We start from the raw sequence: 144,179 nt of genomic DNA, 5'->3' as shown, positions 1-144,179 counted from the left end.
CATACATCATTAGTATAAGTGAATATAAGAAAGTTTGTAATTTAGATTTTATTAAAGAAATATGTTTCTTCCTCTACTTATGAATTACGTCTACTTACCACTTCTTCCTTAACTCATTACTCTTTTAGAAATACAGCTAGAGTCAAATTTGTTCTTAACAAGAAGGACCGCCAGTTTATTTAGGGATCAGATTACAGTTGCCTATTAAAGTCTATAAGGAGAAGAGGAAGTTGAGTATGGTGGAGTAAAGTGTGAGAAAGAAACAGAAAAACAGTCCTGTTTTCTGACAAGTTTTTTCCTCACTTCAGTACTGGATGCACAGTTACAGTGCTCAATACTGCTGCATAGCATAATCTATGCTGCTGTTACTTTTGCGTAAGGGCTACATAGATACATGAGAATACAAATCCATCTCCTGCTTGTAATAGACATAGCAGTCACTCATCACCCACTAGCTTAGAAACCTCTGACTTTTAGGGGCTGCAGAGTGATAAATTCGGGATTCACCTCATATGCTGATTAGAAATACTGATAATCCTCATGTACATACACGTGACACCTTATTCTGAATTGTCCCTTTAAATGACAGGCATTCTTTAAGCTTGCATTGGATTATTCAGTTGACTGTTATCACTCATGACTTATCTCATCATCTGAAAATAAAGCTTTAGGCAGGATTCACTCACATTTTAACACTTTTTCTGTAGCTCACAGCATTTCTTTCAATCACAGCACTGCAGCCAGATGTTACTTTACAGGTGTTATTTTTATGTCTACGTGAACAAGGTAGGCTTTTTGGCATTCTTACTGCATTTTTGGACCAATGGCATTGTTTTCAAAACACACCACGATTTGAGTGTTACATTTTTTTGTCACAGTTTCCAGTAGACTGTTTACAGTCCAAAAATGGCAGTAAAAAGGCATTTACAAATTTGTGCCATGCACCAACGAAAATGTGTTGAAAAATCCAGCTGTTTAAAGGCTTAATAAGGTAAGCAATCTAAGCCAATAAAAAATGTGTGTGAAGGGGGCCTTGAATATTTTACTATATACACTGTACAAAAAAATCTAGCTGGAATCCATTAATAGGACTGATCTTGCTTAATTGCCATGACACTTAATACTTCAACTTGAGTCATTTTGAGATTTCTCTGTAAGATTCTGTACAAATTTGACAGTAAAATAAATTGTTTCCAGCTCCATTGGATGCTATATATACAAAGGTGTTCACATAAAGCAATACTCTTAGAAGAATATATACAATCATAGAATCATAGAATCATAGAATCGTCGAGTTGGAAGGGACCTCCTGGGCCATCTGGTCCAACCCCCTGCTCAAAGCAGGATTCGCTAAATCATCCCAGTCAGATGTCTGTCCAGCCTCTGTTTGAAGACTTCCATTGAAGGAGAACTCACCACTTCTCGTGGCAGCCTGTTCCACTCATTGATCACTCTAACTGTCAAAAAGTTTTTTCTAATATCTAATCTGTGTCTCTTCCCATTCAGTTTCATCCCATTGCTTCTAGTCTTTCCTTGTGCAAATGAGAATAAAGTTGATCCTTCTACAATGTGACAGCCCTTTAGATATTTGTAGACAGCTATTAAGTCTCCTCTCAGTCTTCTCTTTTGCAAACTAAACATTCCCAAATCCTGCAACCTTTCCTCATAAGACAGGGTTTGCAGACCGGTCACCATTCTGGTCGCTCTTTTCTGAACTTGCTCCAGTTTGTTGATGTCTTTTTTAAAATGTGGTGCCCAAAACTGGACACAATATTCCAAACAAACCTGTAGAGCAGCACAAAGAGGTTGAATGTACCATCTGTCAATTTCTATGACACCTGCACATCCCCATCTTTTGTTCACTGCTATCTATCCAAATAGCAGTCCCTTGCTTAGTTGTACGCCAAAGCAGAAAGAAATTACCATTGTGTCATGGGTTGTCCTGAAATGACACCTAATAATGAAGTTATTTCACTATAACATCTTATTTCCTGTTATAACCATTAGTTGAAATAACAATGTTTTTTTTATTTCAAAGTCATCCAAAATGAGTGTTTTAATTTTTGTTTTTCAGGAAATATAAGGCTTTTCATTGGTAGCTCAATTTAACAAATATATTTTCATAAGATTTAACTACGGAAAGGCAGTCTAAATAGGAAATACAGTTTCCTATGATTGTTCCTCTATTGGCAGTTTTCCTCACAGTTTGAAAAGGCAAGATCTCTTGGGTACAGTACTAATAAGAATGCAGTGTGTCTTCCAAGGACTGACACATGAGGGCCGATTCAGGAAGTCTCACGATTCCCACGCCGCACTATACCAGTCTTGCTGGAGTACAGGGCACCAAATTCTTTCAGAGGCACAAGCCACATAATGAATTTGCTGCATCTCCTTTGCAGTGTATATCCCAATGTAGGTAGGGTGGGCCGGACTGGGGGTGGTCCCCTGCTCACCGCGAACAGACGATAAAGACACGAGACGGAGGCAGATTTTAGGTACAACAGGTCCGAGTTTATTGCCTGTCTCCCTGACAACCTCAGCAATCCACCGCAGCACTTTCACAGCTCTCCGTATTCAGGCCCAGGTACCTGCACTTCTCTTCAGTCGTAGTGACGTTTCTTTATGGCTCAACTACTGGGGCTGTCCTAGGCCTTTCCACCACCAGCACTTCACCGGTCAAAGGTCGTCGTCAATTTGGTACCCCCGGGGCCTCATCTGTTCTGTACTGCGGTTCTTCGTGTTGGGGCCACCCCCCTGACTTCCCTTCTCCTCAGTCCCCTTAGTTAAACTCTACACACAGCACACACTTCGTCACAGACTCCTCTCCTCTTGAGTTCCTCCCGGGACTGGAACTTTCAGGAACCCTCCTGTCCTACTTATAACTTTCCCGGTTCCCTATAACTCCGCCCCCCATTACCAACGGTTTCTCTAGCCATAAGCTGCTGTCAAGTCTTGAACTCACACTGTCCCCTGCCATCTTGTGGTCAACCCAAGATACTGCACTCAATCTTCACTTTTCCCAGCTGTTTCCCTAGTGTAATTACAAACATACACCTACAGTGCACAAACCATCCTTTCTTCTTGCTGACAAGTCCGTCCGTCAGGTCACCTTCCCCACACTCTCCCTTCCTTTGTCTATTTTCGTCCTCGACAATCGTATTCCCTACCTTCGTCGTTCTGAAGCTTTCCTACTGTCTGTTGTCGGACCGGTTGTTGGGCCAAACCCGCCATACGCGGGGGCCGAACCAAACCGGGAGCACCATGCTCCGAGCAGCCTACTGCTACCTGCCGGCACGCATGCCACATGACAACTTCTTTCCAGTTGGGCTAGGTGCACCAGGATTTATCTACGGTGTGTACCTCCCTCTACTCTCCCCTTCTGTCACCCTCAACTGTCCGGAAAGCCATGACCGAGGCCTTACACCTACCAGGTCATTGTCAGCGCCCGCCTATTCTCCTGGGGTGTCTGTGGTGTCAGGGACCTGGCTTGGGACCACTGTCTGATTCCATATCTTCCGTTTCTTTATCCTTCACTTTAAAACAAGTCATGGTAGGCGTCTCGGTCACATAGACCCTCTGTCACACAGACTCCCATACCCGGGACCTGTTGCATATTTCTTATGCATATTATACATTAAACCAACTTCCTAATAGAATAAGTAACCCCTTTTTTTTCCTTTCCTTTTACTTTTTCTTTAAACCAACATAAAAAAAGAAAACAGGCATACTCCCCCTTGTTTTGACATAAGTACTTCCCCGTATGCGTCCCCGCTGTGTCAGGAGAAAACATCTTTCAACACAAAAAAAAAATTCTCTTAACATGGACGTAGAACTCTCCTGTGAACTGCACAACGGTGCATCGAATTCCCTGTAGTCCGGGCCATCTCCTGGCGGCCGGTGTTTCGCCAACTCAGCAAGGGACAACACAGCAGTGAAGTCCCGGGATTTTTGAGGTGTCTCTGGGAGTCCTTTTACGGGGGCACGTAGTCTTCAGGACAAGCGATCACTGCAATGGCGTAGTAGCCTCGGCGGCAGTACTCCTTGTAATAAGAGACCCAGTCTCCTTCCTGTAGAGCCTGGCCGTGATGGATGGAAGCCACATTCAGATACTCCTTTTGACCAGTGGCGAGGTCCCATATGAACCCATAACCTTTCTCCCTGTTCGTGTGCACCAGCCGCCCGATGGAACGTGGAACCACCATGCCAGCCTCCCCTTTCTCATGAAGCAGCCCCCATATCTCCCGCTCTCTGGCCTTCTTTTTCTCGACGACCTCCGCAACCCAAGCGGAGGGTCCGGTGTAGGCCGCAGAGTCCGGTGGGCGGGCCGCGGTCGGGCCGCTCCCAGCAGGCTCTCCCGTCGCTCCTTCCCCAGCCGTTGGTTTTCACCCCACCACCCAGCAGGGCCAGCCTCCAAGCCCAACAGTTCCGCGGGGAGGCTCCTTGGGCAAGTCTCCCGACGAGTCTCCATTTCCTGGCGCCACCGCCATTCCAGGCGTCCAATACCATGACAGCTGCAACGTCTCATTCCGTCCGGTGTCCAGTAGCTGAATGGCGCCAAACAGCCGCAGCAGGTCTCTCCACCTGGGCCACTCCTGTTCTTGGGTGGGGCGGTGGTCGGCTTCTCCACCCATCTTCCAGGGTCCAACATGAGGGGGCAGTTTCCTTCAATTGAACACCGCTCCCCCCAGGGGCGGGTTTGATGTAGCCCCGGATCATCCAGTTCAATTGTAAATGCCTGCTTCTCTTTCTTTTGACGCCAAATCGCCACAGCCATTTTTCCAGTTCTTATACTGCTCCGGTTCCTCTGGTGATAGAAACCAAGTCCCAAAATTTGCAATCCACACGTAAGGCAGCTCAAGTCTTTTTGTCTTCCTCTGTCGCAGGCTTGCCACTGAAGTTGAAGTATTGGTGGCGGCTATCCTGCCGACTACGTCAAATGTAGGTAGGGTGGGCCGGACTGGGGGGTGGTCCCCTGCTCTCTGTGAACAGACGATAAAGACACAAGACGGAGGCAGATTTTAGATACAACAGGTCCGAGTTTATTGGCTGTCTCCCTGACAACCTCAGCAATCCACCGCAGCACTTCCACAGCTCTCTGTTTTCAGGCCCGGGTACCTGCACTTCTCTTCAGTCGTAGTGACGTTTCTTTACGGCTCAACTACTGGGGCTGCCCTAGGCCTTTCCAGCACCAGCAATTCACCAGTCAAAGGTCGTCGTCAATTTGGTACCCCCGGGGCCTCGTCTGTTCTGTTCTGCGGTTCTTCGTGTCGGGGCCACCCCCCTGACTTCCCTTCTCCTCAGTCCCCTTAGTTAAGCTCTCCACACAGCACACACTTCGTCACAGACTTCTCTCCTCTTGAGCTCCTCCCGGGACTGGAACTTTCGTGAACCCTCCTGTCCTATTTATAACTTTCCCGGTTCCCTATAACTCCGCCCCCCATGACCAACGGTTTCTCTAGCCATAAGCTGCTGTCAAGTCCTGAACTCACACTCTCCCCTGCCATCTTGTGGTCAACCCAATATACTGCACTCAATCTTCACTTTTCCCAGCTGTTTGCCTAGTGTAATTACAAATATACACCTACAGTGCACAAACCATCCTTTCTTCTTGCTGACAAGTTCGTCCGTCAGGTCAATTTCCACACACCTACGTGCCACAACAAAAATGCTACTCCAGGAAAAGACTGGAGTAGCATTTCTGGCATACAAAACACGAGCATGTTTGGATAATTTAAGAAGTGGACGTGGACACACACCTGTACCAGCCCAGCTGCCCAGCTGCTGTTTTGGTAGAGCTGATTCAAGCTTGAAATGAAAACGCCAAAAGTCGAAAAAAAAATTGTCCAACTCCCCATTGCACAAACATTTTATGACTTTTCAAAGCTTTTACACCAGTTTTCTAGCCTAAAAGCATTGATGAACGTGCTCCATAGTGTCAACTGAGCCCGAGTTCAGACATCTATACGACACGGTCCATGTATTCAAGGACTGGGCGTGGGCCTCCTAATCTGAACGTGACAGTCACATATATTCCTATGAGGCTGTCAAGTTTTAGTCAGAAGACCCTTGGCCTGTCCATACACCATGGTCCATACATAGACCGTGTTACATTGATACCTGAATTCGGTCTAAGGGCCAATTATTAGTAGAGAATATTCCTTAGAATACTCATTTCCAATAACAGCCCATGTAAGCAGGCTGAGCGAGAATCGGCCAGTAAAACAGGCTGCCAATCATCCGATGTATGAGCAAAATGCTAGAAAATTGGGTGAAAGTAACTTTACGTTTGCAAATACGAAACCATAAGAGGGCACCACCTATGTAAAAGGGATCACCTTAGGCATACCGATATAAGCAAAATACTACATATGAAAAGAAGAAAGCCACACAAAAAAGGTTCACCTTACAATAATAGATATTTATTAGTTAAAACCACAATGTAATAAAAACAATTAAAAGCATAAAAAGGCAAAGAAGAAAGTATCCTCGTACCAGCCTCAGGAGAAATTGCACAACAAATTTTTTTAGTCCATTTTCTGCCGGTATTTTTGTGAAAGTGAAAAATTTGGTTGTAAAAACTTTTGTGCGAAAAATATTTTTTTTTATTTTCGCAGATCAATGTTGTAAAATTCTGTGAAGCACCTGGGTGTCCAAGCTGCTCACAACACCTCTAGATAAATTGTTTGGAGCGTCTAATTTAAAAATGGGGTCACTTTTGCTGGGGTTCCACTATTTATGCGTACTCAGGATAAATTGCACAACAAATTTTGGGTTCCATTTTCTCCTGTTACCCTTGTGAAAATAAAAAAAATGTGGCTCAAATAACATTTTATGAGAAATAATGTATTTTTTTATTTTCACAGCTCAACGTTGTGAACTTCTGCAAAGCATCTGAGGGTTCACGGTGCTCAATTACCATTTATATACATTCTTTGAGGAGTCTGGTTTCCAAAATGGGGTCACTTGTTGTGGGTTTGCACTCTTTAGGCACACCAGGGGCTCTCCAATCTGAACATGGCGTCCACTAATAATTTCAGCAAATTTTGTGTTCAAAAAGTCAAATAGCACTCCATCCTTTCTGAGCCCTGACATGCGTGCAGACAGTAGTTTTCCCCCACATATGGGTATCGTCGTACTCAGGAGAAATTGCACAACAAATTGAGTGGTGAAATTTCTCCTGTTAAGCTTGTGAAAATAAGAAAAATTGGAACTAAAATAACATTCTTGTGGGAAAAATGTGATTTTTTTATTTTCACAGCTCATAGTTATAAATATCTGTAAAGCACCTGGGGGTTCAAGGTGCTCACCCCATATCTAAATATATTTCTTGAGAGGTTTAGTTTCCAAAGTGTGACTACTTGTGGGGGGTCCACTGTTTCGGCACATCAAGGGCTTTCCAAACCTATATGGTGTCTGCTAATGATTCCAGACAATTTTTCGTTCAAAAAGTCAAATGCTGCTCCTCCCTTCTGAGCCCTGCCGTGCGCCAAAACAATATTAATAATTTTTCAGAATACTCAGGAGAAATTACACAACAATTTTTGGGATTCATTTTTTCCTGTTACCCTCCTGAAAATAAAAAAAAATGGGACTAGAAGTAAATTTTTTTTGCCTTCACAATGTTATAAATTTCTGTGAAACACCTGGAGGTTCAAGGTGCTCACCACACACCTAGATAAGTTCCTTGAGGGGTCTAGTTTCCAAAATGGGATCACTTGTGTGGGGTTTCCACTGGTTAGGCACATCAGAGGCTCTCCAAACGCAACATGGCGTCCACTCATGATTTCAGTCAATTTTCCGTTCAAGAAGTCAGACAGGGCTTTTTCTCTTCTGAGCCCTATCATGCGCCCAAACAGTACTTTTCCACCACAAATGGACATATGGGGAATCGGCATGCTCAGGAAAAATTGCACAACAAATATTATGGTCTATATTCTCCTGTAACCCTTGTGAAAATAAAGAAATTTGGGTCTAAAATGAAATTTTGTGAAAAAATTCAAAATGTTCATTTTTTCTTCCACATTGCAAAAATCCCTGTGAAACACCTAAAGGGTTAATAAACTTTTTGAATGTGATTTTGAGTACTTTAAGGGGTGCAGTTTTTAGAATGATGTCAATTTTGGGTATTTTCTGTTTTATAGACACTTTCACGACTCTGATGTTGCGTGTCCCGGGACCAGGGGCTCCGGTTGTGAATTCTCTCTCTGGCTTCACTTTGGTGATTACTGAAGGTAGTTGAGCTGGTCAGATTGACAGAGGGGTTGCGAGTTCTCTTTCTGGGCTCCCTCTGGTGGTTACTGGAGGTAGTGGAGCTGATCTGATTAACAGCGGCTTGCCACCTGATAATGAGGAAGACGATTGGAGCTCAGGGGTTTCTGAATGGGATTTAAGACAGCTGACTCCCTCTATCCCTGCTGGTGATTTTCTTCCTGTGCCTTCTGAGGTCTGTTAAATATTAATAATCCGTTAATTTCTTATAAGACCCAGTTCTGTAGAATGCTTTAGCTTACATGACATAGGCTATTTTTAAGCTTGGCTCATGGTAGAAAGACAGCTCCATATATGTAGAGACCACGTGCTTTAGGAGACGTATATAATTCATGGCTAACTGTAGAGGTCGCTCCTCTTCTTCCCTCACCATCATGAGAGACAGACGCAAGATGACATGACATAACAGCTGGTATATTACTTGACGGCGATGTGAGAAGCCGAACTGAGACACAGCAGCCATTTGCTATTCAGGATCTTGGAGAGAAGAAGAATACATGTTGCTTTTGCCATGTGGGATCTCAGAGCATGATCTAATGGACAATTTCTCTTTCACCTATTTTTATTCACCTGTTTTTCTGTAATAACCTTTCTTTGATGGAAGAAACCAAATAAACCACTATATTTTTATCTGGTAACTAGTCCTGAGTATTTTACAGGATATGCATTATTTTACATTGGAGAGCCAGCCAGATCTGAATTTTTGTACTTTTTTGCGGATTTCCCTCAACTTGCACACACGGGGGATTGGACTTTGCTAACGTCAAATCATATGTGCAAGTTATCGGGAATTCCACTACTTACAAGAATCACATAGAACCTAGAAGTAAGAAGTACCAGATAGATTGAGAAGTACTACAAGTGCCAAAAGTACCAGACCTAAGCCAGACGTGTGAAGACAGGAACCCAGCGTTGTCCATCAAAGGAGCTGAGACATTTCAAGGTAAGATAAAATGGATGTCATTAATTGTCTTGCTAAGCAGAGTAAATTGAAATTTAAGTCTGTAGACAATTCTAATTCAGAAGTTTTATGGTTAAGTTTATATGCCGAGTGTGAACTCGAGAATCAGAGGTTAGATTCTAAGTTTTTCAATAGAGAAAGAGAGAGATTAAAAAATATTCTACAGATGGTAGATATATTTCATAGATCTGTGTCAGAGAAATCCAAAAATGATTGTTGTGATGTTCTCGAGATTGGCTGTAAAGTTAGGGAGATTGACTGTAATCAAGTGTCTGTAGCAGCCATTGAAGGTGACCTTGCAGACGTGGAACAAGATGGAGAAGTAGGAGGAGACTTCAGAACTGACGTAGAGGATGTACAAAGGAAAGACGTACCACTAAAAATAGAAGACTCACAGGCCCAAATCCGAAGTAGCGTGAGGAAGGATTTGATAAAGATATGCCAAATAATTCCTGCTTATGACAACAAAATAGATGTTTGTAGGAACTCTGAGATCTTTGAAAGTTGTTCTGATAACTTTGATTTATCTAACGAGGAGAAGAATCAGTTGTTCAAAATGTGGATCCCTGTAAATTTTGCTAGGAGATTGTCTTTAAAGTTATCTGGTGAAACACATGAGAATTTAACTGATAAAGACAGATTAAAAATTCTCATTTTTTGTTCATCAAATGAAAATCATCCAGATATTGATATTCTTCAAAAATTAAGGATTGGTCGGAAGGAATGTATTTTTACGTTCATGTCCATATATGAACGTTTGTACAAAATGCTGAGTGAGAATGTCAAAACACCGTCCCTCATAAGGAGTTTTGTAAGCAAATTTTGGTTTCTAAATCCTGCATCTCGTGTTATTGCGTCACAAAAAGATTCTTTGTTTGAATGTGCGCAATCCCTTGATTTTGCCAGAAAACACGAGAATCGTGAGAGGAAAGTAAATTGTGCTAATTTTGTAAAGACAGGCAGAGTAAAATCTTATCAGAAGCCGGTATTAGCAAAACCTTCTAAAATGAGTTTTCCCCAAAATCAAATCTACGAAGAAAGAAAAAGAAAATCACATGTTTGTTATAAACCATATGGAATGATGCAAAAGAACACCGAAAAGACACAAATTGAATTAAGAAAAATGATGAGTTCTGATTTTCTTTCTGTAACAAAGATGGCCGAATTTAACAGACAGAAACAGGTGGTGAGTGACTTCATGGCCTGTAAACTGAATACTCTGCTCCAAGAATCTATCAGCTTTAAAATGGCAAGAACCTTTCAGGATATTTTTTGCAGAGAAATAAGTATGGGTGTAGGAATTGGCTAGGAAAAAAGTAATATATATTGTGTAACAGTGTTATACAATTAGTGAGTTATAGAGTATAATCCTGTAGTTTTATGGTTTGTGGATATATACATAGTCATACAGTATATATATAGAGTGTTTGTAGAAGTAGAAATAGTAGAACTGTATTTTTTAATGAAAATTAAAATCTACATCAGTAATAATATTTAGAATATGAATATGATATTAACCTTATTTTTTTATGTTTCCTTAGAATTTTCATTTCAAAGCAGGACTTAATCGAGAAAAATTCTCTTCCAAGGATTTATGCCTTTATTTACACAGGAAGTTGCAATATTGCATGATTTTATATATCTAACCCTTAAAAGGAAATAACTAATTGCTTTTTAAAATGTTCTGGGTGTGTGCTTTACTGCATGGTTTGAATGACAACCACAGCAGGGGAATTTGAACCTTGTTCTAATAATACAAGTATACCAGTATGCTATGTCCCTGTTCCTTAGGAAAAGAATTTTAAAGGGGGTCTCAACTTTTGCAAAGCAATGGAATTTTTTTTCCAGGCCTAAATGTCAAGTATAGCTATACATATACATATATTTATGTCATGTGTATTTGGGGAATATTCAAAGAAATATTAAGAGACTAAATTGAAATAGTTTACAATGCATTGATAATTAGGATAATTTGGGTTAAAATACGTGTATTCATCACACTTTCATATGTGAGGTATTTGGTTTAAACTTAATATGTGACACAGTCTGAGTGACAGTGACTGAGTGTATGAGCAGCTGCTGAGCGAGTAATGTGATATGTTTGTGAGACCTCAGGATTCTATAAGAGAGAAAAAAAAAAAAAACCCCAAAAGCTTTTATCTTTAGGAGGAAATATGCAGATCAGTTAAATTATTAGAATATTAGGATATATAATGAAATATTATCTATACAACATATATTTCTGTATTTCTATAGTAATTATTTCTTGATTTAGTTAATTGTGGATAAGTGCAATCGCACAACAAAATAGAAAATAGTTTAGGAAGAAAATCTATTCTTTCCTTATCAGCTTTAGCTCTTTTAAACAGGCACCAGCACAGAGCCTGGTATTCACCAGCTGCATCTGGGAATAGTGGACCTTCCTTCTCTGTCCTAGTGTGTTAATCTTAAACTACATTTAAATTAATTTTTCCAAAGGATAATTTTATGATATTCAAATTAATTTTGATGGTTACACATCTTCAGACAAATAATGGTATAAGCAAGTATAAATTCACATAATTTATACATTAATTATTTTTAATTTTGGTTTTGATAAATGAATTATTTCATGAAACAATATTTTTTGGTATTAAGGGGGAAATATGTTTTTTATCCTGACTACATAATCACATTTGATTAATACCTCTTCTTCACACATTTTAATAGGAAAAAATATTAATAAGGTACAATGGTATAAGTATTGGGTATAATAACAAGTATTATAAAGAGTCATTTCTTTACACTAAGAGGAATTACATGCAAAGTTGCATAATTTGAATATTTTGGTAACACAAGTTTATGACAATTATGAAATAATCCAGATCATGGAAATATTAAGGGTATATGTTACTGAAGACATAACTACTCTGCATCAACATAAAGGCCTTATTCTTATTCTTATTTTTCATTCTTATTTTTCATTATTTTTAATTCTTTCACCAATATTTAGTAAAGTAATATCTGCTGAGAATATTGCTTCATTAAATATAGCAATTATATGGTTCTATTACTAAGGAAAATGTTTCACTTCTGAGTTATATGCAACAATTCTTTTATTCATTCATTCGCTCACTCATATATTCTTATTTTGGTTCATGGCTTTACATTCCTACATATTATTAGTATAATGAATATATTCCTTATTAATAAAGATGATAACACTGGTTACATAAAACACAGTGACACCTATGGGTTGAAAAAGGTAATTACACCTATGACATAAAAAAATGTTCTATCACATAAAAAAAAAATGGATAATAATGTATTATCATTTATTATTGGTTTATTATTTCAAATATTGAAATCCATATACAGTACAAATTCTGATAATAATTATATGGATATTACTGATTGCTATGGTACGCTGTGATATTATGGGATAGGGAAATTACCAGATTTGGTATAGAATAGGGAATGAAGACTTCAAGCAAGATACTGAAATTATGTTAATAAAGACTTTTCACATTTCTAAACTTCATTGATTTTTATCAGTTGCAAGAAGAAGAATGCCGCGATCCAGAAATCCCAGAAGGTAACAAAGCTATGATTACTGAGTAATAGACTGTGTTAATTACAAATGCAGTATCCACCACTGACAGTCACAAGTGCAGTATCCACCACTGACAGTCACAAGTGCAGTATCCACCACCGACAGTCACAATTAAAGTGTCTAACCTGACAACCAGAGGACGATGATCCTATGATGCTGAGATGAACGGTGTTATCACGTTCTTATCAAGTTCCAGAGGTTTTCAATCACCTGAAAAGCTTCGATGAAAGCTGGTGAACAATGAAGGTAATTATCAGGAAGCTACAACTCTGACATATGTCCTGTGCATTAGGACAAGGACTGGTTATGGTGCTATGTTTAGCAAGGAAGAGTCATTTTAACCCTTGCTTTGCTGACCAAAGACGTCACACCTGTTCAAAGACCAGTACCGATGGAGGATTCCAGAATATCCAAGGCGAGCCAATGTAAGCCCAGGTTTTTAAAGATGACACTGCACAGATATTAAAGCTGCATTTCATCTATAGACTTTGTTTCTTATCAACATTTGAATTTATGGACTTTGATTTGATACACCACACAATTCCTACAACATCTATATGCTATAAGAAAACTGTATTTTTAAAAGAACCAAGAAGAAGACAGAAGACATCAAAATGAAGACCAGATGACATCAGATGATGATGACTGGACCTGAGATGCTTCAATTTAGACTTAGGGAAGTATAATTATACATATTTTATATGAATATTGTTCACGGCTTACCATAACATGAATTCACATCAATTATGTCATTGAGTACTTATAACGGTAATCTGATATTATTATTATTATTATTATTATTATTATTATTATTATTAATATTAAATTATTTTGTCAAAGAAGAAGAAAAGAAGAAAAAAGATCGTTATATTTGAGGGTTCCAATTAATGTCTGTCTCCCTCAAAAGGGGGAATTGTTAAATATTAATAATCCGTTAATTTCTTATAAGACCCAGTTCTGTAGAATGCTTTAGCTTACATGACATAGGCTATTTTTAAGCTTGGCTCATGGTAGAAAGACAGCTCCATATATGTAGAGACCACGTGCTTTAGGAGACGTATATAATTCATGGCTAACTGTAGAGGTCGCTCCTCTTCTTCCCTCACCATCATGAGAGACAGACGCAAGATGACATGACATAACAGCTGGTATATTACTTGACGGCGATGTGAGAAGCCGAACTGAGACACAGCAGCCATTTGCTATTCAGGATCTCGGAGAGAAGAAGAATACATGTTGCTTTTGCCATGTGGGATCTCAGAGCATGATCTAATGGACAATTTCTCTTTCACCTATTTTTATTCACCTGTTTTTCTGTAATAACCTTTCTTTGATGGAAGAAACCAAATAAACCACTATATTTTTATCTGGTAACTAGTCCTGAGTATTTTACAGGATATGCATTATTTTACAAGGTCTGATGTCTCCTGCTCTTTCCCTGCATGGTTCAGCTAAGTGGTTCATTTGTTATTCTGTTTGCATTTGATCTGGTTTTGTCTATCTCAGCTTTGTGCGGGTCAGCCAGCTCCGGCTGGGGCTGTGCTGAATCACCGCCCATATGTTACTGCTTGTGCCAGTTTGTTTTGTCCCCTGTTATATTGGTCTCTTTTTACTTTGCTTTCAGAATATACCAGAGTGCTGATATAGTGGGGGCGAAGTCGTGCGACTTCAGTGTTTTTTGTGCATCAGACGTGTTGGACTTTTTGCAGGTTTTTTTGCGTGATTGCAGACAGTGTCTTTCCTTTCCTGTCCCGCCTAGTCAGTGTGGGTCCAATCATTTGCTCAGTCTATTTTTCTGCCTGTGTTTGTGTTTTCATCTTGTCTCACCGACAATATATGTTTGGGGGCTATCTATTCCTTTGGGGTCTGCTCGGGGCAGTTTAGATTTCCCCTTACTTGCTTTAGGCTTAGTTAGCTCTCCGGCTGTGCCGAGGCAACTAGGATCATCGTAGGTACGCTCCACGGCTACTGCTAGTTGTGTGGACAGGATCAGGGGTCTGCAATCCACTTAGTTTCCAACCTCTCTGGTTTTCTGTTGCTTAGCCTGGGCCTGCTATCCTCCTCGGTGACCCATTCATAACAGGCTCCTTCCCTGTCCCTAGCGCTAAGGAAGCCCTAGCTCGATTCCCCAGATTACTTCTGATGGTGAAAATGCCGGGGTCACATACCTTGCCTTAGCTCCTGAATCCGCCTTTAGTCTGTACCCTTCCTCCACCCAGGGAAGGGAGGAGTAGTAGTGTACATTTATACACAAACCAGACTAACAAGGTAATTCAAACAGGGATCAAGAAAAATACCAATCATACAAATTATAACGATAATGTAAAATATCATGTATGACTTTTCCAGAACATTCCAGAATCTTCCATTCTCTACACTTTCTAGAAGGATCCCTAGCTGCCCACATTGCAGCTTTGTATTCTCCCCCCTGCCTGCAGCTGCATTCACAGCTTTTAACACTACACTAGCTCCTTCCTCCCCCCTCCCTTCCCAAAGGAATATTAATTAGCCAAGAAGGTTCTTTGTCTAAGAGAACATGTGCTTCTCATATTTATATATTGGAGATAGTAAAATGAGCATACCTCAGACCCCGTCCGTGACAGAAATATGAAACTGACATATCTGGGATGTGCGACAACTAAGCTTCATGGCACAGGTTTTTCACGGTTCCAGCACCAACAGAACCAGAGAAATGGATTTCTCCTGAACCATGTGAAATAACTAGTTCAAATTTGGTTTTGAATGATCGCCAGCGACAAGCTGGAAAAGATAATACTATGGGCGTTTCTATATGAGGTACCCACTGCGAGATATGGCTATTATAAATTTCAGAACCAGATCTGTAACTTGGAGCTAGGGGGAGGACTGTCACAAACCAGCCCCTTTGGTGATGTCACCATCCCAAAGTTATAAGGCATTGTCCCCTAACCACCCATTCATTCTAGCCTGGGATGCCATGCCAATAAGATCTCAAATGCATGGTGACGTCTGGCTCCTCCTCGTCCCCTGCATGGTTCTGCCTGAAATGATCTAAGCAATATGTAAGTGTATTTCTGTTTTAATCCTTTATTTTATTTGTAGTTGCATTGTACATACTGTTTTTTATCTCATATTGTAAAACCTTTTTATCTTCTGTAAACACTGCCCATCTTTTGGGAATAAACTATAAAATTTATTAGGTCTGTCTCCTTGATCTGTGACAAATTCACGTGCCTATAAGCTAATTACGCTACTGATTTGGGTTGGCTTCGAACCCCTCTATTAATTTTAAATATTGATAAGAGAAATCGTAAGCTGGTGGCAGCGAAGTGTGCTCTGGGCAGGAGGGCCAGCTGGCAGTGACAGAACAGGTTTTATAAGCTGATTTGTCTGGCTGCGGCCATGACTAGTTATAATTGGCCTCCCCGTTACTCGACTATCCCCTCTCCAGTCCATACTTAATGCAGCAGCCAGGGTCATCTATCTGGCTAATCAGTACTCGGACGCGTCTGCTCTTCGCCAGTCCTTACATTGGCTGCCCATTCATTATAGGATCCAATTCAAAGTACTTGTTCTCACCCACAAAGCTCTCCACAGTGCAGCACCCCCCTACATCTCCTCCCTCATTTCTGTCTATCGGCCTAACCGCTGCGCTCAGCAAACGACTTTCAACTAACCTGTGCACTAATCCATACCTCCCACTTCCGACTCCAAGACTTCTCCCATGCTGTGCCAATCCTCTGGAATGCTCTACCCCAAGAAATTAAGACTATCCACAATTTGCATAGTTTTAGGCGCTCCCTCAAAACACATTTGTTCAGAGCGGCCAATCATGTTTACTAACCAACATCATTCTATGTGTAAGTGTGCTTGAGTAGCCCATTCACTATCTCCATCCATCCCTCACTCCCTCAAGATGGCTGGACCATCATTGTAAATACATCACTGTAAATACACACCTGTACTTTGTATCTCCCCCACCTCATTGTAGATTGTAAGCTCTCACAAGCAGGGTCGTCTTATTTTGCTTTAATTATTGTATTGTTAACGTTGTTACTTATGACTTGTATTTTGAAACTGTTAAACTGTAAAGCGCTGCGGAATATGTTGGCGCTATATAAATAAAGATTATTATTATTATTATTATAATTCCATCACTGCAGTGGCCTAATAGTCAGTGCACAAAAAGTAGCCTGTTCAGCAACTAATTATCCTAAGTGTAGTTCCCTGACTGACCTTAGGGTAAGGGGGATGCCGGAGAGCTGCGAGTTCCATGGCGAAACTGAAAAGTGGGATATACATAAATCCCGGCAGCTTGTAACCTATTGTGGCAGCGGTGGGATAACAAAATAAGCCCCCCCTGCAGTAAATTGTTAGGGAAAGACTAGCTTGCTGTTTTTATCACATGGTGCCAGCGGTGGGATAACTAAGATAAGCCCCCCTGTGCCTGTGATAGCCGTGTGGTGTGCCAACAAAGGTCACACCCCTGATCGTGACATATTGGTGGCAGAGCGGTGGGATCATAGAGCATTAGTGATCTGGTTTGAGTAATCATTCCTCCCACTAAAGACTTGCACGGTTCTTCCGAGGACCCCGCAGCAAAAGTTTTGGAGACCGAAACTCAGTCTTTATTAGTCATGAGACAATTGTGTGTACTTGTGATTACCCTCTCCCTTCTCTTTGTTTTTCTATCCTATCTTTTATTTGGCAACCATGGTTGCGATGGGAGAAGAGTGGTATAAGCAGCAGACACTCTTGTTGCCCTCTGTGGGTGGAGGCAGATTGCCACCGTGGGCCAACAGAAAGGCCAACTGGTCGCGGCTCTGGTGCAACTGGAAAACACCCAGAGCCCAGCGAGCGAAGAAGCCGGCCCCAGCGACAACAATGCCACAGCAAAGGCTCCACCCCTGAATGCTGACCCCACTTGCACCCAGAGCAGATTGGACTCCTACCTGCAGGCGACCTTGGAAGAACTCCCCACCACAGATACAGACAGACATCTGCAGCTGATCCAGCAAGCTCAAAAGAGAAAAAAAATCCCCAAAAAAGGCTAAATACTTTACATAAAAGCTCATCCATAAGAGTACAGCAAAAATCCAAAAAGAAAAAATAGGACCAAAGAGCAATAAATAAAATACGTAAGTTTTATTGTTTACAAAAATTGAATAGAAAATAATATATGATATATAACAATATGAAAAAGGGAATCAGCAACACCTAGATGCCACATTCAGACTGGGTCTGGTATATAAAAGGCAAGTTAGTTGGTATAATCCATATATAACATATACCCAAAAAATACATAAGAATACATAGCGAAGGGCATGCCCCCCGAAGAAGCAAAGAAGCGAAACGTGCGTTGGGGTCCTCCTGTCCACATTTCAGCAAGGTTGGTCTTTGGCACTATATGCATTCATTATTTTACTTACCTCCATATACCTTCTCTATGTATTCTTATGGCCAGTATTACTGAACGCTGTTTTCGCTGTCAGGGTATATTCTCTCTTATGCACTATTATTTGTAGGTCCATATTTTGGACCACCTATATTGCACTATTGCACTTTATATTCACTAATTGAGAGATATTTGCTTATTCAACTACTCATAAATGTCTTATCTGGTAGCTATTGTTTATTTATATCTCCACACTTGCTGTTCTCTTATGGCCAATTGTATATATTTTTGGGTATATGTTATATATGGATTTTACCAACTAACTTGCCTTTTATATACCAGACCCAGTCTGAATGTGGCATCTAGGTGTCGCTGATTCCCTTTTTCATATTATTCTATATCATATATTATTTTCTATTCAATTTTTGTAAACAATAAAATTTACGCATTTTATTTATTGCTCTTTGGTCCTGTTTTTTCTTTTTGGATTTAAGCTCAGGAGAGAGCTGAACGGGAGGCCCAAGCTCGCAGAGCCCACGAACTGGAGATGGCCTGGCTAGGGGCAGTACCTTCCACAGCACGGAGCAGTGGGCCCAGCAGCGCCCCGAGTCCTAAACCTCGACCAGAGCATTTTCCCATGATGGAAAAGGACAGGGACTTGGACACGTTTCTGCAGGCCTTTGAGAAAGCCTGCAGACAGTACCAGCTGCCTATGGAACAATGGGCCAGGTACTGGACCCCAGGGCTAAAAGTCAAAGCTCTGGAGGTGTTTGTTTCTCTCCCGCCAGAACAAGATAACAACTATGACGCCATCAAGCAGGCCCTGATCGCCAAATACCGGCTGACCCCTGAGGTGTACCGCAAGAAGTTCCGGAACCTCCAACGTGGCCCACATGACAGTTATAGCGATGTGGTGGAAGGACTCAGGACCCACTTTGACCAGTGGATCCACGGACTGTCAGTGGACAAGTTTTTATTTCCAACATTGGGAACATTGCACACTGTTTTCTAATTCAAAACATGAAGAGAAATGTATTGAATGTTTAACTACTTTACAGAAAATAAACGTTGGACTGTTCTGAAATATAGCAGTGACAGCATTTATCTTTACAAACTCACAATATGTACTTTTTTTTGAGGATTTTGCATTCCTATGAGTCACTAACCTAATATTTAATTGTATACCCACAATTTTTTAGACCTTCTTCACATCTGTTAAACAGGGTCAACCAACTTCTTTCTCCTGTCACCTGTTATTTCGAATCCCACAATCCACTGCGCCGCATCGGAAGTACGCCAATCGCCATATTGGAATACCCAAGTGATGGGTGTTCCAAAATGGCACCCGCTGGTGGTACCAGGCACTTCCACAGAACCACCAGTGGGACACCGTCGGGACACCCACACCGGACCCCCGCCGTCGGACCCACCGCCAGGACCCGCCGCCGGACCCGCCGCCAGGACCCGCCGTCGGACCCCCTCTATGACCTACCTGACTACATGCGCTGGATCCCGCTACTGCCTGCCCACCCACCTCCGTGCAGTCACAGCCGGCAGGAAAGACCGCGGCTTGCGGTCTGTGCTGGAGATCTCCAGCATAGGCCACAAACCACCATCTTTCCTGCCGGCTGTGACTGCACAGAGGTGCGTGGGCAGGCAGCGGCGGAACACACACTCCGCACACACACTGCGGATTTGGGAATGTTTAGTTTGCAAAAGAGAAGACTGAGAGGAGACTTAATTGCTGTCTACAAATATCTAAAGGGCTGTCACATTGTAGAAGGATCAACTTTATTCTCATTTGCACAAGGAAAGACTAGAAGCAATGGGATGAAACTGAATGGGAGGAGACACAGATTAGATATTAGAAAAAACTTTTTGACAGTTAGAGTGATCAATGAGTGGAACAGGCTGCCACGAGAAGTGGTGAGTTCTGCTTCAATGGAAGTCTTCAAACAGAGGCTGGACAGACATCTGACTGGGATGATTTAGCGAATCCTGCTTTGAGCAGGGGGTTGGACCAGATGGCCCAGGAGGTCCCTTCCAACTCTACGATTCTATGATTCTATGATTCTATGATTCTATGCCCTCCCGATGCGATAGCATCGGGGGCTCGGGCCCACTTCTAGTAATTCTTAAGTGCTCTGTAAAAAAAAGGATGAGTTACAAACTGATGACTGATTCTCAGTTAACTCAGCAGACAGCAATAGACAGTACAACCCACAGGTAGCAGAAAGCAAATTGTGCAAAATTTTTAAGAAATCTATTTGCAATCATTATTTTAGCGTCAACATGTGCATTTAAGTGAAAATAATAGTGCTAAAAGGTGGACAGCACCTTTAAAGGGGACCTTTCACCAAATTTTTCATGTCGAACAGAAAAACGATGCAGTAGTGGCAGCAGAGTGGAATAAAACATTTGTGGGGGGTTTTCCTTGCTTTGTTTTTTACTTTGCCTCTCCGATGAGGACTAAATCATAGAAATCGTAGAGTTGGAAGGGACCTCCTGGGCCATCTGGTCCAACCCCCTGCTCAAAGCAGGATTCGCTAAATCATCCCAGACAGATATCTGTCCAGCCTCTGTTTGAAGACTTCTATTGAAGGAGAACTCACCACCTCTCGTGGCAGCCTGTTCCACTCATTGATCACTCTAACTGTCAAAAAGTTTTTTCTAATAACCCATCACTTGGGTATTCCAATATGGAGATTTTAGTAATCAAAGTAATTGACTTCTAATTAATTAATTTTCAATAAGTCCAAGTGGGTGCTATCAGAGTGTTTTCACTGGAGAAATTTAATTTTTCCTTCTGCAAAACATTGCCCAATCATAATCAGACAGCAATAAGCGAACATGCCCCATAATAGTTGAGAGCAGGTTTCGAGGTGTGCGATACATATGTCAGACAGCCCTGATCTCCTGGTCTAACCTCATGCATGATTAGAAAGTATTGAGAGTAGAGCATGGTTGACATAATTTCCAAACTTGTGCTCCTCTGCATTGAGATCAGAGCAGGCTGCCATTAAATCTCACACAGGAGAAATCCAGAACAGGCAGACTCTTCCTATGTGATATATAATGACACACAAACTGATCTTACTGCAGAAAGAGTACAAGTTGCCCTGGGCATAGCAGACATAAATGTGATTACTGACACCCATTTTGAGCTCTCAGCTTTGGACAGTTAGTGTGAGGTGTGTGGCAGTACAATAGAGGTGAGTGTTATGAGAGGAGGAGTACTGATATAAGTTCTATAATATATAGATTATTCAATGCAATACATGTCCTGTGGGTGGCCTCTATGTTGGAGAAACAGGACAGAGACTGAGAGCAAGGATGAGGTCTCATCGTCATACAATTACAGACAAAAAAAACATTTACCTGTGGCTAAACATTTCTGTGATCCAGGACACAACATAGACAATATGAATGTTGTCATTTTAAAAAGCAATTTTAAATCACAGAAGCATCAAACGGTGTGGGAACACAAATTCAGTACAATCTTTGACTCTACTCACACAGGACTCAATTTGTCAGAAGGTTTTATGGTCCATTACCATATATGAGCTATTTCCTCCAAATAGCCCTTTGATCTCACAGAACTTTCACACCACTATTGTAATCTTACCTAATTAAGGACTCTCTCTTCTAGCTCAGTATTTGTTTATTGAAATGTCCATGTATCACACCAGCATGTGCTTTAAACTGTACATAAATAAGGTTTCTTCAAATATTTTGTCATATCAGCCTGATGAAGAGACGTTAGTTGTCTCGAAAACTTGCTTTGTAACATCATTTAATATTATTTGTTAGCCATTAAAAGGTGTCACACCCACAAGCTTCCTATTTTGTTTCTCTCACTGAGAGCACTTTATATATTTTATTATGTTCTATAATGTAACACTACTAAACTCAGCTGTGTTGCCCCTCCCCACACACTGACTGCTGAGATCTTATTTGAAAGGTATTAGTCATCTGTGCTCTACTCCCTGCACTTTCTAATCATGCAGGAGGTTAAACCAGGAGATCAGGGTTGTCTATAGTACACATCTCACTCTCTGAGAAACCTGCTCTGCTTGCTGCCTGCTTTTGGTTTGGCGAAGTCATACAGAGGGAATAAGTACAAGACCTTAGTGAAAGCTATCTGATAACACCCACTTGAACATATGAAAAATTAACTCATTAGCAGCAAAATACTTTCATTGCTAATGCCTCTGCAGCAGACAGGCAAAATTAAATATAAATATATATATATATATATATATATATATATATATATATATATATATATATATATTCATCTCATCTCTGCAGCCACTATTACTTTGTGTGGCCAGTTCAAAATGAAAAATTTGGTGATAGATCCTTTTTTAAATAATTTCACAGCATGCTCTCATTAATGTCAAACTAGGCTCCACGGCCATCTTAGGAAATAAAAAGTAGATTGATGGTGACATTCTCATTTTCATCAAATACTTGTCATCCATAATTATAATATTCTGTAGTCTCAGTCGAGGAAGAACAGACTTGAGGTGCATTTAAACGAGCAGAAAATTGATGACCGAGCTGTTGCAAGAATGGTCATTCACGACTATTGGGCCCTGTAAACATGTCACCAATCACCTGATGAACAAAACAGTCGCCATTTGATTGGATCATTTATGCTGGCGGTAGAATCATCATTATTAGCAGCATATTACCCTGTAATAGTACATTTAGATGGACTAATTTTGGCTTGTTAATGATCTCTGACTGACTATTTTCAAGTCAAACTGTTTTTTTAACTGGGCTACCCACATTGTCTGATGGCGAACAGGGATTTTGTCTCTATACACCATCTTGGCATCGCCAGCACATCTCCGGTTTCCTTGCAACAATGTCCTACTGAAAATGTTGAGTTTTATGCCGGAAAGAAGCATTCTGCTCATTCATTATGTAATCACCGACATGTTTACACACTGATAAGCAGCAGTGATCGATCTTACGATCGCACGTCTTCAAATTGTCAGCTTAGCTATATATTACTATTATTTATACATCACCATTGACTTCATGGTGCTGTACATGAGAAGGGATCACATACAAAATGCAGATATCGCTTACAGTAAGCAAACTGACAATGGTAGACCAATACAGAGGGAAGAGGACCCTGCCCTTGCGGGCCTACATTCTACCTTAAACAAGCCACTAACGTGGTGTATTGGGACAGAGCAATCATATTAACAAATATTCTGTTCCCATAAGTAATTTATCAACTATGTAAACAGCCCAGTAGATAATTCCCGGACACCTTGTACATAGTCAATCACTGCAAGATAATAAGACCGAAATTGGCATAAATGGCCCATTACCTTAGAATTCGATTTAAACTACCAGTAGGAAAATGGAGAAAATTCATCCACCTACAACAGGTTAGACCTGCCAAACAAGCTTCCTACCTGCTCACAGGTTAGACCCGTTGCACCCACTTTGCGTACAGATAGAGAAATATGAAGTGCCACATTTACAACATTTGGCATTGATATGCCATTTCAACACAGCTTCACTGAAGTACAAATGGCACTGTTGATACAGGACTCTTTTGAGGTCCCATCCTGCCTTTTTTTTCACATGGTAACATTTCCTCATGATGCTTTGCCTGGAGGTGGACCAGGCTTCCTTCACCATGAAAATGAAGTAACACAATTTGCACAACTGTGCATGGTAAACTCGTGCAGTGCATCTAAACACACTTTCTTCTCTTGAAATCCCCAGGATATATTACAAAATCTCCTTGATCTCATGTCCTTAATAGGCTTAAGTGGCTCACCACCAGCTGAGCTCAGGGTCACACTCAGGGCAGTCTAGTTTAGGAAGGCTGTCAGTAGACCACCTGACCCTAGTCACAGATGGCCTTTCCCAAAAAAAAAATTTAAAAAAAGGTCCTGGACTGCAAATATGTAAGTGCAAAACCAATCATTTCACAGCACATTTCCATCAGTTATCACTTTTATAAACAGCCATGTGCATACTGCAGGCTTTCTGAGTCTAACTAAACAATTCAGTCACTTGAGTTACACAATATTTAGCCAAGCAGAAAGGATAATTGCTTTAGATATGAACTGAGACCATAAAAGTATACTACGTAATTTGTATAAAACCCAAATTAAAATATACCGTATCCATTATCATGCAAGCAAACGCCAGTGTTTAGTGCAGCGGTAAACAATGACTAAACGTCAATAAAGCCGCATGAATGAATTAAACTTTAATGCTTTTTCCCATTAATTGTTACAATGCTTTGCATTTACCCATCCAAAAAAAATGGAAGTATGGGTCAATTTTATCGCAAGCTTTTAGAATACGTTCCCTGTGGACTTTAGTGCGAGCTTTGAGAATATTACACAATTGTGTAACTTACAATAATGGTTCCTCTGTTAATAAGCAGACACTTTGTAAACTGAATCTGTGTTTAGTGATGTGTCTCGGAGAGAGAGAGCTTCATGGGATTAGGTATTATATGAGATATTTAATGATGTTCGATGCGACAGGCGCTATAGTGGCATGGCAAGACAGAGGTTTTCTGTGTTTTTATCCTCTTAATATATTGAAGTCATCATATTATATAGCACTGTGTATATACAATTGCTCATTTTGCCTTTTTACCCAGCTAATTCTTCTCTTTTCCATTAGGTCTATGACTTTTCGTGACTAAATACACACTAAATGAATCCACCTGAGCTCTATATAGAAATAGGAAGTCTCTTTTCTCTGCACGAGTCATCAGTAGAACTACAATCCTACTTTCTAAATAGAGCTTAGAAGGATTCAGCTATTCTGTTTTTAATCACTCAATGTCATAGACCTATTGGAAAAGAGAAAAATTAGCTGGGTAGAAAGGCAAGATGAGCAAATGCAAGTACACAGTGCTATGTAATATGATGACTGCAATATATTAAAAGGTTACAAACGTAGATGGGAGTGCTTCTTTAATGTATTATTTGAAATAGAATATTTTGTAAGCAATATTGATTCATTTGGGATAAATACTTTTGGATAAATTGTAGCTGGGTCATGTACTAAAAGTGTTGTTTCTTTCACAGATTCATCATCTTAAGGTACTATCACACTTAGCGATGTACCAGCGATCCCGACCAGCGATATGACGCGGTCAGGATCGCTGGTACATCGTTAAGTGGTCACTAGTGAGCTGCCACACAGGCAGATCTCACCAGCGACATAGCAGAGGACGGGGGTCGCTACTTACCTGTCACACTAGGCAATCCTGACGTCCTCCTGCCCGGCTCCACGCTCGTCGCTCGTCTCTCCACAGGAAGCGCCGCAGGAAGCTGACGACGAGAAACAGTCCTGGACGTTCTCGCGCGATCAGCGATAACCAGCGGGGGAGCGGTTGTAGGTAAGTATCAGACACAGCGATGTCGCTAGCAATATCGCTATAACGTCACAAGTTATAGCGATATCGCTTAGTGTGACAGTACCTTTAGACGTGTATGCTTATACAGATAATGCATTGACAGAGGTTATCCTCATGAAACAAGCACTAGTTAATTTGAAAAAGTTTGTACCTGACTTTGATCCTTTAAATATGGTTCTGCAGTCTCCTGCTTGAATTGAGTGTTGGTTGAAAATGTGCATCACCGCGCTCCACCCGTTGCTTATGGGACCGCCAGAGTTAGCAGAGACCATCTCATGGACAATAAATAGGAGGTGTGCTTTCTCAACCAGCAATCCATTCAGACGGGGTACTGTAGAGCCCTCTTCTTGATCCCGATAGAAGTGAACCCAGTGATCATCAAGTTATTACCTAATCTATGGAAAGGTAATGAAAGGCTATCTAGGTACAAACCTTTCATTTTAAATTCTGATGACACGTAGAACATTTACACAGGCCAATTTCAGGCCAGTAATGAGCACCAATCAACTGTAGACAAACCATTTTGAGCTTCTTTACTGACCTGTTTACACAATCCGATGATGACAGAATGATAGTTAATACAATCGTTATGTCCCCATATAGAGTATACGTTATCAGCAGCACATCTTCAATTTACACGGGGTGATGTGCTTCCAAAAATGATGACTTTACGGTGCCTTGAAAATTCAATTACCTGACGAACAAGCATTTACCGATGATCGGCTCATAAAGAAGGACCTATACTCTCAGATGTCAAGGGTGCACTGGCCATCCTAATATCCCCTACAACACTATGTGCTTAGTTTTACTGTCAATTTGGGCTGACACACTCCCCTTGAATGGCTAGAGAGAAGCAGTATAGGAATCCTCTCTACACAAGGTTAGAAGATAGGTAATGGGGAATTACTCAACAATACACGCACCATGTCCTCCTGAGGCTGAGACAGTGGTGAATTTAGCCAGCACCCACTAGCACCCTATTTTAATATTTGCCATGAGGTCCCTCACTACTGCGTACACCACTAAGATTCCGAGTGTCATATTAGCATGTTATAGCATGTATTACGTATGATCCGCGCTAATACTGGTTTATAGGGAATGTTACTATATATTATTCTGTATATTGTTCCAATTTAGTTAACTAAAGAAGCCACATGGAACAACATGATGTTTTAACTGAACACCAATTATTTTAATTGAGTTTCCAATTGGGCACGGACATCAGCGTACAGTAAACATCTTTGTTTAGAGGTAGCAAAAAATGAAAATGAATGCATCTTTATTGACTCTGCGGTGTTTAATCAGCTGCCAGGCTCACATGAATAATGCAGACCAGTACACCAGTCCGTCAGCCAAGTGACAAACCTATCCCGGCTAACAGGACGCGCAGAATTCTAAGTGATACTTAAATCAAATAGCCTGCTCCGCCGCGCTGAGAGATATCTGCTGTATTAGTCAAGCACTGATGTGACAAGAACTTATAGATGGCTCATAAATAATAGGACAAAGCCTGTTATTATGTTACTGACTTGTCAGGCCAACCTCTCCGTGTATGATGTCCATTGTCTCCTTTAGATGCTTCAAAAATATATTTGTGTTCTTTCTAAATGAGTCTAATGAGATGTAAACCAGTAGTCAGCCACATGACCAATGGCATCTTAAACATCTGCATCTATGCTCGCAGATTATCAGATGAAGTAGAGAGAAGGAAATAATCTATTCGAACAACCAATAAGCTGCAAATCAGACAATCGTGCCCATAAAATGACAGTACAGCCCACTATTACTGTTTAGTGTAGCTCCAGGTACATGGCTGTTAGGATAATTGCAATACTAATAGTGCCCTATAGCAAACACTATACAAATTGTTTGGTTTACAAGACTTTTATTACATAAATTTCATGACAATTTGTTTCAGTCACTTTATCTCAGCTCATTATTCTTCCACTTTCCTTGTGTCACTTAAGGCCCCGTCACACTAAGCGATATCGCTAGCAATATCGCTGTAACATCACTGGTTTTGTGACGCAGCAGCGATATTGCTAGCGATATCGCTATGTCTGATACTTACCTCCGACCGGCTCCCCCGCTGTCCATCGCTGATCGCGCGAGAACGTCCTGGGCCATTTCTCGTCGTCAGCTTCCTGCTGGGCTTCCTGTGGCGCCGACGAGCGACGCGTGGACGTGGGCGGGAGGACGTCAGGATCGCCTCGTCTGACAGGTAAGTAGCAACTCCCGACCGCTGCTATGTCGCTGGTGAGATCTGCCTGTGTGGCAGCTCACTAGCGACCACTTAGCGATGCACCAGCGATCCATAACGTTGTCGGGATTGCTGGTGCATCGCTAAGTGTGACAGTATCTTTACAGTATTTGATGTAGTAGATTTACATGTATAGTAATAATAATTTTATTTCTATAGCGCTACCATACTCCACAGCACCTTATAATTCAAAGATGACACGTACAAACAATATCAGACATCAGAGAAGCACAATTAAACAATAAGAACAAGGGCCCTGCTCACAAGAGCTTACAGTCTGTATCACCTAGGACTGAACCAACATGGAGAATTTAAAGGAACTGGACACAATAATTTCAACAGTGAACCTGCAAAAAAGTGTTGGACTTCCTTGTAGTGGTATCTAAAAGAGCTTTGAAAGGTATGACATCTGTATTGGTGCCGGACCTTCCTGCCTCTGCTTCTGTCGCCAGGCAGTGTTGCACTTTTGTTATGGGAGAAGTGGGGCAACAGTTCTAGTTATATGTCCTATGGTACTTGTAGTTCCATCCAGACTAGAAGAAGATAAGTGGTATGTGGTTTTGGAGGGGCTGCAAGCTATTTAACCTCCTGAAATCCTGCTGAACATTGCCAGTTATAATCTGGCTTGATACATGTAACTTGTGCCTTACTATTCACCCTGTGGACATTCCTGATTTTTGACCTTGATTTTTTTTTTAACTATTCTCGTTCTTTATGATTGTGTCCCTACACCAACCTCTTGGTTCAGACCTGGCTACCCAACTATTCTCTTACCTCTGATTTGTTTCTACAGGAGCTCTTCCGTGAAAACAATCCAGTGGATCCTCTTTAGAGACCCGATCTCTTTACAAGGGTTAAAGGGTGAAGGCCGGTGTTCCTCTGGAATCTGCCAGATGGAGTGGCTCGCACCAAGTCTGTAGGCCTTTTGAGCCTGTGGTCTCCTTCAGATGTAGCAAAAGGAAATCGCTAATAGAAGTTGTCCAAAAAGATGGAGACTGAAATGGTCAGGAAAAGAAGAAGTATAAAGAATAGGTCTACAGATTAAATGAGATGATGCTCCAAGTCAATCCAGTCACTAAAAAGCTTAATCAGGATGCTCAGATATAAGTAAAATCATATGGTGAAGCCCATGATGGCCTAACAATTATTCACCTAAAATGAATGCGATTACTAGCACATATGCCACCGACATGAACCATGTAATAACAATGAAATCCCAAAAGACACCTAGCTAGTTCACTCAGAGCTAGGTGAGACAGTGCCACTTCCTTGTGTGTCTCCCCCTTATCAATAATTCATCTCACATTATCACATAGCCCAGTAACATGTAATGTATGTAAATCAGGGTTGAATCAACCATCAAGAAATTCCTGGACAATGCATAAAAAAATGGTACTTTTTCTTCCCCTGCTCATACAAAAATGTGATTTGTCTGTGAATCTGTACGATCTGGAGAAGTTTTGATGCATAATTTTGACTATAATTTTAGAATTTTTAAATACAGTTCACTGAGTGCAGATAATGTTTTCATATATGGATTTGGGGCTGTTGTCACACATTACTTAAAATTTTGAATTATTTATTATGGTTTTCAAGTTTGTTAGTAAAAAATGTTGGCTGTCCTGGATTTTTTGATAAGCTGCCCAGAAAAGAAAAAAAAAATCAAGTTGGCAACCCTGCTGGCCTCACTCTGGGATTCTGGGAGGCTTCTTATAGCCTCATTGTGGGGCCATCCCCTGTCGCTTATACTCTGATCCTTGGCCGAGTGTGTTTGACCCTGTTGTGCCTGTGACAGTGCTTTGTGCCTGTGCTACGTTTCGTCCATCTGGTTCTGATTTGGCTGTGTCCCTGTTACAAGTTTTGCCTGCCCCTTTTGTACTATGCTGCCCTCTCTGTGTATGATTCCTTGGCTACGTCTTGACTACCCTCTGCCTGCTTCTCTTGTACTGCGCTGCCCTCTCTGTGTATGACCCCTTGGCTACGTCGTGAATGTCCGTTCTGTCTAATCCTTTGGTACTACCATGCTATCTCATGCTTTGACCCCGGCCTGCTCTGGTTTATGTCCCTGTCTATATCCCTTGGTAACTTTGTTGCATAGTTAGCCTTCTAGGAGTTTTCCTTCAGCTCCTAGTTCTCCAGAGCTTAGGCCACTCTCCCAGCAGTCACATGCTTCAGGTCCTGTTTGTCTGAAGCACGCATCTTCACCGCTGCTTCCCTGCTTCACAGGTATCTCTGAGCACAGTTTGTTTTACTCAGGACATGCGCACTGGCTCAGTGAGCAAGTGCAGTGTGGTGTTCCTGACAGTAGTCTAATGAATCCAATGTAATCCACCAATGGATACCTGAAAAACATAAAAAGAAAGAAAATAAATACACTATCCCTCATTCACCAATTTATTTGAAAAAAATTTCCCATGCATGTCTGACATATTCCAGTGTTCCCAGAAACCAACCCCTGCAACTTTGAATAGCAGTAACGGTATTGTTATTCACAGTCGTCGGGTAGTTATATCACCGCTTATCATAATCGCATGCTCGCACTGTGCTCCGTGAGACTCGGCGGTTCTGAACAGTGGTGACGTCAGTATCTATACCGCTCATCAAAGTCGCTGAGTCACGCTGCCATCTGTGAGACCCAGCGAGTCTGATGACTGGTATAGTTAGGCCAGGATCACACATGCAAGAAACTCGGACGAGTCTCGCATGTTAACACCCGGCACTGCTGCCAGCACTCAGATTGGAGCGTGCGGCCGCATAGCAATATAAGCAGCCGCTCGCTCTGCTCCCAAGTGCCGGCGGCAGTGCCGGGTATTAAGAAGCGAGACTTGTCCGAGTTTCTCGCATGTGTGATCCTGGCCTTACTGACATCATCGCTCAGAACTGTCAGGTCTCACAGAGAGCAACAATTCTGATGAGCCGTGACGTTACTACCGGTGACTGTCAATAGCAGTAATATTACCGCTATTCAGAGTCGCCGGGGACAGATTTGGGGAATGCTGGACTATGTCAGACCTGCGTAGGAACATTTTTTTTCTACTGTATGTCTGAATACCTACAATTGCACGTGGAGGCATACAAAGATTGTACTGTGGCATTTCATGCTTCCATAGAGTGGGAGTATTCTTCTCCAAAAGCAATACTCTAAGGGGAGAATATGTTTGACATACAGCAACCAAGAAGAGCATCCCATAGAGAGTCCATGTTCTCCTGTCCGTGGCTTTATCATGTGCTTGAAGCCAAACTCTTAGCAAGTCACTGACAAAAGGTCGCTGACATACATTGCAAAATAGATAGGAGAAAATTAAAATTCTACTGTCTCTTAACATACATTTCCATTTTGGACATTCAATCATTCCTGCTACAAAGGAAATGGAATAACATCTACATTTAACAATTTGATAAATAATAAAAAGTTTAGTTTTTGCATTCAGCAGTTATTATTACAATGACTTGGAAACATAGAAATCTTAATGACAATTGCTCCTTGTAACCTGTCTCTTTAGGTTTGTACCAATTATTGGATGTTTATGTTTAGTCTCTGGGATTTTGACCTCTGCCTGGTGCACAGCGTCAGGTGAGCACGTCCCATTGCGCAGACTTTCTGATAGATTCCCTGTTAATTTATCTGGGAGTTGGGACTGTGGATATTGAAAGATTAACAGGCTGATGAAGGAGCTGCCTTCAGTTTGGTCTTTAATGGTAAGCGGTGATGAAGAACACATGTGCTATTAAATCTCCTGCAAAACCTACTGTTTACCAAGATCTATAGATGTCAATATCTTTCACCAAGTGACTGAGGAAAGGGGGCATATGATCTGGACAGGGTGGGGGGTTACATCCCTCCCCTAATGTAATGTTTCCTACAAAGTGTCTTTTACTGACAGAAATAATTCAATGTCGCCAATCAATCTGCTAAAACAGAGGTGAAGCCAATTCACCAATCTATATGTATGTGATTCTTGTCCTGCAGATGTTTTATCTGTGCATTGGAAGCTCCTCTAGACCTTATTTGCTGATGCTGTACAATCGCATGGATTTTTAATATTTTCATTGTGCAGATTTCCTGCAGATTACAGTATTTCAGCAGTGGAAACATCAATCTCAGACATTGTGGCAAACATATTTTGCCATAATAGATGACTTTACCAATGAAAAGACATAATAATCATATAAAAAATTTAAAAGATTGCATTTTATTCTTACACAACCCGAAATCAAATGATCTGTAGGGGAACCCATCACCAAGTATTTAATTTCCCAGCAGTATCTCCACAATACTATTATATGCTATATGGCTTTCTACATATTTCCCATTTCAGCAGATGGGCAGTTCACTGATGTGATGGTCCTCCAGTAATGCTCTTTGCAGATATTCTCCAATATGTTTCCTAGAGGAGAATCATGAACAGGGACTGCCATCTATCATGAACAGGGACTGCCATCTATCATGAACAGGGACTGCCATCTATCAACAGGTTTATCTAAACCAGACAATCCTTTTATGTTAGGTTATATATTCCTTCAGTCCAATGGCATTCCATCTTAAAAAATTGTGCAAGCATGCTGTTAATAATAATAATAATAATCTTTATTTTTATATAGCGCTAACATATTCCGCAGCGCTTTACAGTTTGCACACATTATCATCACTGTCCCCGATGAGGCTCACAATCTAAATTCCCTATCAGTATGTCTTTAGAGTGTGGGAGGAAACAGGAGCACCCGGAGGAAACCCACGCAAACACGGGGAGAACATACAAACTCCTTGCAGATGTTGTCCTTGGTGGGATTCGAACCCAGGACCCCAGCTAACCACTGAGCCACCGTGCATGTTTTTCCCTAAATTGGGTCTCTTCCTGATAACTGATGCAAATTTGTGTCAGCAGCAGAGTCAATATATGTGGTATGCACAATACAGAAACTGTCACAAGAGGTTACTTAATATTGTGTTTGCACCAAACATTTTGATCAGTTCACAATACGTCCTTGTTGTAAATAAGTGCAGCAAATGTATGAACGTTTACACCATTACACAGCACCATTATACGCCATAATACACCATTTCTTAGCACCTATGCTTTTTTTGGTGTAAAGTATGGTATATTTTTAAATGCATGTCTACGTAAAAGTATTTATACATTGCATGTTCTGGACAGATCATATCTGTGTCTAAAAGGACTCAGAATATAAATACATGTATGTTGCAACATTAAATTGTAATATGTGGAAAAAGTCACTCTGGTGCAATTTGCACAAAATGTATAATTAATGTGCGAGATTTGATAAAGATGGAATGATGTAGGTGAAGTGATTACACACAAAATTTGGCAAAAATTATGTTTTTTTTTATAAATGTGGACTATAGTATGCAATGTGTTTGGTCCCTAAAATTAAAATAGATCTATCTGCAAGAAACTTTCGTCATAGTTTACTCACAAATGTTGCATTATCTAATCACCAAACCATTTTTTTAAAGGCAAGCAATTTTATAGGCTGTAGAAAATAGATATGAATCTCCAATATGAATAGGATTAAATATAAACATAAAAGAGAGTGTGTGTGATATATATATAGATTTTTTTCTACAGTAATCTAATTGTGAACTATAGGATTAATGTAAATTCTGCTTCAGTAGGAAATCTCTCCCCTTCTTGGAGTAAAGTTTCTGAAGTTAGTGGTTGTATATTTTTATGGACTTTCACACAAAGCATGTAGTGAACACAATTGTATATGCTACACACAGTTTTCATAGCATTAGAATAATTCATTTTGAGAATCACAGTAATCTAAATGTCATTATGTACCTACATTACTAATTATTACAAAATGATTACTATACACCCAAACTTCAGATGGAGTGTAGAAGTTGCAGCTCATGAAAGTAGCACTGTACACTGTGTATAATGGAATGATGATTAGCAGGCAGTGGCTAATGAGGACCCAGTGTAATTGCTGCCTGTAGCTGATGGACAGATAAACCATTAGAACTCCCTGTAATGTGATGTGCCCCTGAATTCATTTGTGCCTGAACTTTGTGTGAACCTGAGATTAAACAGGGGTAGCCAACTAAACATTTTGTTGTTAGATTCCTTTTCAACAAGCCTTTTAGACTAAGTAAATATTGATCAGTTTCAATCTGAATACCCCAGAGGAAGACCTTGATGTGTCTGCATTGCTTCAAATGGAAATTTCCAGAGAATCAAATGTAGTACATGGGTTATTTATATTATTAAATAAAAGCAAACATTTATATTTTTAAAGATATATATATGTGTGTATGTGTGTACATAGATATATGTGCATAAATATATATATATGTTTATATTTGATATATATTTTAATATACATACACACATTATATATGATATATTTATATATATATATATATATATGTTTTATAATTTCTGTTGTCTTACAACCTTTAATGAACTCTCCTAAGACGCTCCAATGTACAGAAACATAAAATATAATATAGTTTTAAATCGAAATACATTGGATTATTTTTGCTATCAGTGTATTACTTTTCACTTTTTATTTAGCAATTCTATATCTCTGTAAATAAATACGTGAATAAATGGATTTATTATTTTGGTTCTGCCTTTCTGTTTTTGCAACATTTGATCAAAACAGTTTTGAGGAAACGAATAATAGGAAAACAATCCTGTGCCTGTATCTAAAGACAAAGATGATCGCTATAGTAAATATTATTATAATATACTGAAGATTCATTAATGGCCTTTAAGGTGTTCCCACAATCGTTGATGCTCCATGACAAATGTAAAGAGTCCATTCATTGCGTCCTGAATGTGGATTGCCCCAATCTCTTTAGGAAATCCGTTATGTCAGCCAACGTTCGTCCTTTCTGTGACCTCTCTCTCTGTGATGTGTTGTGTTCTTTCCCATGTTCTTGTTCTGGACTTACAAGGTAAGCCATGCCATCATTACCATGCGCTGAATAGCTCCTCACAGGTTAAGTTATAGCTTCCTTTGAAGTTCTCCTCTAAGCCTCCTGCGCAGCACTAGACTTCCCTCCAGATACCATTTCAGATAGGGGAAGAAGTTTGTTGTTATGGTAATGATATTTAACACATTAAAGTACAGTGAAGAATCAAGACATCTGCCTTTACCTACATCCAAACTGCTAGAAACAAAAGGACCTATGAAGAAGAAACAAGAATCTGCCCTCAGGTTTTCTTTGAAGTCAGCAGCAGCCACTACAAGTTTTGTGACTTTTAAGAATTTTGCTGGATTTTGCAACAACTAACTTTACCATAGTTTCAGTTTCCTACTGAACCTGTCTGGAGTTTTCTTATTACTAAATGCAATGAACTGGTTAAATAGCATTAACTGAAATGACCCTTTAAATGAAGAGGCCATGTGAGAACTTATGTTTATATGGTTGGATGTGAGGAAAGACTGGCTGAAGACAAGCTGTACATTTTTGTCAGTCTTTTCTGTTTACACATGTCAGCATTCAACTCAAGGTGAAAAGTTCACCAGTTCTTGACCCAAGATGTTCCCCCCAAGGTGTCACTCGATGAGAATCTGTACAAATAAAAACTCTGCAACTGTAAGGACTTCTCTGTAGTTTTTTTTTTTTTTAGTTAATGTCTTGCTACAACGATCTGAAGAAGTAGACAAAATGATGTCACTTTAAAGCACTTTATTCGTTTGCAGCACTCCTCCTCCCCCTATATATTACACAGATCTAATGACCATCATGTTCTGTATCGAAATACATTTCATCACAAGTTACAACTGATAAAACTCAGTGTAGATCGGAAGAGACGATCGTTACTCATCGTGCACAGACTCAAACAGGAATCACAGAATATACAGAGTATTTGGCCAAAGACAATATACAGAGATTGAATTAATCCGAGATGAATATTGATTCAGGAACATAAAACATGTACAGGCACGAATCATGGAACCTTGGGGAAGAATCCTGTGAATTGTTTTATTGTGTGCCGTAAATTACATGATAGTCTCCCCCAGATACAACAATAACAAGAAAACAATTATTATGAATTAAAACTGATAAAAAGCCTCTGCAGGAAATATTTACAATCTGACACATAAAGAAGAAAACACATTTAAATTAATAAGTCTTTCCATTGTGTAAACTTTGTTTTTTTTCTATAGTGCATCCCTTTTTTAAGAGGGTTTGGTACCCAGATGGCACCAAGCAGGTAGACAAACATCTCTCCAGTGGATTTAACCAGGGGCTCATACCTGGGATTCTTAGGAGTACATGCCAATACTGGTCAATCATCTTTGGTTCATTGGCGCAAATGCCAAACACTTTGAGAAAACTTTGTGCAAACAGAACATTGATGCCAACTGGCATTTCACATACAAGGAACCAGGCTCCAAGAGTCTTTTTTTTGTAGCAGCTGGGGAGGGGGGGCTTTAGTTGGAGGAATTTAGGTGGTCTGAGGTAGAAGAAGCCGGAGATGGGACACAGGGTGAGGGACTGGATTTATCGGACATCTCTTCTGACTTCTCATCACTTCCTGTGCTGGCTGAAGGGGATATGGGCAGAAGACCCTCTTTTTCTCTCTTCTTCTGTTTCATCCTTCTGTTCTGAAACCAGATCTTCACCTGGGTTTCATTAAGTTGTAAGGCAGCTGCTATCTCCACCCTTCGGGCTCTGGTCAGATACTTGTTGAAATGAAATTCCTTTTCTAATTCTGTCAGCTGTTTAGTGGTGAAGTTGGTTCTGACTGTGTTGGGTTGGCCTGCAAATCCATATTCTCCAGCTTTACCTGCAGTAGACAAGCACAGGTGAATTACAAGCTGGCAGAAGCCAAAGGATCTACCCCCAACACATGGGCTAGATTAATAATCAAGAGTATTATTATTATTATTATTATTATTATTATTAGTGCAGTGCTATCACTACATTACTTCTCCAATGTTAAAGTCCACAGTCTGGACACATATGGCAGTGGTAGCAGTATCTGACAACCCATGTGTGCCCACTGATCCAGCTTACCTGTCTTAGGAGGGTTTCGTTTAACTTTCATCCAGTCAAATGTCTGGGTTGAAGGGGAAGCTTCTGCGTTTGGTGAGCGACAGACTTCCTGGTGGTTGATGTGGAGGCTGCTGACATTATTGCTGTAGCCTGCCATGGCCAGGTTCTGCTGCTCTGGCCCATAGGTATGGTGGATGTAGTGAGCGGACCCTGTGCCCTCCACATAGCTCTGGTGCTGATGGTGCTGGACAGTGGAGGCAATGTTCCCAGTGTACACGGCGCTGGGGAAGCCTGCACTGACATCTGCCTCCTGATTTATGGGGAAGTGGGGATAGCTGCTGCTGAAGTTCTGGAGGCCATATCCTCCAGCGCAGCTGGGGTGTGGGTATGACATGCCCAGGCTGGAGTGGCTCTGGAAGGCTCCAGGTTGATGATGAGGATGATGATGGTGATGAGAACTTATTTGGACCCCCCTTCCGACCATGAAGCGATCATCGTTGTTGCAGGTATTGGCACTGACTGCGCAGGACTGGAAAGTTGTAAGTCCATGGTCCGGGTGGAAGGCTCTGGGCTCTCCGGCTATCAGGCTGGGGTAATCCAGGAAGGAGCTCATTCTGGCATGGTCCATCTATCACTGACTGATGGTGTCTGTCCAGCCCAGGGTGATTGTGCCAACTTTCTCACTTCCTCCATAGAGCCAGCAGCAGAACATGAGCGGAATGTACAGTCAAGTGGCAGCACGTGATCGGCTCAGCCAATGGCAGCGCCGCATCAGAAGGTGTCCCTGCACAGCGGTGACGGCTCGCTCTCGCCCAGGCATTTAAATTGCACGCGCAGATCTAGCACATTGTGCGATGCAGCGGCCACAGCAGCACCCACCCACGGGCCAGATCCACGGCACCCACACATACAGGCTACATCCACCCACACAGGCTAGATCCACGACACCCACACATGTGCCAGATCCACGGCACCCACACACACAGGCTAGATCCACGGCACCCACACACACTGACCAGATCCACGTCCTCAGTACACACACCGGCCAGGAGATCAGCTGTCACAGAGCACATTCTCCGTCAGTGCAGCCACAACATAGCGGCTTCTCAGGTCAGTACTTCATCTTGTCTCATCTCATGTATGTATGACTTGGTCTCTGATGTAGGATCTCCCTATGATGATCGTGGCTGCTGCTCAGCATCAGGAGGTATTCTGTGTGCAGCATTGTGATACATAGTGTGCACTGGGGATGCTCCTCTCTGTGCTCCACGCTGCATTATACACGTACAGGGCATTACACTGCAATGTACATGATGGATCGATGTCTAGAATAAGGTCATGTGTTATGTAATCCAGAAGAGTGTGTTTGTGTGTACACCTACATTATTAGTGTTCTGATACACTGTATTTATGTGTTTGTGCACATATTCTGTATGTAGGTACCTAATATATGTAATTCTATACATTTACTGTATGACTGTGCATATATACTGTGTGTATATCTGTAAGTATATACATATACTGTATGCATGCATATATACTGCATGTGTGTATCTATATATGTCTGGACATATGTGTGTGCATATATACTGTGTGTATTTATATATGTATGTCAGTTCATATGCTGTATGTATGTGCATATATACTGTATGTGCGTATTCTATATATACATCTGTACCTATACTATGTGTGTACACTTATACTGTATGTGTAACTATATATGCAAGTCTGCACATACAGTATATAGTGTGTATGTGTGTGTCTCCCTCTCTATTTTTTTGCTGTATCTTCTAGACTTTGCAGGGTAACTGAATGGCACATGTGTCCACTTTTTCTGCATTTGCCTTGTTTTGCTTTTTTCAGACATCATAGATGTGTGCAGTTCTGACATTATTCTAAAATAAGCAGTGTTATGGGCACTCATATTTTCTTTCTTCCTCCTCTTTTCCTCTTCTGTCTTTCCTTCCTTTCCCCAATCTTCCACTCCCCCTCCCCATACACACACACCTTTGTGCCTGTACAGGGGCTGCAGAACAATAATATATGCAGCTATTGCTCTTGTACTACACCTCAGCCATAAGGGAGTTATACACTTTCCTTATTATTTGCATGACTATAACCATTGATGCACCTGCGGATCCCATCGCAACTAAAGAGCTACCATAATCAGCTCCAATAGTGACAGCTTTATAGGAAAAGTCTGGCCAGACAGTGTGTATAGGACAATAGAATTACCAGCAATGACCACAATTATAGGCACCTGAAAGATAAAGGGTGCTATGTTAGCATCCTGTTATGACCTCTAAACAAAAAATTCAGACTTCAGCCTAACTATACATATTAGGACCCAGCAGTTTTTAGACCATTTTGTCATTGGTTGTTGTGCATACATGAGTTGGCCAAATTATGTGCTAAGCGTCTCATTTTTTCCTAGTATTCAGAAGCAGGATTACTATTCACATTTCATATATTCCATATTGATATACTTTAGGACTACAGAGTGCAACTTTTTTTTGTTTATTGTATATGGAGGTAGCTGCTCCTAGTATGCACCTGTTCACATTAGCTTGGAAGTGCCAGTCAGTCTTTTTGTCCCTGTTATGACCTCTGACATCTCCAGCCTTCACTGGATGGATCACATGTGTACGCTGAGGGTTTCCTTCAGGCTACAGTACATTCATATGTAGGAGATTTGGTCAGTATTATATAGGCTTACTTCAGTTCAAAACATAAGTAAATCTTTTTTTGGTTAAAAATATGGTTTTGTCCATAAAGCACAGGGAGCTGGCATATAGATCATTACCCTGACATGCAATCACTAAGTGTATGTCAATGAGGATCTATTTTTCCATGAGCCCAAAAAAACAGCAAACTGTGCGATTTCACTCACCGCATTTTTTGGGAAAACATCACTGCAGTTCTTGATGGAGTTTTCTGAACTAATGTTAAAAGTGGATCCAGCATGAAGGAGAAGTAGAAATCTTTCTTTTGTATTTCATATTTTCTTGCAAATACCTCTTGTTTTGGCAAAAAAATGCATAAAATAAAGCTGTGTTTTTTAAAAAAAAAAAAATGCTGACCCACATTAACTAATTCTAACCAAAATTTATGGCCCCACACACATTAGATGAATGTCAGTCAACCAACTCATGTGAATGTAGCAATCCCAGCTGTCCCTAGATAGCTTAGATCTCCCCATAGACATTAGGCCGCGTTCACACGCTCAGTATTTGGTCAGTATTTTACATTAGTATTTGTAAGCCAAAACCAGGAGTGGAACAGTCAGAGGAAAAGTACAATAGAAACACCTCACCACTTCTGTATTTATCACCCACTCCTGGTTTTGGCTTACAGATACTGAGGTAAAATACTAACCTAATACTGATCGCGTGAACGTCGCCTTAGACTGAAGAAGTCCATAGCCTCCAATATCTAGTTCAGCCAACAGCCTAGTGTGTACGTTACCGCGACTTCCAAAAAAAAGATGATGTCAGGGATGATACCGTCTCTGCAAGATAAATAGACATGCTGCAGTCTGGAAAGACGTGCCGCATGTGCGTCTCCGCATTGCACACATAGTGGACATGGGATTTCTTGAAATCCCATCCACTGTGCTGTAATATCTGGCCGCTGCGGGTTGGATGCTGCAGATGTACGCAGCGTCAACCCGCAGCGTTTACTGACCGTGGGAACATACCCTTAGGGTATGTTCCCACGATCAGGAATGGCTCAGCATTTGCTCAGGATTTGACGCAGGTGAAACCTGCACCAAATCTGCATCTGAAGTCACTGGCAGGTCACCTGCATTTTTTATGCGTTTTTTACATGTGTTTTTGATGCATTTTATCTGCATGCATTTTTGGTGCACTTTTTAATTGCATGTGGGTTTTTCACTTGAAATAAAGCTAATTGAAAGTTGGCTTCTGGGAAGGAAAAAAAAGTGATTTCCTGTTTGCAGATATATTGGGGTATGTTCCCACAGTCAGTAAACGCTGCGGGTTGAACACTGCGTACATCCGCAATGTCCAACCTTCAGCATCCAGCTGTTACAGCATAGTGGATGACATTTCAAGAAATCCCATGCCCACTATGCATGCACCAATTGGCAGAGACGGACATGCGTCTTTCCAGACCGCAGCATGTCATTTTATGTAGCTCCATAAATTACCCATTCACTATCATTAGATGCGATAAAACCGCATTATCTTCTTATTCACATGTGTTTTAAGTGCGGGAATGCAGCTTACTACACATGTGTACTAATTTACATAATGGTAAATCTTGTGACACAGTCAGAAGTACACGACACAGAAAGTGGAGGAAAGCACAGAGAGAGGTCCCCTACTTTTTAATAAATAAATAATAATTTGAAAAAAATAGTGTAGGGTCCCCCTATATATGTTAACCAGCCTGAGTAAAGCAGACTACTGGGACTGGTATTTCAGGCTGGTAAGGATCCAATATCCATGAACCTTACCAGGCCGCAGCAGTCTGCTTACCTTGGATGGTTAGCAAAAATAGTGGGATCCCCTCCAAAAAAAAAATAGCGTGGGGTCCCCCTATTTTTGTTAACCAGCCAAGGAAAAAGCAGACAGCTGCAGCCTGGTATTCTCAGGCAGGCAAGACCCATGGATTTTGGCCCTCACCAGCCTAAAAATAGCAGCCCGCAGCTGCCCCACAATTGGTGCATCCAAAGTGGTCCATCTCCGCTACATAAATTGACATGCTGCGGTCTGGAAAGACGCGCCGTATGTGCGTCTCCGCAGGAAAGCCGAAGGCGTCTCAGGATGCATAGTGGAGATAAGATTTCATGAAAAACACATCCACTATGCTGTAACATCTGGACACTGCGTCCAACCCGCAGCGTTTACTGACCGTGGGAACATAATACCCTTAGAGCAAGTGCTCCTGTATATGCAAGTTGGGTGAGATTACCGCTATTGAAATGTATGGGATATGAGGATCGGGCATTGGAATTCAATCTCTCAAATCCTTTTTTCCTAGATAAGCCACTGCCAGACAGATATGGCAGCAGCTCTCTCACAGAAGTGGCCAAACAGAGCATTTCTGTGTCTACTCTTATGTTAAAGCCATCACACATACAATAGATGACTATTGGCTAAACAATTCATAGAGAAGTAGGAATGTTCAGCTCCATTGAACCTGGTTAAATTAAAGCTTAAAATATATTGCTTCAAGTTAAAACATGTAATCCGCAAGTTTCCACATGCAAGAGATGTAAATATTGCTTACCCGTTTCAGGCACAACAGGTTGGGATTAAGGGACAGTTGTGCCTGAAATGCTTAATAAATAAATTACAGGTTTTAGTTAAGTTTACACTCCGGCTCCAAATTTTTACCTATTGGCTAAACACTAGGTTGGCCGACAGCTAGCTTCTCCGAGTTCCCCATGCACATAAGACCGATGCTTCCAGACTCACTGGCAAAGGCTTATCTCCTGGAGCACCAAAGGATTGGACATTGTAAATTTAATGTTCCTCAAAACTTTGGAAGTTCTGTTCAGTTTCTGCACAAAAAACTGTGCAAAAGAATTCTATGAGCACATGCCCTTACTGAACACCCTGATACTCCATGTGCGCTCAACGTTTTTTTCAGGTGTGTTGTTTAGAGCGAATCTGCTCCAAAGCCTGCCTAAAGAATGCTCAAAAGAGCGAACATATATTACATTTCTATGTAAAAGCAACTTGTTGTTCATATGTTCAGGCTTTTGAGCATTTTTAAAGACTTCAGGTTTCCATAGATATAAAATGGCTAAAGAAGTGACCTGACCATTTTGCTTTGAAAATTCTTTATGCTTTATAATACACGTCAATATTAAGCCTCAAAACACGCCTCGGTGTCTTTTTGAGCATTTTTGTAAGCGTTTTTCCTTCAAAAACCGCTAGTGGTTCTTTCATTGTTGAACATTAAAAAAAAAAACATCAGCACAAAAGATTCACAACAAACACTGGAAAAACTTTTACAAAAACACCAAAAAGGTCAAAAAGTTCAAAAAAACAATCAGAAAATGATCAAAAACGCTAAGAGGATGCTTCAGGTTTACAAAACACCAGAGAAAAGTAAGAGTTTCATCAGACCACCACTGTAGCCGTGCGCGCTGGGTCATGTACGCTATTCTTTCTGTTTTCTTAGTGATTGATCTAGGCTGCTGTTCACATTAACAGCGGCCCTGCCCTGCCCTAGGCTTTATTTGATTACGCACCTGTATCTGGGCCTGGATCGTCCTTTATCTGTGGTGCTGGTTAGGCAGTGTGGAGGTTGGACCTGAAATGTCTGCATGGACCTGGCTAACCTTTATCTGCGCTTGTCCTCTCTGGTGCCATAGCAGCGATTCTGAAATGCTTGAGGTACAGTGTGCATGTAATGAGGTCTTGCTTTTATATATTTAGGAGGCCGCAATGGCACAGCGAACATAAAAAACGTAGAGTAGGACTCCCCATACGAGACTGCCTTGACGTGGCGGGGTAGCTCAAACAATTGATCAATTTTTTGCTAAATGTCTCATTTTTGAATACAGATAGAAACCAATGTGTGTTTTCACACTTTATGTATTACGTTCTGACCACAAGCAGCGCTGGCTTCTCCCCCTCTTTTTTCTTTTCATCAGAGAAGTATGCTTGCGCAGGAGCACAGTGCCGAGTAGACTGTGTGGATGCATCATCCACATGAAGCAAGCAGGAAGGTGGCGATCGTAAGAAGATGGGAGGCACCGGACCAAGACCAGCGACGCTCATCGAAGTGGACCGCCCCGCAGGTGAGTATAAGAAAAGTTATTTTTCAGTTCTTCCAGGTCAGGTTGGGGACTTATCTGCAGCATTATAGAATGATGTCCTGAAAGGTGGTGGCCATATCTTATATCAGCCAAAACTGCTGACAGGTTCCCAAGTAAAAAAAAATGCTCCTGTGATTTTTGAGTATCAGTTTATTCCTTTTTACAATTCATTTTGCAATTTTAAATAGTCGCCTAATAACATCCTCCCCCCAAGGTAGTGTGAAATCTAAAAAAATAAAATATTGCGTGCCATGAAGAAGCCATTATCATCATGTGAAGCAAAAATAAATGCAAAACTATGAAAATAATTCATTATTGACTTAATTTAAAGAATAATTTAGAGTCACTCCCATTTGCTAAAAATACTAAATTTACATGCAAGAAAGTGAAGGCTATAACTCCGTAAACGAGAGGTGCAGGAACAAAAGAGAATTTGCATCACTTAAAAAAATGACATATTCGTGGAAAGTGACAGGTGCTCTTTAAAGGCTATGTTGGCATTTGCAACCATTTTTTAGTATTGCACTAATGTTTTTAAATTGCTCCCTAAAGGCTTGTTCACATGCTGCATTTCTGCCGCATTTTTTCCCCCATATTTTTTAAAGCTTAAAAATACTGCACTTTAAAGTACCAACAAAGTGAATGCGATTTCTGAAATATCATGCCCATGCTGCTTATTTCTTCTTTGTGTAATTGAATAATCAAAGTATTTTTGCAATATTATTCACACATTCAAATGAATGGGTAAAAAATGCAAAGGAAAAACATATCTAAAATGTATGCAGTCTTGCTGCTAACACTTTGGGTTTAGGTACAAAATAATCTGCAGCAAATACTAAACGTGTGCCGCCTTCCTGTGTGCCATTATATGGGGTTATGTATGTGCACATGTTCTTCTGGATAGGGTTACTCTGAGGCTGAGTGCACACGTACTTTTTGGCCCTGCGGATTTTTCCGCGCAGAATGGAAGAAATCGGCAGGTCAAATGACCTGCATTTTTCCTGCGGATTTCTTCCATTTTTCATGCGGTTTTCTTGCGGTTTTTGTGCGGTTTTCCACTGCGGTTTTCCCCCTGCGGATTTGGTGACAAGGGAGATGGAAAACCGCACAAAAGAAGTATCATGCTGCGGATTTTGTACCGCGGGAAAACTGCGTGGAAAAATCCGCAGCGTCTGCACAGCATTTTTTTTTTTCCATTGATTTTAAGGCTACTGTACATCACAATGCAGATATGCAACGTTTCTGCGCGGTAAAATCCGCTGCGGATCCGCAGCAAATCTGCATCGTGTGCACACAGCCTGAAGGTCCGCATTACTGGGATTGTGTGTAGATGCTAGGTGGTGTTATCCCAAGTAAGCAAGACCCCATTGTGCCATTGCATACATGAACAATATAATAAATAACTAGCTGAAGAGCCCGGCGCTGCCCAGGCATAGTAACTAACTACAGTTAGTTATAACAAATTATAATGATTATATATATATATATAAAGCTGAGTGTAGAGCCCCGCCCACTCCGCATAGCCACATTCACTATAATATCCCACATCATCCCGTCAGAGCCAGTAAAAGTACAGTAGAATAGTGAAATTGCACAGAAACATGGTTCACTAAGATCCCAGGTTTTCTACTGATCAGGATGATATTCTCACTTATCTGCCACCATAAATATCACAGTCATGCTTTTAACCAATGGACAGGCACAAACCTTATACATTAGTACAGTAGAGAAACCTTCACACACATTTCATGCACCGTCAACTTGTAATTTGTCCGGCTGAGTTGCTCATGGATGTACAGCATCTGTATGCAGTATAGTATCATATTTAATGGGTTGTTATGGGAAAAGCATTATGTGTTATATGGGTATATTCAGGTGAATTGTGGGGAAAGTAGCACTTTAAAAAAACTCACAGCATCAGAGCACAGTAACACATCAATAATGCATAAAAGTGTCTGTGAGAAAATATTAAATCCACATGACATTTAATATGTGCACTTTCCTACACTCATGTGTGTCACTTAATGATACCACACGGGAGGGGGGATTCATTTCTGTCATGTATTCACTGCTCCTTTCTGGGGGACAGACGATGGCTGGAGCTTATGTTCCTGGGGATGCTAGATTTCTCCCACCAGGTCAGTGTCTGCTGAGGTGTTGTCAAGTGGGAAAACTAGCGCATAGCAACCAATCACAGATCAGCTACTTTTAACCAGCTCTGGTGAAATGAGAGATGCTTAGTGATTGGTTGCAAGGAAAACTGTTGGTCATAGCAACCAATCACAGCTTAGCTTCTTTTGAACAGCTCTAGTGAAATGAAAGATGCTTCGTGATTGGTTGGTGATACACACACACACATTGATTTTTATATATAGAGATAAAGGACAAGTACAGTTTCCTATCTTTAGAAACTGTAATGTGTCCATGAAAAACATACCACAAATGGGTAGTGAGTGACCCCTTCATGATTCGTTTTTTTTTACTCACCCATTGACTAAAGGCCCCTTTACATTTAGCGATGCACCAGCGATCCCGACCACGATACGACCCGGTCAGGATCGCTGGTGCATCGCTAAATGGTCGCTAGTGAGCTGTCACACAGGCAGATCTCACAGCGATGCAGCAGCAATACAGCGGTCGTTACTTACCTTTCAGACGAGGCGATCCTGACATCCTCCCGTCCGCGTCCACGCGTCACTCGTCGGCACCAGCAGGAAGCGCCCGACGAGAAATTGAGCTGCGCGATCTCGCGTAATCAGCGACAGACAGCAGGGGAGCCGGTCGGAGGTAAGTATCACACATAGCGATATCGCTGCTGCGTCACCAAATCGGTGATCCTTTAGCGATATCGCTATGTGTAAAACCCCCTTTATAATGGGTGAGTCTGATCCTGAATATAGATATCTATAATGCAGGCTGTGATTTGTTTGCATGCAGACAGTCAGTGTGTACATTTGTGTGAAGCGCCACGTCGACTTGCATTGGTCCCTGTGCTCTCCATATGTTAGGAGTTTTGCATACAGACAGCATAAGGACATTTAGTTTTCCAACCTATATGTATAAGCGGAGCTGCTGTGTAAAGATTGGTAGATGATTATGTGGCACCCCTGAGGCTCAGTCGCCACAGAGGTACTGCACCTTCTCCTAAGGTGTGGTGACCCACCATCCAGGTAAGTTGGAGGCTCCTGACCACGCTCCAACACTCGCAACCCACACAATAGAGTATTTCAGCAAAACCACATTGCGGCTCCTTGCTTAGAGAGAAGCAGAGCACCTTTGGTGGTTCCCTGCTTGGAACACTAGACGTGCTGGGAGGTGGGTGGAGTTCAGAATATATATATGAGCGGGATGGTTTAGGATTACAGGTCAGTCTGACAGGAGGTCTGTGAGAGAGGAAGCCACTCAGAGAGGAGTGGGGATCCCTTGAAGAGGGATGGAGGAAGGACTGCTGCAGCTGCCTCAGTGATCTGAGCCAGTTGGCACGGGAAAGGAAAGAAGGAGAAGGACATTGAACTGAAGCCTGAGCTTCCATAGAAGGGAAAAGACAAGTACGGAACGTAGGAGTAAAAAGGAACACAGAGGACGCGGGTTAGAGGAAGAATCCTGCCTAGAAGTTCTAAGCGCAAGGCCGGGGCCCGGTCCCCGAGGTTGTATGGACACTAATGGTTCTGCAGCAGACACCGGTGGAGTAGTGGGCTGTAAATGCACTACTCCCATCTAAGACTTGAGGGCACAACAGCAACACGGATAGAGAGCCGGGACTCAGGAGTAGAGAGTCCCCGAAGCAGGCTACAGCTGTCTGCAGTGCAAGTAGAGTTCTTGGGAACATCTGTCAGGAGGAACTCCAGTGTAACACGGTACTAGGAGATCTTCACACTTAAAGGCGCTATAGAGGAGACGTTCAGGAAAAGGCACATAAGTTGGTGGAGTGTGGAAGGGAGCATTCCATCTTGCCTGGAGGTTGACTGAGTCCCTGACCCGGAGGACACGGCACAGAAGCGGGCACTACGGACTGTGAGTAAAGCTTCGGAACTACATGTCCTGGTGTCCTTCATTCCTTCCTGCGTACGTCCGTCTGGCACTGCTACATCCCCTGCGCCAAACACTACCCCATCTAAGTGTCTCCACATCTACACTGCCCTGGGACAACAGCCCTGCCTGTGGAGGGCTATAACATCATTGCTGCACCACACCATCTGTCCCGGAGGATGGAGGATCTGCATGCAGCGTCGGCTTAACACATCCCTTGCCGAGCACCACAGGTGGCGTCACGAACTATTCTTTTAACTACATTCCACCATTCACATCTTCCTATTACTTGGGCGCCCAGGGCCACGGTCCGGGTCACCGCCGCTGTGACACACCCCACAGCCCAGGGAGGGTGACCCAAATAGAACATTTAAGTGTGTCTATCTTAGTAGACAGGGGTCTTCCATTTCATCCTGATCATTTTGATCTATGATTTGGAATTTGGCTGGCTAATAATGGCTAAGGTTTGGTTTGTGATTATTTTATAGTTTATTAGTTTATAGTTCGTTTCACATATTGTAAAATTGTATAGAAATATTTTTATGGTGCTCAAAATTACACAACAAATTTATCTTTTACAAAAATATATTATATATACAGTATATATAAGGACCTGGTGGCACTTTAAGTTGTTTAATGATTTTCTTTTTTTTCTTACTTTATTTTAGAAATAAGAAATTATTTTTCAATGACATTAGATTTTTTGCCTGTAACTAGGTCATTCATTTGACCCTTGTTGTAGGGTTAGATTCTTGTAGCAGTAGTCATAATCTGGGTGGTGAAGAGCCAGTGAGCACTAAAGCCTTTTTTCCTCCTTCTTGACCATCTGGATTTTTCTACATCCGTCACGGTAATGAAAAGTCGGAGGCAAAATTATGTAAAAACAAGTCCCATAGTTTGATATGGAATCATTCACATTCACTCAGCTCATCAGTTGTTTTGTCAGACCCATCAAACATGGTTTTTTTTTACCTGGATCACCAGCTTTGCAGTAGAGATTGTTTAAAAAGCCTGATGCCATGGTGAGGCCCTAGAACACGGAGCCTGATTGCACAGATGTATGGAAACCTGGCCTTAATATCCATGGCAACTCCAGCAGACACAATGAATCGTAGATGCTATTTATTGGCATCTATTGACCAGACAACATGTTTGTCTCCTGTGTGTTCCTTCCAATCTCCTCTGTCTCTGAGCATAATAGGGAACCTTACATGTAATGCATGTATATTCACTGCCATACTAAAAGAATAAGCCACACTCCGAGCTTATGTCCCAAGGAAACACTGGATCCAGCCACGTTGAGTTTCTTCTTCCAATTGGGTTCCCTGCATAGAGCTGTAAATGTTCTAATATTCAAAACAACACTCCTCAGAGGTCTTTTCTCACAAGCTGCCAGCACGTGACCACTGCACCCAATTACTGGCCTCGGTGGTTATGTGTAGGTAGGGGTGTTCTGATTTTGGTCACAGAGGCCATGACCATGACTGGGCCCATGCAGGTGAGGGGCCCTCCAACACCAGTGCAAACTTGTACTGGGCCTGTGCAGTGCAATAAACGCTGCCGGATCAATTACAGGCCAGCAGCTGACGTCGGCACGCACAACACATGACGGGGGATGCACAGCAGTGACATCATGCTCTCCCTTTGCTTGCACATTGAAGTCAGTTGCTGACTTCAAAGGAAGGTGTGTGGAATCATGATTTTGCTATTCATTAAAGAACAGCAGCAGAATTGTCTATATATACCAGAATGGGGAACAAGCATACCAGAATGTGGGATATATACATATATACAGCAGGATAAGGGACATACAGTTGTGCTCAAAAGTTTACATACCCTGGCAGAATTGTTGCTTTCTTGGTCTTTTTTCAGAGAATATGAATGATAACACCAAAACCTTTTCTCCACTCATGGTTAGTGGTTGGGTGAAGCCATTTATTGTCAAACTACTGTGTTTTCTCTTTATAAAAAATAATGACAACCCAAAACATCCAAATGACCATGAACAAAAATTTACATAATCTAATGATTTTGGCCTGATAACATGCACATAAGTTGGCACAAATGGGTTTGAATGGCTACTAAAGGTAACATCCTCACCTGTGGACCTATGAGAAATGCCAGGAAATTTTTAGGGATGCAAAGAAAAACCTACATATAACATCAGCTGAAATACTGGACTCTAAAAACTAGTGGTGTGGCTGTCTCAAGATGCACAATGAGGAGGCACTTGAAGAAAAATGGGCTCCATGGTTGAGTCACCAGAAAAAAGCCAAATGACCCTGATAAAAAAAGTTCACATACCCCATTTCTTAATACTGTGTATTTCCCCCTATAACATCAATGACAGCTTGAAGTCTTTTGTGGTAGTTGTGGATGAGGTTCTTTATTTTCTCAGCTGGTAAAGCTGCCTACTCTTCTTGGCAAAAAGCCTCCAGTTCCTGTAAATTCCTAGGCTGTCTAGCATGAACTGTGCACTTGAGATCTCCCCAGAATGACTCGATGATATTGAGGTCAGGAGACTGAAATGGCCACTCCAGAACCTTCACTTTGTTCTGCTGTAGCCCATGGGCATACCCAGGATCAAAACTAGGGGGGGCAAGCCATGGTCGGGCGCACAGAAAATGTTAGGCCACATCCGAGCACACCCATTTCACAACTAGTCACACCCATAATCCATGCCCCAACAGCACCCATTTAGCACTGCTGATCACACTGACTGGTACTGAGGGCATAGTGGCTGAAAGTATGGGCACAATGGCTGGTACTGAGGAAAAGAAAGAAAGAAAGAACAGAAAGAGAGAAAAAGGAAACAGAGAGATAGAGAGAGAAAGGAAGAATAGAGAGAAAGAAAGAACAGAGAGCAAAAAAAAAAAGAACAGAGAGAGAAAAAAAAGAAGGAAAGAAAGAACACAGAGAGAAAGAAACAGGGGAAAGAGAGAACAGAGAGAGAAAGAAAGAAGGAAAGAACAGAGAGAGAGAATGAAATTGGGGAAGAGAGAAAAAGAAAGAACAGAGAGAAAGAAAAAACAAAGAGAAGAAAGAACATAGAGAGAGTGAAAGAAAGAGGGGAAAGAAAGAAAGAGGGGAAAGAAAGAAAATAGAGAGAGAAAGATTTTGTTGATTTCGCTTTCTGGCCTCCCTCTGGTTATTACTGAAGGTAGTGGAGCTGGTCAGATCGACAGAGGGGTTGCGAGTTCTCTTTCTGGGCTCCCTCTGATGGTTACTGGAGGTAATGGAGCTGATCTGATTGACAGAGGCTTGCCACCTGATGATGATGATGATGATTGGAGATCTGGGGTTTCAGATTTTCAGATTGGGATTTAAGACAGCCGACTCCCTCTATCCCTGCTGGTGATTTGCTTCCTGTTCCTCCTGAGGTCTGATTTCTTCAGATCTTTCCCTGCATGTTCAGCTAAGTGGTTTATTTGATATTCTGTTTGCATTTGATCTGGTTTTGTCTATCTCTTCTTGGTGCAGGTCAGCCAGCTTCGGCTAGGGCTGTGCTGAATCACCACCCATATGTTACTGCTTGTGCCAGTTTGTTTTATCCCTTATTAGATTGGTCTCTTTTTGCTCTGCTTTCAGAATATACAAGAGTGCTGATAAAGTGGGGGCGAAGTCATGTGACTTCAGTGTTTTTTGCATCAGGCGTATTGGACTTTTTGCAGGGTTTTTTGCGTGATTGCAGACAGTGTCTTTCCTTTCCTGTCTAGTCAATGTGGGCCCCATCATTTGATCATTCTATTTTCCTGCCTGTGTTTTGTGTTTTCATCTTGTCTCACCGACAATATATGTTTGGGGGCTATCTATTCCTTTGGGGTCTGCTCCGGGGCAGTTTAGATTTCCCCTTTCTTGCTTTAGGCTTAGTTAGCTCTTCGGCTGTGCTGAGGCATAGGATAAGGGGTCTGCAATCCGCTTAGGTACCAACCTCTCTGGTTTTCTGTGGCTTAGCCTGGACCTGCTCTCCTCCTCGGTGACCCATTCGTAACAGAAAGAACAGAGAGATAAAGAAAGAGCAGACATAGAAAGAAAGAACAGAGAGAAAGAAAGAGGGGAAAGAAAGAGCAGAGAGAAAGAACAGAGAAAGAAAGAAGAGAGAAAGAAACAGAGAGAGAAAGAAAGATTCTATACAGATACTATAGCAGCCCCACTTCCATTGTAATGCCCACCTGAGCCTCCCGATACAGGACATATCATGATCCGCTTACATGGTTGGCATCTCTGGGTCCAAGGCGATCCCTGTCGGAGGAGGACACAGTGATGGATCTGAAGCATTCCCTGAAGTGCCTCCATGATTCCGTCACAATCTCCTCCCAAAATTACCTCATTTCTCGTCAACTTCCAGCACGTCACTTCCGGTGGAATGTCACATGCTCCTCAGGGCTCTGCCGTGTACTCCCGCATCCACGGGAAAAGTAAGCTCCCGGTTGGGACAGAATCTTAAAATCGGGACTGTCCCACACCATACACCTTGTACACACACGGCTCCGCACACCTCATACACACATGGTTCTGCTTTGTATGCCTCGTACACACACGGCTCCGCTCCATACACCTCACACACACGGCTCCACTCAGTACACACATGGGTCCGCTCTGTAAACGTTGTACAAATGCCGCTCTGCTCCATACACCTCGTTCACACGCAGCCACGCTCCGTACACCTCTTAAACACACTTGGCTCCACTCCGTAAACCTTGTACACATGCGGCTCTGCTCCATACACCTCTTACACACGCGGCTCCGCTCCATACACGCGGCTCTGCTTTGTACTCCTCGTACACACACGGCTCTGCTCCGTACACTTAGTACACACATGGCTCCACTCTGTACACTTCGTACACACACAGGGCTCTTTTTTATACACCCTGTACACATGCGGCTCCACTCCGTACACACACATGGCTCCGTACACTTCGTACACACATGGCTCTGTTCCGTACACGTTGTACACACACGGCTCCACTCTGTACACCTTGTACACACACATCTCCACTTCGTACACATTGTACACACACGGCTCCGCTTCATACACCTTGTACACATACATATCCACTCCGTACACCTTGTACACACACAGCTCTGCTACATTCACACAGTAAACCCCTCCTGACCCCACACATAAACTTCCCCTCATCCAGCAGTGCAGAGTCCTGCATACACCGAGGCCCCTGCTCATGTGACCCCTGACTCCTCCCCTCCTGTGACCTCATCACAGGTCCTGTGCACACAGAAGAGAGCACCCCAGCGACGTCATTGCTGGGATTTATTAGCAGTGAGAGGCTGCGGTGGGTCTCTGGGAGGATGAGGATGGGGTGAATGGGGGGGCGTGGCAGCGGGAAAAGTAAACTCGCTCTCCACTATCGCGGTCAGGTGTTGTTTCATTGTGCGCCCCTTCATCTGGGGGGACAGTTGTCTCATGGTGGGTATGCCCATGCTGTAGCCAATGACAGGTCGACTTCGCCTTGTGTTTTGGATCGTTGCCATGTTGGAATGTTCAAGTACATTCCATGCACAGCTTCCGGGCTGATGATTGCAAATTTGCCTACAGTATTTGCTGAAAACATGCTATATTCATCTTTCCTTCAACTTTGATCACGTTTCCTGTGCCTTTGTAGCTCACACTTCAGGCCGGGGTCACACTGGCGAGGAATACGGGAGAGTGAGAGGCGCTAAAAGCACGCATTAGACACAGACAAATGATTCTCTATGGGGTCACTCGCACCAGGCGTATATTTCTCCTCCGTATCCTACGCTCCGTGCCACTCGCAGCATGCTGCGATTGTCAGCGTACTACGCCCGTAGTACGCCAATGCAAGTCTATGGGTGCGCAAAAAATACGGATTACACACGGACCACACATGTGACTTGTGAGAAATACGCACCCGGTGGCTTTTAGCAAAGCCGGCAATTCAGTGCGCTATACAGTAATCTCACACTGACAGTTTTAATAAAGAAACGAAAGAATAGATATAGACACATAGAATGCATATATATATATATGTATTCTATGTGTCTATATCTATTCTTTGGTTTCTGTTAGAAACCCTGTCATAGGGCTCCATTATATGTCCATTTTGCAAGCCTGCGAGAAAATCTCGCCATACGGATGCCATACGGATTACATACGGATGCTTACATGCGCAAAATACGCGACCACACCTTGATTACGGATGACATACGGAGCACTGTTTAGGGGCCATTCATCCGTATTACGCATGTAAAATACTGACCGTATTTTGCGTCGGTTAGTGTTACCCCGGCCTCACTAATACATCAGTAATCCACCTCTGTGCTTCACAGTAGGAATGGTGTTTCTTTCATTATAGGCCTTGTTGACCTCTCGCCAAATATAACGTTTATAGTTGTGGCCACAAAGTTCAATTTTGGTCTCATCACTCCAAATTACCTTGTTCCAGAAGTTTTGAGGCTTGTCTCTGTGTTATTTTGCGTATTGTAGGTGAGATACTTTGTGGCATTGACACAGTAATGGCTTTCTTCTGGCAACTCAACCATGCAGCCCATTGTTCTTCAAGTGCCTCTCTTCAGTGCCACTGCTATCAACGAGACCAGGTGTAGGATGATGAGAGTAGTACTCTCATCAGCAGATGCCTGTTACCAGCGGTAACCTTTTTGCCGCCGGTCAGAGCTGCTGACTCGCATACTATCATCGGTGTGACAGTGTGGGAACAGCGCTTTGACCGGCAGCAAGGAACTTACTGCTGATCAGAGCCAGTGCTTCCCACACTGTCACACAAATGATAACATTTGAAACCCCAGATGTTCGGGCCTCCCATTCATTTGAATGATGTCTGTGTTTGAGTTTGGGTTACTTTTTTAAATGTTTGTCCGAACCCGGCGGACCCATACATCCACTGGATGACACACATGACCACTGATGCTAGTGCTTTTTTTTTTTTTTTTAGAACATTTGCAATTGATGCATGGTGTTCATGAGGGAGGAAAAAAAAATGTAAAGTCCTTGAAAATTTATTTTACAGGAAATCTTGTTTGATAAAACTTGGAAAATTCGATAGGTGATATGTTTTATATACACACAGCATTTTGTAGAAGTTGTGTAGTATTTGCATTGCCATTTTTAACAAAAAAATATGGTTTTCAGATTTTTAAAATCTACACAAAATTATTAATAAGTCTTCAAACTGTTTTTTTGTTTTGCTTTTTTATTATTATTTATTAATGTCGATATCATTTGTCGATATTATTTTCTTTTTCAAAACATTCTTTTCATTCTCTGTAAGTCTTACCAAATACTGTGAAAAATTGCCTAAAAATGCTATAAAAAATATCTAATGCACATTTAACATTTTTTACAAGCTTTTAAATATGCTGAAAAAAGATGACATGTTAAGTAGGACTAAGGCTGTGTGCCCACGTATGCTTTTTTTCGCGTTTTTGAAGCATTTGTCCCGGTCAAAACGCTTCAAAACGCATACAAGAAGCATCCCATTCATTTTAAATGAAAACGCTTTGCAGTAAAAAACGCAGCATGCTCATTAATTTTGCAGAAAAGTCCACATTTTTAGCTATTTTCTATGAGTCAGAAGACGCGTGGAAAAAACGCATCAAAAACGTGCGTTTTTTTGCGCAAAAAACGTGCGGAAATAAAACGCGTGTTTTCTGGGAAGGAGTCCGGTTTTGAGGCAGAAATTTTCTGCATACGTGGGCACATAGTCTAAAGATGCTTGATTAATAAATGCATTGCTGCCAGGACCAAACATAGATAGAAAAGGGCCCTTGTGCTAAAACAGTGTATGGGCCTTTGTAGTCCAATGGTTTTTCATCATGCACAATTCTGCCTGCTTTTAAGGTAGATGTGGCTTCCTTACCTTTTGAACCCTTGTGCGTCTGCGCAGGTTGAACCAATGATATGTCGACCCCAATTGCATCATCGTTTTCCTTATTCTGCATTTTAGGCCTTATTTAGGTGTTAATTTTACACATATGTGTTTTGTCTGTTTTTTTTTTCAGGGATAAAACATGTATCCTTTATAATCTATTGATTTTTTTTCTCCAAAAAAATATCAAAGAGACAAGTTAATTTTTGATCCAAATCACAGATCAAGTCTATGAGTCTGGGATAGTACACTGATCCTATCAGTGTGCATTCGGTGTGCTGTCCATGATTAACACTGCAATGTGCAATGTGTAGGAGAAGCCTTGTAATATGTTTATATATTTTTCCATACATGAAAATCACTGATGGAACTCTGATAGTGAAAACTGACAACTGACCAAACACTGATGAAAACCGAATGCAAAACGCTGATTGATACCTTATTTGCATACCAGAAAAACCTCAGATATCTAAATGAAGCTTTAGAGTCTCACCGCTGCAGTTTTAAACACAGTTAATAAGCTAAAGAAAAAAAGTTGGTTTAAGATCAAAAATATAAAATCCCCAATTCATTTTCTACAACAGTCTTGATAAACAATGCGCTAGAGTAAGAAACACCAAATTCATTAAGGGGTGAACACTTCTTAATGAATTTGGGGCACCCCTTGGGGACTGGAGAACCTTTCTGCCATCATTTACTTGACTTTTGTGGTGTATATTTTTATGAATTTGCTGGACGTGCTTGACTATGCCCACTCTTTGTGCTGCAAAAGTTCAAAGTTTTGAAAAAAGTTTCTATTCTGAAGGGAATGTAATCATTCCCAATCATGTAAAACACAAACTCTGGCCCGTGGGCCAAATCTGGCCCATGAGCTGATAACATTTGGACCGCCAGGAGGCAGCCCTCCCACCCCGGTCCTGCAGTCTGAAGGAGCTGCGTCAGAGACAAGAAAGTGCCCTGTGCACAGTGAATGTAATGTGATTGCCGCCAGTTCTTCAGACCGCCCACTGCACTGTCCAATCAGAGAAGAGAAGTCCCAGCAGGTGACCAGACAAGAGATGCTTCTGTGGAAGGATAGATAAGACTTTACTTCTGTATGTAGTAAATCCTATGTGACCTCAGCTTGCCTGTGGTAGTAGGAATGGGCGGGAGAATTGTGCTCACTCCTGTGCCATTCAGAAACACAGCAGGTGTTCCTTGCACATACCGCTCTCCTGGGCTGAAGATTACAGAACTGTAGGATTGCTTAAATTTTCATTCCATACCACTTGTCTGTTCCCTTGCTACATTCTTGCGGCTTTTGATGTCAGTCTTGTTGAATTACTAGTGTACATAAGTTTTACTTGTTTTCCTCAAGATCCAAAATTTACCATCTTGAAAGACACCCAGCATCACCCCCGCCTCCCATCTGGCGTCCTCCTCTCTCCCATACACATGTTCTGAAGCAAAGCACACTACAGTAGGAATGGGTTCCTGCATAAAGTGCCTGAATCTAGTGCTCTTGTGGCACCCCAGGAGTCCGGTTGCCACAATGGCATTGCCTCCCTCACAGGGGGTGATGACATGCCTGGAAGCAAAGAGGGTTTCCTTAGCCAGGTAATACCAAGATCCAACACTTTTACTACTCCAGACAAGAAGGGGGAGCTCTAAAACCATGTTTCAGGGGAGTTTTCCTATAAGTTGTCTGTACATGTCCCCACTTAATTGTAAAGTGCTGCGGAATATGTTGGCGCTATATAAATAAAAATTATTATTATTGTTAAGTTCTGGGCTGGAGGTGGAGTTAATTGCAGTCTGTGAGAGTCTGGACAAGGGACAGGAGCTGTGAGGAGCTCATCCCAAGTGCAGAGTGAAGAGAGAGGAAAGTGGAAGTTTAGGAAAGCCTGGGGATTTGAGCTGTGACCAAGCTCACCCCAGGGAAGAGCACTAAACACCGGATGCCGGAGTCCGTAGCTGCACGGGTACAACAGTCCCAGCAGCCAAATCCAGAGGGCAGGAGACTGCAGGCCTCCTGGTCCCATCACACAACTGAAGGCACAGCAGCATATCATAGCCGGAGCCACCACGAAGGAGTGACACCTGTAAAAGGCTCAAGCTGCCTGCCATACAGGCATGGACTAAAGAACAGCAAGGAACAGAGAACTGGGCATAGCTTCAGGCAGCAAGGACCTCCGAGAACAGTGCAGTAAGGAGGCCTCCAACACCATCTGGCTTAGCGGACCCCAAATTGCTTCCAGGCTGCCCGGATCTCCATTACCATCTGTAATCAGTGCCCTGGACTGCACCTCAAACTGTGAGTTAATGTGTGAAGACTGCACCCCGCCTTGTCCTCCTGTTTATTTGCTGCGTCACCTCAGCCCTGCACTATAGCCATCATCACCATCATTTTACACTATTACTGCCCTGGGACAGCTCTACCTGTGAAGAGGTGGCGTCACGAACTATATCTTATAAACTTTATTCCCCTTTTATCATTTTCATTGGATGCCCAGGGTCACGGACCTGGTCACTGCTGCCATGACACATCCCCTTAAGAACCGGCCCAGTACCGAGTATCCCCACGGCCCTGGGGGGCGCTCCACTCTTCCCTGTGAGGTCACTTACCGCTGCAGTAAATAGTCAGTATGGGGTTGTGTACCTAAAGGGTTAATGGCATTTCCCTGGTGTCGTACCTGGGAGGCACCATTTCAGCTACACTGCAGTGCCACAGTCATCTTGAGATTCATTAGAGGAAGTTTCCGTTTTAAAATGACAAGTCTGCACTCACTCCATGTGACTGCAGACTTGTGAATCCTCCCAGCGCACACTGCTGGCTATGAGGATTCTGCGCTGTCAGTGCTGGGAACACTGGTCACGTGACTGCAAGTATGCAATATGCAAAGTCCTGGCCAGAACCTGACTAGACTGTTCCCAGGCTCGTGCAATATACTAACATTGAGCATGCCAAAAGCAGTCAGTCAGGTTCTGGCCAGGACATTGCATATCGCATACTTGCGGTCACATGACCAGTAGTGTTGAGCGATACTTTCCGATATTGAGAAATATTATCAGATCGGATTGGATCGGACCGATACCCATAAAGTAACGGGTATCGCCGATACCGGAAGCCCCATGCAAGTCTATGGGACAGAAATATCGGAATTAAAAAAACCCTTTCTTTACTTGCATATCCAGTTCGGGAGGGGGGAAGTGTGTGGGCGGTGCGTGCGCGGACACTGTGCGTGTCTGTGTGTGCGGGCGGGGTCTGTGCGGGCCTGCCGGGGGTCTGTGCGGGCTGCCGGGGGTCTGTGTGGGCCTGCCGGGGGTTGTGTGTGTGTGTGTGTGTGTGTGTGTGTGTGTGCAGGCATCGTCCTGCTACAATGACAGTGATTGACACATTAGCCAATGATGGGACCGTAGTAGTCCCATCATCCGGCTAATGTGTTGAATGTAAAAAAAAAAAAAAAACATACATGCTACATACATAGTACATATATACTACATTCATACAACATACATACATACTACATACATACTATATATACTACATTCATACAACATACATATATACTACATACATACATACATACATACATACATTCATACAATACATACAGTACATATAGCATAGAGTACATACTCACCATCACTTGTCACTTTGATGGGACTTGCCTGCACACACACGACCCCCGGCAGCCCACACAGACCCCCGGCAGGTCCGCACAGACCGCGCATCATGATGCGCACAGACCGCGCATCATGATGACATCATTTCAGAAGCCAATCACAGCCACAACACTGGCTCATTGCATTATGGGAACTTCCGATTCCGGTATCCGATATTGTAAAAATATCGGTACTCGGTATCGGAATTCCGATACAGTGAATATCGGAATGCTCAACACTAATGATCAGTGTTCCCAGCACTGACAGCGGAGAATCCTCACAGCGCTAAGTGCGTGCACTGGGAGGTTTCACAAGTCTGCAGTCACACAAAATGACTGTAGAATTGTCACTTTAGACCAAGCAACACCTTTAACCCCTTCATAGCATATGACGTACTTGTTAAGGAAAAACATCCTCAATTGTAGACATTGTATTATTAACTATCAAGGTTGGCCCTCTGTGTATTTGAGTTTGATATCCCTGATCTAACACTTCAGTTGTTGCATTGGGCTGGTGCTAGAATCAGATAAAAAAATCCACTAGGTACTGTATATCCAACCAGTACACAAAGTGCACAACTAGTTATCAAAGAATAAACCAACCATCCAGACACAACTGATGCATGGAAACCAAACCTACGGCCCATGCAGACATCATTTATTTCTTCTGCTTTATAAAGCAGATTGATTGTCATCAGTGTTTGCTCAGTGTGCCAGTTTTTACCACCAGTGTTTCATTAGATAACTCTCGTCTGCAAAAAAATAAATACATTTCCAAGCTTTTCCTACCCACTAAACAGTAAAAACTAAAAACAGACAACGTGACTAAAACCCAGATGCCATAGACTTTATAGATAAGCAAATTGATTTGATACAAGAGAATTGATCTGATCAATTTGCAATTTGACTTCTCATGAGTCGCCAAAAATGCCCTCTGCCTTTTAATACTTTGCAGGAGAGTGCCTCAGTCACAAAAGACTCACATGACATCAGACACAACCACACAGGCTTCACAGTAATGTCTTGCAGCTATCACATCTCCTGGTATAGCAAAGCCAATCAGGAAGGACTATCATAGCCAGCAGATAATCCTAGGCATGGAGTGCAGCAGCTATTTGGGGGATTTAAGATATAGTGAGTGTATTTAAAAGCTCACAGTTCAGCAATAAGCATAAAGAATATAAAGTTCTGAAGCACTGGACAAATACAGAAATATGTTGACTGACTGCAGCATTGAAGAAGACAGGTGTAGTAGCCTGAATTTAGTTCAGTAATTCAGTTGATGGGGGAGAGATAGGAGAGGTGCAACCAGCAGTGCCAGATTCAGTGTGATTGATCAATGAAAAGGTATAACTGATATCTGTTCCATTTAAATTACAAGTGCACATTTTTTTCTTCTTAATGCACTAAAATGCAGAAGCAAGACAGTACAATAGTTGTTATAGAAAAAATCAGTGTCAGAAGGTGTGTTAGATTTTCACAAACATCTATATTGAGTTTTTGCATTTGTGTAATCCTTTTTGTGATGGTGGGAATATTTTTTTTTATTTAATGCAAAGGTAAAATCCCCAAAATCTAAATATTTCATTGCTAGGGTGTGTGCACACGTTGCGGATTCTGCTGCGGAATTTTTGGTGTGGATTTCGCAAAATCCGCAGGTCAAAAGACCTGCAGTTTATCTGCGGATTAGCCTGTGGTTTCACACCTGTACAATGGAGCAGGTGTGAAACCGCTGCGGATTCCGCATAAAGAAGTGACATGCTGCGGATTTAAAACCGCAGCAAATCCACTCGGAAAAATCTGCAGCATGTGCACTGTGATTTTCATTTTCCATTGCTTTTAAAGGTACTGTACACCGCAGCATAAACTGCTGCAGAGCCGCAGGGCCAAATCCGGTGCGGATCTGCAGCAGAATCTGCAACGTGTGCACACACCCCTACTGTCTACATCACAAAGTGTATGTGTTGCAAACAACTCTTTTCTTGCACATCTGTTTTATTTGTCTAATTAATTCACCATGAATCAAATTTTTGGTAAGTATTCACTCAACCTAAGCAAAATCAGATTTAGGCTATGTGCCCACATTAGCGTTTTTAAACGCTCAGAAAACCGGACTCCTTCCCGGAAACTGCGAGTTTTATTTCCGCACGTTTTTTGCGTGATTTTTGCAAAAAAAAGGTGCGTTTTTTATGCGTTTTTTTCCACGCGGTTTCTGGGAACATTGGAAATGGCTAAAAGCGCGGAGCAATGTGGAAATTAAAGAGCATGCTGCGTTTTTAGCCGCTAAGCGTTTTCTGAGCGTTTAAAAACGCATGCATTGGCACACAAAGCCAAAAATGCATTAAATTTAATGGGAAGCTTCTTTTAAGCGTTTCTGCAGCGTCTGATCCAGCTCAAATGCTTATAAAAACGCAATGTGGGCACACAGCCTCAAAAAAAAAATTGATCATCTCTAGTAGATTTGCATTGGTGAATTTTATCCTTGACCCCCAGGTCAAAAATATTCATATCTCCGTTGAAAATGACAGACCAATATATATACATTAATGCATAGAGCACTTTTGTCACAAATGTGCAAATGAATGAGACCTAATATTTCCCCTTGTTGCTGAAACCACTTTTGACTTATTCTAAAAAACTGAAAGGACATTTTTTTCTAGTTATGCTGTGTTTGAAACCCAAACTTGCATTTATGGCTATATTTACACACTGTAGTGGGGGTTTTTTGGGGGGTCATTCATTTGTTGAACTTACATTGTTTTAAAAATTCTTTGTTTCCATGGGATGTCCATGGATTTCTACAAAGTTCAATAAGAAGAATGGCAAAACCTATAAAAAAAAAAATCTGGTACAACTTTGTTGCGTACCCTGTTACATACACCTAGAAGGTGCTAATAATATCCACAAATATATATATATATATATATATATATATATATGTATTGGAGCCTCGGTCAGGAATTTTTTTTTAAACACCCAGCCTGAAAACTTGCATTTACATGCACAGCACATGTGGATGCACAGGTTTAATTTCTTTGTTTTGCTTTGCACCCTTGCTTTGGAAGATTACTGTTCCAATCCTCTACATTGTTTTCTTACTCACAGAAAGGCTTATAATTGGAAGTGTTGGCCATGCTGTGTACTGACCACCATTTCCTCACAACAATAGGCCAGCAGCCTGTAGAGGAGGGAGATGTGTGATGTAATAGTAAGGCGTGGATTCCTTGGGCTAGCTGCTCTCCTGCAGCCAGAGCCTTGTGTGTCTTCTGCAGAGCTGTGCCTTTATGCAATGTGCCTATATATATATATATATATATATATATATATATATATATATATATATACACACACGCGTAGAGAACTTGTGTGTAGCTGGGTTTTGTTTAGACATGTATATGCATGCTTTTAATTTTACTTTTCAATTATAAATCTGTCACTTAATTTGTTTGATAACTAGTTATTTTTCAAAACGAACCCATTTATATCAGTTACATGTAATTTCACTGTCTACGGTAAGACCGTGCAAAGTGCTCTAGTGATAAACATATATATTTGTTAAAATTCTGTTTTTTAGAGAAGGTAAAAGTGCAAAAGTCTTACATCTATTACAAGAAAATATCTTTTTTTCAGAACTTCATTTATCTGCTGCATTAATTATTTTTTTCCTCCAATATTATTATTTATTTTATTTTATTACTCCTTCTGAAATAGCTTGCACACCCTAGTGATAGACCAAGCAATGCCTCCTGTAATTTGATATCTCCTGCCTCCCCTGGATATATTGTTTGGACTAAAAGCCTTGATAAGTACTTTAAAAAAAAAAAAAAGTTGAAGCCTGAGAGCCAATAAGTCTCATAGTTCATATTAACTAATAATAGTCTTTTAAAATTCTATCTCATTCACACTTTAAATCTTCAAATTGTTAATATATCATCTTTCCTATTTCGACTAAATACATTTAAAAAAATATATAATAAAAAATAAAGGCATTTTTATGAAGTTTTTTTTTATTTAAATTAACCTCATGGGATATAGTGGTTGCAAAATTTACATTTTCTAAAAGATTTGTGTGTCAAAACTCTTTACAAAAATGTTATTTTCTTTTTAGTCTATAAATTCTTTTTATTAATATAAATTCATTTTAAACATCTTTAAATAAAATATCTGTTAGCACAAGACACCTATAAACTGATCCCCATTAATCATGCTACAGATGAGAATTTAGCCCAGCTACCTAGAGATATATATATATATATATATATATATATATATATATATATATATATATATATATATTGTTTTACCATGCCCAGCGTTTGGTCTCCATTGGAAAAGCGTTGCTGGGTTCTCGTTTGCATAGACGGACACATCTTTTGTCTTTACTGTCAGCCACAAAGCCCTGGAATCTGTGCTGAGAATCCTGCACTTCAATGCGAATTATAATGAATATAGCACATAACTATGAAAGGAATGTCTCTTTTCACAACGATCTATCACAATGGAATTCTTTTGTGCCAAAAAGAAAAATAAAATAAACCAGTATTAAAACAAAAACAATAAATGTATAAAGGTGCAGACTATAAGGTTACTAATAATTAGAAATTAATGCATTCGATGCAACATAGGAACTCCTGGTAGAATAATCAGCATTTGTCCACTAAGTACTGAAAAAAAAAAAGTTGGGGAAAAAAATAAAAAACGGATTCTTATCTAATATTCGCAAAAAATGATTGTGCAAATATCAGCAAAAGAATTAAAAGCGATGGTTGCATTCTAATAGCATGAATCTCCTTATGTAGAGGGGGCGATCTCCCAGACACTAAATAGGACTGGATAGGGCAGGATCATTGCTGCAGCCGCAGCACTAAAACCAAGCTGCTGTTTTAATAGGGCAATAAAAATGAATTATGGTTAAACGCCTTGTAGCTCTGAGCTTCTGGATGGAATCCCCAGTCTGGAGCAATACGTAAGAGGGGTTTTATATTTGTGTGAGCTGCAATTGATCTCCTTGATGACATTCTCATTCATAGAAAGCATTTGATTTATGAGTTTAGGAACAATTGCATCAAGCACATCTAGATATTATTGCATTATCGCTTAGAGCAGCCCTATAACATCACATACAGTTGTGTACACAGATTCAGTATAATACTGTATTTATACTATGAGTGTGCCTATATATATATATATATATATAGTGAGAGAGAGATCATGCAACTCTATGGGGGAGGGGAAATTCGTCTATGCATTCATATACTAACCTGTGAGAGTGCAGATTAATTAGATCCCATCCCTTATATATTGACACTTGTACATTATTTTATTTTCCAGATCTTTTCCGGATCTTCACAGATTGTCAACAAGATTGAACATTTTTTTATTTTATTTTTTTTTTATTTTTTTTCTTGTTATCAGCCAAATGCAAATCATAAAGGTATATATCTACCATTTTTCATTTTCATCTTTGGGTATTATTGTATTTAATGAAAAAAAAAATTAACCGATTTTTTTACAACATCCATATGGAAAAAAAAAAACAAAATGATCTAAGTTTTGCCTTTTTTTAATCAAAAATAAATTCAAACAAAAATATATTTATATATCTCATATATCTCTAATAAATAACTTTTTTTATGTACAAACATTCCTAAGGGATTTTGCGAATTGTTCATTTTGTGTGCTTATTTCTTTGTCTCTGAATTGCCTTCTATGGACATAAAAAAAAAAAATGAAAATCCAGCAACCGTAAGGCTGGTAGAGAGAGAGAGAGAAAAAAAAAAGAAAGAAACCTGTAGGATATAATTATTTATTCTACAAAAAAAGTATTTGTAAGACAAGGATGTAATACAAAAATAAAAAAAAAGTGAGAATATGTTTACATATCATCACTTTCTTCCAGAGGCCTCACTTATTGCTTTCAATGGGTTAACAGAAAAGAAAATGTATGGCAATGAAATACTGAAATGGATGAAAGATGCTAATAATAATAAAATAAAATAGTTTTGTGGGAGTGGGGGGGACAAAAATGAACCATTGTGTGTCTGATGGGCGATTCAGTAGTTGAGATGCTGCAAGTCAATTGTGGTAAATGTGTCTGTGAAAAAATCAAAACTGTCTGCGGAGATATCTACAGGGCTGTCCAAAGATCCTGGTAAACTAGGGGACACTGTGTCTGAGAGCTGGAGGCAGGAGTCTGAGGAGAAGACATTGAAGTCTGATAGGGAAGCCACATCTAGGGCCTCATCGGGACCGTCACTGTGAAGTCCAGCAGCTGCAGAGTCCTGGCCCATGGTTGATAAGCAGTTCTGGATGGGGGGTGACTGGTGCTGCTGGAAATGTCTGAGATTTTTCTCACTGCTGGATAATGGGGAAACTGGAAAACTCTGAGGCTCCCCATTGTGTGCATTCTGAGCTTGCTGCTGCTGGAAAGTGTAGCCATCCCTCTCCAGTAAAGCCCCAGAGACATTGTTGAGAGCCTGCTCAAACAGAGCCTTCTCCTTATCTCCACCATCACCCTTCTCAGAGTCCTCCAAGCTTTTACACTTCCCTTCCCCATTCTGGTTCTCCTTACATTGGGTCTGTCTCTTGTGCTTCATTCTTCGATTCTGGAACCAAACTTTAACTTGCCTCTCGGTTAAATCCAACAAAGCAGCAATCTCTACCCTCCTGGGTCTGCACAGATACTTGTTGAAGTGGAATTCTTTCTCCAGCTCCAGCAATTGTGTGTTGGTGTATGCGGTCCTCAGTCTCCTGGAACCTCCACTGCTATTATCCTGAATTTCAACGATTTCTGCAAAATGCATCAAACACAACTCCAGTCAGTCCTCATGATGAGCAATGCATAAATCACACAGAAGCACAATGATATCTCCAGGCTTTGCAAGAAAATGGCCGACCTGTGTGCAGCAAACTTCATTCCCTCCTTGTTTTATTTTGCAAGCATGATATATATAACTAAACAATAGCTCTTTTACATATATTCCTCTATCATATATTTTTATTTTTGCATTCCATAAATTACCCTAAGTTATGTGGACGTCAACTTTATGGGTTAAAAAGTTATAAAAGACTATGTGTCCAAATAATAAATGCAAAATATACTTATAAACATTACAGTATAAACTTTCAAGGGAGAAATATGGTCTGAACAAATCCAAGTCGAATGAGTCAGAAACTTGCGGTCGTTAAAAAAAAAAGTTCTTAAAAGTTTTGTCAATTATTTGGAGGAAATAAAGTGAAATGAAATCCTCCTAAGAATGGAGACTAATTCTTTGTACTGGTGACCACTGACCTTTGTGGCTGAGGCATGCTGCAGCAGCTGGGGCACTGGCGGCCGGAGGTAGAGGGGGCTTCTTGGATGCCTTCTTCTCCTTCATCCAGGGGTACTCCGGGGGCAGGGATCCGGCGGCTGGCACAGGACTGCTGCCGGTGCTGCTGCCACCATTGGGGCTGTGTTTGGGCCGGCTGTGGCGAGGGTGGCTGCCTGGATTCAGGCTGGGGATGGTCTGTTCGAAAGGAGGAGGAATAAGTGTCGAGTGTGAAAGCGCAGAGCTCTTGATTGATGAACTTTGAAATGTCTCAGCGACAGGGGGAAAGGATGTCAGGCACTCAGCAAGCGACGGCTGACTATTGATAAAGCCAATCTCTCGCTCAAATTCGTAATTCATGGCCCTCTGCTCCTGCGAAAAGTTCGCACAAACCAACGACGGCGAAAAAAAATCATAAAAATCCTGGATGGGTTTTTTTTTTTTCTAATTCACTGATTACAGCCGTATGGGGACTGTGCTACTATTAAACTATTGAATTCATGGAGACAAGGTTGAAATTGGACCGAATTGGTTGTCACATGATTGCTCCTGCCCAATGACAATTTGGGGTTTAATCAAAAGAAGCCACTGTCTGTGTGATTGATCCAAAAAAAAAAAAAGTCAGGAAGGAACGCCTCATTGTATGGCAGCTAGGCTTTTATTTACACATGATCCTCTGCAGCCAGGGGTAGACCCTCTGCCCCATCCTGAAATATATCCTATATGTGATATGTATGGAAGGGCTGCTGCTGCTCCACTCTGCTCTGCAGCACTTTGTCTGCTCTGCACTCACACACTCCACATTGTCTCAGCCTGCCAGGGAGGAGGCTCACTCCACACACATCATTTAGGAACCCAAATCTGACGCCTTAACTCATTAACAAAGTAATCCATTAATCTTCAAAGTTGTGACACCAAAGACCCTCCATCCCTGATACATAAGAACCCACAGCCAGGCACAACTTACATTTGGGGTTGCACTGTACCTATCATATGTTGCATTTCTGTGTATATACTGTATATATATATATATGTGTGTAGTACAGTGCTGTGGTCAACTGTACAGCCTATTGTTTCGGGGTTTTTTTATTTCTTACACATATGGGAAGCATGAGGACAACTCTTGACTGTGTGAACATTTTACAGCTCTGCAAAATGGCTGCACATGACAATAGATTTCCTTTCTCTATTGAGGTTATGTGTGTTTATGAATAGACAGAACAAGGTGAGTGATTTATTTCTACTGCACTAGATTGTGGTAAGGATAACAATAAGTGGAGGCTTGGGGTATACTACTACTGTCCTATTCATCTTATGATACATATATTCAATATAATGTTAAACTTATATTATATTTTACAACATTTTTTTTTTATCTGAGTGTCTATATCTCACTCTCTTTCTCTCTCTCACTCTATATATATATATAAACACATATATATAGGACACATACTTACACACATACATATATAAACATATATATATATGTATATAAATACATACATTATGTTATTATGTGCGTGTGTGTATATATATATATATGCACATAGTTAACTTATGTAAGAAGCAACATCTGTTTACAGCAAATATAATAGATATATATGAATATCTTTGCATACTTACATCCTTATGTTGAAAAAGATCTCCTAATAAACAAGCAATTAATCATTCCTAGCCACGATTTAAAAGAATAGGTGACATCGTTGAGCAAATACATTGAACGTTCAGATTAAAAGTCAATTTTAGATGATTCCTGTAAACACACAATTTGGATATTGTAAATCTCACATAACATGGTATTAAGCCGCAGCTTGCAGGAGGCTTCAGGAACACAAGGCAGTAGTTAGATGGAAGGTTTTTAATTTTCTTGCTTTTATTCCAAACAAAGCTGGAAGGAAGTCTGTGTGTGATCAATCTTTCTTGCCTAATGGTTTGACAGCTTCTGGCCCTAAAGATCACATTTAAAGCTTCTTGTTTCTTCCAAGATCAAATGTTACTGGGAAAGAGGTTTCAGGGAGAAATGCAGCTAAAGAAGAGCTAGTAACTTCTTTTTGCGTGTTTTCTTGGGATACATTCACATAGCAGGTATGACACCTTTCCTTTGTCTTATGTCCAGGGCAGCGTCTCCATATAAAGCTGGAAATGATCTAATTCTCTGGGTGGATGGATGTGTGCAGATGGAATTGAGCTTTGTTAGTGTAATATGTGTGGGTGTGTGGATTCCAAAAATCCAAGCTCCCTTCCCCTACAGCAGGAAACAAAGAATGTTACTGTGTTCACATTATATCATTTCATTGTTAATTATATTATCAAACAAAATTCATCCAGCAAATGTACAAAAGGTGATTTCTATTATATCCATAAAACAGGATCAAGGATAGATTTTTCAGCACTGTTCACTGTGCCTACAACATATGGTAACCAGGAGCAGCATTAAAATAATACATCATGTCCTTCAATCCAGCACCCATGCCCTTGAGGATAATTATGAACACAAATAAGGTCTTATTCTCTTTGTACACTCTTCTAAACCCTTTAGTAAGAAATACTAGGAACGAAAAATATATATTTATGTTTGTTTATGTCTATTTATTTTAATATATATGAATATAGATATATATGCATAGATATATATACACCTATATATATGTGTGTGTGTGTATAAATATATATATATATATATATATATATATATATATATATATTTAGCAGTACTTCAGGGCTTTGACACAGGTAATATGATACAGGACCCGATGCTATGTAGCCTTCCACTTATCCTGATTTATTCCAGAGTATGGCTTTCCCTCTTATTTTTCTTAAAGATTTTTATATATGGATAGTATGAAGGAATTATAGATATCCAAAAAAGCAATATATTGTATCAAACAATGTGTAAATGATGGAGCGTAGAATGTGCTGGGTAGATAGATAATAGATAGATAGACAGATAATAGATAGATAGATAGATAAAGATAGATAGATTATAGATATATATCCCCTCTACATCCTACTGCTTTCAGGGTATTTAGTAGTATGTATGTATATATATATACATATATATATATATACATACATACACACACGTATTTATCAGTATATTATATAATATATTTATGTGAATATTACTCATAGATGTATAAGGTACACAACCACATATACTTCTATACTTTTTTTGTATTATTACTGTTTCTCACCCTTCCTGTGTCTAATGCTCACTCTCATACATGTGCCCACATCCTTTGATTTGTTTGATTTGGTATTCTGCCTTTTGTCTGTATCCCCTCTTATTTTTTTTTTATGTAGCAACAAAGCCACCCACAGAAATGTTCATTACTACGGAAAAGTGTAGGAGTAAAATGTGCATTTTCGTACAATGAGCTCCACTAGAAGAGGCAGAGAGAAGCAATCACTCCGTGTGAACAGATGCTTGAGAGCTGATGCTGCAGATTGGAGCACAACATGGCGTAAGAAGCCCATCAGCACAAAGCTATTACCTACCGGACCTCCATTATCAGCCATCTTATCAATCAACCTCACCGTCTCCCTCTCTCTGGCTCTGCTCTACAAAAGAAGCTGCTGGCTTTCCTTTCCTACATTTATTTCCAGGCTGCTCCACGTAAATGACAATTTAGACCTAATACAGATTGGTAATAATATAAATTGTAAATGTATTGTTTCAAACGTGTATATATATACTGCTTAAAAAAAAATAAAGGGAACACTAAACAATACAATGCATTGTTTAGTGTTCCCTGTATTTTTTGAGCAATATATATATATATATATATATATATATATATATTTATATATACTTTACTGTACTATTAACCCCTTATGTTATATGATGTCATGCATAAACAAATATACAAATGTTGATATTTTGTATCTACCATTTTATTGCATCTTTAAAAAGGAGAATTATTCTTTGTTACCAATGTTCCTTGTGCCATTATCCCATCCAACAAAAGGCCAATGACCAGACATGAATGTATTTACTATGTATCGTTTATAAATATGAGTGATGGTATAAATAAAATGTAAACAGTTCGATATATTTGCTTGCAGAAAATAAAATAAAAATAAATTAACCGGGAATGCTGCCCCAGCATACACACATAATGACTTACAATTGTAATGACCCAGGCTGATCACCCTGTTCAAGCACTTTTTTTTTTTTTTAAAGATATTTGTCTAGCAATTTAAAGGAAGTGCAATAATGATTTAATTCATTTCCCTGTGGGATAAGAAATGTAGGAACAAATTCACATTTAAAGAAGATATTTTCATATAAAATTTGTTCTTATTACCCTGTTTTTGATAAAAGTGTAGAATAACATACAAAGACATCTGCTCCAGATAAGTGTTCATGATAGATTACTGGAACTATACAAATAAAACAAAATCTTCAAATGATATTGCAGAACGAAAAAAAAGAATGTAAAAAATATAAAATAAAGGAATTAATTGAATTGTCAGGTAGATAAAAATAAGAATGTCATCTATCTCCCTAACACATATATTGGTGTCCATTACAAATGGGTCAGCTTAGGTGCTTCCTGAATTCTTCCCTGAGAGCTATGATGAGAAGATAATTCTGTGTATGTAGGGTGAGTGTCACAAGGTCCATGGTGGTGATTACTGTTCATGGGTCCTGGTCCATTGTAGTCCATGCTGGAGGAGGAATGAGTCAGATGAGATAGACCAAACATGGAGGCTCCTGAATTAGTCATGGATTCCACATAATTGCTCCCCACATAGACGGGGCTTCCCTGTACATGAGGATTTCCATAACCTCCACTGCCTTGGAGTGGGTGAGTGTCATAGTCTGGGGTGACAGCAGCAGTTCCTGTGTATCTCTTCTGATGAGGGGGGCAGCTGCTATGATGAGGGCTGGGGTATGGAGCAGGCACACCATAGGAGTTTGGATGGGGTTTATTAAACGCTGGGGGTGACTGAGGTTCATAAGGGACACTGTTTACTAGTGAGTGCATAGAGTTCAGATACCCCCCAACAGCTGGTGGGGGTACAGGGCTCCTGCAGGGTGAGGGGCCACCAGATGACGTCATCATGGATTTCCCTTTCTGATCCTTTTTGTATTTCATTCGTCGATTCTGGAACCAGATCTTTATTTGCCTCTCTGTGAGGTTGAGCAAGTTTGCCATTTCCACCCTTCTAGGCCTACACAGGTATCTGTTAAAATGGAACTCCTTTTCCAGTTCTACCAGCTGGGCGCTTGTGTAAGCCGTGCGGGCCCTTTTGGAAGAAGATTGCCCTGGGGGACTTTTGTCACCAGCACAACTCTCACCTGCAGGGACCATCAAATAAAGCATGAGAACACAAACTTACAACTTGTTCAATGATCACCCACAGAGAAGCCACATAAGGCTACTAGTTATCTAAACTAATAAATCTAAAGTATTATTTTAAGGAAAAAAAATAACTTTACTCTATTTACATCTTAGGTCACAGTCACACGTTCAGTATTTGGTCAGTATTTTACCTCACTATGTGTAAGCCAAAAGGAGTGGAACAATCAGAGGAAAAGTATAATAGAAACACGTCACAACTTCTGTATTTATCACCCACTCCTGGTTTTTGCTTGCAAACACTGATGTAAAAAACTGACCAAATGCTGACCGTGTGAACATTAGGGGAAAAAAATAGCTTAATTCTCAGGGGACATGAGGGCTCCTATCTGGGTTATCACTCAGCTTTCCCAAGTTTCAGAATGGCAAGCTTATCTAAATAGTTATTACTTCTTGGGTAGCAAGACTCAAACCTAGACAGGGATGTCATGCATTTGAAATGGAATATTCCATGGCCAGGCAGCTGTGCCATTCAGAAATCAGGAAAAGTTGGGTGAGAGCTGTAATATCGGTTTAAATAAATCAGCTTGGTTAAACTTTTTTTTATATAATAATGTATAGTAAAATGTATCTAATAAATAATAATAATAAAAATCTTTATTTATATAGTGCCAACATATTCTGCAGCGCTTTACAGTTTAACATCTATAGTTTAATAGCTATAGTTATTACAGTTTAAAAAAGTAGCAAAGTTAAATTATTATTATTATTATTATTATTATACATTTGCTTTATTTTTATTTTTTATATATTATTATTATTTTTAATGATAATTATCATCATAACAAACATTTTTAGATTTTACACTCAAATAATGTATAAGTTTCATACAATGTGTCCATAAAAAAAACTATAGGTAATAGCAATCATAACTGCAAGGATATTTTTGGAGAAGTGCTGCTGCATGAAGCTGACCTCCTTCTTTTGTGTAGCTGCTGTGTGTGAATAAAGATGGCTCCTCTCCATTACCCACTGCTATGTATCAAGGCAACTGGAGGAGCCAGATGGTAATGATAACCGAGCCTGTCTGCCAAGTCACTTCAATGTTATGGTTACAGACATAATATAATGCATTCAAATGCTGTTGTGAAATTTATATACAAAAAAAATAATAATAATCATCCTCTCTGGAACCACCTGCACAAAACGCCAACATTTACTGCATTATCCGGCTTAGCAACTCCACAAAAGAGAGGATGAGGAAGAGCTGCGTCTCTGCAATGCTCTATTAACCCCATAGGCCCCAGACAAGGTAAGAAACAGAAACGTTGGCTTGAGAGCTGCAGGGATTCTAGCTGAAAGGCTACCGCGCATGTGCACACGGAAGTGACCAGGAGCAGTAAAGGAGGAGGGGGTGTAAGGGGCCGGCAGAGAACAGAGGGAGAAACTGGAAAAGGGAGAGGCAGAGGGACACATTGCTGCCTATAGGTACATTCTATATTCTACAGATCTCTAAACTCTACATATTTACTTGTCATATTAACTGAACTGTCAGGAAATCTTCATACAAGACCACTCAATAAATCATAGGATTCCTGCTCTCTATATTAGATTAAATCTAATTATATCCAATAATTGTATCAAACAATTAATTGTCATTAGTACAGCTGCTATATGTCTGACAGCAGATTGTTGTCTTCATCTAAGCTGTGGTCACAGTGCCTGGAAGTTATAAAACTTCATGTTTTTGTTAGGAAGCCATTTACTGTGTAACTGTTATCCTCATTAAACTCTTCATCTATTCACCCACTCTTATCATCTCCACTTTGTGGAACTTTTTTTTTTTCTTCTCATTAGAAATTAGCTAGTAGAAGAGACATTACCCCAAAATCATACATGTATATATTGTGGAAACATATTCATGTGAGGCGAATAATAACACTGCTACATACCATGCCACTATATTATTTCATCTCTTCTACATATTCTACCACTATGAATGTCTATTGTAATATTTGTGTAAAAAAATAAAAAAAAGTTATTGTTTTGTTTATAAGAAATATATCATGTTATTATGTCGTGATAGATACATAGATAATAGATAGGTGATAGATGAGATAAATGGATGATAGGTAGATTAGATAACTGGATAGATAGATAGATAGATAGATAGATAGATAGATAGATAGATAGATAGAGTGATAGATAGATAATATATGATTGATTGATTGATAGATAGATAGATAGATAATAGATAGCTAGATAATATATGATAGATAGATAGATAATATATGATAGAGTGATAGATAATATATGATAGATAGATAGATAGATAGATAAAAAAAATAGAGACTTATCAAAAAAGTGTAAAGCCTTTCTAGTATTGCAGAGGAGCTGACTACTACCCCCAGTAGGCCACACATCCACCATTGGTCCTGCTGTTCCTGCACAGTGCAGACTTCACCGCGTAATGCAGTCTACAAGGATCCAAGGCGGATCTCCGTTAACGCTTTCTGTTCCACACTAGTCCTCCACAGCTTCCATAAAACTTGTGCACCAGGTGTGAGTAAGAGAAAGGTGGTGACATTACCTGAGCTGGAGTTTCCTCCTGCTGCTGCTGCTGTGGTCGCTGCTGCCTTCTGCTTAGTGTTCTGCCGAGACTCCTTCATCCAGGGGAAGATCTGCTTGGCCATGGTGGGAGAGGAGAGGTTGGTGGCCTTGGTGGTGGAGGCTGTGGCTGTGCTGTTGGCATGTTGGTCAGGTGGGGACACAGAGGGTGGTGTAGGCTGCTGCTGCTGATGATCTTGGCTTGATTGACTGTTGATGGCTCTCATACAACTCTCGTTGATGTCATTGGCCTTGTGATGTGGCACTGTGCTGCCAGGTGACTGCAGGGAGCAGGCAGGTCGATGATAGTCACTTTCCAGGGGATATTGCTGCTGACTTGCATTATAAGTGTAACCATTTGCTCCTGGGTAGGGGTATCCACCATAGATCGCAGAGCTGTCGTAGTAGGTCGCTTTTTGCATTTCGTTGTTTCCCAATATTTATTTCACAAACTGACAGGGTCCTGACACCCGTAAAGAATAACATTGGCACCCTGAGTCACGTGGTGCTTTTCCTCCAATGGCCTCTGTGGTCAGACCTGTGGTGGAGAAGAAGCAAGTTACAGTCAGGAGATGGGAGAGATCCATCTTACTTACAATAGCTAAGTGACATGAAAGCCAGCAAGGAAAAAGTGCTCAGCAATATTGAGAAGTGTGTATTAAGATGATAGGGCTGCTCACTAACGTCCAACTAATTCACACTCAGCCAGAAATTACACTTCAATGCAGTGTGAATGACTACATCATAGGTCACAGTGTGCACAGCCCTCCCCTGCCCAGCAGAGCAGACCTACACCATTACATATGGAATCCTGCTCACTGCCCTGGACACACATGCAAGGACATATGGAACCCTGCCTGCTTACTGCTGGGAACACAAACACATTGCTGAAGAGCAAAAGAGTATTTGTGGGTGTAAATATCAATCCTAGCTATTAATTTAGATGTATTTTACATGTATTTATATTTTATGCACACAAAGACACCTTTTACTATTAACTCATGTGCTAATATAGGTCTGTATGTGTGTGTATCCAGAAGTGGGCAAATTGATATCGATATACAGAAGATACATAGATAGATGATAGATATAGAAATAGATATAATATTATACATACAATCATACATAGATGATAGAGTAGATAAATATAGATAAGAGATGATAGATAGATGATAGATAGATAATAGATAGACAGATAGATAGATAGATATAGATAAGAGATTAATAGATTATAAATAGATGTGAGATAAACAGATAGATAGATATGAGATAAATAGATAGATAGATAAAAGATAGACAGATATTAGATGATAGATAGATAAATAACAGATAGATAATAGATAGTGATAGATGATAGATAGATAATAGATAGCTAGATAGATATAGAGATAATAGATAGACAGACAGATAGATGATAGCTAGATATAGAGATAATAGATGATAGATAGATAGATAGATAGATAGATAGATAGATAGATAGATGATACATAAATGCTGTTTCCACGTATACATTAATAACACATAAATGTACTGACATTTGTCATTATGATATTTTATAACAATAAATGTTTCGGCACACATCGCCTTTATGATTCACACAGCTCTGGTTTTGATGCCGGCTGACTGCACCCTCACATACCTATGTGCCTCTCACTGTCCCCTTTCAATCTAATATATCTCATGTTGGAAAGATAACCTTAGCTCTAGGGCCGCATTGTAAATCAAAGTTATTGTTCACACAGAGCACAGTATTGACTTAGTAAACACTCGTTTATCACAGAACAGCTTTCGCCTCCTGAGCCCAGGCCTACACAGCAATATTTTACCTGCAGCCGAAGCACTATTAGCACAATTACCTGCACATCATGTGACTTAGGGTAATAATTGGAATCATAGCATTATGGATCGTAGGTATAAATAATGAAATACAAATAATGAATATCCTTTTTGTTCCAGAGAATATTAGAGATATAGAATATTAGATACATAAAGAGGATTAGATATATTTGTGCGCATGTTTTTGTTCAATTGCCACAAAATTCTAGAAGCTAAACGTGATTGTATTGTTGCAGTTCTGGAGAAGGTGCGATACAAGGTCTTCAATTTAAATGATCGATATAATATAACAATTAACTAGAGGTTTCCACAGACACATATTACTATGTATATATATATATATATATATATATATATAATGGGCGACATATTTATGGCCAATGACTAAAATAAGGTGAGAATTTTTAATAAACAAACAACATAAAAAGTCAGTGGCCTTGTAATGTGATTAGTGCTCACATGAAATGTACACAATTCTACCTGTTAAAACATGATGGATCTGAAAAAACACCAGGAACCAGAAAGACCAGCAGCGTTCATCTCCATGACCACGGCATGAACTTTCTGTGCAGCCCCCTAACGATAATAGGTTCTGTCTTTGCAACTGCTCTGTAATTTGATGTATGGGGGTCATTTGGCTAGCGAGAGGGTAGATGATGGAAACACAAGCCATAAAATACTTCTAGGATCCTGTCTATCTTTTGTTAAATCTTCATGTTTACCTATCTCCAAATAACTATTTAAACTGGGCTACAACACAATAGCAATGCATTGAAAATGCCCTAGAAAGCAAACAGCAAGTTATAAAGAAATAGAAAAAAAAAGAAAGCTACATTTCTGAAAGTTCCATTTAATTCACCAATCCGATAGAAAACAAACAAATAAAAAAAATAAACAAAATACAACTATCTATCTATAGAATTAATTAAAAATATATGACATTATATATACTTGCACACATTAGAATATTATTTGTAATGCTATAGAATACATTAACGTCCATAGTGTGTATTGCTAAAAATACAACTGTGGGTAAATATTGTTATAATTCATTATCTTATTAATTTTTTAATCGAAATAGCATATTTTATGTTACCTTAGAGGTTCAATAATTTATTTCTTTGATCAACATTTTTTTATTGGATTGAAATGCCACTTCTGCAGACCTCCAATGCCAATTAAAAAAATGTCATCTTTCAAAACAATAACTATGAACTTAAGAGCTTTGATTAACTCCTAAAATCCATGCATGGAGCTAGAATGTAAACCATATCAGGTCAACAATATATATTAAAACTACTGGGCCGGTGTAATCAAATGTAGAATCACTTTATTAGCACCCTGAAGTGATGCTATGAGGGACTGAAACGTTTCAGTTTAATTAACTGTGAAAACTGTAAAATGAAAATGGTAAAAAAATAAAAATAAAATACTTTGGAAAATGTATTGTGATCAAGCAATGCTGGAGGGTGATCAGTATTAAAGTTCTCTGTGCCACCGCGTGGAGATGAAATATAGAAATGTTTGTAGGATTAATAACAAAAGAAATAAGTTATCTTTAAGATTCAGTGGTCAGATATAGCTAGGAACTATGGAGACGGGGAAAAAAAGAGGCTGTATTAGCAAACTATACGTATCAGTCATTTCTTGAAAGGAAGCTTGAGCTTGTGAACTCTTCTTGAACCGAGATTTAAGACTATGGTCATAAATCACTGGGACATAAACTCCACCATTCACAAGTGATAGAGGATTTCTGGCCGTCTTACCTTGGATTCTGACGACTGATGCAGAACACAACAGACTTGTCCTCCAGTTCGGGCTCCAGAACCAGCAGATCTGGGTCCCCCCACCCTTCTTATGTCCTGGGCATCATGAAGGGGGCAAGGATAGTACCAGCAGCACCTCTCCTGCTCTATCACCTAAAAGCACCAGGATGAGGACAGCCTTCAGGAAACCTCAACGAGAAATGTCTGCCAAAAAAATCTGGACAACCCCTAAGGTTACATATGGGCGACCCCGGTCACCAAGATAAGAGCTATCAACTCACAGGGCTCTCCAAGTGTAGTTCCACAGACACAAAAATGGTATGTTTCTTACTAATATTGCCTGCTGAATGATGCTAGATTCCAGGGAGAATATTCATCTGGGAACAGGGATGTGTGGGGGGAGAAAAAAAAGGAGAAAGACATTTAAAGTCTAGGGAGATGGGGTAGACATGGAAAGAAAAATAAAATAACATGAAAAAATGGAGGGAGGAGTATCCAGGACCCTGTGAAAGGAGGCGGCACTGGGGTTCTGGAAAATTATGCTAATGATGAACACAGCCTCAGTGCAACATGGGATCTATTGCTCTTTCATTAATTCTCTAATTTATCGCACGAATATATCTTTAAAACAAGTTGTGGCCGAGCTACATGGTGAAAATTCAGAGTCCCAAATAAACTGTGGAGCAGAAATCTCACACTGAGCACTGGAATTAACTCTGATGAAATGATGACCTATTTAAAGTGCTACAAAAAAAGATCAAATTCGTCTGAAATCCAGGCCAAAACAGATCCTGTGATATATGAATAAAGATTGGCGAATTTATATGGAATCTATATGGATATATATGTAGAAACATGACCCTTTTCCAGAAATAACCCCCCCCCATAGAAGTCTTATTCTTTTTCAGTAGGGATTAAAGAGCCTTTGGAGTTGCTCTGAAAAAAAAAAATGATTTGGCCAAGACCAGGTGTTAAAAATATAAGATGAATGTTTCAGACTATTGTGACAAAGAATAATACAGAAAAGGCATAGGATAAGGCACAGGCATAAAGGGCTATAAGACCGGGTGGCCTCTTCTGCATACCAATAGTTTTTTTTTGTCATTTATGGGCAGACAAGATTTATTGCACTATGCTCCATGGCTGTAAACGGGGCATTAAAAACTAGAATCACTTGCTCCTCGTGGCATATTGCAATGGCAGCACATGAAAGGAGGCAGCGTAGGAGGAGAAGGGTGGTAGAAAGCCACTGCTAGGCATTTCCATTGAGTCCAGGGCTCGGTGTTGTATCTGATGAAAGCCGTTTTGGTCAATCATTCACCCCACTACTTCTTAAATTGCTGATCTGAGCTCCTTTTTATTTCAGTGCTGCTGGGATAATAACACTTACAAGCCCAAGCTTGGACACTGCACCTTTTTTTTTTTCCTTTCCTAATATCTTCCAGACTGGATCGCACATGAATCAGCTAAATCCTACTTAACCCAAAACATCAGGGCGATAAATAGGAATAGCACCCATGATTGTTATGTGAAAGCTTTAATTCCAGAGCAGGAAGATGCTCCTTATATCAGGTACAGTCCTCTGTGTTGTAAATCACTTCTGCGGTGCTGCTCTATAAAGCGCCGCTTGATTATTGTCTGCGGAGATTGATGGGCTTCGGTTGCATGTATTTATTTAGTGCTTTATATATATCTCCAATTTAGATGAACAGATGCTTGTAAAATGTTATGTGCACAATAAAATCTTACTACCTAGTGCGACTGGCCTCATTGTATACAAGGCGGAAAAAGCTGGCGATCACCATCATAGTGCAGTTAATATTATCTAGGAGGCTAAAAGGCATCGATAAGGGCCAGGGGTTGTATCAAATGCAGGTAATGTCACATAAACTGGAGTTCAACTTGTTCTTTTCAATGCAATATTTTCAGAGAGCAGTATATAAATGCATGTATATAGTAATATAGTATATTTGACAAAATGCAGGGTTTTTTTTTATTTATTATGTAATATATACACGTCTCTCTCTCTCTCACTCATATATATGTAACATAATGAAATGTGGAAAGAAGAGTTTAAAGAAAATATACCATCCATATTCAGTTTACTATTGTATAAATTATTTTCCTTATCGGTCATTAGTAAAATGAAGCTCTATTTGGAAAAGACCACACATAAAAGCAGAATATATATATATATATATATATACATATATATCACAAATATATAACAAGTAATTTTATCCTTCCATTATATATCTATATAACAAATATAAAAGCTTATATTTATGCAATATAATATTATGTGTCATATATTTGTGTAATATAACTATATATATATATATATATATATATATATAATAGAGAGATAAAATGACTTGTTCTATATTTGTGTTGTATATTATACATATTTTTTTCTGTAGGAGCGGCCACCGGCTGTGAGACATAATTGTAAAGCATTTTAGGACGTCATCTTATCAAGCTCTTCTGCCCCAATTCACTAGCAACATAAATCAAATCTCAACACTGTGACCTTTCCTCAAGCGCCACTCATTAGTGCATGTTCTTAATATCCCCACTCTCTATACGTATTTATATGTTGCTTTGTACAAATTGTAACATGCCAATACTCATATCTATAGGATATGAAAAATAAGCACTCCAGTCCCCAGCTGATAATATTAGACGGCCTCTCAGATTAGAGAAGGCATGGTGAAGTATCCAGATAGGTTATCACAATCCAGGGTGCTAGTCGTATAGATTTGAAGTGGCATTATGCAATTTTATAAAGATCTAATTCCAAATTAAGTGACCAATGAAAACCCCGAAAGACAGTCACTTAAGCTCCAACAGTCACAAATAACCCAGGAATAAGCAGGGAATGACAGAAACAGCATCACCCTGATATTTATGATCACAGCTGACAATGTAAGGAGCTTTGCATTTTATTGCATTATTTTTTTTATCTGATGATCATTGACCGCTCAGCTCCCCCAAAGAACAACAGACGTGAATAGAATTAAACAGGAGTAGACAAACCAGCCATCACATAGCAGCATCGTGATCGGTCACATATCTACATACATGAAGAACTAGGATTTTACTAAAGATTTCTGAATATGTGAGGGAAATACACACAACATGGAGATAAATCATCGCTCACTCCCCACTAAAGCCTTGCTACTGACCTTTGCCTTGGTCAACAATAACTCACCCCATTCATGAACAATCAACGGATATACCTTAGCATAAGATCCATCCCTTAAGCCCTATCCGTTTTCCAATGGGGTATCCTTGATGGTGGGATCAGGGCTGATTACAATAAGGAGGACCTCTTGCAGGGGGGTGATAAGCAGAAATACTGGAGTCGCATAATCACAGAAGCCTTGTTGGATCTTGGCTCTTGATGCTACAAAATGGTTTGTAATGCTCACGTGGTTATGCGTCAAATTAAATCCTTTAATTGCAAATAGGGGATGGTGGAGGAACCAGACCTGCTGAATCTAGTATCTCCCAATATCAACTATTACATAAAGCCCAGAAGAAACAGCCTCAAACCATCCAACCTGCCTAAAGTATTCCCAAACTACAGTGAGCAGGTTTCAAAATACCAGATGTTAGCTTGTATACCCAAAAGTTACTACAATAGGTGCTATAAGTAGTCAACTTACACAGAGAATATGCGAAGAGATGGGTCCACAGTAATGGAAGCCTTGTTGACTGATTACCAAGCTCAGCACATATGAGCCATTACAGCCCCATTGAGAAGATCCTGCTATACTCCCACACATGACACATGTCCCACAGTAGAAGCTAAAAGGCCTTTAATTACCTGACAAATGTAATACTGGCCTCTCCTTCAAGAATTTTTTTTGTTCATACTATCATGTATGAGCTTGAATCTAATAGTGAGATGATTCTGAAAAGTCTTGAGTCTTTTGAGACACTTCTGCCCAATGATGGCTTACTATAGCATAGGTGTAGCCACAAAATTGCAGGGTACTCCCTATGGTCAACCTCTGCAAATGACTCTCTTGGTCATTCACTTTGGCTGTCTTCTGAAATATGATAGATAGATAGATAGATAGATAGATAGATAGATAGATAGATAGATAGATAATAGATAGAGAGATAGATAGATACATAATAGATAGATACAGTAGATAGATAGATACATAATAGATAGATAGATAGATACATAATAGATAGATAGATAGATAATGATACATAGATAGATATAGAGATAGTTAGATACATAGATAGATGCATAATAGATAGCTAGATAGAGAGAGCTAGATGGATAGATATATCTGATAGATAGCACACACACACACACACACACACACACACACACACACACACACACACACACTATATCTATGTGTTAGTACTCCTAGAGAATGTCATATTTATAACATGGGAACACTCCAAAATCCACACTGCGCCCATGAGAGCGAATATAACCGATTTTCTGGCTCAGGCGTGTCATTTTGAAACTAGTTAATGAATATCTTGAATAGAATGGGCCAGAGAACAAAAAACGCCTCATGGCAGGAAAGGGGCACAAAATTAATGGATAAATGGTCAGTTGTCGAGAACCTCGGCAGAGACAAAGATCAGTAGCAATCTTTTCCTGGAGCTGATCATGTGAAAATAAGAAAAAAAAAAACTTTTTTAGTATTGGAAGTTACATGAAAGGGGAGATATTTTTTTTCTGTTTGGAGTTGGAGATGGCTTTAGTGTCAGTGAAATACACACCAGCTCACCTCATATATCTAGCTGTCTTCCAGAAATCGAAGATGGAAGCAGGTTTACTGGAATCGGCTGAAGATAAATCAATGTTCCAGGATGGAATCACAGTGGATCATATTCTTTCGGTTTACTTTGGGGAATTTCTGGATTGAGACTTGGCTTCAATGTCCTGCACCAGTTTATAAAGTTGCTTGCAACATTAAAGTCTGAGGGTAGTGTCAATCTATCCATCCATTGTAATGTTCTGGTCGCTGTGTATTTATATAGAGAGGTTGGCACCTTAGCTCCTGCAGAGGGTAATAAAGTCTGCCACCGAAACGATGGATTTAGTAGGATTTATGATATTTTGCTTTACAGGCAGAAGTGCAAATCCGTGCAAGCCTCCTGAGCACGAGGTAGAGCACCCGCACTAACAATGGGGCCTTTCTCTAGAATGGAGAAGGAAGAGGAGACGATTTACAGGCGTGAGAGGGAAGCTGCAGACTTTTATATTATTCTATAGTAGCATTTAAAGGTATAAGTGTGAATATGTGAATCTCTCCAAGCAAATAAGTACATATTGTCATATATGGAAAGAAATATCTATCATCATCATCATCTTTCTCTATGTGGCTAGAAGTTCAAATAACTTGGAAATTGCCATATTTTTTTATTGTAGAAATAAACTTTCTTTGTTCCTTATGGTTGCCATTTGGGTTTATGACCATTGAATACGATAATCCTGTTATAACAATGGCATCATGTATTTACCTGAAATTTATTGATAAAAAAACTATAGTATAATTTTAGCCATATATAAAATATAGCTGTAGATCTACATATGTCATACTATATTATACTGATAAATAAAAGGTTTACTTTACATCCTGATGCGATTCTATCATAAGTTAAAAAGTATATCTCTTCTTTCTAAGTTTCTTTAAATTTACAGCCCATGATTAGTGGGTGTGAACAAAGCAAATCAATAAACATGTCAGCGGGGGCACTTACTGCTTCGTGTATAGGAGATTTTGTTACTGGTTTTAAATATCATTAAGGAAAGAAAACACCACATTTGAATAGTAAAAGTGTAAATGCAAAAAAGTGTTTCTTAAAGCGCAATGACATCATAAAGACTATGATCACTGCATGGAATAGTCAAATGTGCAGTAAATGGCTTTAAGATTTCACTACAGACCTTTGCCCCAAACAAACTAACATCATGCAAATGTAATATCTCCCAGAACAGAGAAAACACATCTGCACTGAGCAGCTTCAGGAAACTTCCTATTTGGATGTCAACTTGAGAATGGCAGATAAATCATCATGCTGAACCCTTTGTCCTGTTGAATTGCTAACACTTCACATGCTCAGTGCTTCCTAAAATATCACAATTTCCATATGTCTGCATGCAAAGATGCTTAATAAAAAAAAGTGAAAATATTTATTTTATATCGATATTACAATGACAAATGCCACTGAGTGTTGTATTTTTTTGTTACAAGCAAAATGTATATGGGGATAATAAAGAATAAACGGTATCATACATAAACTATGGAAGGAAAGAAAGAAAGAAAGAAAGAAAGAAAGAAAGAAAGAAAGAAAGAAAAGGAAAGAAAGAAAGAAAAATATAAGCAACATTTTTCCATGCAGAGATGGATTCAAAGCCTCCAAGGTTATCTCCAAAACCTCTTGCATACAAAAACTGGGGGACAGAGGTCCAAAGTCAGATGATAGAAAAAAAATCAGATTCCAATGGGCTGATTAAAATCAGGGTGTTTTTTTCCTAATCATCTAACTTTGGAGTGATGCCCCATTTTTTGAGGTGTAGATAGATAGATAGATAGAATTGGATATTTAGAACCTGCTTCTAAAACATGTTTTGTTAATATAACTATATATCTTTTTCCAAGAAGAATCAGAGGCGGTATATCAGAGCAAGACAACTAATGGTCCTGGTATGTGACAATATATTCACTTTTCCTCCAGTGTTGCAAACACAAATAATCAGCAATATGCTTTTTGACCAAATAAGTATACTGTATACATGTTTGTACTGAGATGACCTTATCTTAATAGCCTGATTTTTTATCTTTGGAGTGGTTTACTGTGAAAAATGTCTGCTTTCCTCTCCCAGAAATTCTACTTGTAAAAAAAAAAGATCTATGTATCTTCTCTCTCAAAACACACACACACCACACACACTACACACACATATATCACACACACAGCACACACACCGCACACACCACACACACACACCATACACACACATACCACACACACCACACACACACCATACACACACACCACACACACTACACACACATATATCACACACACACCACACACACCACACACACACCCCACACACACACATACCACACACACACCATACACACACCACACACATACCACACACACACACCACACACACACCATACCCACACACCACACACATATATCACACACACACACAGCACACACACCACACACACATGCCACACACACCATACACATACCACACATATCGCACACACACCACACACACACATACCACACACACACCATACACGCACCACACACATACCACACACACCACACACACCATACACACACACACACACTACACACACATATATCACACACACACACCACACACATACCACACACACACACCATACACACACCACACACATACCACACACACACACACCACACACACACACCATACACACACCACACGCATACCACACACATGCCACACACATACCACACACACATGCCACACACACCACAAATACCACACACACACATACCACACACACACCACACACACACCACACACACACCACACATACCACACACATGCCACACACATACTACACAAACACACCACACCCACACCACAAACACACACCGCATACACCACACACACCCATACCACACACTCACCATGCATACACCACACACACAGACACACACCGCACACACAAACACCACACACATACCACACACACACATACCACACATGCTCACATGCTCTAATGATACATACATAGCATCACCCACATACTATCACACACATTAGCACGCACACACACTCTCTAAAGATGCATACATAGAGTAACCCACATACTATCACACACATTTGCACACATTAGCATACACATATTAACATACATTCACACACATACATTAACAAACACTCACATACACTCTCACACACATAGGCGCACACAGACTCACACACACCTGCATGTTTTATAGATAAGTGTATGTATGTTCCTCTTCATCCAGACTATTACATACAACATTGCTGTGGGTGACTTGGCGCAGCATAGGGACATATCAACTGTCTGTAGTGCAAGATTGCACATGGAATGAGTTAATATTGACAGCTCCCAATTAGCTGGAGGTGTGCAGTTATGAAGATTCGAAGCTATAATTGCAACAAAACCCATTTAATTGAAATACCACTTCCATTTTTTCTCCCTATGGCTTTTTTTTCCTATTTTAATGCCTTAATTTAATACATATAACGTTCAGGTCAATGAGACGTGGAGATGGATGGTGTCAGTCGCTGCTCCAGTGCTGGAGTGGAGTGCTTCTACTGTAAAACCCTAATACATAGCACACAGCCTTATGTGACTGTGACCCAAGTTGAGGCGATCTTACAATATTCTATGCTAAACACTGAAAGGGCAGACAGATCAGACACATGAAATAGCAGATTGTTTTTTACACAACTCCAAAAAAGTGGAAAAAAGAGGATATCAGAGTGGATCTCCCTATATAAGAGCAAATGTCTTCTTGCGTCAAGAAAGAACACAAAGCAGCGCTTTCCATTACCACCATGTCCGTCTATGTAGGCCAGAACAGTGCAAAAAAGTGCGCAAAAGTATGATCGGTTCTTTCCATGTCAGGCAAACAGACTGGACACACACGAAGACATCATGGCAAAAAAAAAAAAAAGTTGTACATGAACAAACTTGCATACTCCTATCAGCAAAGCTTTACCAAGTAGGTAGAATATTAAGGAGTCAATGCTGCCCATACAGTCATCACCTTGCACAATCCACTCAAATCCACACCTGAATGCTATAAAATGCACAAACATCGTATCTAGCAATGTGGAATTCAGAAAACACCTACAAAATGAAAGTGTCCTCATACTTACAGAAATGCTATAGTTTCATCTCAGCGAGATACAGTTTGGTGAATCATGCTGGGACCTGTGGTTTCAGAATATATGATAGCCACAGATTGTTTTGTTTGGTTTTTTTCTTCTCTCTATTTGCACCATCCTATCCCAATAACATTTCTTGCAAATTATAAATTAGTGATTGCATAAACCCCTTCCCTGTCCAAGAAATAGACTAAAGATAGCAACTTCCAAACTGTCATCGCATTAACTGTGCATTAGCACCAAAAGATGGGTTCTACTGACAGAATTATGTAGCTTTAAATTAAGATCTAATCTCAACATAAAACAAAGAGCAATGCAAACCTCACCGATGAGCTATCACAGAGTCCATGCTACTACACACCAGCACTGGAGCTCCTTATAGAAGGTGGAAGCAGCCTCAGCTCATTTGAGTATGTATACTTTCCCTTGAAGTTGACTGATTATTTAGCCATTTGAAGCGTTGCTGTTGATTGCTGGGAATATATATCAAATATCCCCAGTATGGAGAATCTACATGTGAGGTGTAATGTGAGAGCAATGGTTCTGAACTGTATGTGTGGGGCGCTTTGCTGGCAATATTTATACACTTGTGTTCAAGTGATCCAGTTATGAAAAGATCTATGTGGATAGGCAGGGCGGGGCAGATTATGATTTGCCTATATGGGTTGCTGCCATGAAATAGGAGAAACTGAAAGAAGGGAATGAGGGCGAAATAGAAAAAGGTTAGAATGACATGAAGACATATTGTGTATTTGGCTGCAACTTATTGAAAATGGGTGGAAAGAAACTATGAGAGGAAAGAGAAAAAGAAGAAGCAGAAAATAACCTGGACCCAAAATTAAAATATAGCTCACATCAGTTATGAGAGAACAAGGGAAGGAGATATTGAGAATAGCGAGGGAGAGGGATTGAGAATAGAACAAAAAAATAAACAATTCAGTTATGGGGTGAAGAAAATAGTGGAAATGGTAAATAGTGGAAGAAGGGAGTTAAATAAGCTAAGATAGAGAAAAATATAGATTAGTATAGACAGATAGACAGATAGATAGATAGATAGATAGATAGATAGATACAGACAGAAAACAGACAGATAGATAGATAGATAGATAGATAGATAGATAGATAGATAGATAGATAGACACAGACAGAAAACAGACAGATAGATAGCTAGATATACAGAATGCCAGATAGATAGATAGACAGACAGACAGACAGACAGACAGATAGATAGATAGATAGATAGATAGATAGACAGACATAGACAGAAAACAGACAGATAGATAGCTAGATATACAGAATGCCAGATAGATAGATAGACAGACAGACAGATAGATAGATAGATAGATAGATAGATAGATAGACAGATAGACAGACAGACAGATAGATAGATAGATAGATAGATAGATAGACACAGACAGAAAACAGACAGATAGCTAGATATACAGAATGCCAGATAGATAGACAGACAGATAGATAGATAGATAAGACAGACAGACAGACAGACAGACAGACAGACAGACAGACAGATAGATAGATAGATAGATAGATAGATAGATAGATAGATAGATAGAATCGCTGGAGTGCTGCCTTCCTTTTCATTTTTTGTCTATGGCAGACTAGATAGGTAGATAGATAGAGATACATAGATAGACAAATGTGAGAGTGAAAAGAGAAAGCCTGTATGATCAAACATGGAGGATAGAATATTAATTAAAGAGAAAGTGGAAATGAGAAATAAAGGATAAGTGGGAGCAGAGACAAAATACAAAGGGAATAAGAGGAAGAATAAAGAAAGAGATGGAGAAAAAGAGGATGATATCGGGTAATGGAGACTGGGTAAATACAATGAAAGATGCACAGGAGTAGAGGGGGGCTGATATATTTTCCTTATGCATTAATTACATTATTTAGTACATGGCAGTACACACACAAATAATATATATAACAACCTCCTGGACAGTTCAGTTGCAGTAGGGAGCCAGGCTCCACATGTTCTGCTGTATCACCCATCTTATGTGTTACCACATTGATAGAATACACAGTAAGCCCGAGCTCCAGTGCGAACCACTCAGCTCAAAAAAGCCAATCAGAATGGCAGAGCATTATACCTCTCCCCTACAGCTATGTGCAGCCCTCGTCTCTGTCTGCTATCCTATTTCTAAACACAATACAAATAAAACATCGTTCATTTAAACTCCAATCTTTTAGAAACCATTTCAAAAGCAAGATGTCAAATCTTAGGAATTCAGATCAATTAGCATCTGGATGCACCAGAGGCAAACCAGTGATCTGTGGAGATAGCCCTATTGCTTCAAGGAACCTATCTGACATACTTCTGGAGGCCAACCCTTGCTTCAAATATTTGATATGAACATTAAACATTACTTTTTTTTTTCTTTTTAAAAGCGCACAATTTGCCAGGTTTACATGAAAAGATGGTTCGTTTTACATGGAACTCTACACTAAAGGTCAAGGGTTTGAGGGTCAGCTTGCATCTTCAAAAAAAAAAAAAAACCTCAATAGACAGAAACCGTGTCCTCTGGATGAACTCTGGTTGCCTTAGCAAAGGGCAGACTATGTGACAGGACAAAGAACAAACAATAAATGGAAGAGTAAAAGAATAGAAGATAAGGAAAAATTATATATATATATATATATATATATATATATATATATATATATAGTACTACAAAAGTGCAAAAGATATATTGCTAAATAAAGCATCCTAATGTATAGGTACCTTGATGTGCTGGAAGTGTCTGCGGATCTACCCGGCCTCAATGCTCATAAGGAATATGTTTGGGTTCATTAAAGGTATATCCAACAGAGGTGGCGTCATTTTCTTTAGAAATGCGTGGCTTCTGTGTTTTTTTTCCAAATGTAATCCTTAGGAAAGTCTGGTAAGGTACAAATAAGCCATTATAAGTTAAATTATATTATATTGTTACATGTGTTATATTAAAAGTAAGAATGGAATGCTACTGCTACTTCCACCACCATCACCACCACTAATAATAATAATATCAGATTTTTAGCAAGCAGAAATATTGAGGGTTCACCATGTGAGTTAATAGAAACTACTTAGGGTACTAGCAATATTATTAGATATTTAATCGCTGCATTCCATAGGGTTCATAAATATTGCAGTGTCAGGCTTCTTTAGACCTTAGTAATTTTTTTTAATGCTGTGCATACATTAAACACACACGTAGAAAATATACATCTATACATACACACATATAGCCCCACACACAAATATAAGTACTAAAACACATTCACAGTCTCCTGCAATACATTTTCACTGGAGATAGAACATTAAACTCTTTACCCCTACATCACCAGCTGGTCACTTTTTGGTTGATGATGGTGTAACTTCTGATACCCCATATGTTCTAGCATGCAGCATTGCTAGGTTCAATACTAAATAGGTTTAGAAACGTCTGTTTTTGAAATCTTTAATGTTGACAGAATATTCTTGGCGTTTAGCACCACAATAATACAGCACAAAGTCCATGACATGTACCACCACTGTATCTACAACGTTTTCTCGCCTTGCAGACCATCAAAGGCCTTCTACAGAAATCCTAACACAGGGAAAGTGTCAAACATACATTGATGTCAAAGGTAGGGAGGGCTAAGCAGGCAGAACAGTTATCTTGTGTCTACAGAAATGCTTTTTCTTTTGCCTATCTAGTATTTACAAAACCAACTCATTTGTTCTCCAAGAAACAATTAAATAAATCATTACAACTGTTTGAGTTTTTTTTTGTTTTCTTAAATACCCACAACTATATGTATATGTGTAATATATCAGTCCATACCTTTATCACATAATATCCCATAAATGCATCTGTGACTTATGTGTCTTGTATACAAAATAGCTTTTCTACCTATGTAGACACTGAACTATATGTAAATATTCATGTACACATATACACCCTTAGTTTTTTTGATACGTATACAATAAAGTACATAAATAGAACAAGAAAAGTATCCATCCATTTCCTTATTTATATGAACAATTGTCCAGGTAGGATCAAGGACTTTGTATCCAACAATATAATTGAAATTGTTTGTTTTTTTTTTCCTTCCATAGTCATTTGGTCCAAGTGATTCCCAGCAATTGGATCAATGCCATTAAAGCCTTATAATAAGGGGGTGGTGGCCCCATCTGTGTGCTGATGGCCCTGTACTTTGGACTGTTGGCTTGGAGCTGATGGGTTGGCAGAGCGCATCTTAGTGTTGGGCAATTTGTGGTCTTTCTTCCACTTCATCCTTCTGTTCTGGAACCAGATCTTGACCTGACGTTCAGAGAGGCATAAAGTATGGGCGATCTCTATCCTCCGGCGTCTGGTGAGGTATCGGTTAAAGTGGAACTCCTTCTCCAGCTCTAATACTTGCTGTCTGGTGTAGGCAGTCCGAGACCTTTTGGGTTCCCCGCCAGTATAATGTGGGTTAACTGAGCATAAAGAAGAGAAAAGCAATGGAACACAATCATTAAATAATGACTTCGCACCATTGTTCATATAAAGGAGGAACAGAAGAACAAATCCCAGGCTGCTGACAATACCCCAAACAATGGAATATATTGGGATGGGGCTTGGGTTAAAGTAGAGCCTTAAAGGCGTATGGCCCAGACATTTATGGCATCAGTCATTACCTCCAATAAATACTCCAGTGGAGCCATGCAGACTACAAAGGATTGTGACCCCCAAGCCTTGGCCAAGAATCCACCCCACTGACCCCCACCACACGTTGCTGGGGTGGTCACTTACTTGTGTTGCAGTGTATTTTCTTCATCCAGGGATAGACCACTGGCTCTTTGCTACCTTTGAGCCCAGCAGCACTCTTCTCAGGATGGATGCTGTCACTGGACCCTCCTATGGGCTCGCAGTGCGGTGCTGCTGGTGGTGGCGGCTGCCTGAGGACGTGGCTCTGCACAAGTTGCTGAGGTTGGCGGTGCCCTTTGCCGGGGATGCCCTCCTGGGTGACCCCAGGCTCCTGGCTGGCTGAGAGGTGGCTGTATCCATAGGAGGCTTCAGCATAGCCGCCCGGACCCTGGTAGAGAGCCTCAGGAGCAGCCTCGTACCCGGGCTCCCTCGGCCGCTCGTAGTATTCTGGAGACTGGTTGTGCAAGTAGTTGCTCTGGGCATATTCTTCGCACGGTGGGAATTTCGGCTCGATGTAGTTGGAGTTTATCAAAAACGAACTCATGGCCATTAATTTGTGCAAGTGCAACAAAAAAATACTAATTTTTCTCGCGTTGTCGTTTTTCTGTTCTGCACAAAACCCTCCTACTCCCTGTCAAGTGTGCAAAGTTACACACCCATGTGACTGGCCGGACCAATCAGGGCTCTGCTCTGCACCCCGGATAAGGAAGCACCAGGATGATAAATGCACTGCAAGTCACCCCTCATAGACTTCACTGCAGCTGGAACATCATCAGCCTAAAAATCCCGGCCACAGATCCAGAGGACAGCACCAGGGATCAATACTAATCACAGTCAGATCACCCCACAGCCTATAGCAGGAGCAAGCAGTGTCCTCCCATTAGTAATGGTCGCCTCTGACTCTGCTGCTGTGTGCGAGTCTGCCCTGGAGGAAGCTGCCCTGTATGTAACCTCTGTATGTAACCACTAATGTCGTGCTATAGTCCAGGCTAGGAGGAGAACACATGCACTAGTGTTAGGATGGGCTGTGGATCAGTCCTAGAAGGGGCTCCTTCTCCTTAATATGTTTGGGTGTCACTTATGATCACTAATATTGATGTCATCTCACTAAAATAATGCACTTAGGTGAGCAATGACTCCACTGCAGAATGGGATTGTCCTGGAGGAAGCTGCAGTACTGGGTATAATCCTAATCCTGGGTATAATCCTAATCCTGGGTATAATCCTAATAATACAAGTAATACAGATATTCTATTATGTTGTGTTAGTCAGATCCTGGGGTCTGTGCTGTAAATCCTAGAACATATAGAGAATTGTGGCACTGCATGGTCTGTAGGATGTGTATAGTTACTAGATCCAGCCATCAACTAATAGATGAATCTCCTCTGTATATGTGCAAGTGATTAACCTGTATCCAGACATCGACAATGTAAAGACATTGCTGTGTAGTTTAGGATGTAGAGATAGATAAAGAAGATCACTATATGGGAGGATAGCTTGTAAATATTCTAATGATATACACTTTGTGTTACTAGTAGATACCAGTTTAGTCACATGCAAATACTGCTTCTTTTTTTTTCCAACTGGCCTTCATGTATTCACACATGACATGTATTGCTGCCGTAAATAACCTGATGTTCAGGGGTAAACTCCCTCTGGCATAGATAACAGCCATGGCAGAGTGTGAGACATTGCAGAACTGTATATACTTCTCTGATAACTCACATGGCGATCAGGAGGCAACAGCTGACTTTACATTTGATCTAAGCATATTGGCTGTGCAAATAATCCTGGTATCAGGTAAAAACAGAACTCTAATGTGCCCTTTTTTCCAGAGACATCCAGTTTGCCTTTTATTTTATTTTATTTTATTTGAAGAAGAGGAATATGAGCCTTCCAGTCCACATGTTGCTAGAGGAGAGAGGGAGAGCTGATAGAAGGCAGTATGCATGGCTGCTCTGTGTGATCACGTTCTGGACATTAGTGCATGCTCTCTCTGGGCATTATAGATAATGAATTATTAATAGGGCTGACAGTATAATCGTATTGTTTATAACAGCTAGAAACAAAAATGAGTGAAATGTAGCTGTGTGGCCACAATTTACAAGTCAGTGCTCTCTGCCCTGCCATAGATCGGTAATAGGAGAAAGAAAAGAAAAAAAAAGAGAGAAAGAAAAAGGGACAGAGAAAGAAAGAAAGAAACTATGTGCTATTGTTATGTTGAAACTATTATCAGAATTGGTTAAATGAATATATATATAAAATATATATAGTGCATAGCTATTATTAGTGCATTAAATAAAAACAGGAGGCATTTACCTTGCTATGTGAAGCATAAAGAGAGCAGATGGCGAACTTTCATTCATTTGCATTCTGTAGAGGGATGGGGAGAGGATTTCTACAAATTGTTCTTTTTCCTGATTCCCTGACCTACACACAGAAAAGAAACATGTATGTGAGATTCAGCTCTGTGAACTAAAAGGGAGGAGATTACAGCGTCAAGTATTAGAAAAAAATAGTGATTGCACATTGGTACTTCCCCGATGATTATCTATCTATCTATCTATCTATCTATCATCTATCTATCTATCTATAGTCCAAAAGAACGAAGGCAGCACTCCAATAGAAAAAATAGGTGTGATTTATTGGCCCATGTGTGATGTTTCGGTCCAAGATGTGGGCCTTTCTCAAGCTCACATCTTGGACCGAAACGTCGCACATGGGCCAATAAATCACACTTATTTTTTTCTATTGGAGTGCTGCATTCGTTCTTTTGGACTATAGCGTGAAGTTTGGTACTATCCCATATCTAGCTATCTATTATATACATTATCTATCTATTTTCTGTCTATTATCTATCTACATAATATCTATCTATCACCTATCTATATCATCTAGGTACGTGTAGTGAAGCTTAGTTTATTGAGTGTAGTAACTGTTTTTAGTGTTACAAATGCTAAGATTTTTTTTGCCAACAGATTTCTAATGAATTATGTCGCACTCAGCTCAGACTGAAAACAGATAGATACAAATATAATTATAATCTAGCTTTTATTGTAATATGGAGTCCACCATACAGATTGTTCACATATAGTTCTGCAACATGTGAAGATTTGCCTGTGAGCGCAATGCCAGATTGTCTCTCTGCCCTGTGAAATCTCCCTGTGGTTGGCACTTACTGGAAGAACAATATAGGCAAATGTGCTTTTAATGTGGGTGCAAAATGCCTGAAAGTGACTATGTAAATTTCAAAAGGCCTGTTTAGTTGTCTTTGAGGTTTTGTTATCATTAAGAATTGAGCCAAGACCACCAGGCGTTATCTCACTAGAAGACATTTAAACATTTTCCTGCAAGATTTATGGCTAACTAAACCCTGCCACAAAGAGGCAAATCAGCTCAAAACAATGTCGGGCTCACATTTGGTAGGAGGTCAAATATTACTGCTCTACATATAGAAATGTAACAGTTAGTAATCTTCGTAAATGGATAATAATCTCCACTATAATAGCAATAATAATTCCATCGGTAAGAATACATACCTTTATCACAAAGCTGCGTTATATGTAGATATTGTTATAAATATAACCCTTATAATAAAAAGAACAGATAGAGACTATTATTTTCACACAGATATAAATATATATTTTAATACAAATACTTATAACGTATGTGTTGTATGTGTGTGTTGTTGTGTGTTATGTGTGTGTTTTGTGTGTGTGTGTTGTTGTGTGTGTTTTGTGTGTGTGTGGTAGTGTGACTTTTTTTTCTATGTTCCTTTTTCTTTTCAGTTTTTGGTTGTGTTTCTTTCGATATAAATTTGTCGTTTTCTTTTACAAGGGACTGGGTGTTGGTTTCAAAGTGACCGAGAAGTGACACTGGGCGCATTTGGTTTGGTATTAATCTTCCCATTGACAGTCTTTGTTAAATAAGGAGCCTTGCAGTTCACCAGGCGACATTTTCATATTTGTTAGACTCGCTGACCTGAGGTTCACCTCGGCCTTGGACTTAGCTTTTCTAAAAGGTCCAGCAAGTGTCTTTTAGACAGCAGGGAGTTTCTAGCAGGTCACTTCTTGTGACAGAAAATTAAGAATAAATTATGGAAAAGTACACATTACAGGGGTTATGAAATGCATCACTCTTGTTGGTCGGGGTTCTGAGGAAGCCTAGTGACCTCACTGGAGGAGGCTGTGGGCAGGGGACACACTATCAGAGCTGCTCAATGTTGGCTTTTCTCTTACAATATTATCTTACTATATAGACTAAACTTGTACTTGTTCTTTATTGCGACTGAAGATTAACAGAAATTAACTATTATATCGAGCAATCATTACCAAAAAGGAAAATCCTGTCCTAATTTACGAAATCTGGAAACATTTTATTCGTGATTAATGATTGGTCAGGAAGTTGGTAACAACCGCACATCAACTGTGCAAAAAGTGCCTGGAAACACACAAAAAAATCTGCCAATACTGCTAACAGGAAAATATCCTTCCCGTCAAATGCATTATAACTTCCTTTAAATACATATATATATTTTCCATTAAATATGAGAGAATTGTTATATCAATTGTAAGAATTTTACTAAACCTCCATGTGTAAATTACAAATGTGTAAAATATTACAATGTGCAATAACAAAATATCTTTAAAAAATTCCAAGTTTATGTTCAAATACTTCTTAATTAAATAAATGTGAAATTATTATTATTAATATGAAGTTATTATTATTATTTAGGAACTGAGATACATATCTACTTATTTGTTTATCTATCTATCCATCCATTTTATATATATATATATATATATATATATATATATATATATATATATATATATATATATATAAAACCTTTCTTAAGCCGATATAGAAATATATAGTCCTGATGTGGACCAAAACGATGCCATTACGGGGCATTAATAATCCACTTTATGTCCAACCTTATTGCATTGAAGTGACGCCTCCATTGTTGCTGTATATATATATATATATATACAGCAAAATAATTGCTGCAGCACTCCAATGCAATAAGGTTGGATATAAATTGGATTTTAATATATGTATTTATATATATAATTTAATCATCAGTTTGTATAGTGTCAGAAATTCAATAAAAATTATGCATAGGATATAATAATATGCTGGCAACATGTATGGAGCCATTTTTCTTGTTTAATGCAGCATATTTTAAAATCGTGTGCTTTATTAATAGAATTATTTTTGTATTTGTAATATTGTTTGATTGTAACTTTCCTTCCTGAAATAAAAACATTGACTATCACAACTTTCTGCTGCGCACTTTTTTTTTGTTCTTCTACCTACTCCATATGGAACAACTTCTTTCAGCCCATAGTGTGGATGGCTTCAGATGAAATCCAGCTCCTACCGTTGAAAGGAATCATTTTTCTATCCTTGCATTGGTAATTAGGGTCATTTAAGCGCTAGGGTTCAACAGGAGTCCAGTCTATGATGCTGGGGGAACGCAAAACCCTCTTTATCTTCTGTGCTGATGGGCAGAATGTCCACTATATAACATTGACATCCAACTTTGTCTGGATAGATGATGACTTGGGGCAGCGCAAAGACTAAACTTTTGACCTCCAACTTTTTGACCTCCTGGTATACTATGCATGCACAGGCTCCTAGGATCACATACAGCACAGCACACACATACATATATATTTAACCACGAATACACACAAACTCGTGCTGCTGTGCTACTAATATAGGGTAATACTTTTATGCTGGTGTGAATATATATACTTAAAGTGTATTAAACATAGCAAAACCATTAAAATGCAATGATAATGGAGCTGCCCATGAAACCTATTATTACAATTCTACAAGAGACTGCTGATCCAACTTGCAAATTAGGGTTTCATTGCTGATTGCTTTATGTTCTCTGAAAGAGTTTCTTATAAGAAAAAAAAAGTAGGAAGGAGAAAGGAAAAAAGCTTTGCCTAGCAGTGTTGTCGGTGAACTTGGTCTGAAGCGAGCTCTGCTGGTGATACTAAGCTTTGCAGATTTATCTTTCTCTGCATTTACTTAACCTGGCAGTGAACTGAGGGAGCTGTGATTTGTTAAGCTCTGACAGTCTTCACCTTAAGCGAGGGCTGCTCCACAGAATTGCAATTGTTTGAACAGCAACGTTGAGTAAATATTATTTTCAAATAAATAAATGATATAAAAAAGGTATATTTGAAAGCAAATAATGCGAATAAAGTAATATAAAATGATAATTATTTAAACCTTTTTATGTTGTATGTAGTCTTGTGTACATGGCAGGTACAATTCTATCACTAATTCAACTGTGCAGCAAAAATATAGAAAAGTCTGATAGATAGATAGATAGATAGATAGATAGATAGATAGATAGATAGATAGATAGACTGAACAATGGTGCTTTCGTATTTCTTTAAATAAAAGGTTTTTTTAACCCATTAAAAATGTTTCAACCCTTATATTTCACATGAACAAACAAATACGAACAATGCACAGATATAAGAGCTTTCTATCAGTTTGACCACCTGTATAAAAAGTATTTATATATTTTTTTTGTAAATTGTATTGTCAAATATTGTGCAGTTTAACCAACTCTACACAAATTATCCATCCTTTAGAAAAAAAAAGTATATGGCAAACTAAACAATAAGTTAATTACTTTATTACTTAACTAATTAAAATAAAAAAAAGAATATTTGGATGTTTCAACGACAATTGTAAAATGAGCTGAACATGAACAGTGGACACCAATATGTACAGTTAGTTAGAAAAGTGTAGTTCATATTTCTTTTTAAAAAATCTCAGCCTTTACAAGATGTATGAGGAACACACACAAATATACACAGACACGCATATACATATACACATACATATATATGCACACACACATACGCACGCTCAAACCTTTTAGCATTTTTGGGGGTTTCTAAATTAGGATCAGCTAGTGAGATGTACAATCAATGTGGATATACTGAATATTTCATACTATTTGCTGAAATAAATAAAGTGGGAAATACAGATGAATACAAGTAATAGAGCATATATAAGTAGGAATGTAGACAGTTATATTAATAAATTATATTTTATACAAAATAGATATATTATAGAGGGAAGGAAGGATGGATGGATGGATTATTAGTTGGATGGATGACTAGATGATACAAGGATAGTTGACTGGAACAGACACTTACAGGATCAATTAAATTGTAGTTAGAAATATGTAAATATTTAATAATTTTAAAAGGCAAGAGAAGAAAGAGAAAGAAAGAATCTAGACAGAAAGGGACAGATACGGACAAAAAAAAAGAGACAAAAGGAAAATACGTATAGATGGGTAAGTAGAAGAGATAGATAGATAGATAGATAGATAGATAGATAGATGATATTTTACACATACATACAAATTATTTTGCTATAGGGCCAGTAAAATATAGCAACAGTTGCTGCAATTTTGTCTTTAGAAATAACAGAGTCCCTTGAGAAGCCCCTGTGTGGCAGTTATATTGGGGTGATATTTTATGCTAATTTGGATGTTAAAGAAATTCAGAAAACAATCACAAAGCAGAAAGGAAACACTGACCAAATGTTCCTAGTGTCAGTGCCATAAAAGTTTATGACTTTGTTTGAACTTTCGCCCAGAGATCACTAACAAAAAAACACCAACTATCAGTTCCTAAATCTGCGGATCTACCAACAACTGAACGGGTTACCTGCAGTTGGAGATGGAGAAGTTTTGGTTCTCACCCAGGACCTCACACACAAAATTATCCCAAACACTTTTCCTTTGTGGATCTGCTAAATAAAGGTAAAGTTTCAGCTCTGAATCTCAAAGTGTAATGTGAAATCCTTTCCCAAATGTCCTCGTGTGCTAATGACAGTGCAGTGTGAAGCCACTATTGACACTAAAAGTGTGTGAAGTAACCACACAGCTGGGGCCTATCCAAAGTCTTCCCCAGAAACATCGCCTGTATCTTCAGGGGGATTTCACTTTCTTTCTGGGCTTCCTTTGATATTGGCCACTTTCACTCATGGACAGATAAGGACTTGGTTGAACTGAATAGTGTTTATTAGAAGGTAAGTACCAGCCTGGTGTGACTGGGGTTCAAAGGAGAATACAGAAGAGGAGACTGGCAGCTCTGGTAATCAGTTCTTGACTTTTTATGCAAACCCAAAATCTATCTAAATACTTAACAGACCTTTACAGAGAATGACTAGTCAGTATAAAATAAACAACTTGAACATTGTTATAGTTAGCTATGATTACACTGTGGAGGTAATATGGCAGGGCATGGATGGAGGAAAGTGTCCAAGTATACCAAAGCACAATGAGAGCTAAACATGCAAATTATTCTAAGTCATGAGTGCAGAAGTTCATATAGAACTCACCTTAAACTGCAAGTGAGTAGATATCATACCAAGGTGAGGAGCTCTGAGCTACAGAGAGCTGCCATGAAAGTGATGCTTGCAGCCTGGGGTGTCCTGCTAGAAGCCAAGTGATGTCCAGCATGAGTGAGATTATATGATATGTGGTATATAATGTTGGACGTCTACTCCCCAAAACCATAAAACTTACTTTAATAGCCCCACGTGACATTTTATAGCCAGTGAGCCTATCTGTCTGTGCTATGGAGGATTTTACGATCTAATTCATAGACAAAACCCTATTCATTTGGCAACCAAATGTCACATAGCCGGAACTGAGGCTTATAAAGTTTACTGTGATATAACTTAGGGAAGGCAAGAATGTAAGCATTTAGCAAAGGGAGCTCTTTCCATTTCCATTACAGGCTGAGAAGAGTTACAGTCAAGCTCAGGTAAGGTAAGTCCAAGCCTGAAAGACCTTGGGGGAACTTATTGGAACCCATCTAGAAACAGACTGCAGACACTATCTTACATAGTCAATGACTGACACTGGTTTCTTTAAGATAACAGTTATTAGAACAAAAAGTAAACAAAATATAAAAGAAGTCTGAAAATTAAAACCCAGCTTAAGTGCACATTTTTTTCATCTATGTGCATTGTACCATTATACTATATAGGTATCATCTCTCTCACAACACTGTTACAATTTTAATTAAATTAATTCATTTTTGTGCATTTGTCATTTTCCACCAGTAACATCACCCATACCACATGTTTTTAATATATATATATGTAAGTAATTAATTAATCAAACAAACCCCAAATAATTATTGGATCACAAAAATCTGTATTTTTAGTAGAAAGTTTATTTTTTTTTCCAGTCATAGTTTTTTCATGAAAAAAATTACAAAAAAAAAATATATATAGCAATTGCTTAAACAGCCAAGCTGGACTATATTATCGTTAACTTTCTGAACAAACACATAATATTACATACACTTTAGCTGCCAGTGCAGCCACTTTACAAGAGGTCGTGCAGAGTCATCATGAGATACAAAAAGGCACAGCTAGGACAGACTGCTGGGGATCACAGTTTGTGTCACTACTCACCACACTAACAACACGAGTCACCTCTACAACATATTATTCACATAGGTAGTATTATCTGGAAATGTAGTATTCAAACATAGTTACACTTCACAAACATTTACAGCTTCGTTTTTTTTTTTTTTGCAAAATTGAATGCAACACAGAACATTAGAAATAAACATTTTGTTGTTTTTTTTTTGTTCTGTTACTTCAAGTAACACTTAGCGTTTTACACAAGTCAAATAAGTTAAAACATTTACAATTGTCAAGACATTGCCATCCAAAACAAAACATATACATAAAGCAGCTGCAGCTATATTCCTCCGGCTGAAGGGGGGTCATCGAGGACTGGATAGTATATGGGGGGGGGGACAAAACAGGTTTCTTCACTGAAGTCACACACAAGAGTCCTAGAAAGTCTATGGTGACAATACTGTAATGCCTGGAAACATCTATGGGCGGAAGGCCCCCCCTGCAGCTGCCATGCTCATACTTTTCAGCTTGTTATCCTTTTTCCATTTCATCCTTCTGTTCTGGAACCAGATTTTAATTTGTCTCTCGGATAGGCACAGAGCGTGGGCGATCTCAATCCTCCTTCGGCGAGTCAGGTATCTGTTAAAATGAAATTCTTTCTCCAGCTCCAGAGTTTGGTAGCGAGTGTAAGCTGTCCTAGCCCTCTTCCCCTCTGGTCCTCCTATATTATCTACAAAAAAAAAAATAGAAAAAAAAAATAAATAAAAATAAAAGAATTAAAAAGGACATCGTGCAATTAGTTCAACAAATATTAAGGCGATCACTCAAGTTTGACACAATTCTGCTCCAATTAAGGATGGGTTTAATTCAATCCGCGAAATTGGTGGCATCTAATTAGAATCGTTGTAAAATATCAAATAATATAATGCCCATTAATAATGCAATAACACACACAGATACTAAACTTGATAGAATGTCTCTAAGTCTGTCCTAAATTATACTGAGCTTAGAAATTAACATGCAGGCGATCTAGGCGACAACTATATATATATATATATATATATATATATATATATGCAGTTAGATGCTTTCTTTACCCTTTAAACATAAAGTATAGGAAGGTTACTATATTATTAAATATGTCTACATCCATGAGCCCCTGAAAGTTGCATTCTGCCTCCCCCCACCACCCACACACACATCCTACAGGTACTGGATGGTGGAAATAGAATAAGGAGAAGACTTATTTACCATGACTTATGTGCAGCTTTCTCATCCAGGGATAGATCTGGGGCTGCACTGATGAAGCAGGGCTCTGGCCGTTCTGGGAACTTGCCTGGTCGCTGCTGGCTGGAGTGTCATCTTCAGCACCAGAGGAAGAAGCCCCCAGCCCTTCTCTGTTGATGCTGCCACTATTGCTGCTGTTGAGGCTGGTGCTGCTGGCATTGGACGTGGTGGTGCTGCTGCTGTTGGAGTTAGTTAGAGAGTTTTTGACTCCTTGGTGACTCTCGCCCACAGGCGGGGTGGGCACAGCAGTGCAGGGCAGAGGGTCAGGTGGACTTGGAGACTGTGCAGACCCTGCAGCTTGGCTATACCTGGGCTCTGCAGAGGAGCTTGGGTTGGACGGGTAATTTCTTGCTCTGTCATTGGCACTATAGTGGCTGGCTGGTGTTCGCCCAACGCTGAGATCCATGCCATTGTAGCCGTATCCGTACCTGCTGGAATGCATGCCTGCTGAATCCCTGTATTGCTCGTTCACCGAGCTGTGATCTCCATAATTATGTAACTGGTAGTCCGGGCCATTTGGATAGCGACCGCAAAATGAGTTTACAAAATAAGAGCTCATTTGTTTTTTGATATGTGTGTGCTTGATTTGTGGCTCTGGGTCGTTTTGTGCGTCTATAGCACCCTTGCACAATTTATGATGAATTATGGAAATGACTGGGACATGTACTTGGTTCCCTCCTACGTAGGCACCCAAATATGGGGTACGACTTGGAATCACGTGCTTTTGTTGTCCAGTCGTAAATCCTGCCTGATGACCTCTAGAGGTAAACTGGTGCATGAGTTGGGGGAGCTGGGAGGATGCTGGAGGGGGCGAGCATCCCTGCGCGCTCCCGCAGCTGGCGGCACACTTTTGGTCAGACTCTAGCGCCACCGTCTGGTCACTTCGCTGTTATTACAAGTCTCTTCACCGAGTGAAAAAAAAAAAGAGGGGACTGCAGGGCCGGGGTCGAATTGAGGTTACATCCCATTACAGAAAAATTATTGCATTCCCCTCACAGCTTCCATTAGTGAATACCAAATGTACCGGCTCAAGCAGCCACAGTTCACAAACAAGCAGATTAATACCGAGAAATTGCTCCATAAATGCTGCTGTTGCTATTTATTCCAAAATAAACTTATTTAATTTTCTATCTTAAATATTTATATATCTATATTACCTATAAGTCTGTAATGGTGGGAAATCTAGAAACAGACTGAAAGGAAATCGGTTGTCTCTCACAGCACTGACCTGATCTTAGCAGATCGTCAATAGTTTAGGGATTTTGTAGTTTATTTTCTATTAGCTAAACTGGCTATAATAATAATAATAATAATAATAATTTTCCATTGGTGTGTTTTTTTCCTCATTAAGGACAGTGTGAAAATGTAAAATAAAATATATAGACAATGAAACATATTTATTTCCTCACTGTAACAATGACATCAGAGTTGAAATTCAATGTAATAATTTAATAAAGAAATGAAATATAATTCTCTAAAGTGAGATTCTTAGATGGCAATAGATTTGGGGGTATTTTCTCTTCTCCAGCCTTTGTGTAGAGATCCCTATGATAAGTAGTAGTCAGAAATCTCAGCCATGCTCTCACTGCATTTCCTTTTTCCAGGACGATCGTTGCCTTGTAATCCCGATTAGCAACAATGAGAGGCTGTAAATATTATTGTTACATGTACAATGCAGCTGACAGTAACATTCTGTCCAGAGGCTGCAGAAAACAGGATGACCTCAGCTTTCCGGATTCTTTTTCTCCTTCTTTGTGCACAATGTTGTGGCAGATATGGCTGCAGACTGCCATCACTGCAGGAGAGGGTCACAAGCTAGTTTTGTGGGTTCATTACATTTCATCCAATGCTGAAATTCACACATGAAGGTTTTGCATATTTATAGACATTTTTCTCATGAAAATTATATTTATGCTTCACTAAAAAAAATGACATGGTCCCGGCTATGTAGTAAAATGGGTGCAGCAGATCAGATGGGCGCTGACAATAGTATGGAAGGTGAATGAGGGGAGGCCTTCTGACTAAGTGCTGCTGTCAGTGACTTGCTTGTCCTCTGTTGGGTCACTGCTTGGCTGTGAGGAATGAATAATCTTACTTTCTTTCTTCCATTTCATCCTTCTATTCTGGAACCAGATTTTAATCTGTCGTTCTGTTAAGCACAAAGCATTTGCTATTTCTATCCTTCTCCTCCTGGTCAGATATCTATTAAAATGGAATTCTTTCTCCAGTTCTAGAGTCTGGTACCTGGTGTATGTCTGCCTACCCCTCCTGCTGTGGTTCCCATACACTGTACCTGCAAAACAAAAAGCAAAACCACATGATTCAAAGCCACACAGTGTACAAAGACATTGTAGACAACATCCCCGAGCCTGGCAGGGTACAGAGCCCTACATTGTATGGGAGATGCATTTCTACCAAAATATTAGTGTCAAATAGGAGCGAGAAAAGAATAGAAATGTCATTCCTATGTAATGGGTATACACACATACAATACTGCGTGCACCTGATAATTAAATATTGTTTCGAATGTATTTCTGTACACGGAACATGTGCAGTCTCTGTGTGAATGTCTTATTTCAGGGTAAAATGAAAACGTGAGAAAATGTATTAAAGTGGGAAATATGTGTTTAAAGTAAGAAAATGTATCCATTTTACAATACAGCATAGCAAATGTGCTCAGATCAATCTTTTGTTCCATTTATTCAGATATCAATACAGATACACACATTAAACATATGTAAATGTATGTATGTATATATGTGCATGTGTGTACGTATATATGTGGTATCCAAAGGCTATATATATATTGCTCAAAAAATAAAGGGAACACTTAAACATAGGGTACTATGTTTAAGTGTTCCCTTTATATTTTTGAGCAGTATATATATATATATATATATATATAGATACAAACAGGTATGTGTATATTGTATACACAGGCTATATGTATTCACGCACCATGTATATATGTGTGTATTCAATCAGGCATGTGTGTGTTGTATACATTATATATATATATATATATATATATACATATATACATACACACCATGTGAGTGTGTGTATATACAAATAAACAGGTATGTTTGTGTATGTTATATACATAATAAGTATATATGCATACATATAGCCCAGATGTACAATGCAGGCATTATGACTATGTAAGGGGAATGCACGTAATGCATGTAAGCAGGAGGCTGGGTCATATTAATTTATATGGAAAAATAGTAACATAAAAACAAATACAAATGTTATCTATCTATCTATCTATCTATCTATCTATCTATCCACGTTTACATACAGTTCTGCTATAATGAACACACCCCAGCCTCCTGCTTGCATACATCCCCATGCTGGCAGTGTCGCCCACAGTGGTGCCCCCTTGCATATATTGGGGTCTTCTTACCAGTGCATGAGTTGGCTCTCTGCATCCAGGGGTACACATGGCTGCTATACTTCCGGTCAGTGGGGTCTTCCTGGAATGCTTTGCTCTGTATGCTGGGGGCTTTGTAGTGCTGGTCCGCGGTGTAGGGCAGGTAGTCCCCAGCAGGAGCCCTCTTGCTGGCCGGGTAGGTGTTGGGGCTGCTGGTGCTGTCCTTGTCCGGATAGAAACACGTTGTCCCATAGTCATAAGAGTTTCGGTTGCAGGCAATGACTGTGTTAGATTGCTGGTAGAAACAGGGCGAAGAATAAGACTTCTCCTGGAGGGGACTTGTCCCATAAGAACCTGGGAAATGCCTTAGAGCATCATAACCAGAGGAGTAGAGAGGAATCTGACCCACAAACGAGTCCTGGCCATTGGGCAGGCTCCCAGCAAAAGTGCTATTCACAAAGTAAGAACTCATTGGCTCTGCACTCTCTAGTCCTGTGATTTGTTGTGTATTAGAACATCCAGCTATAACTATTAGTAGTCATCGAACTGGTTTGTTTCTGGATGGCCAGGAGCCAAAAGCGACACAGGCAAATATAAGCAGCTGATCATTCAGTAGCCAATAGGAAGGAGTTTACATGGGACTCCCCTGGGATGGGGACTGAGGCTGCAAACTTCCAAGGAGCTCACAGCTTCCCATCCCAGACCTGTATACAACACAAATATATATATATACAACACAGTGCATGAAGGTGAGAACTGAGGCTCCTTTACTACAGCAATGAACCAGTGTCTGCAATTTCCTATATATTACCCATGTCGGTGGATAAGAATCCACAGATAATGAAGAGGGATCATCCAGGAAATGTGCAGAAATAATTTATAGTTAGGCCAGTCGAATAAATAAATAAATATTATTATTGATCATTTATGAATATATATTTTTTTTAGTTACAAAGCAATTAAATATTTACATAAAGACTTACCTAAAATAAAAAGTAGCATATTTCCATTATTAAAATATATAGCTACATGCTTATGTATAGATAGAAATAAGATTATATACTGCTCAAAAAATAAAGGGAACACATCTTAGTACATTGTGTTGGTTAAGTGCCTCCTTTACTCTTTTGAGCAGTATATATGTGTATATATGTATGTGTGCGTATATATATATATATATATATATATATATATATATATATATATATGCACTGCTCAAAAAAAATAAAGGGAACAAATTACAGGCTGATCCAACTTTTAGTGTCCCCTTCAATTTTTTGAGCTATATATATATATATATATATATATATATATATATATTTATATATATATATATATATATGCATTATATAGTGCAACATGTAGTAACATATATATACATATGTGTGTGTGTGGCTATCATTTACATGGCTGATTTGAGTTCACACAAAACACCAAGTACTTAGAGGAGTGCTCCTTATAAATGCAGCCCAGATATTGCCCCTCCTTCCTGCACATATGTCTGTGTTCTGTGCTGGATAAACAGCAGACATATAGCAATATATATTCTTATATAACAAGTCAGGAACAACAGAAATTACATCTGGATTAAAATATGTCTCATTCCATCAATCATGTGGTATTATGTGAAAAACTGACGTATAAAGCTTCTTATCTGAATGCTATGCAGCGTTTTATGGCCCAAGCTCAGGAATTCTTCCATCAGCCTCTCCCTTCGTGGCTATAAACCCCACTGTAAATACCTGGAAGAATGTGCAACTCTGACGCCACATGGGCTGTAATGGCGACCAGAAGACATCAAGGGAGCAAAAGAAGGATGTCTTGTGCCTCTCCCACCTGGATGTCTGCATTTATGCTTCTTTATGAATCTAGCGATAATCGATAGGAGGGGTATACAGTCATGACTGTGAAATGTGTAGTAAAATTTAGGATGAGGGAGGGGAAGATCACAACTGTGGGATTTCTTGTTTTGTTTTTTTTTTTTTTTTTTTTTTTTTAAATGAACACTATTAATATTTCTGCCTAGCTGTAAATATGTGGGATGAGTTTGTGTGGTCCTATACCTTTAACTATAGTTTTAATAGTCAGTTAATTTATGGGATCAGAAAGTTTGATAGATAGATAGACAGACAGACAGACAGACAGATAGATAGATAGATAGATAGATAGATAGATAGATAGATAGATAGATAGATAGATAGATAGATAGATAGAAAAAAAAATCAGGCAGCACTCCAGTTAAAGGAAAAATTGTGGACTTTAATCCAGCGCCATTTGGTGCTGTGCTTGACAAAGACCTTGCTGTGAGGTCGAAACGTTGCCCCACTTGGCGCTGGATTAAAGTCCACAATTTTTCCTTTAACTCGAGTGCTGCCTGTTTTTTTTCTATTTATATTTTCTCGTTGGACAACCGCATTATTCAGGACTATTGCACCCAAAATCTGCTCAAGTTTGTGCTGAGATCTGTTTTTTTTTTCTATATAGATAGATAGAAAGATAGATAGATAATACATAGATAGAAAGATAGATAGATAGGTAGATAGATAGACCTAAAAGTAAGTGTGTGTTGTATCCATGTAATCACACATGCCAAACTGCTGTATATTTTATATTACCTCAATCTTTTCTTGTTAACAATATTTTATACCTGCTTGCTTTTGTTGTTGTTTATTTAGCAAAATGGAGGCAGCATTCAAAGAATCCAAGTGAAAAACTGTGGATTTTTTTATCCACTCGCAGAAATATAGATGACAGATGTATAGAGATAGATAGATAGATAGATAGATAGATAGATAGATTATAGTTGTATGAAAAAGGAGAAAGTGAGAGAATTGTGCCTTGCTTTAGGCATGTAATTATCTGGGGGCCTGTGAAATGTAACAGGGATACTGAGGCAGACACTAAGACACTGCCCCTTCTGTTTCTCTTTTCATCTCACTGCCAAGCAATAAAATCTGCTTAAACCATTAAATCTGAGGTGCAGCAGCCATTTTGAACACAATATAAAAGCGTTCGAATATTCCTAGAATTCTTATTCTAATGCAATGAAATAATGAAATATATATACACAGCAGAGTGTTATTCACACCATGCTCAGGAGTGGTTAAATGACATACTAAACACATTTCATGAGGAATATTCATGGAAATTAGTGATGCATTAAATAACACATGCAGGCAGGTGCTCAATCCTTATGATAAATGATAATAATAATAATAATAATAATAATAATGATTTTAAGCCCAAGATGGCTATTTCAGATTTTTTCAGATTTATTGGACACAAGTTGTTGGTCTGTAACTAACACACTTCCAGTGGGCAACCATATTGTAAATGCATAATACTCTCAGGAATAATCGCCATTACTACCTATTATATCAGCCAAAATATACCCTAAATTACATACATATAAATAATGATCCTTTTATATTCTGCCTATAGCAATGTATAAATATATATTAAATACGCAGTCATAATATGATTTCCTTATTTCAGAGGTATATACCATCAACCGCCACAGAGTGGCAGCACTGAGACCTCACACGCTGAAGCCCAGCACATAATACACTGTAATGCAAATGTTATACTTCATCAGCAGACAACGCAGATTAAAGTCAGCCAACCATTACCCTTAATTAATTTATCAAGAACAATGGGAAATTAAAAGAACAAAATATGTCTTTTTTTTTAATTATAAGCCAAACGAAAACAACAGAACTTTCTCCTGAAATACATTTAGATGAGTTTTTGGCATCCACAATTCTTCCTGACAAACACTACATTCTCTGACCCATCATATATTATCTTTGTAAAGACTTCTATTATCGCGCTCTCTGTAGTTTTAAACATTCTACAAACCTAATCATTGCGTATGCGTCAATATGGAAAAATGCAGAATTACAATGTAATCATGGGCATTGGTTTCGTTTAAAACAGTTCTCCCCATTGCATCATAAATGAATGAAAGAATGAATGAAGCAAGTTTCTCATCAGATTGCTAATGCAAAACATTTCAGTACAGGATTTATAGGGAGACGTTTACACTACTGCCGATGTAACTTGCATTACCATGCGGTAATAGTGAATAGTGAGTATGGTAAGTCATGCTTGTATTCATAAAACGTGAGAAAAAATATATAAATATTTATGTATGTGTATATATATAATATGTGTGTGAATATGATATGTATATATATGTGTGTGTGTATATATATAATATGTGCATATATATCTATATCTATATAGATAGATATTATGTGTGTATGTATATAATATGTGCATAGATAGATAGATAGATAGATAGATATTACGTGTGTATGTATATAATATGTGTGTATATATATATATATAATATGTGTATAGATAGATAGATAGATAGATAGATATTACGTGTGTATGTATATAATATGTGTATAGATAGATAGATAGATAGATAGATAGATATTATGTGTGTATGTATATAATATGTGTGTGTATGATATGTATATATATATAATATGTGTATATAGATATATATTATGTGTGTCTGTATGTATAGATATATGCACGTATAGAAGTGTGTGAATGTTCTATTTCTATGCACACACTCTTCATACTGAGCATCACCCTGCTTGCCCCAGGGTGGCACCTGATAATATGGCAATATGATGGCATGTGATGTGCTAGAGCTGGCTGTGCAGCAGGCAGTAAATAGCTGTAGAGTTCCTTTGGAGCGGGCTATGGAGCTCAGTGCAGGGTGTGAGGGGGCACATTTCTCACCTTGGGTTCTGGCTCACAGCAGCCCTTGCCACTCTGACAGCTGTCGCCTTGGCTGCACAGGAGAGGAATCGAGTCCCTTTTGGTGCCAGGAGAAGCAGGAAATTAGCCAGGCTGCCAGTTGAAATTCTGCCCCTCTGGTGCTTGGAATCCAGCATGCCACACCTTACTACAGGGGCCGGATCCGGCTCTGCCATCCTGGAGCTCAGTGCTGGGGAGCAGCTCCATGAGAAGCCTGACACTCAGAGACTCTGGGCTGGAGGCTGGAGATGCAGACACATCCAGAGCAGGACTGAGCTCAGCTAAAGAATGCAGCTCTATTCTCACAAGGGAAATTATCAAAAAAAAGCCCTACATGTTCACAGTTACCATCCACATGACCAGCAGCGACCAATGGAGGAACCGAGCTCCTCATAAACTTGTATTGCAAAGTTGTAAATTTTCATAAACAACAACGGATTTATAGCCATTGCCTCATCACTGAGAAGAGGCAGGTCCTATAGAGACGCCATCTTCCCTCTCAGCCTGTGCTCAGCCCCAGCTCTCATTACCTGCAGGACCTCACTGCTAATCCTCCTCACTGCTGGAGCACAGAGGAGAGGGAGCAAAGTGTGCACAACCATGCACAGGGTATATATGCATGGACACACTATACACTCTGCTATGTGGGTGTGAGCATGTGTATATATATGCATATACATAGGTACATACATATATTTGTCCCTTATCTTTCTAATCTTTTACCCATATATATATATATATATATTTATGAGAATAAAAGGTCAGAAAAATAGATGTATGTACATATGTGTGCATATATATATATATATACATGCACTCGCACATAATAAAGTGTATGATGTGTAAATATACATATGTATCTATATTATATACATAAATATTGCACATACATACAGATATATGGATAGATTGTAACTGCATACACAAACATAAATATAAATGTATTTTTTGCATGTGTATACATGTAGATAGTTTGTGAAGGCGCACATATGCACACACACATATATGTGTATATATACATATATATAAAAACACATACATGCACATATATATTATTTTGCGTATGTATGCATGTAAGTCGATTGTGACTACACACATATATGCTTATATATATATATATATAGGTAGGTTGTGAATTTTACCCACATAATCACTATTTGTAAATATATGTGTTTTCAGATATATTGTTTCACTGTTTATTTTACCATGCTCAGACAACAGGAACATTCTTTGAACAAACACGTTTTTTTTATTTGTAACAAAAGAAAATATATTACCCAAGGACAGTCATTATTTTTTTTTTACATTTTTTTCTTTTACATATTTATTTGTATTTGTACAGAACTAAGTTTTAAACACTCACAATAATACTGATCACACAAAGACGTGCAAACCGCTAGATTTAGATTTTGTTTTTTTCATGAGTTGATTTTTTTTTTATTTTTTTTTATTACACAAATACGCCATGCCATAGATATGACCAAATATTACCAAAGTAAACCTAGAAACACTGCGTATGACAAAGAGACAGCGCACACCCATACAAATCCCTGGAGTAGAAACAATGTGGTCACTGCGACTATGAGACAAATACTCTGCTAGGAAGAGGCCGCTAGAGCGATGCTATTGGGCTTTCTTGATTCTTCTTCTTCTTCTTCTGCTGCCCTTTGTGTGGTGGGTGTGTAGTGAGATCGGCCAGTGATCGGCTCACCTGCACGCGCAGCTTCCAGGTCATCTGTAGAGATGCAGCAGAGCTGGCTGTAGGTAGTAGTGGATAGGTAGTAGAAGGTAAAGATGGGGGCTGCTCTGCTGAGTGTTGGTGGAGGAATTCCTGATGTGTAATGACTAGGTAGTAGCGACTAATGCACTTGCGCAGCGCATTATTATTAGGTAGTACAGTCATATATATATCTCTTCACATTTTAATCATGATTGTGAAATTAATGTAATCATAAATGATGAAGTCACATCTCTCTTTCTGTCTCCCCTGCAGGCTGCCCCCCTGTGCTGAAGACGCAGAACACGATCTGCCTGACAAAAAAGAATAAGACAAATAAATACACCATGGTTCCCAGTCCACGACCCTGATCCGCCGCGGTTTATCCATCCTTGGTCGCCTTGCCGTCCTCCTCCTCCTCAGTGGCCGCAGGAGTGGTCGCGGCCGGGGTCTGCTCGCCCGCTTCAGGGCTGCCCACATTCTCCTCCTTGTGTTCCTTCTTCCACTTCATTCTTCGGTTCTGGAACCAGATCTTGATCTGCCTCTCTGTCAGGCACAAGGCGTGGGCGATCTCTATCCTCCTCCGGCGGGTCAGGTAGCGGTTAAAGTGGAATTCTTTCTCCAGCTCCAGGGTCTGGTACCGGGTGTATGTCTGGCGACCCCTCTTCCTGTCTGGACCTATGGATCACACACACATCGAGCTTAGTCATGGGGCTCATCGCACAATATCCCTGGGAGCTTCACACCATGGAGGCCTCGGCCCTAGCTGCTGGTATTACATGGAATATTGTGTCTTCACCATGTTCTCTAAGACAATGAATAATAAATATAATATTCTAGAATATCTATTTATATCTATCCCATATCTATCTATCTATTTATCTATCTCTATCTATCTCTATTTATAGCTATCTATCCCATATCTTTATATTTACCTAACTATTATCTATCTATCTATCTATCTCTATTTATATCTATGCCATATCTATCTATTTACCTATTATCTATTATTTTAATAATTAATAATGTGATTTTAGGGCCTGTACATTCGACTCAGAATTTTCCATTGTAAATAAAATAAAATATAACAAAAATTGTCTCTTTTATGGCATGCACTGCAAACACCCAACTCCAGTGTTTATTCTATGTTTGTTGCTACGTTTTTTTTCTATATTAATGTATGAAATGCATCAGTCCGGTTAATAGGGATTTATTCCCTGTATGGCAAACCCCAAATAACTGCATGTCTGAGCCCTGGGCGCCGGCCCTGGAATGAGACCCCTATGCACAGCTGTATTCCCCTACCTGAGGACCTCATCCACGGGTATATGCGGTAGTGACTGTCACTCTGGGGGTGCAGGGTGGGCTCCTCCGCCTTGTCACAGCTGGCTTTGCCCAGGTCATTGCAGAGGATCGGAATGTTCTGATCAAAGGTGGCGCAGTGGAGGTTGTAGGCGTCCGTGCTGAGGCCGTATCCGGGGAAGGGGCTCTGGTACAGCGCACTGTTCACATTGTACAGCCCGGCCACGGCTGGGGAGGCGGCGGGAGCTGGGAAGGCCCCCGGGCCGGATCCATAGCTGCTTCTCTGGGAATTGGTGAAGGAACACGAAGTGGCCTCTGTGTTTTGGAAGAGAGAAGCCCCGGTCGTATACTTGCTGAACAGAGCATTCACATAATAGGAAGAAGTCATATTCTTCACCTGTGATTTGTGGTCCGGGTGGCTCCAGTGTCGGTTTTACGAGGTAGCTTGATATATGGAAACATTAAGCCCCCAGATTTACACAAAACCCCATTTTCTTGTGCACAGAGCTTCCCCCCTGCACGTGATCTGCGACCATCTGACTCTGGCATCCAATCTGATGCTGCTGCACAGGTGGGAGCGATCTGTGTGCAATGCAGGAAGAACACCCACCCTCCAGTGCGACCATCACCATGTCCCCGCAATGTTTACTAATAAACCGACACCCCCTCCAAAAAGACCAGGAAATCCGCAGCTTTACCAGCATTCCTCCCAGATCCTTATTCACAACATAAATGCAATGATGCATCTCATTCATTATTTTTTTTTTAGAAAGGGTTGAAGGATTTAAATGTTTAATATCCAAAACTAATAGAATTTTAAATAATGTTTTAAATAAACAAACAAAATCATTATTAATATTATATCTATTATTATTTGTTTTTAAACTCACACACAACTATAAAAAAAACCATAAATATAGAAACCGCTATAAATGTCTGTGAAAACAACCGATAACTGTAAAATTGATCATTTAAATATGCTGAACTGACAAATACAATAACTTTAATCAAGGTTATACAGAGCGTGTGACAAATAAATTCAATAGATTAAACACCTTTAACATTTTTTTTACATTTACCAGGCCAAAGTATATATAATCAAAGCCGAGGTAAAATTGTAATAATAATGACCATGAAACTCTGTCAGTAATTCTGGATAATATTTAAAAGATGGATATATGTACATATTACTAATATAATATTATTTTTATGGGTAATATTGTGGGATAATATTATTACCATGGGTATGTGGAGCTGATCAGACGCTGTCAGGTTACCTGAGCCCGAGGTGGAGGCGATTCCTGAGGAATGGTTCTGTAGGATCCATAAAGAAGTTGTACAGAAGAGAATGAATCCCACACATCCATTGGGAGTGCCGGCGCTGCTGCGGTCAGGGCCGGATGGAGACTCCTGGGCAGAGCTCTGCTCCTCACACAGGGTTTACAGCCTTTATATGGCACCTCATAAACATGAAACATTCAATGGGGATGGCTGCTCCGGAAATTCTACCTTAAAAAGATCCAGCTCTGCTCATCTGTTCTACAAAGGGATCCCAGGCTCTGATCTCTGCTTTCCCATCACATTACCTAGGATTGCATACATTGTTTACTAGTAAATATCTTATATTGAGGGTTTTTTACTCTCACATGTGCGAGTGTAGGTATACTACTATAACTAATAGTACTACTACAAATAATAATAATAATAATAATAATAATAATAATAATAATAATACATTCTGCTCTTTTTTAAACTCATAAAAAAATAACAAAACACTATATATATATATATATATATATATATATATATATATTGCTAAAAAAAATAAAGGGAGCACTAAAATACCACATCCTATGTTATTGTGTTCCTTTTATTTTTTTTAGCAGTATATATATATAACTATATTCTAATATATACATATTTGTAAATATATTATACGTTTATATTTTAATATATTTACAAATAATTTAATTGTGAGATAAATACAAATAATAACGTGGGTGCAAGCTTCACCCTGTAGACACCTCGTGGAGGCCCAAGAAATGTGCAAAGAAATATGATCGCATAAATAATAGGTGGGGGCCTCTCTTCCTCTTTCTCTCTCTCTCTTTTTTTTTTTCTTTGTCCACGTTGTACTATATATAATATTTCAAAACATCCATAGTTAGTTCATTAGTTTACTTCTAAGTTGAGATATATATATTTTTTTTACTTAATATGTAAAACTGCAAATTTTCTTACTCTTATGTAAGGAAGATTTAAAAAAAAGCAAATATATGTTAGAAATAAAAAAAATATAATAATGAAATATGAGAATAATATAAATGTATTTATAAGAGGAAAAAAAACCCAACATCAAGCAATATAATAAAAATGACAGTGTCTAATTAAATATTTATATTTTGTTCTCATAATTGTGTCAATTGACATAACTTTCAGCAGCTACATAAGAAAATGAACTGTTTAAAGCAAGGCTGTGGATTATGAAATAGATAGATAGATAAATAGATAGATAAATAGATAGATGATAGATAAATAGATAGATATAGTGATAATAGATAGATAAATAGATAGATAAATAGACAGATAAATAGATGATAGATAGATAGATATAGTGATAATAGATAGATAAATAGATAGATAGATAAATAGATAGCTGATAGATAGATAAATGATAGATAGATAGATAAATAGATAGATAGAATGTTACCACTATTAACATGGCATACAAATATATATATTTGGAGTCTTCCTTCTTTAAAATGTGCTCTGTAAAACTATAAAACACAGTGATATAACTTAAACACTAAAATGTGCAAAATCCATTGAAACAAAAGTAGTTACTAAAATTTTCTCACACTGATTTAATGTGAAGGAAAAAAAAAAAAAAGAAAAATATAAATATTCACCGCCCCCTCACCCAAGAAGAATAAATGGCAGACCAGGCACAAAAATCTATTCGTTACGTGGAGTTATGCTGCCATCTGCTGGTGACATATAATATGTGCATGTATTTTGAACATTAACCAACTAGGGTCTGTTAAAATGGAGCTGCTACTTTAGGTCGTTGTATTAAGGCTATTTTGCAAGAAGAACTTGCACAAAGCTAGAATTTTGAGAGTTACAGAACAATGAAAGACAGTTATTTCCGCTCTTCGCATTATCTCAATCCGCCAGACAAAACAAATGAAAAGGCTTCTGTAGAAAATCTTAATTGCGGCTGGACAGCTATAAAGTCATTAGGAGGCGAATTCCAGACAGTTTGCAGACCAGCCATATATTACACACGTTTTGTGACCATTCTTTGAAGTTCCTTTCTGTCTGAAACAACAGAGGGCGTCCCAGCAGCCGCTCTCCGGAAAGCCTGCAATTATTTCTTCTGCTTCTCTCATTTTTACAAAGAGTTAATTACATTTTTTTTCTCGCAGCGATATAGAAACAGATGCTGCATCGACTATATATATATATATATATATTATAGTTATGTATATATACCCATACATATATATACAGATATATGTGAGACAGTCAGACCTGTAGTCTGGGCATGTCCTCCAGGTTTTGCTGAGGAGCCTGGAGCGGTTTACACTCCATAAATGGTTACAGCAGTCATTTTCTTTTATTGCACTATATGGCCCAGAGTTTTCCTAAACGACATCCTCTCCCTCTGTCTGGACTTGTTTCTTGATTTGACTTGTTTTACCATCTTTGCTTTCAAACTATGAAATTTCTGAGTGTAAAAATGCTATAAAACTAATGTTTAGGCTGAAATTTAATGCTCAATATTTGAGCACCAAAGGAGCAAAAATCAACCTTTTATATTGTTACAAGAGTTTAAGTGAATGAAAAAATAAATAAATACAAATAAAAATGTGTATGTATTTGTATGTGTATGTGTGTGTGTGTGTGTGTGCGCGTGGTGTGTATATGTATGTGTGTGTGTGTTTGTGCATGTGTTGAGTATATGTGTGTATGTGGTGTGTATATGTGTGTGTGGTGTGTATTTGTGCATGTGTTTGTGTGTGGTATGTGTATGCGTGTGTGGTGCATGTATGTGCATGTGTTTGTGTGGGGTATGTATGTGAGTGCATATGTGTGTGTTTGTGCATCTATGTGTGTTTGTGTGTATGTGATGTGTATATTTGTTCGTGTGTGTATTTGTGTGTGTTTGTGCATGTGTGTGAGTTTGTGCACCTGTGTGTGTGTGTGTGTGTGTGTGTGTGTGCGTGTGTGGTGCATGTGTGTGTATGTGTCGAGGTTTATTTTGTTAACCCATGTGAAAACTCAATCTATATTTTAAATAGATAAAAAATAAGAAGTAATTAATACATAAAAAATTAGAAGAATAACCTTAAGTTTCTGAGAAAAATATAGAGAACGTGGAAGGTATGCTGGTATGTCAGAATTCAATGCCGAAAATAAATGTTTATTTTGTCCATCAACTTAAGACTAGTAAGGCTTACATTTAATCACGTGAAAACCATTAATAACACAACCTATCCACCCAATATGCGTGTCTCTGTGTCTATCTATCTATCTATCTATCTATCTATCTATCTATCTATCTATCTATCTATCCCCATTAGCAGACATAATAATAGATACAGATTTATGTGTAAATTTCAAATGGTGAAAAATATAAACAGTGACAATGTTAATCTCTTTTCTTCTTTTTTTTTACCAGGGACATAAAAATGCCAAATCACAACTAACAAAAATATTTTTATTTAAAAAAAAACAACGAAAAAAAAAAAGATAAATATAAATTTCAACACAACAATTTGGTCATCAGGTCATGAGGTAACTATTTCAAATATATGTTAGGTTCTGCATAAATTATAATGTTTAGAGATAGAAATATACCCAATGTATTTCTTTTTTTTTAATTTCCTGTGTATAATTTATTATTCTTAATAAATTTTACTTCAATACAGTGAACACGAACATAGCACAAGCCATAGGTAGTAAAACCTTCACTCACCATATAGATATATATATTAATCCACATATATGTAGATCGCGGAAAAAAAATCTCCAGGGGTTCAAAATATTTCAGACCCCCCCATCATTCTCCCACCTCCTGCATATTTCCTTGCACACTATAAGCCATATATACATCTCTGCAATTCATTGAAGATTGTTGGATACTGTGATTGCCAATAACTGAGGTTGATTCTGTCTAAAATCAATTGGAGGTGAGTGGACTGGATGTAGGGGGTATGATAACATTGCAGGCTGGTGCTACAGACCTAGCATTAGAATAATACAACCTGAGTTCCGTGTAGTCCTAGTTTTGTATGACATCCAAACACATAAATCAGGTCACAACTAAAATAAAACACATGATTCAAGTATAGCAGCAGAGGCTCCGCTGCCCAGAGAACACATCATAAAATAACAACAATTAGGATAAACCCTACATCTGTAGATCTAGCCTGTACAGTCAGTATATAGTTGTGCACAATGGTAAGGTAGTTTACTTGTAGAGCAGAGCAGGTAGATTACTTGGATCCCAGCCCACCCCTAATGCCCCTTTGTGTTGTTCATAAAATAATTTAAGAAATGAAGTACCTCTTGGATAGCTCTGGGTAACCAAGGCTGTGGTGGTACTTGATTTGTTAGCATGACATACAGGAGGGAGAACCACATGAGGCCTCAATACAGTAGCATCATATTGTTTGTGGCTCCATTTTACAGGATTCAATCGTCCTTTGATCGATCCTTGTTAATTTTTTTCATTTTCATTCTTCTGTTTTGGAACCAAATTTTCACTTGTCTCTCCGTGAGGTTGAGCAGTCTGGCCACCTCATACCTCCTGTCCCTGGTAAGATACATGTTAAATAAAAACTCCTTCTCAAGTTCCAGTGTTTGATGCTTGGTATAGGGACATCTTTTTTTCCTGGTGGATCTTGCATGAAGCCAGTTAGCAGCTGGATTGTCTAGAAAGAAAGGACATATTTTTTAAAAAATACTTTTTTAAAGGATGTTATTTTACATCCTCTATGCATCAATAAAATGTCGCCTCCATGTCCTAAACAATATATGCCACATGCATCAACATGTATGTTAAAATATAAATGTCCTCTGTAAAGAATTGATAGATACACAACTATTAAAACCATACATCAAAACTGATAAATGTCCTAAACAATATCTGCCCCATGCATGGACAACTACATTTCTATCAATGCCCTATAAAATGCATTTATACACAGACATGTATCACTGCCCAAGAAAATAAATAGACAGCTATCACTGCCCAAGAAAATGCATGGACAACTATCAATGACCAGGAAAATGCATAGACAACTATCAATGACCAGGAAAATACACTATCACTGCCCAAGAAAATGCATAGACAACTATCAATGACCAGGAAAATGCATAGACAACTATCAATGACCAGGAAAATACACTATCACTGCCCAAGAAAATGCATAGACAACTATCAATGACCAGGAAAATGCATAGACAACTATCAATGACCTGGAAAATACATAGACAACTATCATTGACCAGGAAAATACATAGACAACTATCAAAGACCAGGAAAATTCATAGACAACTATCAATGACCAGGTAAATGCATAGACAATTATAAATGACCAGGAAAATACATAGACAACTATCAAAGACCAGGAAAATACATAGACAACTATCAATGACCAGGAAAATACACTATCACTGCCCAAGAAAATGCATGGACAACTATCAATGACCAGGAAAATGCATAGACAACTATCAATGACCAGGAAAATACACTATCACTGCCCAAGAAAATGCATAGACAACTATCAATGACCAGGAAAATGCATAGACAACTATCAATGACCTGGAAAATACATAGACAACTATCATTGACCAGGAAAATACATAGACAACTATCAAAGACCAGGAAAATTCATAGACAACTATCAATGACCAGGTAAATGCATAGACAATTATAAATGACCAGGAAAATACATAGACAACTATCAAAGACCAGGAAAATACATAGACAACTATCAATGACCAGGAAAATACACTATCACTGCCCAAGAAAATGCATGGACAACTATCAATGACCAGGAAAATGCATAGACAACTATCAATGACCAGGAAAATACACTATCACTGCCCAAGAAAATGCATAGACAACTATCAATGACCAGGAAAATGCATAGACAACTATCAATGACCTGGAAAATACATAGACAACTATCATTGACCAGGAAAATACATAGACAACTATCAAAGACCAGGAAAATTCATAGACAACTATCAATGACCAGGTAAATGCATAGACAATTATAAATGACCAGGAAAATACATAGACAACTATCAAAGACCAGGAAAATACATAGACAACTATCACTGCCCAAGAAAATGCGTAGACAACTATCAATGACCAGGAAAATGCATAGACAACTATCAATGACCAGGAAAATGCATAGACAACTATCAATAACCAGGGGAAAATGCATAGACAACTATCAATGACCTGGAAAATACATAGACAACTATCATTGACCAGGAAAATACATAGACAACTATCAAAGACCAGGAAAATTCATAGACAACTATCAATGACCAGGTAAATGCATAGACAATTATCAATGACCAGGAAAATACATAGACAACTATCAAAGACCAGGAAAATACATAGACAACTATCACTGCCCAAGAAAATGCGTAGACAACTATCAATGACCAGGAAAATGCATAGACAACTATCAATGACCAGGAAAATGCATAGACAACTATCAATAACCAGGGGAAAATGCATAGACAACTATCAATGACCAGGAAAATGCATTTATGCACAGACTACTATCAATACTCTGAGCCACATTTGCCCTATACATTAGCACAGAGACTGTTGCCAATGCTGTGTAATATTTCCATATGTATTAATGCACAGATTACTATAATGCATGCTCTATGCCCCTGCACGTAAATTAATTTTTTTTATGTCCAACATGATACATACTCAGAAATTCAATAAGAAGGCTGCAAACCATTTTCAAAATACTATTCAACACCTGTGTCCTGTAAAGGCTAGAACATGCATCAGTATATTAAATACCATATGAATGCATGCCATGTCAATGGAACATATGAGTTCTGCATTAATGAATCAATGGTTAGAAATAACCTATATGATATATGCCTCAGGTATGAGTACACAGACTATACTATACATTCCCTACACACTATATGTATAGTGCACGAGCACACCATTTCTCTGAATGCGTTAAACCATATATTCTGTAAGGTATTATATATCTACCATGGATCTATACATTACATAGATTAATTCCAGGACCATTTACTAGCCATACTACTGCCATGTCCAACCATATTCCTAGACTACTATGAAACATGAAATAGTATAAATATTCCTTAGATATAACAAACCAGGATCCATTCATCTATAAAATAAATTACTTTAAATCCCCCCTTAGTTGCTGCCCACCGACTTGCCATGGAATATTGCATTTCTCCCATTATCCACTAGCCCACGCCCACAGAGCTGTGAAAGCTCTGCTGTATCCCCTCCATGGTGAGCATGGCTCCATGTCCAGGCATTGTGAGCCGCCATTGCTCTGCCAGCATCAATGGCTCAGCTTCCATGCCAGGGCACCAACTTTCTTCCCATTGGTGTTGATCTAAGCTGAGAGGCCTGATGAGTGTCCCTCTCCTCCACCACAGCATCGTCACTCTCCTTCTCCTTCCTTGCTCTCATCCATGGTGGCAGCAGGAGACTTACTTGGGTCAATGGGTTTCTCCCCGTTGGTGAGGGTCTCTCCAGTGTTGGCAGCGTCGTGACTTTGCTTCTCTCTGTCAGCAGGAGAGCCACAGGCGTAGTCAGACAGGGACAGAGCATCGTACGTGGTGCAGTCCCCCCTCCGGCCTGACAGGGGCTCAGGCTTAATAGCGTAGTGCCTGCTGGAGGATAAGCCTGGGAACGACAGCGATCCGGCCATGGGCTCCAGCCAGGAGCGCAGGTACCTGCTGCCATCTGCGGCTGCCAGGGGAGCCTGGTGGTGCACATAGGGGTGGTACACCCCGGAGACACTGCCGGCGGGCTGAGGGGGGTGCACGGGGTTCCAGGGGCTGCTAAACATGGGCGACTTAGATTGGAAGCTGCATGGGGTGTACTCGGGGGGCTCAGACCCCAGCACTGCCGCCGCCGCCGCTGCCTGCCTGGGGGGCTGAGCCAAGGAGCCAGGAGCAAACCTGGACTGCAGCAGCTCCTCGCCCTCATGGAGCAGGAACGAGTCCACATAGTAATTGCTCAGAGTCCCGGACGCCGTCATCGCTCTGAGGAGCGCAGGAGCTGCCGAAATTATCAAACTGCAGATTTCATGTAACAACTTGGTCCCACAAAGAAGTACAGTCACCTAATAAGTTGCAGGCAGGGACTGCCCTCCTATTGGCTGCCGGGCCCACGTGACCGAGCAGCAGAACAATAAGGAATAAATCAGTCCGCAGGCTATTAATGGCTCACTGTTTGCCAGGCATCATCTTTATAGCAAAGCCGTATGGTTTTATGCAAAAGGAGACTGGAGTTATACAATACTGTCCCCTCTAATTGTGGCCAAGTCAGACTAACAGGGCCAAATGGCCTCCTTCTTCCTACCATTGAGCAGGGACTACTTTACATCATTATTAATCACCCAGTAGGATGGAGGCGCTCTCTCCTGGACCCACAGACCTACAGTGAGCGGCCCGGCCACTCTCTCTCTATGCGCACTAGTGGGATTCATGCGCCTCTCCGGCTGTCACAGTTTACTGTGGAGATTAGGAAAAGGGCAGGAAAGTGCTGGAGATCCACCGGGCCGCAGAACCGAGTCTGCACCGGGCTGCTCCACACCCAAGCAGGGCCTGAGCCTGCAGCCCCCGACAGAACGCGGCCAGCCCCGCCATTACTAGCCAGAGAGCTGTAGCCCCCCAGCAGGCAGCATCTGCAGGTGACCCCCCGTGTGCTCACACACCCTCCATGCCGAGAAGGGCCAATTACTGGACACTTCCAGCGCTGTCTGCACTGATAGCATCATCTAAATATTACTGAGAGTAATAGTAATCATTGAGGGAGGTTCACTACCAGGCAGACAGGTGAAGACAAAGGAATATCCGCAGTGATGATGATGATGATGATGATGATGATGATGATGATGATGATGATGATGATGATGATTATTATTATATCGTTGTTTATTCCTCCAGTAGATTTGCGGCTAGACCCGACCACAACTTTAGTGTTTGTGAGGAACCGGGTGGGAAAGATTTACAGGCTGATCCGGAGCCATAAAGGAACGTTAATAAAACAAACCACGAGTGAAGGGAGAGAACTGACTGAGGAAGGAAAAGTAGGGCGTGGATTCGTGAGAACAATTGTTTTACATGCATGCAACCTTTATTACAGGCTGTAGAAATGTGATAAGGTTCATAGATTCATAATGTGACCAGCATCAGGTACAGTGAGAGTGCAGGGGGGAAATAAAGAGAGGAGAAATAATGAGAGAGTGGTAATGGCGGATGGTTACATTGCTGCAGATGAGCAGCACAAGAATCAGATCAAGTCCATTGTTATGAGTCCACCATTATATCTTATCTATCTCTATCTCTAGCTATCGATTTACTTTGTATATAACCCCTCTTATCATGTACAGCACCATAGAATTAATGGTGCTTTATAAGTAAATACATAAATAAATAATAATTATATATCTAGCATCTATTTATCTGTCATCTATCTATCTATCTATCTATTATCTAGTATCTATCTATCATCTATTTATTTATATATCCATAGACATTCAATATCATATTTTAAAATAAAATACTAGATAGATAGATTTTTTTTACATTCGTGTGCACTATTATTATGTGACTATCCTGTCATCCAAACATTATACATTTTGCAGAAAATAAATATAATACTTCCATAAAGCACAAATCTTCTCCACTGTCCACAACCAGTAATTATACTTCCCGAAACAAAAATATGCCCCGAAGGTAGTATCCATCTGAGACTGTTGATAATACTCTCTCACGCATTTTGATCCTCTATGAAGGTAAAAGTCAAATTATATATATATATATATATATACAGAAATAAATATTTACTTCAAAAACTATGATTAGTGTAATTATAAAAGAAAAAGAAAAATATCAGTGGGCATCTAGGGGTTAAAAGATCTGTTTAGTGAGATCATTGAAACTATGACATAGACAGGTGGATTCAGTAACGTACTCAAAAAGTAACACAAATATTAAATAATTATAACTAATATTTTTTCATAACTTCACTTTTTTATTGTATATAAATTATCTGTATTTCACATGAAAGGTACATTTCTAAACCATGTACATTATCAATTGTGAGATAGATAGATAGATAATAGATAGATAGATAGATAGATAGATATCCGTACTGCACTATATGACCGTAATAATGGAACGTAGACATTTTTTGACTGAGAATAGAAATTAGGTTTATTGGGCAGATATTATTATTATTATTATTATTATTATTAACTAAACTATGAATTTCTGAGATATATATATATATATATTTATATAAACACACACGAATGGACATATGTATTTATATGTATATATACTTGTATACTCCAGAAAAAAACCCAGCAGCAATGCCTAAATGGGTGCTCCCCCACGAAGCTGGTAACGCTTGGTATCCGGATATAAAAATCCAAAAAAGGAGGCAGCACATCTGATTGAGAAAGGCTCCATACAGAGAGCTGAGACCTTCGTGGTGTGTTGGTGAATAAAGAATCCTTACATTTTCACTACTTTAGGTGTGCTGCCTCATTTTTTGTATGTATGCAGTGTATATATATATATATATAGAGAGAGAGAGAGAGAGATATCTAGATGTGTGTGTGTGTTTATATATATATATTTATGATGCACACACATGCACAGAAATGTACTATTCAGCTTTTCTTACTATTCTGACATCTAATAAGTATTAGGCTTTCAGCTCGTTTTCATTTCCTCTAACGACAAATATCTCTATTGCAAATTATATATATATAGTAAATTATTAACAGACATATAACATATAGCAAATTGTGTATATTTTGAGCTCAATTTGAATGGAAGATCAGTCACGTTTCCTTTTTGCCAATTTCCTGTTAGCTGCAACCTGTGGTAGACCATAAAGCTGGGGCTGTGTGTGGGGGATGTTTGGGAATAGCCCTGCAGTAAGGCAGCTGATGGCCCCCAGTCTAGTCTGGTGTGCTTCTTTCTCCCAGGCTGCTGCTGCTGTTAGTGGGGCGGCTCTCAGGAATGTGAGACTATGGGCTGATTGTAATAATGATCGTAACCTAGGCCTTGTGTGCAGGAAACCATTATAGGAGCCGCCTCGCCAGCATTTCTCCCCTTTGTAAACCCTAATAATGTTTATCCTAAGTATTATGAGGCCACTTGCAATAAATCTCTATTTATAACATGTATGCCACCTCATATAAAATTGCTAGTGTTCGTGTAGTGTTCTAACGAGTAGCACAACCACCGTGCTATGTGTAATAACTGTGCACACATAATACACCTACACCACCATTAAAATCATCCATCACAAACCTTCTGATGCGCATGATGATCAGAGACTCCTACAATGGCAGACCATGCTCTGTCATACACTGTGTGTAATATGTTCCCTCTGCAGATGAATGTTACATGTCTATATAATGTTGGAGCTCTGTGTTCCTTTGGGATGAATCCCATGCAGAAATCCAACAGCATATATCACACAATAATCCGATCCATCCTATAATTCATGCCACATATTATTATTAATCTGATTGCACATATCACATGGTTGCTCTTATGTTCCAGTCTTATGTTCCAGTCTTATGTTCCAAATCGCATCCGAGTTCCATGTTCCATACTGCATTTTATTCCTAGGGTCCATATGACATGGGGGGACGATTTGCACTGATGTGACTAAGGCAGTTCCTTGTTGTCGAGAGAAAGGTGGAGCCCCAACAACATGAAACTACCTAAATCACACTCCAGTTGTGTTCTAAAATCTTATGATTGGCGACCTCCAAGCTTCTAGAAGAGGGTCCGCTATAAAGAAGAAATCACAGTCACCCTGGAAAAATTGGCGCAAGAGTCAGACCGTGCAGTCACTCAGCCCTGCACACTGCAATATTAGATTATTAACAATGCAAAAAAAAATCATAAAATGAATAAAATCCTGTTATTGAGACCACAATTGGAAATAATAGAACATGGGATGAAACTAGGAAAATAGATGTATGTGTATGCGAATGAGTGTCTGTGCTAATCAAGTATTACAGTGCAATGACTTGCTATATAGTGCATAGGGGGCACACAAGTCTCCATGCGCCAAACAATACGCATTGCGCACAGATTGCGCTTGGCCTCACCTTGGGGTCTTTCCTCAATGTCACATTGGTCCAATGCTCTGTTATTCCGGATGGAAGAGAAATAACTTCTTGCTTTTCAGGTCACATAAACCCCAATCCCATGTCCTCCTGTGCTGGCTGCTTCCTCTGTCTGAGCTGCTCCTGGCTGCACTGAAAGCTCTGCTCTACTCTGCAACAATCCAGATATACTATCAAGTCATAAAAGTGAACAAAAGCCGACAAAGCTTCCAGCACCATTGCTATATGGCTCAGACAAATTACGACTGTCTAGGTAATATTTAAATGGATTCCTATAGTAATTGTAGGGGATTGTTGGGGGGGGGGGGGTGGTGTTAGGCAACTTCTGCTGTTGTAAAAGTTCTGGAGAGGATAAAATAAAATGTAAACAGCCACAGAATTAGAAGAAGAAAATTACCAAGGATTCATTTTCTTTTATTTTGATTCTTCATTGAAAACATATAACAACATGGCCTGATCGCACACAGCAGCAATATGTTCTGGTTAATAATGGTCATGTGTCCATGGATCAAGAAGAAACATTGGCCTTTAATAATAATAAACATATACACATATTTGAATTTATAAAGTTCATCTTCTCTACTTACTTAAAGCATGTAAATTCACAGTATATCCGAGGAATGAGAAGCTCCCCCTTTTCAAGACTTCTATTGTGTATCTGACAGTACACAAGGAAGGAGAACCTACTAATAATGGACCATGTGCTTTTCTGGTGTTACTAACAGTAACCTCTCTCTACACAGACAAGACTACATTCAAGAATCATTGGAGTCCTGCAAGTGCCCTCATGTGTCTTTATGACCTTATTGAGGAATTAAACAGTTCCTTCTTCCTGGAGAAATAAGGAACATTTCATTCTACCCAATAAAATGTGAAAACCGGTGTTTTAGTGCCTCATCCACCTTTTTCCTTGAACAACATAAAATGCAATGCCGGATGCAAGACAAAGGGAGGAACAAGACTGTAAATATACAACTTAGAAATGAGGAACCGACATAACAAAAAAAAAATAATAAAATCTCAGTCTAACAAAAAAATAAAAACAAAATAAAAAAATAACAATAATTATTATAATAAAAAAAGCTCTTAAGACGTGTGCAAGTATGGCTTTAACCCAGAAGGCTGGGTGGATGATGGACATACTGGTCATAATGTACAGCTCTGGCAATCCATATGGGTGACTGTGGAAGAAGGAAAGTACTGGCTCTCTGTGAAGGAGCTCATCAAGAGAAGTTGAAGTTGGCTGTGAGCTCCCGAATTCGGTTTTCCCGGTTCATTTTCTTGAGTTTCATCCTGCGGTTCTGGAACCAGATCTTGACCTGCCTGTCTGAGAGGTGCACGCTGCGGCTGATCTCTAGGCGACGCTCTCGAGTCAGGTACATGTTGAACAGAAACTCCTTCTCCAGCTCCAGGGTCTGGTGCTTGGTGTAAGGACATCTCTTCTTTCGGCCGCTCTTAGCTGTTAACCAGTTGGCACCATTGTCACCTTTCGAGTTCCCTGAACCAACAAAAAATAAAATGAATATATATATTTTCAAGCTTATAATTGTTATTTCCTTATCTTATTTTTTTTGTTGTTATCTATTTATTTATTACATTTACATGTATAGTTTTTCTATGTTATTATAGGGGATTTCAATATTGCATTTCATGTTGCTAATACCATGTAATTAGTATAGGTAACAGCATTTGCAAATCCAGTATAATTAATCGTTTTGTTTGATACTACAGGTACTTATACTAGTTTGTCTTAATAGGTTTTAATCTATCTATCTATCTATCTATCTATCTATCTATCTATCTACATATCTATCTCTCTCTATCTAACACTTATCTATTTATACATCAATCTATCATGTATTTATCTATTTATCTATCTATCTAGCTATCTATCTACTGTATCTATCAATCAATCAATCAATCATTTATCTATATATCTATCTATCTACCTATCTATCTATCTCTCATTTCTTTTATACTTTAAATATAACTTTCTATGCATCATCTCTCTCTTCTTAATAATAATTTGCCCCTCACTTATCCATAATTCCATAATTTGCGACCCTGATAGTTGGGTGCACAGTGTAGTAGTGGTCTCCCTGCTAGAATACAGACCCCAGGCCATAGGCATTGTTGTGAGCAGCAGTCACCTCCACACATTTGGCTATCACACATGTAACCTGGGATATCCACTGTCATATTTTGTAGGTTCTGGCGCCTGTAATGGGCCCTGTAAATGGTGTGATTTTAGAGGGGCTTCCTGCTTCCTCCAGGACAAAGCCCAGAGGTGCAGCATGTGGTGTAAAGTTGAGAATGGACATGATGTTTATGACAGGCTCACGCCCAATTATTAAATAGTTCAAAGGCTGATAATAAAGAGGAGCTTCCCCTGTGATGTGGGTGCAGTGCCCCTGCTCTTTGTGGTGTGATTGCAGGGTGAGTGTGAGTGGGCGCTCACCTCCGGGGTCTTTCTCTGGGGAGTGTTTGCTGCAGTCAGAAGGAGCCGGAGAGGAGTCCTCGGCCCCGGATGAAGACGTGTGCGCCTCCTCGGGGTCTGCTCGGTGCTGGGCGGCGGCGCTGGGCAGGGTGGCCGGGGGCGACTCCTCGCTGTCTTTCCTGCCATGCTCTGCGGACATTGATGACAAGGATAAAGGCCGCTCAAACCGAACCTGTGGCTGTGGAGCGAATTGGGGAGCAGCAATGTGCGCGGCGCTGTACCCCTTGGATGAGCCATAAGCCTGGGAGAGGCGGAAGTACCCTGGCACTGGAACAGAGCTGCTATTATGAGCGGGGCTACTCTCAGAGTTAACCCTTTGAAAAGTGGACAAGTCAGTCGGAGAAGAAGCCTTAGTACATTTGTCCGAGTCATAGAGGCAATAGGAATTCTCCTCCTTAATGTTCTGGGTGAAGGAGCAAGAGGTGGCAGCAGCTTGGCTCTCAGATTGCTCCACTCTGCAGGACCTGGAGGCTTCTAGCCACACATCCATCCCTGGAGCATAGCCTTGAGATGTGGGGACTGGGTGACTACTGGGGGGAGGGACACCTTCATTTCGTTTGCTCAAAACGGGAAAAAGTCCACAGCTCTGCAGCCCATAAGACACCTCGGAAGTCTGGGGCAGGTAGACCCCGGTGCTTTGGTAGTAGCCCCCAGCTTCTGTTCCTCTGCCAGCACTGATTAAGGAGTCCACCAGGAAGGAGTTCGCAGTCGGGTTCTCCGAGCATGACATTGTTGTGGGGTAATTTGGCGAAGAGAGCAGATATTCCTTTCTGGCTGACATTTCTTGTGCAAAACATGCTGAATATGATTAGAGATAGCCCTGCACCACTGCAAATGCATGCAGCCAATGACAGCTCAGGCCCAGCCATCAACCCCTCCCAGAGCACTTTCGTATGCAAAGGTTCATCTAAGCTCGACCTCAATATATATATATATATATATATATATATATAGTAAGATATTAATAGCAGTTTCCCTATGAAGTGTTTAAACAATTTGCACCTTTGCACCAACATACAAGATGATTTCCTTAAATTAATAATGTACATAAACTTTTTTTTTCCCCCACCAGCCTTCTTTTTTAAATCCATTCGCAGTGTTTAAGTTTTAGGTGCTAGATGACATTATATTATATGGGTTAGTCGTTTTTCTATCATTATTTATTCACTGTCTTTTTATGAAACAAAATATTTTCATGATATAAATCTAGGATGTGATTTGTGCCATGGAAGGAGCCTTCAGAATATAAAGATGTGATGTGTTATATTATGGGAAAAGCAAATCCTGATCAAAATTTAGGATGAGAAAAAAAAACGAGAAATAAAATAACTGATTTGTTAAAATCATTAATACCACAGCAAAACATAATATCGCATCACATACTTAAATAAATCAGCAACTCATCGATATATCGCCCTACTGAAATACATTGCTTGAACTCTACTTTTACAAAAAAAAGTTGTGTGTTAGAAGCTGCGAGCATTGGTTGGGACTTTGTGTATGTGTGTTGCATACAATGTATATCGTGTGGCGGTATCTATACGACCTGTTTGTTCTGGTGTCCTAACATCCTTGCGTTATTGAGCAGATGAAAACTACTCGTGTGAATAGTGTTTACAGGTCTGTGGTGATATTTTGTTAATAAGTCCTATGTTGTGTCCCATTTATTTATAAGGCTGGAAGGAAACATTGAGATGATTCGATAAAATATGACTTTCTGCAAACCGCACCGGTGGGATCGGATGTGGTGTGAAAAGTCAGAGGAATCAGAAGGTTTATTAGTTGATTTAGTATGTAAATCAGTGCAGCATTTTAGCCATCCCCAGAGCACTTACCCTTGGCTTTCAGACGTTGTGTAGACAACACTAGAGCAAGACCCAGGCTGCTTCTACAAGCACAAGGCACATATCTGCTTCTTAAACTCTGGGCTACATTTTTATTAGCCTCCACTTGTGGCTTTCTTCTGGGAAGGGCATATGAAAGGAGCAGAGTTCAGATGTTTCTGTAAGAATGGGAAGCCTAGGGGCCCTCTCCAAGGTCTGTGCACTGCTGGACGCTCACTGCATACTAGAAGCCTCTCCTCCCTATTGCACCCTAGTAAAACACTTTACTTCTCCTTGTAAAATCTTTTTCTATAATGGCAATGAATCCACCTATTATACAGGCATACAGCCTTCTTCAATGCACACTCAGCATTGCTAGAAAACATGGAATTCATAGATCAGCACCACTAACATAATCTGTATTTTGTATTAAAAAAAAAAAACAATAGACAGTGCAACAAGATATAGCACAAAAATAACAATTACAAGTCTTTATGTGAAAGGATTGATACCAACCACAACAACAGCAGCAATATAACCTTAGCAGCTGTAGAGATGGTTCAAAATATGGGACAATAATCCCAAAAGTACTAAATAGTTGCAGATTATTCAGGTACAACCTTTTAGCTATGTGGACATTTATTTATGTAGTAATTCATAGTATCCTGGGATATCACACCACGGATATATGTTAGTGCTGTTGTGGAGAAACTAAATGAGAAATGAAGTAATGACAATTGTTAATTTAAAGAAACAAATAATTACTTTTTACATTAAGTTATAATAGTGGAATAGCACCATCAGTCGACCTGAAGATGCATGTCAGCTACATATTTCAATATTTTTCTTATAGCTTTTTCTTTAAAAAAAAAATACAACTGTGCCCAATTGAAAAAAAAAAAAAAAAAAAAGATTATTTGATGAGAAGGACCCACCAAGAAGCTTTGTCACATGCTGTCTCAATGGCCATGTTCAATAGTAAGTCTCCTGACCGGTGGGTTGTGTTGTTGTGTGGATGGGCAGCTGCTTGACACAATTATTACATTCATGACTTGTGTGTTAGTATGATGGAATATGATCTATCGTGGGTATGGGAGATTGGATGAGTGCACTCGTGTTTATACACAGAGATGTGGATGCCTTTTATAGCCAGGCACACGTCTAGTTCATGAAGTTTAATAGCCGAATGCTGTGCGGGATCCATTCTTTACTTTAATCACCAACAAAAGCCAGGCAAATAGTAAACGAAGTATCATCAAGCTCAGTCAAGGAAGACTAATACAACACATTTAAATCTTAACTATAAAGGATAAATGGTCAGTTCGGAGATTAAAGGAGAGAAAAAAAGCTGCTTTGTGCCAAACTACTTTTTAAATACCGACTGAAATCTCCTTTCAAGAGTAAATCGGTCTGATGTGAATGGAGATTTTCCCCTAACAGGAGCAGGAGAGAAGCCTGGTGCTCATAATAGGGCAGAATGGACTGTAGGGGAGCAACTCTGCCTAGACAGCGCCAAGGATGCAAAACAATTCGACTGTCAAAATTAAAAAAAAGAAATGCCCTAAAGAGAATGAATACAACACAATGCAAGCTATAAGCAATGCAGCATGAAATGCAACTACACAGACATGCGTCTGATATACTATGAATATGTGTGTATATACATTTCTTGTTGCATAAATTAATATATATTAATGAACAGTAATATATATATATATATATATATATATATATATATATATATATTTATACACACACACCCACCCACACACACACACACAAACACACACAAATATATAACATCACTAGAACTATACATATGTCAAAGTTTATGTGATAGGTTTCCTGGCCTGTAAGTTGCCTTTGTTCTAATTTTCTTATTTGACAACTGTAAACTGTCAGGAATGTGTGCGGTTGCCAAATACTTTTATTTTCCTCTGGACCGGATCCAAGGTGGTGCTTAGAATCAGATATAGGGCTCTGTGGTGCCAAGTTTAGTGACAAATACCTCCTACAAAGACAAATATCCCAATCCATACCACACTACAGAAAAACAATATCACTACTGACACAAAACAACTACATCAGAAAGTATCTATCCAGCTATTTTTCCATCTATCGGCAAGGAGAAAAAATAGAGAGATAGATAATTAGGTGAGTAGTTAGGTAGATAGATAGACAATAGATAGATAGACAATAGATAGATAGATAATACATAGATAAATAGATAGATAGATAATAGATAGATAGATAGATAGATAATTAGAAAGATGATTAGATAGATAGGTAGAGAGAGATATATATAAATAGATAGATGATAGATAGATAAATAGATAATTCGATAGATGATAGATAAATAGATAGATAATTAGATATAGATAGATAATTAGAAATACATAGATAGATAATAGTAGATATAATAGTATTGAGCATGTATTAGTCCACGTTTCATGCCTGGAATGCTTCTATGATGATTAAATAATTCAATGATGTATGTATTATTGATGAGTTGTAAAGGATGCACGTGTGTCTCCATCATTTGCAAATGCTAGTCAATGGAAATATTATACTATATTTTTTTTTAGCAATTTTAATTGCATAAATATCAAGTAAAATGAAATATATTTTAGTGGGGACAGGATGAAACTTTCTGAATTCATTCTCTAAACTACACTGATATGGAATACAAGGACTTGGAGATTGGAGTAAAGGCCCCACAGTGTATACCATTATACCATGCAGCTGTGAGGTTGTAGAAATAAATACTATACACTCCAAAGATAAGTATGCATCAATTTAAGGTGATAACTTATAATGTTTATAGTTACATATCCAGTGTATAGCAAGGTAATACAATGTCCCTTGGAGGGCAGTTAAAATGTTATCAGCACACATATTGCTGTTTAATATTTGCCATTAATTATCCTACTGCTTTTGTTTTTAATATTTCATAGCGTTTGAGAGAATACTGGTCATGTAGTTATTGGCTCTTTTACAATATTTATACATTCTTTTGGATCAAGTTTAAAGAAATACTTAATGCTAAACTGTGTGTTTCCTGCAGTCCAGAATGTTATCAAGACTTGTAATCACTAGGAGATTGTCATAACAGTGAATGGCGTGAACTATGCGAGGAGGCATCACCCATGACATCACTGTAACATTACTGGAAATTATTTAGAAAGTAAACATGAGAAATTCAGGCAAGTTTTATTAACTATTTAAAGCTTGGGCCAAATGCTGATGATGTAGGATTGCTTCCCAAACCTGCTGATATATAAATGTGATGTTAAAGCATTGTGAAATAAATCATTTGTGCTTACAGTTTATTGGCAATGTGAACAATTTAAAGTGGGATGTTCACCCAGATATTTAGTTATTTATATAGCTACCAACTCAACAGGTTATCTTTTATTCTAGTCTAAATATATATTTTTCTTATTTATCTATTATATCTCATTTCACCTGCTTTGCAAACCAGTAAATAGATGGTATACTCCAGCATACATTTACTTTTGTACAACTTGCACAATCTTCTACCTTTTTCATGTTCATCTGCATTGCAGAATTTGGGAAATCTATCTATGAACCTACATAAGTTTATTCATATATTTATCTATCTATCTATCTATATATCTATCTATCTATATATTTATTTATATATCATCTCTTTATCTATATATCATCTAATTTTCTATGTATTTATCTATCTATCCATATATATACAATATCATATTTGAATCTAAAATACTAGATAGATAGACATAGATATTTTGTTATCTATCTATCTATCTATCTATCTAGGTATATATATATATATATATATATATATATATATATATATATATATATATATACATGTCTTCATTAAGCTTCTTGTGAATACAATGCCCACCCCTTTACTCACCACATCTTCCCCAACCATCACAATAATTATATTTTTCAGAATGTGGAATTTTGTCTGCATTTCCCAAACAAGCAACTTGTTTTAATTAACTAGTGACTGGCAGACTTTTCTTCTAAAGACACAAAAACAAAAGTCACTAAAGAGTCTCCTTGCTTGATAAGCAAAGAACAAAAGGCCAGTACCTTAGTATTGGCTTTCCTCAGCACAGCGGCTTTGACATTGATCGGCGCAGCGCCATCTGGTGGCCACTCACTGCCTTGCAGAATGTTTGCTTTTTTTTTTTTCTAATAAAGGCATGTACAACGTCCATTGAAGCAACTGTTGGATAGTACTGATATTACTGAATTCAGAGAAATGGCTGCTTATCCTGTGCTTAGTTTACAGCCTCGCATTCCAAATATGCAAATCACAAATCACAGACACGTTTTATTACCAAATTACCTTAGCAACAGTGAGCATGTTCTTTTATTGGGTCAGACCAAAGACTGGAGGATATACTGCAGGCCTCTAGGGTCTGGAGCATTTGTAAGAGAAGCTAGTTAATATTTAACCCAAAAAGGAAATATCCTGTAAACGTCTCATTGACATTCTTCTTGCTATCTATTTTTTTGTACTTCTTATTTTAGAATGATGTTGATGTTTGTAGCCCTCCTCAAATCTCCCATACAAAATAATAAAATAAAACACTAAATGCTGTACACATAGAGGTATGCGTCATGGTGGGCAATGTTTGACATTTCTCTTTTAGTAAAATATAAACACTAAAGAATTCTGTAAACAATAGGGAGACCACAGAATGCTAGACATTCCTCCCAAGGTTATGTGTGATGTCCAACAATAGCTCCAGAGAAGTTCAAAGCCAAAAAGCTACTAGAAAGTAAGGAATAAAGAGGGAAATCCAATATAATATGAAAGTAATAATAATAAAAAAGAATACAATTCCTTGTTTGCTGCCCATTAGCTGTCATAAATAGCATCATAGCAGCTAGTAACCAGATGAATCCAAGTCATTCAGGTAATACACGAGGTATATAGTTTTAAAACTTGCATTACCCAAACAAGACCCCTATAATGGATCATGTCACCACAAGCATCATGGATGAGACAAGGGATTCATCTCCCAATCAATAGTTCTCAATCAGTGACCTTCTTCTTGCTGAGGCTGCACAATCAGCTGCATTTACAGGGGAAATCTAATGAGGATGAGAAAATTCTAATACTGTACTTTATCTGCAGCAGATCAATCATGCATTGCAGGTGCAATTTGAAATCTCAGAAGAAAAAAAAAAAAAGTCAACACAAATGAAACAATTCAACCAGATTTATTTGACTTGTGCGCTCTCTTGTTGTGAACATGCAACCCACTAAGATCTGCATCGGACAAACGCTACAGACATATAAAATATTCATCTGTGAAGAAACAGTGACATATAGGGACCTCTGTGCCAAAGATTTTCATTCACCCCCCCCCCTCCTTTCCCCCAGTAAACTTCATAAATGCTGAAGGAGTGACAAAACCAACATTAAACAAGTAATCTGTAGCAAAATGTAAAAATCACAAGAACAGATGTGTAAAAAGGCTTCTCTCAACCAAATACCAAATGACATTTATTTACAACTTTTTTTTTTAGTAAAACATATGAAGCATACATTCAAACGGATAAAGTACAAATAGTTTATCATGTCCCATAAACTCATATATCATTTCAAATATAATCACTTTTAATAACTTTGGTTCTTTTTAGGTCTTATATATATTTATATATTTAAATGAGATTTCATCTGACATAAACTATTGCCTGGTCACATCAATTCAGAGTAAAATAATTCAGCTGACTGTATTTGGTATGAAGAGGGATAAGAGATACTATGCAGGTTATTGATTATTTCCTCTCCGTGGTGGTTTCAGCATTGTCTTGGCTGCTCATTTAAACAGGTTCATTACTATAGATAGGAGATGCCTGATTTGTATCTGTGGCTTTGCACAGGACAGTCACAGGCAGGGATTGATATTAGCAATCAAAGTGCATGTCTCATAGACCACATATGTAAACTGATCGATAAGGAGAAGAACAAGCGAGACAGCAGGACGCTTGGAAATTAAACTACATAAATACAAGTGACTTTATATTTATTTTTTCCCCCCAATTTTCATGTTGTTTAATGCAAGTGTGAAAGTATCCGGAGCTGTATGGGCGCAGTTTTATATATGAAGAAGACTGCTAAACAAATAGAAGACTTGTAGATCATCCAAAGGTATTAGGACATCATAACCGAACCGTTTAATCAAATTGGTCCTTTAAATCCGTACCTAATGTTACTTGCAATGCCCTTTGTCCTGTTGCATTAACGCATAGAAATGCTTGTGTCTTTATTTTTCTTATGCCTGCTGCATCCAAGCACAGGAAATGGAGTCAGTACTACAACTCTTATCCTCGCCGGATACAAGAGGCATTCCACTGCAGAAGGAAGGCTTCCACTTCCTAGAGTTCTGACAGAAATCCACAGACCCACCGCCATAGATCCGGGCAATGCTGGGACTCTCAGTACTGGGACTCTCATAGCAGAGGGTTGGCAGAGTAATATTGGAGTCGGTCCCTGTTAATTTTTTTCTCTTTCATCCTCCTATTCTGAAACCAGATCTTGACTTGTCGGTCGGTTAAATTGAGCATTCGTGATAACTGTAGCCTCTTTTCTTTGTTTATATAGACACTGAAGAAAAATTCCCTTTCCAGTTCCCTAATTTGATATTTGGTATAAGGACACCTCTTTTTACGGGTACGTTGGCCACCTGTGGAGCAAAAATAAAAACTGCATTGTTACAGATGCATCAGCCCATCAAATAGAGTCATTTACAGCAGGACTGAAGCCCGAGGGCTGAGGATACCTAGTGCTGCAGGCAAAAAAACCTGCAAGGTACTGATTGTCCATGCGGCAAAATTGTCTGGAGTGTGCATGATGTTCAATAGATAAAATAGATAGATGATTAGAAAAAATTAAGGCAGCACACTATTTAGGGAAAAGCAGTCCATTTGTTATTATTATTTGGAGGATTTGTCTATGCCTGGAATGTTTGGCATCCGTATTGCTGCATTGTTTGCTGGTGCTGCCTTCAGTTTTCTTTTTTTATAGATAGATAGATAGATAGATAGATAGATAGATAGATAGATAGATAGATGATAGATACATAGTTTAATAGATAGATAGACAGGTAGATGAGAGAGAGGGGCGAGTTCATATATGAACATTATACTGTGTGTATATATATATATATATATATATACTGCTAAAAAAAAAAGGGAACACTATTCCATTTGCAACAGGCTGTTTGTGTTCCCCTTATTTCTTTGAGCGGTATATATATTTATTTAACTGTAGACAATAACATAGAGAGATAGATCTATAGATAGATTGATAGATAGATCATAGATAGATAGATAGATAGATAGATAGATAGATAGATAGATAAGAGAGTTGGAATTCATATATAAAATTATATTACACGTGTGTATATAAATGTATTGCATAAATATGTATATTTTTTTTCTAAATGTGCACAAATAGATAAAAAGATTTTCGCTACAAAGTGATATTATATGTGTGTATATAAGTGATATATATTCTAATTGTACAGAATAGGTGCATAGATAGATAGATACATAGATAGATAGATAGATAGATAGTAGATAGATATTTCAAGTAATTACAAGTGTTGTTGTAGACCATTGATACATATTACAATATTCAGCTACACATTTTTTTTCTTAATAATTGGAAACATGAACAAGAAAAAAAAAACAAATACAAAAGCAACATTGCAAATATATTTGGAAAACTACCCATAGTACAATGGAGGGAATGACCTATGTGTTCCCCCTTCAGCTGAGTACAGCACCCACCGCCATACTTAGGTCCACAGATTCCAAGCCGAGCTCCATGAGCTCAGTGCCATGTTGCCGGCTGGTATTTGGCCCCTGCATTAGGTGCCTGATGCCCGTCGCACATTGTTTAGCGCACGTCCCAGCGACACCTGTGTGTCTACATTCGCTCCCATTGTGGCAGGGAATTCCTGCTGGCAGGCCATGAGATGAAGCCATGCCGGGTTACTCTATCGTTTTATTGGAGCACATTCTTTACTCACTATACTCTCTAACAAACCGACCTCAGAGTTTTTAAAAGGGGAAAAAAAGGGGGGAAGGATTGTCTTAAGGCATCTATTGGTCGCTGCTGTTTCACGGCCAATTTCAGTGCTAAACACGTGATCTTGCCTTTTATAAGAAAGTTTTGTTGAGGGAAATCTAAAGGCCTCCATAAAGCTTATACGCTTATAAAACAGCATATAAAAGTTTAACAGCGCAGCGCTAGATGCAGGCGGTGCGACAGGCAGGGCAGGCGGTGCGACAGGCAGGGCAGGCGGTGCGACAGGCAGGGCAGGCGGTGCGACAGGCAGGGCAGGCGGTGCGACAGGCAGGGCAGGCGCTGCTGCTCTCATACGTACTGGACACATTGGCTTTGTCCTCAGTGTTGCCGGAAGATGAGCTGCTGTGGCTGCTGCTGCTGCTCTCCGTCCTCCTCTCCTTCTCTTCTGCCTCCCTGCAGGGCTCCGAACTTGAAGTTGTCGCAGAGGGCATTTTGTCGCAGTGTTTGTCCACAGAATAATCCGAGGGTTGCTGGCTGCTGCTGTCCGGGCTGCCATAGGCTGTCTCAAAGAACTGATCAAAGGCTTGCGGCAGCACCCCATTCCTGCCCACAGTGCTGTAGAAATTGGAGGGCAGGTTGGCATTGGGGTGGTAGACGTTGGAGCTGTTCCCCATGGCGGCGGTGCCCGCGCAGTCCCTGTGCATCATGTCATCAGCTGAGTAGCAGTGGGGCAGATTGCTCCTGGGGTGCCACTTAGACGAGGTGTCAATGGCGTACTCCCTGAAGGTAACCTCTCTCACCGGCTGCACCTGGGCGAGGTTGGAGGAGTAGGAGTAGGGCATTGGACGAGAAGATGGGGTCTGGGGTAGAAAGGAAGGAAGGCTGGAGAAATCAGCACCCGAGACGTAGTAAGTGCAACTTGGCAAGTACATGTTAGAGGAGCAGGGAACACGCTCATCAAAATCCATCATTAGCTACCTCGGGCTGTCCGCATTAGCCGAGCTTAACATGGTTCTCTAATGCAGCTGCCTCTTTGAAGCAGATCCGTGAAGTAGAAATTTGAAGACGTAAGCTGACGTGGAGATCTATCCCCATCCTTAAGCAGGGAGGTGCTGGTCATGTGATCACATGGGGAAATTGACAAGCTGAGACTATGGGCCCTTTTCTTTGTAGCCATCTCAAGGGAAGCAACAGATCGTCACTTGCTCGAGCTTCATAGAGGCATGTAATGTGCAGTGGAACTCAGGCTTTCTACACATCTGCTCCTCCACAGCCATGCCGGGGGAACACTGAGACTGAGGGAGCACTGAGGCTGAGGGAGCACTGAGGCTGAGGGAGCACTGAGGCTGAGGAAGCACTGAGGTTAAGGGTGCACTGAGGACGAGGAAGCACTGAGGCTGAGGGAGCACTGAGGCTGAGGAGGCATTGAGGATGAGGGAGCACTGAGGCTGAGGGAGCACTGAGGTTGAGGGAGCACTGAGGCTGGTGGAGCACTGAGGCTGAGGGGGCACTGAGGCTGGTGGAGCACTGAGGCTGAGGAAGCACTGAGGCTGGTGGAGCACTGAGGCTGAGGGAGCACTGAGGATGAGGAAGCACTGAGGCTGAGGGAGCACTGAGGATGAGGAAGCACTGAGGCTGAGGGAGCACTGAGGCTGAGGGAGCACTGAGGTTGAGGGTGCACTGAGGCTGGAGGAGCACTGAGGCTGAGGGAGCACTGAGGTTGAGGGTGCACTGAGGCTGGAGGAGCACTGAGGCTGGAGGAGCACTGAGGCTGAGGGAGCACTGAGGACGAGGAAGCACTGAGGCTGAGGGAGCACTGAGGACGAGGAAGCACTGAGGCTGAGGGAGCACTGAGGCTGAGGAGGCATTGAGGATGAGGGAGCACTGAGGCTGAGGGAGCACTGAGGCTGGAGGAGCACTGAGGCTGAGGAGGCATTGAGGCTGAGGGACCACTGAGGCTGAGTAGGCATTGAGGATGAGGGAGCACTGAGGCTGAGGGAGCACTGAGGTTGAGGGAGCACTGAGGCTGGTGGAGCACTGAGGCTGAGGGGGCACTGAGGCTGGTGGAGCACTGAGGCTGAGGAAGCACTGAGGCTGGTGGAGCACTGAGGCTGAGGGAGCACTGAGGATGAGGAAGCACTGAGGCTGAGGGAGCACTGAGGATGAGGAAGCACTGAGGCTGAGGGAGCACTGAGGCTGAGGGAGCACTGAGGTTGAGGGTGCACTGAGGCTGGAGGAGCACTGAGGCTGAGGGAGCACTGAGGACGAGGAAGCACTGAGGCTGAGGGAGCACTGAGGACGAGGAAGCACTGAGGCTGAGGGAGCACTGAGGCTGAGGAGGCATTGAGGATGAGGGAGGACTGAGGCTGAGGGAGCACTGAGGCTGGAGGAGCACTGAGGCTGAGGAGGCATTGAGGCTGAGGGACCACTGAGGCTGAGTAGGCATTGAGGATGAGGGAGCACTGAGGGTGAGGGAGCACTGAGACTGGTGGAGCACTGAGGCTGAGGGGGCACTGAGGCTGGTGGAGCACTGAGGCTGAGGAAGCACTGAGGCTGGTGGAGCACTGAGGCTGAGGGAGCACTGAGGATGAGGAAGCACTGAGGCTGAGGGAGCACTGAGGATGAGGAAGCACTGAGGCTGAGGGAGCACTGAGGCTGAGGGAGCACTGAGGTTGAGGGTGCACTGAGGCTGGAGGAGCACTGAGGCTGGTGGAGCACTGAGGCTGAGGGTGCACTGAGGCTGGAGGAGCACTGAGGCTGAGGGAGCACTGAGGCTGAGGGAGCACTGAGGCTGAGGGAGTACTGAGGATGAGGAAGCACTGAGGCTGGGGGAGCACTGAGGATGAGGAAGCACTGAGGCTGAGGGAGCACTGAGGCTGGGGGAGCACTGAGGATAAGGAAGCACTGAGGCTGAGGGAGCACTGAGGCTGGAGGAGCATTGAGGATGAGGAAGCACTGAGGCTGAGGGAGCACTGAGGCTGGGGAAGCACTGAGGCTGGGGGAGCACTGAGGATGAGGAAGCACTGAGGATGAGGGAGCACTGAGGCTGAGGAAGCACTGAGGCTGGGGGAGCACTGAGGATGAGGGTGCACTGAGGCTGAGGGAGCACTGAGGCTGGGGGGAGCACTGAGGATGAGGGAGCACTGAAGATGAGGGGGCACTGAGGCTGAGGGAGCACTGAGGCTGAGGGAGCACTGAGGATGAGGAAGCTCTGAGGATGAGAGAGCACTGAGGATGAGGGAGCACTGAGGCTGAGGGAGCACTGAGGCTGGTGGGAGCAGCGAGGATGAGGGAGCACTGAAGATGAGGGTGCACTGAGGCTGAGGAAACACTGATTCTGGGAAAGCACTGAGGCTGACAGTGCACTGAGGTTGAGGGAACAATGAGGCTGAGGGAGCACTGTTGCTTAGTGTTTACTGAAGGTGAGGATGCACTGAGACTAAATCTGGACTGGGATTCATTGCGCAAATCACACATCCTTTATATGGGGACATATCCAGTGTAAAATAAGGTCTTTGTCTGTTTCCAGCCCTTCTCTTTGATAATTCTGGTGGACCTTAGATGCATGTGCCAATAACACCGGGCAGGCAGGTACAGCTATGCAGTCAGATCATTCTGTCCTGTAGCATATTCCAGTATATGACATCAAATACAATTCCATATGCTGCTTACCATGGTGCTGCCTTGTGAACTGTGGGGGGAAAGAATGTGCAGAGCCTCTAAAACAGAAGGCATCATGTCCCCTCCCCCACCCTGACTGCTGCAAACCTACGTGAAGCTCACTATTTCCTTCCTATGGTCACATCTGATCGTTTTACACTACATCAGACCATAATACCCCAATACTCCACACAAAGCCCACTATGCTCATGGGTTATATGTACATGTATGTGTAATTCTGTGTATACACATCTACATTGTCAGACGTAGCACCACAATATACAGATGGCTGCAGGAATAGTTAGATGGATAAATGGATGGATGATTGGAGAGATAGGTCTCCTTTGACTGTGAGACAAAGGCGCCACCACAGCCACCCCCTGCCCCGCCTCTGAGAAGGAAAACAAATTCTTACACTTGTATTGAGGCTTCTAAGGCTATAATTGAAGTCGGCGCGTCAAGGAGAAGTGAAGGAGCTCAGACTGACCTGCGGTTTATGGCACATTTGGCAGTCAACTTCAGCCTGTGTCCCAGCCGACATGGCCAGGGGCTCACAGGAGACGCCACCTCCAAGCAGCCATGACCTCCGCTCCACATGCTCCAAGCAGTCACTGGTCACACTGTGTGCAAGCTGGAAGGTTTGTATGATGGCAGCAACCATTATTGTAACCACTGCTTTTGTGTGTATAGAAAAATGCTTGGTGTATACTGCTATAAGATTAAATGGGCAAATACTATCTATCTATCTATCTATCTATAATCTATCTATCTATCTGTCTGTCTATCTATCTATCTATAATCTATCTATCTGTCTGTCTATCTATCTATCTATAATCTATCTATCTGTCTATCTAACTATCTATCTATCGATCTATCATCTATCTATTATCTATCTATCTATCTATCTATAATCTATCTATCTATAATCTAACTATCTATCTGTCTATCTAACTATCTATCTATCGATCTATCATCTATCTATCTATCTATCTATCTATCTATCTATCTAGGGGCAGCATGGTGGCTCATGGATAGTTCGAATCCCACCAAGGACAACATCTGCAAGGAGTTTGTATGTTCTCCCCGTGTTTGCGTGGGTTTCCTCCGGGTACTCAGGTTTCCTCCCACACTCCAAAGACATACTGATAGGGAATTTAGATTGTGAGCCCCATCGGGGACAGTGATGATAATGTGTGCAAACTGTAAAGCGCTGCGAAATATGTTAGCGCTATATAAAAATAAAGATTATTATTATTATCTATCTATCATCTAT

At 39.8% G+C, this 144,179-nt stretch overlaps 10 protein-coding genes and 1 long non-coding RNA gene across 16 annotated transcripts; 1 reads left to right on the top strand and 10 right to left on the bottom strand.

The window, feature by feature from the left end:
- Window positions 1-35,514: 35,514 nt before the first annotated feature.
- HOXA1 (homeobox A1) lies at window positions 35,515-37,965 on the bottom strand. Its single transcript, XM_073581370.1, has 2 exons — window positions 36,865-37,965; window positions 35,515-36,634 (listed from the first exon to the last, which is right to left on the bottom strand). Exons 1-2 carry the CDS (start codon window positions 37,469-37,471, stop codon window positions 36,279-36,281), a joined length of 963 nt encoding a protein of 320 aa, XP_073437471.1. The 5' UTR covers window positions 37,472-37,965; the 3' UTR covers window positions 35,515-36,278.
- Window positions 37,966-43,059: 5,094 nt separating this feature from the next.
- Window positions 43,060-70,532, top strand: LOC141095405 (uncharacterized). 2 transcript variants are annotated; one of them, XR_012233376.1, is made up of 4 exons: window positions 43,060-43,211; window positions 43,472-43,618; window positions 64,503-64,605; window positions 69,782-70,532. It is a non-coding gene; the product is annotated as an uncharacterized lncRNA (long non-coding RNA). The 2 variants fall into 2 exon arrangements; XR_012233375.1 differs by lacking the exon at window positions 69,782-70,532 and having other exon boundaries at window positions 64,503-64,818.
- On the bottom strand, window positions 64,719-68,044 carry HOXA2 (homeobox A2). Its single transcript, XM_073581368.1, has 2 exons — window positions 66,463-68,044; window positions 64,719-65,961 (listed from the first exon to the last, which is right to left on the bottom strand). The coding sequence occupies exons 1-2, from the start codon at window positions 66,836-66,838 to the stop codon at window positions 65,225-65,227; spliced, it is 1,113 nt and encodes a 370-aa protein (XP_073437469.1). The 5' UTR covers window positions 66,839-68,044; the 3' UTR covers window positions 64,719-65,224.
- On the bottom strand, window positions 70,355-110,820 carry HOXA3 (homeobox A3). 5 transcript variants are annotated; one of them, XM_073581363.1, is made up of 5 exons: window positions 110,422-110,820; window positions 93,900-94,010; window positions 89,651-89,807; window positions 74,375-74,929; window positions 70,355-71,783 (listed from the first exon to the last, which is right to left on the bottom strand). In XM_073581363.1, exons 4-5 carry the CDS (start codon window positions 74,811-74,813, stop codon window positions 71,008-71,010), a joined length of 1,215 nt encoding a protein of 404 aa, XP_073437464.1. In that variant the 5' UTR covers window positions 74,814-74,929; window positions 89,651-89,807; window positions 93,900-94,010; window positions 110,422-110,820; the 3' UTR covers window positions 70,355-71,007. The 5 variants fall into 5 exon arrangements, with proteins under 5 accessions (XP_073437464.1, XP_073437465.1, XP_073437466.1 ...); XM_073581364.1 differs by lacking the exon at window positions 110,422-110,820 and adding an exon at window positions 95,120-95,847; XM_073581365.1 differs by lacking the exon at window positions 93,900-94,010.
- HOXA4 (homeobox A4) lies at window positions 90,352-92,719 on the bottom strand. The gene is made up of 2 exons (XM_073581372.1): window positions 91,686-92,719; window positions 90,352-91,369 (listed from the first exon to the last, which is right to left on the bottom strand). The coding sequence occupies exons 1-2, from the start codon at window positions 92,128-92,130 to the stop codon at window positions 91,056-91,058; spliced, it is 759 nt and encodes a 252-aa protein (XP_073437473.1). The 5' UTR covers window positions 92,131-92,719; the 3' UTR covers window positions 90,352-91,055.
- Window positions 100,790-103,594, bottom strand: HOXA5 (homeobox A5). The gene is given in 3 exon segments (XM_073581369.1): window positions 100,790-101,733; window positions 102,255-103,071; window positions 103,073-103,594. Coding segments are annotated over 3 exon segments (1,104 nt in total). The 5' UTR covers window positions 103,109-103,594; the 3' UTR covers window positions 100,790-101,482.
- Window positions 103,669-106,384, bottom strand: HOXA6 (homeobox A6). The gene is made up of 2 exons (XM_073581373.1): window positions 105,697-106,384; window positions 103,669-104,583 (listed from the first exon to the last, which is right to left on the bottom strand). Exons 1-2 carry the CDS (start codon window positions 106,133-106,135, stop codon window positions 104,312-104,314), a joined length of 711 nt encoding a protein of 236 aa, XP_073437474.1. The 5' UTR covers window positions 106,136-106,384; the 3' UTR covers window positions 103,669-104,311.
- Window positions 110,821-111,723: 903 nt separating the features above from the next.
- Window positions 111,724-114,050, bottom strand: HOXA7 (homeobox A7). The gene is made up of 2 exons (XM_073582273.1): window positions 113,462-114,050; window positions 111,724-112,834 (listed from the first exon to the last, which is right to left on the bottom strand). Exons 1-2 carry the CDS (start codon window positions 113,844-113,846, stop codon window positions 112,539-112,541), a joined length of 681 nt encoding a protein of 226 aa, XP_073438374.1. The 5' UTR covers window positions 113,847-114,050; the 3' UTR covers window positions 111,724-112,538.
- Window positions 114,051-118,230: 4,180 nt separating this feature from the next.
- HOXA9 (homeobox A9) lies at window positions 118,231-122,847 on the bottom strand. The gene is made up of 2 exons (XM_073582272.1): window positions 122,208-122,847; window positions 118,231-119,397 (listed from the first exon to the last, which is right to left on the bottom strand). Exons 1-2 carry the CDS (start codon window positions 122,755-122,757, stop codon window positions 119,159-119,161), a joined length of 789 nt encoding a protein of 262 aa, XP_073438373.1. The 5' UTR covers window positions 122,758-122,847; the 3' UTR covers window positions 118,231-119,158.
- A 4,485-nt stretch (window positions 122,848-127,332) lies between these two features.
- HOXA10 (homeobox A10) lies at window positions 127,333-130,157 on the bottom strand. Its single transcript, XM_073582271.1, has 2 exons — window positions 129,338-130,157; window positions 127,333-128,377 (listed from the first exon to the last, which is right to left on the bottom strand). The coding sequence occupies exons 1-2, from the start codon at window positions 130,155-130,157 to the stop codon at window positions 128,103-128,105; spliced, it is 1,095 nt and encodes a 364-aa protein (XP_073438372.1). The 3' UTR covers window positions 127,333-128,102.
- A 6,689-nt stretch (window positions 130,158-136,846) lies between these two features.
- HOXA11 (homeobox A11) lies at window positions 136,847-140,278 on the bottom strand. The gene is made up of 2 exons (XM_073582270.1): window positions 139,605-140,278; window positions 136,847-137,897 (listed from the first exon to the last, which is right to left on the bottom strand). Exons 1-2 carry the CDS (start codon window positions 140,215-140,217, stop codon window positions 137,665-137,667), a joined length of 846 nt encoding a protein of 281 aa, XP_073438371.1. The 5' UTR covers window positions 140,218-140,278; the 3' UTR covers window positions 136,847-137,664.
- Between the last annotated feature and the right edge of the window lie 3,901 nt (window positions 140,279-144,179).

This window comes from Dendrobates tinctorius, unplaced genomic scaffold (assembly GCF_039654945.1).
Source record: "Dendrobates tinctorius isolate UK_male_01 unplaced genomic scaffold, ASM3965494v1 ptg000070l, whole genome shotgun sequence".
NCBI lineage: Eukaryota > Metazoa > Chordata > Amphibia > Anura > Dendrobatidae > Dendrobates > Dendrobates tinctorius.
This window is presented reverse-complemented; position numbering and strand designations above follow the sequence as displayed.

Excerpts from the sequence above, each read along its gene's own strand:
- HOXA4 (XM_073581372.1), bottom strand. The coding sequence starts at position 92,130 with ATGGCCATGAGTTCGTTTTTGATAAACTCCAACTACATCGAGCCGAAA. Across the intron at positions 91,370-91,685 it reads GAAAATACACTGCAACACAA|TTAACCCACATTATACTGGC; the intron begins GTAAGTGACCAC and ends CTTTATGCTCAG.
- HOXA3 (XM_073581363.1), bottom strand. The coding sequence starts at position 74,813 with ATGCAAAAAGCGACCTACTACGACAGCTCTGCGATCTATGGTGGATAC. Across the intron at positions 71,784-74,374 it reads AGGAGGAAACTCCAGCTCAG|GTGAGAGTTGTGCTGGTGAC; the intron begins GTAATGTCACCA and ends TGGTCCCTGCAG.
- HOXA7 (XM_073582273.1), bottom strand. The coding sequence starts at position 113,846 with ATGACTTCTTCCTATTATGTGAATGCTCTGTTCAGCAAGTATACGACC. Across the intron at positions 112,835-113,461 it reads CCCGTGGATGAGGTCCTCAG|GTCCAGACAGGAAGAGGGGT; the intron begins GTAGGGGAATAC and ends TGTGATCCATAG.
- HOXA10 (XM_073582271.1), bottom strand. The coding sequence starts at position 130,157 with ATGTCAGCCAGAAAGGAATATCTGCTCTCTTCGCCAAATTACCCCACA. Across the intron at positions 128,378-129,337 it reads CCCAGAGAAAGACCCCGGAG|GGAACTCGAAAGGTGACAAT; the intron begins GTGAGCGCCCAC and ends TTGTTGGTTCAG.
- HOXA1 (XM_073581370.1), bottom strand. The coding sequence starts at position 37,471 with ATGGACCATGCCAGAATGAGCTCCTTCCTGGATTACCCCAGCCTGATA. Across the intron at positions 36,635-36,864 it reads ACGAAACCCTCCTAAGACAG|GTAAAGCTGGAGAATATGGA; the intron begins GTAAGCTGGATC and ends TGTCTACTGCAG.
- HOXA9 (XM_073582272.1), bottom strand. The coding sequence starts at position 122,757 with ATGACGGCGTCCGGGACTCTGAGCAATTACTATGTGGACTCGTTCCTG. Across the intron at positions 119,398-122,207 it reads GGAGAAACCCATTGACCCAA|ACAATCCAGCTGCTAACTGG; the intron begins GTAAGTCTCCTG and ends CTTTCTTTCTAG.
- HOXA11 (XM_073582270.1), bottom strand. The coding sequence starts at position 140,217 with ATGATGGATTTTGATGAGCGTGTTCCCTGCTCCTCTAACATGTACTTG. Across the intron at positions 137,898-139,604 it reads GGACAAAGCCAATGTGTCCA|GTGGCCAACGTACCCGTAAA; the intron begins GTACGTATGAGA and ends TTTGCTCCACAG.
- HOXA2 (XM_073581368.1), bottom strand. The coding sequence starts at position 66,838 with ATGAATTACGAATTTGAGCGAGAGATTGGCTTTATCAATAGTCAGCCG. Across the intron at positions 65,962-66,462 it reads AGCATGCCTCAGCCACAAAG|AAATCGTTGAAATTCAGGAT; the intron begins GTCAGTGGTCAC and ends TGCATTTTGCAG.
- HOXA6 (XM_073581373.1), bottom strand. The coding sequence starts at position 106,135 with ATGAGTTCTTACTTTGTGAATAGCACTTTTGCTGGGAGCCTGCCCAAT. Across the intron at positions 104,584-105,696 it reads GAGAGCCAACTCATGCACTG|GTACAGTGTATGGGAACCAC; the intron begins GTAAGAAGACCC and ends TTTGTTTTGCAG.